This window comes from Pavona decussata, unplaced genomic scaffold (assembly GCF_977016875.1).
Source record: "Pavona decussata unplaced genomic scaffold, jaPavDecu1.1 SCAFFOLD_8, whole genome shotgun sequence".
Classification (NCBI taxonomy): Eukaryota; Metazoa; Cnidaria; class Anthozoa; order Scleractinia; family Agariciidae; genus Pavona; species Pavona decussata.
This window is the reverse complement of record NW_028145431.1, coordinates 2332792-2474907: the sequence shown is the minus strand read 5'-3', so window position 1 is coordinate 2474907 and position 142116 is coordinate 2332792. Positions and strand designations below refer to the sequence as shown.

The following is a 142116-nucleotide window of genomic DNA, read 5'->3' as shown; positions in this document are numbered from 1 at the left end:
AAGACGACGAAAGGAATGCGGTCCCGAATTTAAGACACTGGCTGACTATGTCATCCCACGCAATAAAGGACATTAAAGCAAAACAGATTTTAAGACTTGTTATAGATAAGTATAACGCAAACATTGCTCTGACCAGTAGGTAACTTAAGCTTACATATTCTGAAGTATTTAATTTATGAACCATGCTGCCACTACTGTTTTCAGAAACACTGAAAATAACCTCTACAGAGATTGCAAACATCAGTGTTTTCCACTTTAGTAGTAGCAACAACAACAGAAAATTCAGAGAAAGTGAAGATCTCTTCGGAAATTTACCAGTTTCTTGCCATTTTCTTGTAAGCTTTTTTTATGTCAGCGTTGCTTGCAGAGCGAGGTACACCCAGTATCTTGTATGGGTCTTCATCGGCCTCCAAGGAATTCAAACATGATGGAAAATGAATCAATATCGAGCCAAATACGAAAAGATTACTCCAACACAAAAGAGGTGCCATTCGCGAACTCTGAAAAAGGCATAAATGTGTATGATAAATTAATAAAATAAGCGTGTTCGTCGCGTTCTTTTTTCTTCCTCGAAAAAATGGGTGAAACCGCTGACAAGGTAAATAGCATGCGCCTTCGATTTCCTTTCGTCAGCAGTTTTTCTTATGCGGTTATGCTCACTATCCCAAGAGGGAGAACCACGTGATCAAATTTGTAAATTTCGAGGTTCGCCATTTTTCTCTCACCTTTACTAAACGAAGGATTTTGCAAAGCCCTTGCATCGTCAAGTGAAAATATTACCAGGTACCTTTGCTCTTATACGGAGGTTTTTTCACTGACCTTTGTCCTGTCTTTTCAGTTTTGTCAAAAATTAAAGCTGCCTGCGGCGCGGCCGACAGAATCACGACCTACTAAGTTCAAAGCACTGTGAATTTTTAATGGTTGATACGTAATTGTTGGAGATCTGCAGGGGTGTAATTCCTTGCACGTCAAAGGCCTTGGTTAAAATCTCAGGGAGTGTGTTAGATCGAAGCCCACACCTACTGATAGTAAACTCTGAGGCAGCGTGAGTGATAATTTGGGTTGTTCTTTTTTCACCTTGAACACAGAATTGAAATCAGGATGTCGGAAACACTCACGTTTGGACCCGAATGGTAAGTGCGCGAAAACTATCCACCCGTGTTATTAAACTTATATTTAGTGCCAACTGCTATGAAGTTTAACGAAACGGAACTACTGTATTGTTTGTTTCGTGTGTCCGTGCGCGTCTGTGTCCGTCGCTTATCTTGAATTGTAATCACTACATTCACACATGTTATTCACAAACATCAGCTGATTTTCACACGTTTCGCGCGATCGTGGTATTCTTGTGAATGGTATAGATAGAATGAGCTATTTCTTTTATTTACAGTCTCTTTTTAAATCTAACCCCTGTTGTTTTTACTAGTTATTATGTACATTTGTTTACATCAACAAACGCTTGGTACAAGTTCATTCTAAAACTTTTGTGACTTTTCTATATATAAGTAGGCACTAGCTAGCAATTTCTCATTGGCTGTTCAGTTTGAGGTACAGAGTTTTGAGCTTTGTACGTATTAAGGTTAATCATATGAATTTGTAACAGCTGTGATCACTTAAGTGAATGAAGTAGCAGATAAGTTTTGCAATCTTGGGGTGCTTGTCATCTGTCATAAAGTTGTTGTGTTATTTTCAGAATGTGCCATTTTTAACAAAATATCATTATTTTTCTCTTCATTGTGTCATATGTGCAAGATACTTCTATGCATTTAAATTCTACCATTCTTTTCTTACGGTACAGATATCGTACATTTGAGAGAATAACATATTCAATGTAGCCTTAAAGAGAAAAACTGCAATTTTCAAGGTTCGTTTGTCTCTTAGTAATTCCAAGAAGAGATTTGAATACAAAGTAACCAAATCACTAGTGTTGTCATGGTAGTTTATCCAGAAATCGTTGAAGTTGCATGTGAAATGGCGTTACAGTAGGTTCAGGCTGCACTTGATACAGAGAAGTTTGTGATTCAGTGAATAGGTACCAGTAATCTTTGGTATTCAAATTTTCCAAATTTATTGATGAGGTTGTCTTTTTGTCTTAATTTGAAATTTCAAATTTTCAAACCTTAAACCAGTCCCTCACTTTTAAACTTTAGAAAGGCCATCTTATCTGTTTATTATTCGCAAAGTTTACTTCAGCTATAAATGTTTGCAGGCTTCGTGCTTTGTCAAGTGGAAACAGTGTCACATCCCCTCCCCCCTCCCCTGGACCTAAGTACAAACTTGCTGAACATCGGTATGGTAAGGAGGAAATGCTGGCATTGTTTAGTGAGGATGTCAAGATTCCAGAAGAGCTGGAGATGTTTGAATCCATCTGTAGATCAAGACCCGTTCTTCCTCTTGCCTTCCAACCCTTGAGTGAGGAGGAGCAGGTGAGGTTACTGTGTTACACCGCGGTTAGATTACAGCAGACTATCTTTCGATGTGCCGTCTTTTGACATGCCATATAACAAGTCCTAAGTTTTAAATGTAAGCAGAACTGATTTATGATTTACAGTTGAACTTCACTTTGGGCAACAAAGATGGGTTTATTTATCTTCAGGCCAACGTGAGGCAAGACATTAATCCGAGATCTGTGAATGAGCAGTTTTGAAATTTAATTCATTGCAAACAAAATTGTACCAGAAGTTACAGAACAGACCCGATCGAAAGTGGTAAGATAGTTTGCGTTTTCCCAGGAGCCATGCAAAGTTAACTTGTTAGCACATAAATTTTTATCAGGTATTTTAGGTCAGTAGTTGTTAATTTGTCGTTTGTTTTGCCAATACACTTTGTGTGGAAAATTTTCTGGCTTAATAGTTAAAACGGTCTTTTAGCTGTTTATCTGGCATGTCGAAAGATAGTCGCTATTCTCTGCTATGCGTGTAATACTGAAAGCAGCTTTAAAAAAAGTTAAGACTTGAAAATAAGGATTTCCTTCTTTCTTACCTCATTGATAAAATCGGGCCATCGATGTCAGGTTAAATGACAGTTATTATCTTCAGGATATCAGTTTGGTTGTTGGTTTTGTATCATTTTGTGGGTAAACTCAGTCCCATTTTCAACAGCCTTTAGATATCACTCGTTATTTGCCAGCTGCCGGTACTGTACATTTTGACAAGGACATGATTCTAGTTCAGTTGCTGTATGAGTGGCACCACCATTGCAGAGCTTAGCGTAAAGCCTTGTTTTCGCTAGCAACTCAAACACAGGTGCAAGGTCAAGCGCAAGCATAAGAATGCTTATTCCACTGTGAAAAGAGCCTTGATGCAAGCATAAGCACAAGCGCAAGCACAAGGTTCAAAATTTTACCTTTTCTTGTGCTTGTGCTTGTGCTTGTGCTTGCATGGCGTTCATTTTCACCTGACATAAAGCTCTTATGCTTCTGTCTTGCGTCGCTAGTGAAAACCAGGCTTAAATGGCCAATATAGTAGCATAATATTAGGGCTTCTCTGGCAGTAAAAGGTTAAGACTGCTCGGTTTACTTGGTTGATGTCATTGGGTTGTGATATATGATATGATTGTTATAAACTGATTGTTTCTTTTCAATGTCAACATTTCCTTAATCCTGTCAATTGCCTGCATGCATTCCAGAGAAACTCAGTGGGATCTGTAAACAGTAATGCAGTGCTGAAGTTGATGGGACGGGGTGGTGTGCGAGGAGCAGGCCCTCCTAGGGGACCAGGGAGGGGAGGATTACGAGGTATGGCTTGCATTATCAAGGCAAAAGGTACATGTAACAGCTATGTAGTGTTATAGTGAAGGTCATAATTTTCAAATTAAACCTACTGAGCAGTACTTTCCTGTGAAACTGTTTCTTGCTCTTCTGTAACCATTCAAGTGAATCTGTTGAGTAATTCTTTTCTTGAGGTGTTGTTTCTTATGCTGTACAAGTAGGTTTTGATGTCTGAGTCTGTGAAACGGATTCTAAAATGTGACCATTCAAATGAAAGCTGCTGAGCAGTTCGTTACTATGGTGTTGTTTTTTTTACATGTTTGTTGTACAAGGTGGTTCTAACTTTTGAGTCTGTGGATGAATTCCCAAAGTGTGACCATTCAATTGGGAGCTACTGAACAGCACCTTCCTGTGGTGCTGTTTATTATGCTGCACAAGGTGGTTCTAACTTTTCAGTCTGCAATACTCTCAGGAATTGTAGTTTGTGTCAATGATATAATATTGAAATTGGATGCTCGTAAGGAATGAATGGTCTGGAAAGTTCATCATAGTTGATCCGAAAAATTGCATGATAGAGGAGGTACAAGAATTTGTTGGACTTTCAAGTAGATTTTTTTTACTACATTTGTGCCATCAATTTTGTAAACTATCTTGTTTTGTGCCTTTAATTTCAGGTCGTGGTCGAGGTGATGGAGGATTTGTACGGCAAACATCTTATGAAGAAACTAGGGCAGAGGGTGGAGGAGGATTTGGACGTGGCGTTGACACACGCAGGCAGGGATGGAATGAAAACAGGTTGGTGGTGATGTAATTCTCTTGTACTTGTACACTGTACGTTCGTACTTAAAAAAAATGTCTATGGTGTGAAATGGCAACTCTAAACACAGGTCAGAACACCATTCCTTAAGCTATAAGATTTGGTTTAAATACATGTAAGGCAAAACTGCATTGATTTGTTCTCTTGGGTGAAAATCAGACTGCCAACAGTATAGTCACAAAAAGTCATCAGCATACCTTTGATGAGGCACTTAACAGTTTTGTAAGTTTTGTAAAGCTCAACTTGGATTTTGATTCACAAGTTTGATATCTGACTAACAAGTCAGAATAACACAAGAAAAAGGTAGGTGAAAAGGAATACATTTTGTTGGCATTGTAACCAGACTGCTTCCTAACAAGAGCCCAAGGAATTTGCTCTAGGTGCCTAAATATTTTGCTGTACATAGCACCTAGTATTTCACAGCTTTAAGCATTGTGGGCTTCTTCAAATGTTTCCTTGGAGAAGCTACCCTTGTTTGTAGCAGTGTTTTAAAATGTAAAAATTAAAAGCATTGTTTACGTTGCAGTCGTGGAGGCTTTGAAAGATCACCAAGCCTTAGAGAATCAGGTTTGGTGTTTTTGTTTTTGTATAAGGCCGTTGAACTCAAAAAAGGCATACATGCTTACATTTCCTTGCTCAAGAGATTTAGGGGTTTGCATAAAATGTTTTGAATTCTCCATTGCTTGTTTGCATCAGGTTATGTAGCACCAAATGACTTTTTCGGGTTCTTCCATAAGTAAATCCGGTAATGATACTAGTTACTTGAAAATAGCTCTGTAGCTGTTCAGGGAATGTAACACTAGTTTCTGTGCAATAGTAGATAAATAATTATCGTTAAAAACTTGGATGATTATTTTATCGTTTCTGTTTATAGAAACATGTTTTTTGGCTTTTTGCACTGAAACTTTATTAAAATAGGTGACATTGCCCCTGTAGCAGAATATTAATTTCGTAAGTTTGCTTTGATGTTGGTCATTTTAGGAATACCAATGATAAAACTTTCATATAATGTTGTAGGTCCTTCTGGTCCTGGCAGAGGAGGCTATGACCCAACCTTAGCTCGACCTCGCCTCTCAAGTGACACTTCTTGGGAGAGACCTGAAAGACGTTCAGACAGCGGCAATTGGAGATCAGGTGCGGCTGGAGGAGAAGATGATGATGGCTGGAGAATATCAGGTCAAAGGTCAACTGACAGAGCTGATAAGTGGAGAGGTACTTTTTGTGATCATTATACAATGCATTTACCCATAGAGGGGTTGTGACTTTTGCTAAAACAATGTGCTAACTAAAAACACATTTCAAGGCATACATGTACTGTATACTGTGGTAGAGAGAGACAGCATGGAACAAATTTTGTTGTGCAAAGAAACAACACAAGAGCAGAGACCAGCAATCAAATCACTCTCCATTATAAATGAAGTTCTCAACCTCTAAATAACTTTCCATTCACTCTACCAGAAAACATCATCACTTGCTCTCTTTTTCTTGACCAGGTGGTTCAGCAAGGGGGAGGGCACCTTGGCGAGGAGGATCAGACAGTTACAGAGAACGCGGCCATCCCGATGATGAGTGGCAGACAGCGCGAGGCAGTCGTAGATCTTATCATGACCATGAGGATGTCCGGTGGGGCTCATCAAGCGAACGGCTTCCTGAATGGAGTAATGATGATAACGATGATTTCAAAACACCTGGTACTTTTGATTCATCAGGAGCATTTGTGTTACATAAGGCAAGGATAATGACTTATGCTTAGTTTTTAAGAGCTTGTACCTAGGTTTGCATAACCAGGCCAAGTTCCCAGATCTTGAATTCTATAAATAATATTGATGCGATCACATTGTTGTTTTCTATTAGCAAAAGGAAGAAAAACAAAGAAGTAAAGATGAAAGAAAATTTGAAGAACAAAAAGAACACTTAGATAGAAATAGAAGAAGTCAAGTGAGTATATTAAGACTTCTCTTTGTTCAAATAATTACTGTAAGTGTTATATGTTGCTAGATGTTATTGCTTCCATGATAGTGTATGCTTTGCAGTTATTTTGGGGATTAAAATTTTACTCAAGCTAAGGTGAAGTCACACACAGTCCACAACCAAAACTTAAGCCAGTTTCTGTCACCTGAAGTAGTAGGAGTATTGCTACTCTTCCTGGATAGGATGCTAGTCGACTACAGGGTTGCCTCCAGCAGTATGTGTTCAGTTCCACACGTGGGTGAAGAGACACAATGTGGAACATTGCTTCATGTCAAAGTTATTAATGCGGTGGCAAAGGCTTGTCTGTTTGGGGCCAAGAAAATTAATTGTGCAGTGGTGACTGACAGCACATGCGTCAAAATAGCAGATATGAATGTGAATATTCATTGTTGTTTCTTGCCCTTACTCAGAGAGCTTTCCCCTCACTGGGTTTTCCAGTTTTCTTCATCCACAGAAACAAGCCTTTCTACGTTCCAAGTTGTTTTTGGGATTTGAGGGCTAGAGGATTGTAACTTGTAATGTGTGAGTTCTCCTCAGTAAACAAAGTTGTTTAATTCTTCTGTTCTTGTATACAGCAACGCACATCATTGAACTTGTTGTGATGTCGAGAGAAAACTTTTGTTTCTTTTTCACAGTCTGAAAGCGACACATCACAAAGTGAAGATCCTGAAGTTTGGAAAGAAGATGATCAAGATGACAATATATTTTCTGATACAGGTTGGTAGGATGTGGATTGTGGAACGTCACTGGAAATTTTGAGGGTGGGTGGGAGGGGGTGCTCAAAAGGTAACGTTTTGAAAAGCAATTAAAAAGGTAAAATGAGGGTAAATTGGTAGCGGGTTGGTAGTTCCAAAAACCTTCCAAGGGTGGAGGGTGTGAGTATTTTCTAGAACAATAGTTTACGGCTCTGAATAACTTCATTTAACCTCAGGAAGTCTTGTGTCCACATGCTTTGATGTCAAATCAATATCGCATCATTTGATGATGTTTTGAGTTTGGTTAACTGTTACAAACTTTGTCTGCTTCTTGACATTATTTTGTGGCCCTATGTAGTAGAGCTATCAATATTTATATGAATAATTTTTTTGGCACTCTCTTTGTCTTGTTTTAGGCCCAACAGCTCCCAGTGATGACAAACCATTAGAAACACCACAAGGAGTAGCACAAAAACCATCACTGACAGATCAAGCACCCAACAACCTTAAAACACCTTCAACTTCTGTATCTTCACTCTCACAACCGTACAGCACCACATCAGTTAATAGACAACCAACTTCAACGCAATCTAGTGCACCTCCCAAGCCACCGTCTGTAGTCTCAGAGCCACCCAGTCAGACTCGTGTGTCACCGCAACCTTATGTCGCAATGCCACCAGCAGCACCACAGGAAGAAACAAGTATCAGGAAAGATGAAGAGCCTAACATGGAACATTTTGCCAAAGCAGCAGAAAACCTTGTCGCTTCTTTGGATGATGATGATGACGACAATGACGAAGAAGAAGAGGTGACTTGAAATGTTCTGTTTAGTGGAGTACTTAGGCTGAGATGACCCTGTAATACCACAGGCAGCCCAAACACACCAGGAGAGGCTGTGAAATTTGAGCTTTTATAATTATTGTGATTAATCCTTTCTATGCCACCCATATATTACCATACCGTACGGTGGTCTAATCTATCAATTTTATGGGAATGCAACAAATTCACTCTTAATTCAGAGAATAAGAAAATTATTTGAGAATAAGAAACGTTATCTTTAGTTTATGTACTGTTTTAATTGCTATTTGTTGGTTTCTTGCACGAGTTATTAACAAAGCTTTAAAAAAATGTTTTGTTCTAAATTCTTCCACATTTTTGGCACTTACAGTTTATTTGTTGTGTTCCAATACTCCTGTTTTTTGCTGCAGTTAATAACATGCAGTTGTATGAATAGCATTTAAACAGGCTATTACAAAATAAGTTAATGTGTAATTTTTTATGTGCAAAATGTGCACCATAGAATGGGCTTGATATGCTACTCTCATTGTTCAAACTACACTGAAAATATTGAGGTCATGAATTTAATATGTTGTTAAATCTGTGAAATGTCAGCATGACCAGACCTGTGCAAGGATATAATTATTTATTTTGGTGATTGAAAGTTGTTGCATTTGATTGATGTTTATTTATTTATTTATTTATTTTTTGCCGTAAGGATAATTTACGTGTAAAGGATGTTGTCAAGGTAACCAAACAGCAGCAAGATTTTCGCAGCTCTCCGCCAACTCCAGATGAAGTACAGTGGAGCTACACTGATCCACAAGGGAAAATTCAAGGTAAGTTAATGAAGTTGTCTATCAGTCAACTGAACTATAATCAAGAAGTGAGTTAAGTTGGCAGCCCAACTTGACTTGGAAGTTAATAAATAATAAAATTGGTTTTGTCAACAGAGTTGATAAGGTACATGTAATTTGGCCACTGTTAAGAGATTTGAGTGCTGAGTTTTTGAGCATTAATCTTTCGTCAGAGTGAATCAAAGGCCTAAGTACCTTTAAATTTACCTTCATTGTCATCTCAGTTGATGAAAGCAAGTATTCGTTTCCTCCACTACTCCACTTTTTGGAAGTTAATGGTTGGCCAACTTACAGTTAATGGTTCTATCTGCCAACCTCTTTGAAAAAGTATCATATTCCTGAAATAAAGAAATAAAATACTAGCGAAAGTTGTTTGTTTGGGATTTGCACCAGCCAAGTAGGATTATAGGTGAAGGAAAATGTTTAGGCATTTATGTAATGAGCATACATACTGGTGTAACACTTAGGTGAACCTACATTTAGGGTAATATTGAGCCAAGCTATATTGTTGCTCACAGGTCCATTTTCCAACTCTGAAATGGCAGACTGGTTCAGTCATGGCTACTTTACCATGGGTCTATTGGTCAAGAGAACAGCTGATGAAGCTTTCCAGCCGCTGGGTGAAATTATCAAGCAGTGGGGCAGAGTTCCCTTCATACCTGGTCCTCAGCCGCCACCCTTCAAGGTAATGAAAAAACAAACAAACTGTGATGACTGAGGGCTTTTAACTTTCAAAGTCAGGCCCCAGTTGTTCAAAGGCCGGATAACTTTATCCGCTGGATAAGGCACTCTTCAGCGTCTAAAATATACTTCACGTTAAATGTTGTCCAAGGTTTTTGTACACTCCCCAACTAAGCAGTGGTTAGAATGTGCATATTCGCTTGTGCACAAGGAAATACTGAAATCTTTGCACAGATTGAAACTGTCGGATAGTGACTTATCCACTGGATAAAGTTATCCGGCCTTTGAACAACTAGGGCCAGGGCATCAGTGAATAATATTATTCCAAGGGGTCAGTTGGCATGGCTCTCTCCAAACCTTCTTAACTTTACCATTCAGTTGGATGTTGTTGGATCAAGAAGCCAGTGTTATCTGATTTTTTCAACTGAGACCCCTCTCTTATCTGGAACACTGATTCTAGAATTTGGTGCGACAGTGTCTGATGACCAACTGATATTTCTAGCTTGGTTGTGTAGTAAAATAAAAAATAGGTACAAGTGTCTCAAATGCAAGGCAGGAGACCCCACCGGGAAGCCTCCCCACCCTCTCCAAGACATGGCCACATTGTATTTAAGGGAACCACTGCTCTGAAAACAAATGGAGGGTAAATTGTTGAAAATAGTGTCTAAATTCTAATTTAATTTTAAGAAGTAGAAATAACATTCAAGTGTGCTTAAAATTAGATGTGATTGTCGCCTATTTTCGCTTTTAAATTTACCGGGCGCTGCCATTTTGAATTATACTGTATGATGTCATTGCGTTTGCCGCTATTGTTAGTAAGAAGAAGTTCTTTTGTGTGAAACAATAGAGTAACGCAATCACGTCATGAAATCCAAGATGGCCATGCCCAGGAAATTTAAAAGTGAAAGTCATATCTAATTTTAAGCACACTTAAATGTTATTTCTACTTCTTAAATTTAGACAGTATTTCCTACAATTTACCATCCATTTGTTTTCGGAGCAGAGGTTCCCTTTAATGTTTAATATCTCTATATGCTACATTACTCAGGAAGCTATAGGAGGCCGCCATAGTTACAGTCTCTTAATCTTAATGTTGTAAATACCAGGGTGTTCCTGAACACATTCAGCGCCAACAACAGCAGCAGATGATAGCTCAACAGCAGTACCAACACCTGATGCAGCAACATTACCTTCAACAGCAGCTGTTTCACCAGCAAGCACTCATGATGCAGGTAATTTGTTATTTTTTATTAGTGATGATAAAAAGGACTAATTTTATCTTGTGTAATGAAATTATCGATTAGTTTCTTTGGCCACAGATTGCCAACTTAAAATTGATCCCCATGTCAAGTAGATGGACAAAAAGTTCCTTCCTTGTGTCACCAAAAAAGAAAGTTAGTTACTGTTGGTTGCTTGTTCTTTCTCTGAAAATTCCCTTGAAATCATTCTGTTCTAGAAACAAGATGATTTCAATGTTATCAACAAATCCTTGCAATGAACCCTTTAAACCAATCAAACCTAAGAGCAAATATTATAGTGGTGCTGAACAAAGGGACATGGGTGTAAGGAAGCCATGTTTGGGCAACGGAAAACTAGGAGCAACATAGTTATACATACAGTACCGCTCAAAAGTAAGTTACCAGTCTTGTCTCGTTTCTCGGGAGAAGAGAGTCGCGTCTCTCAATACGAGATTCTCGTACGAGATACGAGAATCTTATGTCAAGAGACGTGACTCTTGTTTCTCGATACGAGAATCTTGTCTCGCGAGAATCACTGAAGTGGAAATTTTGGAATATTACAGTACTAAAGTTTCTTGCAAGAAGAAAAACACTTGTCTCATGATGTGTTTATCTGTGCCATTTTTAAAACGGCCCGTGCCAACAGTGGATGATTCCGTTGTACATTTTTGCTCACATGGTATGAGCTGGTGTGATTTGAAATAATTTTGCGTTATTTAAAATTCATTCAGTTCAGAGGTTTCGATTCGCCCACAATGCAATGTAAAAATTATTTCCTTTGTATTATTATCTTCATCACAGCAACAACAGCTACAGCACAACCAGCAGCAGATGCAGCAAGTCCAGCAGCCTCCTCAGCATTCATCACCTCAAAATACACCACCCTCCAGCACACAGCACTCACAGCCACAACCCACTCAAGCGGTAATGCCGCCACCGCAACAACCGGCAAGACCTCAAACCTTGTCACCTCACACTGAGTCTATTTGGCGTTCAAATTCACCTCAACAGACATCTCCATGTAAGTTTCACAGAAATTTGGCCAGAAATGGTTGTTGTTGTTGTTGTCATTTTGTCTTTTTTTGTGTATCTTATGTTATAAAATGTTGGGAATAGTGATGCAAAAGTCTTTGTTGGGGCTCCTTTTGATCCTAAATGTCAACATAGTAATTCTCCTCTCTGTTCTTTCCATATATTTTATTGTGCTAGTTAGTTGAATTTCTTTAAAAGTCAAGACTTTATTTAATCTTGGGTGACATTACCGTGTCTCTTTGCACAATGCACTTTTGATGATGTTACCTACAGTCAAGGACAAGGGTTGGGACACATTCACATTAATTTTTTTTTTTTGTTTCATTGCTCACATGACAGACACATGATATGCTAGAATGAAAAATCTCTGTTTCCCTGACCCCCACACCCTAACAATGTCGAGTTTGTGTAAGAAAAATGCCTTTTTAGTTGTGGACTTAAACATTGACTTGAGGGAGGGTGTGGGGGTGCAAAATGCATTGTAAACAGATAACATGACTTTTTTTTGCCAGATCACACTGAATAAGCGGTTATAGCATACTTTGTAACATTTTTTTTGTCCCAAACCCTTTTGTCCGTGTATGTACTTGAACGTGTTTGAGGCATATTTGTTGTGTATCTTGTCACAAACACAGCTATGATTTCCCCTGGACCATGGTCTCCTGCCACAACAACTGCAACTGGTAAAGGATGGGACAGAGAGAACAGCCAGCAAAACGTGCCATCATTTGAGGAAATTCAAAGAATGGAAGAAGAAAAAGAAAAGCAAGCAAGGGTAAATCAATAAGAAATAGTATTAATTAAAATGGTTAATAAATATTAGATTTTATTGGTAAGAAATAAATTGCTTACAGGGTGTATTACTGATAAACAGTCTAGGGCATGTAGCTTTTTTTGTATTCTAGCCTAGGACCTTTAAACTAACACAGACACGTGCACATGCATGCAAAGTTTATGTAGAAGAGTAGTTACGTTTGTGAAGGCAGGAGAATAAAGTGGGGCGTCACTATGATTGGATTGTACATTTCATGTTGTGATTATGTTTACTTCTGATAGCTGGAAGTGGAAAGAAGAGAAGCTGATGCCCGTGCGATGAGATTGAAACAAGAAGAGGAGGAACGGAGGCGACTGCAGGAAGCAGCCATGCTGAAAAAGCAACAAGAAGAGGAAGAACGACGTCGGCAGGAGGAGGTAGAGAGAAGACGAAAAGAGCAGGAAGAACTGAAAAAGGTTTGTTGAGCTGCTACTCTTCACAATATGAAAGGAGATGCCCTTATCTGAGCATTATATTGAACATCTGGAGTTTGTTTTTTGATTTTGCTTTTTGTCTTTAAACAGACAAGGTGGTTTCTGAATTGATCCCATAGAGTCCAGCTTTCATCCCAAGTAATAATTATTGTAATTGGGAAGTAAAATTTCATGCTCTCATTTCAGAGTCTAGGCAAAAGTGATTAGGTTTTTGACCTGAGGGCTCTCTCTCATGTTGAACACTGGATTCCCTTACATCATTAACCCTTTAACCCCTAACATCAAAGAACAAATTCTCTTATCTTGTTGCCATACTTTTCTTATAAAAGCACTGTGGAGAAGTTATTAAAATAACAAGAAAATTCACCTTGGGTGATCATATCCTAAATTCTCATGATCTCAGGGGTTGGATAAGCATTGATGTTACAAGGTGAAATTTGATGCTGATCACTGTTAGGGCTGAAAGGGTTACATGTTTGCTCCTCCTTTTGTTTTTCAAGAAACAACAAGAAGAGGCCAGAAGGAAGCAAGAGGAGGAGATCAGAAGAAAGCAAGAGCAACAAGAGGCACTCAGAAAACAAGAACAACAACGACAGCAGCTTGAGCTACAGAAGCAGAAAGAAGAACAGAAACGGATCATTGAGTTACGACAGCAACAACAGCAGGCCTTGTTGAGGCTCCAACAACAACAGCAGGAACTGTTGAGAAAGAAGGAGATGCAACAGAAAGCTGAAATGCAGCAGCGCGAGTTGCAAAATAAATTACAACAGAAGAGACAGGAGAGTCAAGTATGAACAAACTTGATTACTTCAGTACAATAGTAGGCTGTCTTAGTTGGATACTGTTGAGAGCCGTTACAAACTGTTCAATCCACTTAAGAGTGGTGTCCCTCTTGAAGAAACAATCTTTGCATTAAAATGAGTGCGTATGACGTTTTAACGAAGTGTCTGGCTTGGAAAGGAGATAGTGGCCTAAAAAGATCATTGTAGTGCCCATCTTAAAGTTAAGGTGTTAATTTAAGGTGTTTTGCAATCAGTTCATGTCACTGCTCTCAGAAGCTGAGAGAAAACAACTTAAAAGCCCTGAAAAATTGAAGATTGGTTTAGTGGTGTGAGGAAGTACCATCAAGGGCTAACTGGGGTGTTGTCAAAAATGGCCAAAAGAACTTTTTAATGGCAATAATTTCTTCAAAGTTTAACAGAAATTCTAACGTGATAACAACTTTCTTAACCAAAGTAGAGCCGAAAGGCTTGTTATCACATTAGAACTTTTGTTTAGCTTTAAACAGAGAAGAAAAGAAAGCATTTCAAACATCACTTAACAGCTGGTTCAGCTTTTAGGCTGAAGTCGTAAGCTTGTTGTTTGAATTCAAGCCCGCAAATCACAAAGTAAATTTGGAGTTATGTTTCGGACACAAGAACCAGTTTGTTTGTTTGCCAAATTCGAGCAAATTCAGAGAAGTTTGGATGCCATCGCCAAACCATCACTTCTGTCTTATTTGCACCAGGTCCTTCAATTTATATTGCACTACCATGTTCTGAACATGGTGGATATTCCCTAAAATAGCGTCCATTAGAAAAGAATCGCATGTCAAAGGTTTTGAAGCCAAAATATTGACAGGCTTGGTTACTTCATCTTCATGGTAAACATCACAATTTTTGCAGGTCACCGGTGGATCTCTGTGGGGTGCACCTACCCCTGTATCAGGGACCATGTCATTAGCACAGATTCAGCAACAGGAGGAAAGGGAATGGAAACAAAGAGAGCTTCACATGCAGCAGCTGCACGCTCAACAGCAGCGGGAACAGCAGGCACGGGGTACCCCTGGATGGGCGGAGAGGCCACCTGTCACAAGCCAACCAGTCAAGTCATTACTACAGATTCAACAAGAACAGGCACGGCAGGTTGATAAGAGACAACAGGGACCTGCACTATCTAGATCACAGGTTAGAATTCCCCCTACATTCCCTCCTTTGTTTCATTATCTCAGCTTTGTGAGAATTTGGATTATAGTGGTTAACGTTTTGGTTGATCAACAGCTCTTACATGTATTTGGATGTCATGTGCAGGCTCTATTCTCAAACACCTTGCATAGGATGCTAAACAGTACCACAGGAGAGTCGTCACACTTTAGGATTTTATCTACAAATTAAGATTTTTTATCACTTTCTGCAACGCGACAAGCAGCAGCACACAGAAAAGTACGGCTCAGTAGCTTTCATTTGAATGGTCACACTTTAGGATTGTACTGCGTATTCAAAAGTTAGAACCATCTTGTGCAGCATAATAAACAGCACCACAGAAAAGTACTGCTGAGTAGCTTTCATTTGAATGGTCCGCACACATCAGTGTTTTAGCCATTGATGGTAAAGTAAAACACGTAATGTAAACGAAGGATTAGTTGCTGGAGGGATAAAGTTGAACAACTTTTTTTATTATTGACGATTTTTTTAGCCAAGTCATAACCCCTTAAGTTCATCAGTCTGGGGAAATACTGGTGGTACATTGTCGGCGTCGTGGGGACCAGCTGCTAATTCTGGAAACATCTGGGGCACAGCACCAACGAAACCACCACAGCAGGCATATAATGATGATGACGACGACGACGATGATGATGACGACAGTGGTGACGATAGTAATGGAGATTCTTTCTGGGATGATGCAGTCAAAGCTGCGAGCAAAAGTCGGCAACAGCAATACCCTGCAATGCAGCAGCAACGGCAGCAGCTGCAGCAGACTAGGTAGGTAACATAATGATCAACATCTGATTTCTCTTTGCAAATGTCAATACACTGCATTGCAGGTAAGGTGGTGAGAAGAGAAAATTCATCAGCTAGACGGGTGGTGCGTCCACATCCAGATTTGAAAGGGTGACAGTGAAAGAAATTGCGAGACAAGGGGTAAAGATGCTTTGTTTGCGGTGGGTAATAACAGGTTCCCCTTTGTCCTTGAACTGGTGGCCAAGAATTTTGCAGCGAATTAGTGAATCGACCCGTACGGAAAAACATGGCGGCTGTATACTTAAACACAATACCTTGCGAACCCCACACGTAAAGCCTTTTATTTTTGGCGAAATTAGTCCCTGTACTAACAACATTGTGTTTGCTAGGTTTGAAGTTTTTAGAACTTTTCTGTGTTTTTGTGAGCATTTTTAGGATTTTCGTGCGCTAAGAATTATGGATAAATGTACCAGTCTGCATCTTTTTCGGGATGGTGCTAAGCATTGACTGGAAAAGCTGTGAGAGTTTGTCCTTGTTTGTGTTCTGAGTGGAAAGAGGGGACGGGCGAAAATCTTTGTTTTGGGTTCAATAATTATGTGATTTATCAAACACCAGGAACCAAAGGGTCTGTCATCAGGATATTGATGCACTTAGAAGTGGGTTGGCAAAACGAGGCACAGTTCTAAACTAACTCGGAGCTTTTTGGATACCTGATGAAACATTGTTTCTGAAACCTTAGGTGATTTTCGAAGCCATTCAAAGGCAATTTTCACCAAAGGTTCTGGCAATTAGGATCAAATCCACCAGTGCAAATCTCCTTCGTTAATAATGAGTACATTTGACAATGTAGCATTATCTTTCTTTTTGTAGTCAGCAACAGCCCAACAAGATGGCTGACAAGCGGACAAACAGAGATGAGGTAAAGGAATGCAAAAAACTACGGTTATTACAGTCAAAGGATGAAGAAGGACTACTACAATCCCCACCCCCATCTCCCCCCCCCCCCCCCCCCCGCCCCGGTGGATAAAATTTTTAGGCATTTCTCCCCTCCAAAGCAGTCATTTTTAGTGGAGGGGGGGGGTGTCGTTTACCTTCCTCTTTGTTAGATTAGCCGCCATCAAAAACAACAATATAGACTTAGTGTATGGTCCCAAGGGAAACAGTTAGTTTTGTTTTCCCGAAAGTCCTGATTTTTGCCTCGGGAAACATCAGGACTCGAGGAAAAACAAAACTAACTAGTTCCCCGAGGGACCATACTTCAACAATCACAGCAAAACAAACAACTGCGCAATTGTATCCCGACCGGGATACATTTGTATTTGATCAGGGGCACGTGACCAAGAATCAACCAATCACAGTGCTCGTTTTGTTGAGTGAAAGTCTAGGTATATAACAACTTTATTTATTTGTCTTAATTTTACAACAAGTGAAGAGTTCTAGTCACTAATAGTTTGGGATAAAAAGAAATGCTAAAGCGCAAGCGAGTGTTCTTTCGTAGTCGGCACTCCATGATTTGCTGCTCTATTTTTCAGGAAAATCTCCGGCGACTGTTTCAGCACCAGTCAAGTGTCGATGAGTTCTCCCAGTGGTGTGACCAAGCACTTCGCGGCATAAATAACGCTTCAACTGTAGACAGTAAGCAAATTAGGACTTTTTTTTTTATTCTGACGCCGCGGCTTTATTGATTGAGTTTTTCCCTGCAGAGGCGACATTTTGTTTCAAAAATAATTTGCTCTTCGCCAGTGCGGTTTGAAAGTCGTTCGTGAAGCCACCCTCGCACAGGCGACGCGATATCCAACAAAATCGTGAGAAATTCAAGGAAGTTGAACGTTTCGTGACAAACTGCGGGCTTTTCGCCTGTACGAGAGTTGCCACACGTGCAATTTTTTTCACGCGATGTTTACAAGAGTTTTTAGGTAAAAAGTCGCCCGTGTAGCCAAAGTTTCATTTAGGCAGTGTTTCATGTGTTCAAGGACGGTGCCTACTTTTGTTACAGCGCATAGTACCTTTCTACGCATCTCGAGATACTTGGGTTGGGTGGTGCCTACTTATACAAGTATATTTTTGCGCGGTTTAAAACGATGCGGTAGCTTTCAGAACTTAGCAAGTGCTCTTGGTATCCAAAAAGAGAATTGGCGTAACCGTGCATCTTCAGAGATAATAAAGCTTCAATTTGGAAAAGAGCGCCATACATTGTTGTGTATTTTACTGCTTTGTAGAATAATTATTGCTTAATTACCTCTCTACCCCTAATTTTCTTTCTGGATTCCAGTAGCCCATACTAAGATCTGCTTTTCCCGCATAGTCTTAAACTGTACAAAAATACTTCTATATTAGGAGGCACCGTCCTTAAGGGGAGAGGGGGGGGGGGGGGGCGTCAGTGAAAATTGTAGAGGCCCATTGGACGTATTTTTCCCCACCCCCTCCCCTCCCCCCAATTATTCTTAGCCTACATGTAGTAACTATCAGGCACCAAGTTTTATTTTTGTTGTTTTCTTTTTACTTGGAAGACTGCTTGAAGATTACTTTAAATTGTGATCAGATTATTTGCGATGTGAGCAGTGTCTTTTAAGATGATTTGGATATAAATGTATGTTTTGTTTGTTAAATGTTTGGCTTAAATCTTGTTTCTGCTTGTTTCCCTTGTAGTTCCAACGTTTTGTACGTTTCTTAAAGACGTTGAATCTCCGTACGAGGTTAGTTAAGACACTAAACGACACTTCTAAGAGGGATTTGCTGACTTGACATTTAATATAAATGACTTGCGCTCAAAAAAAGTGCAGTAAAGCGACGCTGTCTTTTAGACTGCACTTCCAGAACCCGAGCTTGTCTGGCGGACAAGTGTATTTATAACCGACTGATTAATCTCATTGGACAAAACACGTCACGTGGTACAAATCGGACGGCGGTTAACAGACGTTGTTATTCAACACAATGTAACATTGCCCAAATATGGTCAAAGTGTGCTCAATTTTCGTCGTCCGTTGTCAACAGATATAAAGATCGTGTCCAGCTTTTCTGCAATAAGACTGTACTTATTACAAAGGTGTTGAATACTGAGTGAACAATTATCCTGCTCAGTCTTGCGGAGTATCCCCTGATTTTAGCTAACTCGTTTTGCGGCCTCGTCGGCTAAATATCGGGTGATATTCCACGCGATTCACAGGATAATTCTTAAATAACCGCCGTCCGCAAATGTTATAGCTGTGGAATAATATATATATTTTGTCTGTCTTTATCGGTAAACGCGACTTTCTTTATCAAGATATATTCAACGCGCGGTGAAAATTTCACCGTTAGCCACTCCTGCGACACGCACTTGCATTAACTGGTTTAACTCGTTAAAATAACAGTACACCGTAGGTGATTGTAGGAAGTCTTGTCTGCTTTTTTGCTTGACTAAATTTCAAGTTTTGCGCGTCCTGTGGAGGAAGAAAACCTCACCGCACCATGAAATCCCATGCCATGTAAGGTACAGCAACTTTAATCTGGCTTTATTTCCAGGTTTACGACTACGTCAAATCGTATCTGGGCGACAGTCGAGAAACGAGAGACTTTGCTCGAGAATTTATCGAGAGAAGAAAGAAGCAGAAGGATAAAAGTCCTGTGTCTGTTTCCAGCTTTCCTCAAGTAAGTGAAAAGGCTTCCATCGAAAGACAAAAACATAATATATTGGTATTGCTGTTAAGCTGTTGCTTCATTAATCAATCAATCAATCAATCAATCAATCAATCAATCAATCAATCAATCAGTCAGTCAGTCAATCAATCAATCAATCAGTCAGTCAATCTATCAATCAAGCTTCCATTTGTTCGTCTGGACTTTTCAGTTTCCACATAGAATTCGCCATTTTCAAGAAATTTGAAGGACTGGTAGATAATAACCAGCTCATGACATTGGTGTATTCTGTTTGCAAACTGGCCGGCCTGGAGTGTCAAATGTAAATTACAAAGCGCTGGCCCTAAATAGACCAATTGTATCTCGAAAAAAACGAGCAATCGGTTGAAAGTGCGGGGAAAATCACAGTCGTGTAGACAATGCTCTTCGCCGGTATGATAAAAAGATTTGATCGCAGAAAACTAACTGTTTTTCTGTTGTTTATTTGCAGGCAAGCGTGTGGGGGGCACCTGTTCCTCGCGGACCTTCCTCGGTTAGGCCCACAGGTATGAATCAGCCAGGTGCCATGTTGGGGGGCCCCGTTCAGGAAGACCCTCAAGACGCCATGAATAAGAAGAAGCGAAAGAAGAAGATGCAAAAGGTCGATCCAAGCATACTGGGATTCAGTGTGAACGCGGCGGACCGTGTGAACATGGGAGAAATACAAACTGTCGAGGACTAAGAGAGAGACTTCTAGAAATATAATGGGGACTATCGAGCCCCGCCCGAACATTTGTTCAAGGAGAAATTGTTTTATATTGTAGACCGAATTTTATTAGGTGATGCGAGGAGCGCGCAGTGGAGAAATATGGCGACTGTACAAACTGTAAATGGCGATCAGCGGCGTAAACCTTGAATATAACTGAAAAGTTTTCTTTGACTTGGTTTTTCTTTGAACAACACTTACACGTACCTATACGAGACTTTACAACAAGAGGAGTCCATTAAGGGCTCCTTACCGCCAACAGACGAGCCCAAAGCAGGAGAATCCCGTGTCGCGAGTGAAAAAAATGAATCTTCTAAAAAAATCCCTAAACGCTTTCACCCCACTCGGTCTGTACATGAAGTGAACATGTACCAATTTAAAGGACTGATTCTTTGAATTCTTCAAAATGGCACTCTGAGAGTAGTGTGCGCCATTTTGAAGCAATAAACCCTTCTCCAAAATGCCGGCCGAAATTTCAAATAAGTTAAAATTAAAAACGTATACCAGCACTAGAAAGAGCACTTTTACTTTAGTAACCCTGTGCAAAGTTTCAGCATATCAGGTGTAATATCAGCTGAGAAAATGAAGTTGAAAAATGAAAAATTTACAGACGTTTGTATGACTGGCGGTATGACGTATACCCCTAGTCATACAAACCTTCTGTAAATTTGTCAAATTTGATCTTACATTTCCTAAGCTGATATAACACCTAATATGCTGAAACTTTGCAAGGTTACTAAAGTAAAGGTGCTCTTTCCAGTGCTGGTAACAGTTTTTCATTCAGTTCAATTTTAACTCATTCAAATCTGTTGCCCACGCCATTTTAATGGTAATGGTAATGGTAAATTTATATACCGCATTTTCTATTCATATATATTCAAATGCGGTTTACCTCAGCATATGTCCATTAGCGACCTCATCCAACTACCCAACCCATGAAATCATGAAACAGCACTAAGACCAGACCAGCACACCGGGAACTCCATGCCCTACACTTTGCGTTTAGTGTCTGGGTTTTTTAACGTCCGACAGGGTTATGAACATTGAAGTGTTGTGAGACGGGGCCTACGGTTTATCGTCCTTGTCCGAGAAGACTAGAAAGGCTAACCATTTGCAGATGTCATTACAGAGGCATCACTTTCTCCTCGGTTATTTTGGAGAAGGGTCTATGAAAACAATGTCACTTATAAACTGTCCTTCAAATTGATGCATTCCGTTTGCGAAATGATCGAACTGGCCAGCCAGAATTCAAAGAATCAGTCCTTCAAACTGGGATGCCCCCTTTAAAGACCGACTGGTCTGGCTGGCCAGTTCTGAAAAATGGACAACGTCCAAAGATTAGCTTCGGAGCATTTTAACTGCGATTATCTATTGTATCCCTTTTCAGTAGCTTGTGCATATTTTTTCGCATCACAGAGCTTTCAAAAACGAAAGTAAAGGTAGACTGTTCACAGTCCCCTATTTTTTGCGTGTGATGTCGGGATCGTATGCTTTGATCGAACTGCCGCCGTACTGGATTGTAATGGTGAGCGCGGTCTGGGAAGAGCGCAAAGACTACCGAGGGGGCCTCTCCCTGCCAAGAAACAAATAGGGGGACTGTGAACAGTCTAAAGTAAAGGTGGATATTCATTGTCGCGTAATTTGTATGTGTATTAAGCACGGTTCAACTATTTTCGTAAACCTGAGCTCCTACATCGCCCGTTATTAATTTTAGTACGCACGTAAAAATTATGCGGCAATATGGCGAAGTGATGATACCTGTCGCGGCTTCGCCGTTTTTGATCTCAGCCTCAATCGGCAAATTACAATCGACTTCCACTATAATGCACACCTTACTAGGGGAGTTATTTTCAGCAATTCTTGTTCGTAGAGACTTACCTAACCCATTTAGCCTCAAGGCTGGCGGTATTGTAGGCTCGCGCGAAATAAAGTTTTGGTGGCGGAGCCGCTAGAAGCGAGCGGTGGAGCCGCGAGGACCGCCAGCTACGCAGGCCAAAGCCATTGAGCAGATCGAGGTTCCTTGGAGAGGACCCCAATGCGATGGTTGACTGTATAGTGTCAAACTTGTCACAGTTTCGGCGCGACGCCTGAGGGGTTACCACTAACACGTGTACACATGAACTGAAGTTGGTTTCTGAGAGCTTTTCTCGATAGTCGCGCCTATGGAACAGGAAGGTTCGACGAAAGAGGAAGCCATTTTCTCTGGAATTTTGGAGATGCCAGAGTGACGGCACATTCAATTTCACGCCAAGCTAAGGACCCCTTTGGCGCTCGAGCGAAACCCGAGGCTAGAGAGAGTGGAACAAATTGAGAGCATGGACAATGCTTCCTTTCCAGGTTTTCCTTTCGTCCCGTTTCCGAGTTTCGCTCCTTCTTTGTGAGCCGCGGTACCGGCCTCTGTGTAAATGTACGTAAATGTACTACAAGTATGAAGGGAGTAGTAGCACGTTTGCCCGTCTGCCGTAAGAGGAAAAAATATCCTGATAAACTAAAATGGGCCTTATTTTTAGCTACAACTTACTGTAATTTTAGCGATGTTTTGTATTAGTGACCGTTAATTTTAGCAATTTTAGAAGTATTTACGAAATATCAAGTTTTTTGAAAGAGGCAAAAATTTCCTAAATTAGGAAAAATTGAAGCTGAAATGACAAAAATAAGAAGTCGCGGTTCGCTAAATCTTTTGGGGGTAAGTCGTTAAAAATTGCTTATTTTCCAACGGAGTATTCCGAAAAAGGAATAGAATATACATTGTTCTTTTTGTTTGCGTTCCCAAAAGTCGCAATTATGAAAAGCCAAAAGACCAAACCTAATTAAGACAAGAAACTTATAAGGGGCACTCTGCAGCGAAATACGGAAATATCGCTCACATAACATATCCAAATGCCACGGGATATGCCACTAAATTGGATAGGAATTAAAGATTTGAGAGAAAAAATTGCATACGGAACAAGTAATTTGAGGATAGAAAACAGGATTACAATAATTGAAGTGGATTAAGTTGAAGGTCAGATTTTTAAGGTCAGATGGTTTTAGGGCCGGAATGGAATCTTATTCTCCGAATTTTCTAGCTGTTGTTGGCTTTAAGAAAATGCTAGCTGACCTTTTTCCCGCATATTATGACATATTTGCCTATTCAAAAACGGGTCTAAAACGCACGAAATCGAAAAAAAAAGGGAGCAAATAGCGGAGTATCTTTTAGGGGAGGAAATCTGTGCACTTGCAGCGCTTTAAACGGTGCAGGAATATAACTGACGACTGACCGCTAGTGTAATGGCGGTACCTCTTTAGGCTGGTTGTCACTAGCGACGGAGTCGATGTCGGTCATCAGAAGCGAAGGGCCGTTGGGATCTGTAGTGCTTATGATTCCAAAGCTTACGATCCAGTGAAGACCAGATTGGCGTAAGCAGAAACGGAAGAATAAACCCATCAGAGCAGTATCAAAATGCCTGAGAACGGGCATGGTGATTGACTTAATTATTCTTGCGCTTCCGCACGGAAAGAAGTCTTGCGCTTCTGCGCGGAAACAAGTCTTGAGCTTCCGCGCGGCAGCGCAAGAATAAATCACAATGATTCACAGTGATCGTTTTCAGCCATTGGGATAAGTTTATTCTTCTGCTTCTACTTGCGACAATCAGCGTCTGGTTTTCACTTAATCGTAAGCGATCGATAGAACCATCGTAACGCCCTCCTTGAGACTTCGACAATGTGGTTTGCGCAATCACAAGAAAATGGAAACCTTTTGATTCTTGCGACTCCGTTTCCGTAGAGCTTACAATTCTACCTTACGACTCCGATTTTTACTATAGATTTTTATCGCTCTTGTGGTTCCGCTTACGACTCCTTGGCTAACTGATGAAAACCAGCCTTTAGAATATTGAACAGAAAAATTTGACAGGAATTGTTTGTCAGTATCTTTTAGGGGTGAAAATGAATTTGAGCCACTTTAAATAATAATAATAATAATAATAATAATAATAATAATAATAATAATAATAATAATAATAATAATAATAATAATAATAATAATAAAATAGTGTGATGCTGGTTCCTTTCGGGGTGTTCTTGGAAAATTTCCGGCGATATCCCGCGACATCACTTTTATATGAGAGTCCACTCACCGCTTGTCATGACTTTATTGCAAAACGTCGGTACTACCTTAAACAGAAGTAGTGAATTATCGAATCGTTGCACTTCTTGACTCATTCCTTACAAGTAAAAACATAAAAAAAGGCTAATTTTAAGTCCATTTTGGGGAGTAAAAAACCGAAAAGAAGTAGCGAAAAATTAATAGGGCCGAACACTCCAGAACCCAAAAAAGCTAATCCAGTGCAATAGGTTGCCAAACTATCATAGCTGCATGACGATCAAAAGAGGACGAATCCTCTCTTGACGACGATTCAATATAACTTTAAAGAAATTAGCCAAACTGATTGCAGGGCTGACACTAGGGCAAGGGGCAGTTTTATTTGGAGCAATATTTCAACTAGTACAATTAGTCTTCTTTAGGGCCAGAGTTGACAATGAGAAAAAAGAAGGGCTCTTTAAAATTTGAAATGAAATGGTAGCAGCGAATCCTCCCAAATCCAAACGCAGTCGTTTTTACAGGGGAGTCGTATCCCCTCTCTAGCCCTCCTCCTCTTAAAAACGACTCCCTATTTTCCTAGAAACACTGAGAGAGGGTGCTCTCTTTCCCATAAACGACTTCATGGGGGTGGGGGGGAGGGCTGGGGGGGGGGGGTAAAGTGTTGTTTGATTGGTCTAATTTACCATGATTATAAACGTAAATTAAGGTTGAAATACCACTGCAAACAAAACAATATAATATCGGGGAAACTAAACGTCGCCTTAAACACCGTTTTAATGGCATAGACGTCCTATACTCAACCCTACTAGTAGTTAGATCCATACCTCGATTTCAGAACACTTTCTTGGCAACAACCATTTGAGACACTCATATGTTACTTATGGCTATTGAAAAACTTAGTAATGAACGCGATTCTTTCAGGAAAGCGTGCGAAGCGCACATCATTCATATATAAAGCCAAAACCCTTGAGCCTCTAGGCGCTTAGGCATTAACAAATGTGACGGACTATAATCTCAAATAGAAGAAAGATCCTCGCAGTTACTACGCAACTTAAGCAGTTGCGAAAAGAAAGCCTGAAAAACATTCAGGCTTGAACGGGATTCGAACCCACGACCTCTGCGATGCCGGTGGACTATAATCTGTCGCTATACTGTAGTAAACAATTTTTGTTTGCTTAGCTGTAGCCAATGACGGTCACACCATATTCGTCATATCATATGTACTTCCGCTTATGATTTCACAACATATATATTCTATGAATTCGTGAGTTGTCCTAATAAACCTGATGAAGACTGTTATTGGCCAGTCGAAATATCGTGCCTTTTCACGTTGTTTGATCAGTCCTTCCAGTTGTCCTTTTGACTTCTAATTTCTGTGATAGCAAATGAACCTCGTTCCCAGGTTGAATGCCATGATACAGCTTTTTATTTGGTAAATGTCTTTCTGAAAATTGGTTAAGAAGCTTCGAATTCGAAGGCGACAAACTTTTCTGGTCTGAGAAGTCTACGAGCATAATTTCAACCTTGTATAAGATTGAATACGTCTCTCTTTTTTTCATACCCTGAAAACCACAGGGCTATACAGTTTTAACTCTTATCGCTGTCTCATTGTACTAAAATAAAGGACAGGATGTCTATTTGTCTGAATAATTATCATTTCATTTTATCGAATTTTTACTCAAAAGTTTCAGTTGAAATCTTGAACAAAAGATCCTTCAATACATATAACCGACCGGATGTCCACACCAGAATCAACTACCGGCCCGACAAGAAACGAAGAAATTTAAAGTAATCGTCTTTTGATTGCGAAGCCACTGGAAGTCGAGATTAAAAGTTTTTCCCGCTTCCGTGATTTCGAAAATAGACTACGTGCATCAGTCAAGACACGCTATGCTTCTGATCACACACAATGACCTTTTGTACTTGGGCCAGCAGCCGATGTCAGCAAAAACATCACGTGACATTGCTTCCATAACAAAAGTTCCCGGCGCGGCTCTATTGGAAAAGTCTGAAAAAGGTGACTGCGTAGATTCGTGTCTGTGCCTATTCAAAGCTGGAAATTTCGCCACGTTCAAGGAAATATTGCCATGCTGAGTCTTGGGTTAACATGTTTCAGCTTTTGAGTTTGTCTGTTTTGCTCCTGGGTTGACTTTAGCAATGTTTTGAGAGCAGCAAAGAAGCAAGATTGTTTGACATGCAGGCTTCACAAGGACACTCACGGAAGGAGAGCGATGACTTCTCAAAGCTTTTCTTTGGGAATTCAAACGAAAACTTAGAAGTTGGTGGTCAAAATTTCGTGATCGACCCTTCTTTACATCCTTCGTTATCTTTTCACCAGCCTAAGTCTAGTTTTACTTTTGGATATTTCTTTGGGGTTGTTCGAGCTATCCTTAGAGGACTATTCAAAGTCTATGTTCACCCTGTCGGAGCATTAGCGACTCTACTAGTCGCCATAGTTATTCCTGCTGTTCTAGGATATGTTGTTCTTAATAATGACTACAACAAGAGAGGAGAACTGTTGGTTATAGACAAATCTTTGCAGTCGTTTCAAATTCCCGGACACATCAGCGCTCAACACGAAGATATGGTGACTGTTGCGAGGAAACCCTCGACAGAAATTAAAGGCATTCCTCTGCGAAGATCAAGACGCAAGCGATCAATTCCAGACAAATCTCCAACGAGGAAGACATCTCCATACCAAAAACACGCGAAGTGGACCTTAGAGCTAGTCTATCTTGCCACGGGGGAAGATGATCTCAACATCTTCACGAAAGAGCGAATCGAAACAATTCATCAAATCGAGCAAAGGCTATTACAGCAAGACCGTTTTCCTGATTTTTGTTGGAAATGGTCGGAGGCGATCGGGAAAGATCGTTTCCTTAAAAAATTTAATGAATGCACACCTCCTATTTCGCTGATAGACTTTTTCTATCCATCTGTGGATGTTGCACTGGGTTTGCGGATCAATGATGGTCAAGGCATGGGGTATGGGCCAAATGGCGGAAAGAAATTTAACCTCACTGATGAAAGCATAAAGCAGACCTTGGATCTACTTCTCACGAAACCGTTTACCTACTGGTTCGTGGATAGCACTTTCTCCTCTAACAATCGCAAAAGCAGGTTTTTACGTGCCGAAGTCAAGTTTGGTTCCCCTTTAAACTATTGGAAGTACGGACATTCAAGACATGCTCAGTTTAAAGCATTCAAAGCTTTCCTGGTGAAATATGCTGAAGCTGTGGGGAAAATGTCAACAGAGTAAGTCAGTTGTACTTTAAAGTACCCGTTCTAAGACAAGAAACCCCTTTTTGTTGATTAGGATTTACCAAAATGAAATCCTCTTTGTCGCCGACATAAGCAAAAGCGATTTCACAGAAAAACGGCGAGAGACACTCTCGGACGTTTCTTTAGCAGCTTTTCAAATCGGTTCTTTGTACCTTTAAATATAAGTTACTTAATGAGATCTAAGAGATGATTCAGCTGATTGTATTAAATTGAAGAAGTAAAGAACTGATGTTAAAATAAGTGGAAGTAATCACGAAAGCCAAGCAGCTTTATTCGTTCACAAAAATAACGGGGAGAAAAAATGCTTCGTCACCATTACAACTTCACGCCGATTTAAGTGTGTCATTCAGAAATGGGAAAAACCGCTGGATTTTGTAGCTTGAAGGCTCGTTTTTAGTCCTTTGGGCATTCACTTCGGAGCCACCGAAAACGTGTTGAATAAGTTCGGTTTCATTCGTTTGGAAAAAGGTGAGATCTTTTGGATGAGGACCTAAAGCGACTTCAAAGGAATGGAACAATAGCGCAATTATGCGATCACGAGCGGCAGAGTTTATTATCGTATCCTTTTGTTCTTGATGTGTGAATAAACTGCATAGAATGACTTGGGACTTTACATGCATTTAGTTTTTTTCGCAAAACATTTCCAAGTTCGATATGTATTTATGAAAATAGAACATTTTGAGAGCTTCAAAAAGAGATCTTGAACGAGGCTTTTTGGTCAATGTAGGCCGAAGTTCGATGTTTGTTTGTTGATCGGCGTTTCGAACTGCAAAGTTAATTTATGCGAAGCCGTCTTCATCCGAAGCGTGTGTGAATTCCCGAAGGTACATGTATTATTACAGAGAGACCTGAACGAAATTTCATCCCGAAAACGTTTCTTTTTTATTTGTATTTTTTTTTAACGAGAAGGTCGATTTGACGGCTGTAAAATGTGGTCTGAATGAGTTTCTGTGGTCGAGATTTCTCAACGACGCGCCGTCTGACAGTTCCGCCGCCGACTGCTCCTTCTCGTTTAGATTTTGAATTATTGAAGTTATTTCCTACAAAGTAAAAAAGTTGTTTCGTGAATTTCACTTTCTTCTTTAAATAAATGAGGCCTGGATTTTTTATATTACTGCAAACGCTGAGCATCCTGAGTTCTTGATATTAAATAAACAGCCGTGTTTACGTTTGATATTCGAGATCGTTCCGATAAGCGCGTGATTGATCATAAGCATAAAATAAACTTTAAAAGTTTAGAGATTATCAAAGAAAAGTTGCAGTCCGACAGCTTTAAAAAGTTTTTTTTTTTTGTGAATCGAACTGAGCTATTGTTCGTTCTCAGATGATAAACAAAAGGAAATTGTCACACATTTCCTCAAAGGGCCTTCCGATTTCTATAGTTGTCTTACATTCCCGAGTGACCTCCGACGTGAACACCGATGAATCGGCAATGAGTCTAAACAATAGCATGAATATATGAATACTTAACGACCCACAAAACGTGGGTACACACTTAAATCGACGTGAAGTTGTCATGCAAGTCTCAATCACTGAGGCTTAAAATTTCTGTGAATTTTGATGTGATATTCCTGGTTAGTTGTTGAATATTTGATGCTCTTTGGACTCTGTGATTGGTTCTTTGAAGGAAAACAATTTATGGCATACAACAAGGAAATATTGAAAACTTTTCAAGTGTTTGATGGTAATCGTTGGTGATAAAAATGGTGTTGATGGTAAAAAGTGAAAAATAAAGCAAGTTTAGAAAAGTAGTTTCATCAGAATCGTCAGAAATTAAATCTTTTCTTGCATCATATAACGTAAGCTGTGACTGTCACTAATACAATTTTGAGGCAGTCTGTATTTGGCAACAAGAACCTATATTAGCACAGGTGGTCGTTGCTGGGTGGTTATGCAATCATATGTTGCTCCACATGAGTTTTCACATCAAGTAATAAAGATGTAGATTTTTTAGAAAAATCTCTGCTTGTCAGCCCATGCATGACAAACAGTGCTCCGGTTTTTAATTTTGACTCTAGTAGATGGGTAAAATGATTATGAATATGCTAAAATTTAAAAGTTTAAGTCCCCAAGGAGTAATTATTCATGCTAATTTCAAATTGAGACTCCTGTTTCCATGATTAATGAGGCAAGAGGACTGTTGATTGCTTGGACGTTCGGGCAACAGACGGAAATAGCAAGTGTAAATAGCCAGCATCACAATAATATTATATTTAAGAGTTTCTTGTTTATTATCGGAGGTGGTTGTTTAGTGAAATCAACAAAGTAAAATGGTCATTAGTATGGAATTACAATATTGCAAGTCATTATTATCTTTCAAAAAATTTAAAGTTTTGAAATTATCTGAAGTCAGCTGGTTTGTTGGAAGTGGGGGAGGGGGGAGGGAAGGCGCTTGAACAACCCAATGAATTTTTGACACTGAAATTTATTTTAACTAATTGTGCTGTCTATATCAGTATATTTTAGACTTAAAAAATATATAATATTTATGAGGTTAAAGGACATTTTGAGAAACTACATCATAAATGAATGAATAATTTTTGGTTATAAAGCTCTGTCAGGATTTGAAACATGTGTTTGTTTTTTCCACAGCAAAGTGCGAGTTCTCTATGGTGGAAACGTGATCTTTGACTATGAGGTGAACAAAACTCTCTGGGCAGACATCAGACTCTCTATATTTACCATGGCTTTTGTTGGAGCGTTTGTGTTGTTGTTCACGCGTTTCTCCATTTTTCTGACAGTAATTGGAATCTTAAGTATTTTAACCCCACTGTGCTTGGCATATTATCTGTTCCGAATTGCCTTTGGTGTTCCAAGTTTGGGAATCCTTAGCGGAATTTCTGTGTTTATCATTATTGGTATCGGGGTGGATGATGTTTTTGTGTTCATCAACACCTTCCGTCAAGCCCACAGTGCAAAAAGTTTGGAATCTCGTTTGGCTCACACTTTAGCCACTGCAGGGAAGGCAACATTCTTCACCTCATTTACCACAACAGCTGCATTTGCTGCTAACTGCGTTTCCAAGGTAAGAACAACTGAAGATAATTTAAAGAGCAAACATGTGTCAATGGGCAATTCCAGAAAATATCCATACCCAACAACGGACGGCTATCATGTTTTAATCCCCCCCTTGCCTTCGGAAATTCCAAAATGCGTTGCCCCCCCATGCCCTCAGAATTCCATAATCATGAACCCCCCCCTCCCCTTCAGAATTTCCGGTTTTTCTGGGAAGTACATTTTTAACTTTAGCAACGCCTATATGAACAAACGAACATGAATTTATGCCTCCTCAGGGCTGTGATCTAGTGGCGCTAGGCGACAAGCTTTACTCTTCAGCGACAAGAAAAACCTACCGCTAGTGGCCAGGCTGTGAAAACTTCTTTTTAAGTCCGAATTTGGCTATAATAATAAACACCATTTACGGCAGTTTTACTCCTCTTTGTTTTTTTGTGCTGTTTTGACGTTTACAAAGCAGAATAGCTCAAATTCAGACAGTTAAAATCTTTCAGCGGTCTTATGTAGCCGTCGAGTCTTGTTGCGTCCTTTTATACGTCATGTAGTGTGCACGAAAAGTGTTCTCAACCCATATGCGTCATGTAGTGTACATGAAATGTATCATGATCTATCGATGCTTGTCTTCTGCTTCCGCGGTCATACGTTCGTGGATAATTTTGTTTACGAGCTACAAAAGTCCACCACGATAGCGTTTTCAAGGAACTCACTCTACACTTTCTACTCCAGAAATCCCACCTGTGGAATTCACCAGTGCCTTCGGATATCCAATCGTAAATACCCCCCCATGCCCTCAGAATTCCATAATCGTGAACCCCCCCTCCCCTTCGGAAATCCTAAAAGCCGTCCGTGGTATGGTATGGATATTTTCTGGAATCGCCCAATGGGATTTGGATCATTTCGAAAACTCAAAACATTTTCCTATTAAAATAACGGCCTAGTTTTGTTACAAATAACATGCACCACCCCAGTGTACTAAGACTTTAAATTCGAGTGCCAGGGCTGTCACTAAGATTTCAAGTTGCTGGATAAGTACAACAAGTAGGCAAGGAATCAAACAGCTAGGAATTTCTTTTGGTTCTATTGTTCTTAGTAACCGAGAGAATCCCTGGCCCCCACCCCTTAGTGACAGCCCTGAGTGTTTCTGGCTACAGGTAGACTGGCGTGGGACAGAATGGATTCCAACTTAACTTCAAGTTCTTGCATTTTCATTTCCAAAACATGCTAGACTGGATCTCAATTTACATCATTCAGTTTTCAGTTCATGTTCATGTGTATTTTTTGTTGCCCTGGAAGAAGCAGTTCCCCATTTTGACTGCCTGAAAGTTGTGAGGAGGATGTTTATTTGATTGCATATATGGTAAAGTGCAATGAAAAGTTTGCTGTTACCTTTTTTCAAACAAAACATAAAAAAAAAACCAATCTAAGCTACTAGCATTACTGCCTGGTTCAATTTGCTAACTACATGCATAACTATTTTTCACATTTTACAGATGCCTGCAATCCATGATTTTGGTTTGTTTATGGCGCTTATAGTCTTCAGCTGTTGGCTGACTGTGTTCTGCACCATACCCCCTGCTCTTAACTTATGGCATTGCTATATTTCCAAGGTTGAAGAAACTGTTTTTCGCTTTTTGTTTGGATGGATGAAGTGTGCATGTGGCGCTGGAAATTTTTCTCTACCTGGTCAGTAGTGTTAACTTCTACTACATGCAAGGAATGCATCATTTCAGTGTTTTGAGACAGCGGACAGGTTGATAAGTTCTAACCTGCACTAGACTCTATTTAGTTTGGGGGGAGGGGGATGGGGAGGGTGATGGAAAAAAGACCCATGCTGAATTCCAAAATGAATAACTCTTTTAATGTAAAGAGAAAAGAGTTTCCAAACTTCTTCATCTAACCAAAAATTGAGCTGGCAACAATTTACTTTCAATTGATATTTCTCTGTGTTTACAGAATTGGGTGTTTCCATGGCAACCACGTAAAATTGTGTTTGCTTCTGTTTTCTGGGAACTTCAAGGTTAAATAGCTTGTGTTTAAATGTCAAATTATGTCTTTGTTTTCAAACTTTCTTGCAGATGACATTGTGCAATTTCTGTCAGGAAATGACTGCAACGATACTGCCAGTCAATCACCATCAACAACACTAGAAGAATTTGAACTCTCTACCAGATCAGCTGTCCAGGATGACGATGATGATTCGTTACTTGTGCAGCTTAATAGCAGTCCTCCTGTTTCACAGTCACCATCTCCTAGTTCCAGTAACAGTGACCTAGCCATGTATGATGATCCCAACAGCACATTTGACCTGCAAACAGCACCACTCATGCGCCGTTCATCCTCACGGCCTGCAAGAGCAAGGGATGGCCATCTGCGAGACCAGCAAAACAAGGCTTGCACGTGTGGTGTTGGACTTCAGGGGCTCCTGTACCACTGGTTAGGTGTTCCGATAAAAAAGTATCATATAGTTGTTGTGGTGCTGTTTTTGGGCATTCTGGGGGCGTCCATCGGTTTGGACACCCAGATTCAGCCGTCTGCCAAGCCGCCTGAATTCTTCAAGAAAAGCACCAATTTACAGCAGCTGCTTAACCTGAAATACAACATGAGTGGCGACAACCTGAATGTGAATGATTTAGCCTGGGATTTAATAGGAACTGAAATAAAACAAACAAATAATGCCAACAAACCTACAACAAAGCCAACGCCAAAACACACAGAGACAAACGGGGTCAGAAGCTCCACAAGTTCTCCTGCCACTGCAGAACAGTCAGGTCATCGACCAGATTCAAACATTCAGGCACATCATTCAGCTTCAAGTAAATCTTCAACTCTTGCTGTCACACCAACTACTGTGTCAAGGAGGACATCCCCGGCTCCACCAACTACTACAAAGTACATGTAAGGCTTGTTTCGTAATTTGGTAATAATTGTGAAGAATGACTCCCGTCAACCAACCATCAGTTAACTTTTGGTAACCTTTTGGTAGACGGTTTGCTCTGTTTTTGTCGAAAATGATAACCTCTGCTTGGCTGTCTGTTAGCTTCTGGCTGTTGGTATTCTGTTGGAAAGTTGTTGGTACACTGTCAGCAAGTTAATGGGGGAAACTGCCTTTTAAAACAGTACCTTTCCCCACATTTTTGTCAACTAGTACATTATATTCTAACACACATTCGCACATTCAATATAATTGGGAACTACACTTGGCTAAGAGATTCTTTGTAGCTACAGTTCTGCCACTAAAATGGAACATCTAATATATTATAGTTTGATAGAAAGCAGGCATCCCACCAGAGACTTGGGGAGCTCTTCTTCAAATTTACCAAGAACCTTGCATAGCCCTCCAGTGCCTTCTCCACCCTCATCCAAACTACTAGAAACTTACCACCAGTCCAAGCCTACAAGAAAAAATTTTGCATATTTTATACCTCAACAAACTGAGAAATATGATTGATTAATTTAGACTGCATTGTTTTTGGTAGATCACCAACCAAGAGAACTCAGAAACCAACAGTCACACAACACAAACGAGGTGAATTAGCTAGCAAAGAAATGTTGTTTAGCACCTGCATGTTAGAAGCTGTTATTGTTAGTAGTAACAATTATTATGATCAGCTCTGTTCAGTAGTTTCACAAGTTTTACCACATCTTGTCAAACTCATCAATAATGTATGGGAGAAAACAAAGGAAACCATTATCTTGAAGAAGGTTGAAAATGTGGTCTTAATTTGGTGAAATTTTGCTTTGAATTTCAACACGAATTATTATGACTTGAAAAGCTTTATCAAACACTCGAAAGAGTATTTCAATACATATGATTTCCAAATTGCTCAAACTGGAACCACTTCTCAGTGATTGGAAATAAGATGAAACACTTAAATTCCTCTTGTTTGATATATTGCTTCCCAAAACTCAGCCCCTGGTCTGGCTTGGAGTCATCTGTTAATTCACAAAGCCAGTATGTGGGAGAGGGAGGGTGGTAGCTATCCCGGGGGCCAGTATGCAGGCACCTGGAAATTGATAGCCTTGTTTGTGTTTTTGATCTTTTCTCTTGTTTTTGTGTGCATTGGTGTCACATGTGTAAACCAGGTGTTACCTCTCGTCTTCATCGCTGGGTGAGGCCAACTCTTTTTGTGAATAATAACAACAACAACAACAACAACAACAACAACAATAATAATAATAATAATAATAATAATAATAATAATAATAATAATAATAATAATAATAAGTAACTCTCTGATCTAGCCCACAAGAAAGATGTCACTAAAGTACTTACCAACTGTCAGAAGTGGATTATATCACAGAAGAATGAAACACACATTTTCTTTTTTTTTTTTCCCAGTCCAGGAACTGTTGCCTAGACACTGTCTGCAGCAGGTTTCAGTACAAATTGTAAACTGAAAAGTTATTCAATAAAATAGACACAATAATAACACTTTATTTAACAAGGGTGACATCAATAATTGATTATTACTGTTGACTCAGTAGTTTACATAATGGCCCTCCCTGAACTGTCCTAAAACTATGGTAAATTAATCTATTGATACAAGTTAAAAGAAATTAATACATATAGTCAACAACTGGGCATGAAGAATGATGTTTAAATGCACTTTATTTTTAAAGCTCTAACAAGCAAAATCTCTTTGGTTTTAAGTTACAGCAAAACCAAAGACTCAGAGGATAGTTCCACCAACACCTGCACAGCCACACAAGACAGGTACATAAAGCCTGTAAACCTTCGCTATTGTATTAACCCTTGCTGCTCATCTAAGTGCAGAAAGAAATATGTGAACTTGAGAATGATGTATTATTCAGTGAATGACACAGGCATGCCCCAGTAAAAATATAATGTGATCACACCATGATCACACATATGACCTCACAATGTGATCACACAGTGATCACACATATAAACTTTTACATGTTATCACAGATTTGATCACAGAATGATGTGATCATGGGTGTGATGTCAGGTCAGATCACAAGTTCTGATCACACATAATGTTAGCACTGTGATCAGAACAAGTGTGATCATGCTTGTGATCACAGTATTAACTTTATGTGTGATCACATATGGCATACAGCCTTTTAAATGCTGTGATAATGAATGTGAAGAGGTGACATGATTGTGCCCATTAGCTTTTGAGTACAGAAGAACAAAAGCACAAAAAACAGGAAGTTAAACAAATTGTACAATAATGTAATAACAACAACAAATTGTGTTACTGTCATGAATGACTTACAAATATGTGAACATAAAATATTGCCCCAAAGTTAGCCTTTCAGAGGCTATTTGAGGCGGGGGCAGAACTTCCATCAAAGAACAGTGTAGTCTGTTGTGCAGTGGAATAAGCTAAAATAGTATACGTTTTGACAAGTTGAGAACCACAAAGGTAAACATGAACTAATGTTTTTTTATGGTTCAGAAGGATGCTAACCGGGAATCACTCTCGACCTAAAAATTCGTTGTTATAATATTATGTGATCATCATGTTGCTCACCTCAATAAACCTGTAGAGAATCACGGTCACTGGAGTGATCACACACTGATCACGAGTGTGATCACTCCAATAACGCATTGCTTAAGGCGTGATCACGGTGAAAGGAGTGACCATGCCCATGATCATGGGCCTGATTTGTGATCATGCTGTGATCACAAAATATTTTTACTAGGGTACTTGGAAAAAGGAAATCTGAGTGCTAGTGCTCCTATCAGGAGTCGAATCTAAGACCTTCGGATTACTACTAGTTCGGATTCTCTACCACTGGGCTACAGGAGTACTCATGGGAGCTTAGAGCATTAAACTAGGTTCATGGGACAAACATCCTACACACTGCTAGGATTTGAATGTTGATGTGTGGCATATGTGTGTGAACTTGTGTTCAAAGTTAAGTTGGAGCAGTGTTAACACAGTAGGTTACTTCGATATTTCAACTAGCGTCTCCTAGTCAGTATTGATATTTGCGTCGAAGACGGAGACGCTCCCTAATCAAGTCGTTGTGCAGTTCCTTAGTGCGAGAAATCAAGGAACGAGGTTCTATTTCGGTTCCATCTTGAAACGTCACAATAGCATCTTGACATCCCAATACTGTCTTTTATGCCCAGTGCGCGCATTCCTTAGTACGAGAAATCGAGAAAATAGTTTGTATGTTGGTTCCATCTTGCAACGTCACAATAGCATCTTGATGTTCAGATACGGCCTATCATGTCCAGTGCGTTTCATACCCAGTGCCTACCTCTGTACATGTTCCTAAGCACGAGAAATCGAGAAAAGAGGTTGTATATCGGATAGGATTGATATAAAAATAAATATCAAAAAGTGTCAAAAATGGTTTTGAAAAAAAAAAAAAACAAACAAAAACAAGACATTTCGGGTATATAACCCTTCTTCAGTGTGGTTTTCTCCTCACTGAAGTGTCATGCATCTCCAAAGAACTTTCCTTTCACCGTTCATAATAAAAGAGGTAGTATGTCGGTTCCATCTTGCAACATCACAATAGAATCTTGACATCCCGTGCATGTTTCGCACCATCCCTTGTGGTTTCGCTTCGAATAACCAGGGCCGTACCTAGCGCGGGGGCAGAGGGGGCAGCTGCCCCCGCCAGGAAAACTCAATTTGTTTCTAACATCACACTGATCACAAGAAAATCGACTAATTGACTGAAAAAATATTCCTTCAATGTGAATTCCAAATAATTATTTTGGAAAATCTTTTGATGCAAAAGCCAGTACCGGTTTTCTTATGAAAAAAATGATTTTGTCAGTTTGTGCTGCCTATGGTTTAGAATTTGGTGTGTAAATAAAGACTGACAAGCCTACGCCAGTTTCTGGCGCGTGTTTTAGTCTTTTAAATCTAGGTTATACAAGTATATTTTTTTTCAGAGATAAATTGGTTTTAAAAGCCTGCCCTGCTCACAAGTATTTGTAGCGGGTTTGGATTTAACCATCACATGTTCATCATCCGACAGCTCATTTGCGCCTAATGATTTTTGAGTTTCCTCTTTTGAATTCTGTAGCCGCTGCTAATTACACTCAGCTCTCTACTTTATCACTTTATTCGAAAACTTCACCATTCCAAACACATCCCGACGGTAAACAAATCCGTACCAGAACGGTTCTTGAAATACAAAGATTAAATAAAAGATGTTAAAAAATACTACAAGTAACGACATGGAATAAGCAACTGAGAAACAATAGAAAATGAAGGACTAACATAAAAACGGCGAAACACAACTTTACAACACTGAAAATGACGCACACACTAAAAACTTATGCAAAGAAAACTGGCTTAAAAAGGGTAAAAGGAGTGTCAGAAAGGCTCTTTACATACATAATAATCTTTAAAGGTGTGGGGGCGAAAGGTATGAAAGATGTAGCACAAACAAATACAACAAAAGTAGGTGTAAATTAGGCGCGCAGAAAAAGCTATAACTCGCTGTAACAAATTCTCTTCCTTTTGAATATGATCTCTTATTCCGCGTGTTCGACGACGGTGTTTTTATGCCACATAGGGCATTTCAGCTGGGTTTGGCTTGGATCTTTTAAGTGCTTGATAGTTTTAACTGCCTTTCTTGTTGAGATTTGTGTAATGTTAGGACAGAAATTAATCATTGCCTGTATCATGCAATGAGCTTCATTCTGTAATTGTTGGAATGCCGGGCCCGACTATTAGTGTTTGTCACAAGGAGTTGTGTTTCTTGGCACGGCTATTTGGCTTTTTGGTTCTCTAGTAATCGTTGTAGCGTGTTATAGAGCTATGCAACGTGTCACAGTAATACTGAAAAGGCTTGAATTGTATTTAAATAACGACTGTGTTTTTGCAAATGCTTCGCTCCACTGATATAGTGCGTTTGTATTGTGGAAGCTCAGTGATTTTCTCCCTTTGTTTACAGCAGTGTATCGACTGTGTTTTAAAATGAGAAACAATATTTACTTCAAGCTAAACAAGATGTTAACTCCATAAGAAGTCATGGCAATTTAAAAAAAAAAAGCTTCGGTGTGTTTTTTTTTTCTCTAAACGTCGTAGAGGCAACTTTCTGTGTAGGAGTGAAAACAAAATTAATGTTCAACTAGAAACCCTGTCTACATACGGTAGACCCCTGTGAGGGGTGTGCGGAGTTTGCCCCCACAGACAAAAAATCCTAGGTACGGCCCTGATAACTACAAGACAAAGTAGTCAAGATGAAAGCCTCGTCACATTCAATTTGAAGAAGATGTTCTGAAATTGTAATCACCAAGGTCTGATTTGATAATCGTTGCATTAAACATACAAATAAGAAGAAGAAGCAGAAGCAGAAGCAGAAGCAGAAGCAGAAGCAGTAGCAGTAGCAGTAGCAGTAGTAGTAGTAGTCATCCTGCACCTGCATGAGTAATAACCTGCACTGGGAAAACAAAGAAGTAACTGGAACTACAGTACCCCCGCCGCACCCTTGGTAGGATGCCCTGTAAACACCTGGGACTGGTTGCATAAAATGGATGTTAACGATTGTTCTCAGACAGTCACCTATTGTTTTGCAACTATACTTACAGGTTCCTGTAATCTTAACATGATTTATGCAACCCAGTTTGGCGCCTAAGGGCCTAAGGCGACGCACTATAATCTTTGGTTACTACTTGGTTTAATTAGTACTTACAGCTGTAGGTGTGGATAGCTATCTCATCTGGAACTTAATGAGAACCCCGACTCTTGTAACAGTCTTGAAAAAAAGCTTTGGTTTGATTCTTGGTCATAAGGGAGTCTTTTTTCAATGAGACAAACTTTACTTTTTTCACTTTACTAATCCATACAATGAACTTGTTGTCACAGATGATTCTGGGAATGTGGACAAGCCTACTACAGATCACAAGACACCACCACCTCTTTGTCCTGGTGGCTGCAAGCCTATTGATAAACCTATTGTGGATACGTCAGCAACTGTTTATGTTGTGTTTGGTTTGAAGTCTATTGATCGCAGCAAGATAATAAGGGAGAGTGTTATATCAAAAAAGGTAAACTCTTCCTAACTGGAACAAAATAAGTTATTTTTTGTAGCTGACATTATCCCTTTGACTCCTGATTTATTTTAGTAATTTTGGTCCAGTTTAGACATGCATGCATAAAATAGTCTCTAAGAACTTCCCTTTGAGGTTTAAGTACCTATAACCATAATTATATATTAAGAAAGGAGAAACGTCAGGGTTTCCAAAACAATCACGTATAGCGCTCCGCTGAACAGGTTGGTCTTGCACGGCAGCTGTTTGTCGATGGTGGCGTCTTCGAGCAGAAACACAACACGCCGCAGCTGTTGAAGTGCTTGCCTGCTCTTCCCTTTTGCCGCCATGTGGTATTTCAGCAACTTCTGACTCTGAATTGCTGCCAGAATCTTCAGTCAATTTAACGGACCAAGTATACCACGAATCATCGCTAATATCTGGTGTTTCTAAAACAATTTGTTGAATCTCTTCCGTGTTATCCAAATTTGACGCCATTTGTAAAAGCACCTCATAAACACGGGAAGAAAGACTCGAAGAAATCTGGTCTTAACTGGTGAATACTTGTCGAATGCGAAACTGTAGCATAAATAACTTCATATAAGAGACATAAAGTGCCTTTGTTCACTTTATGGAACTTCAGAGTCCCCGTTTTAGGACAAAGCATACACCTTATTTGGGAGGGCGCCATTTGGTGCTCTGAGGAGTCAAAGGGTTAATTACCTATCTATATACCAAGCACAGCAGGGCTGTCATTAAGAGGCGGGGGCCGGGGATTTCCCCCGGTTACTAAGAATGTGGGCCCCGGCTATTTTCATAGGAAAATAGAAGAAAAATAGAACCAAAAGAAATTCCTAGCTGTTTGATTCCCCACCTACAGTGTACTTGTTGTATTTATCCAGCAACTTGAAATCTTGGTGACAGCCCTGCCACATCAATACAACCACTTTTATCTGGCCTTTCCATGGTTGTTTAAGCAGGGTTCTGCTCTAATGTGATGCTTGTTCTATTGTAGGGTGATGTTATTCCAGATTATGAATTCACTGACTTAGTCCTGAACGAGTGGACTAAATTCCTTATGTACGCGTGCAGGCTGTGCAAAAAACTGGGCAACAACTCTGAACTTGTTCAGCCAGGTGGTGCAGACTGCTTTCCTCCTTGGATCATGGATTACATTCATTTAGACCAATATCGTCATGGTTCCTGGAACAAAGATTGTTTAGAGTTGAAGTCAGCATCGTACCTCTCTGGTAAATCACGTGCAAAGCTGTATAAAATGCCGTCAAAAGACAAAAGTCATGGTAATTTTACTTACTGGATGATGATGGCATTTGAATCGGTAAGGAGGGTGTGTTTGTTGTTGTTTGTTAACTCTTCGTCTTCAAGGGACATTATGTAGTCTACATTACTTGCAAAAAATTACAGACGCTTTTAATTTCGGACAAAAATAGCGTCCGAGAATAAAACTGTCCGAAATTTTTAGGCGTCCGATATTTGTACAGTATAGTATAAAACTTTAAAAGTACTGTCTGGGGAACGGCATCACATATTCAAAGCCAATATACATGATATGGCTAGAATTCAGATTAGGCAGCTTTGCTCAGTCATTCTTTTTATCACTGGAAAGGAAAATATTTGAGACACTGCTTGAGGCATAAGCTTGATTGAGTTTGTGTTATTTTCTCGTTGGTGTATCCGGCTGTAAAACCTTGAAGGTACAGTAAAACTATCATTTTCACAGATTTTATTTCACTCGAATTCATGTTTTTTAGTTGTAAATTTACTTTAGGCATGTTTCTGAGTGCAGTGTCCGAAATTTTTGTCCGAAAATTGTCTGAAATGAGGGAAAAAATGTCCGAAAATTAAACGTCCGAAATTTTTTGCAAGTAATGTAGTCACTTCCCCAGCAAAGGATCAAATTATATTGATTTTGTGGTTTCAACATGGACTGGTCAGCTTGTTAGATGGGAGTGATGTAAGCAGGAGACCTGATGTGTGGCTTTTGTTAGCAGCCATGAGCTACAAGCAGTTGAAGGGCTTGGTGTAAGATACAATACAAACTTTAATGACACTCCCTGAAAAGAGCTTTTCAGTGACAAGAATAATAATATTAATTTACAACACTATACATCAAAACGATGGTAAATCTAAAACTTACAATGATGCAATGATTTAAACAAGAAGAGTAAAAATTAAGCTAAAGAATGGTAGCTGAAAATAACAAGATAAAATCTTTATGTAAAAGCTAAGACAGACTAGAATTTAGGAAAGCGGCAAATAAGTTGGCTTGAAGTTTACGCTTAAAACTAAGAACAGAGTTGCAGAGTTTAAAGGAATTGTCCACACTGTTCCACAGGCTTACTATATGGTAATAGGATGTCCCTGTAATAGGGGTATATGTGCATAATGTGCATTTTGCACCCTGAAATCCAAATTGGTTCATATCAGCTCTATATTTTTGGCATCCAGACTGGATAATTCTCATGTAGCAAATATAGTTCCATATTTTAGTTTTTGACCTGGTGGCTCAAGCTGCTTAAAGGGCCCTAGTCAGCCACACCTTTGTTTTTGTTTATATGCGAGAGTTTGGCTATTATATTTTATTTGGAGCATGTCGAAATGAACGAAATCACTGTGAAACTACTAAAGATAATGGAACATACTTTCAGGAACACAACTTACAGTTAAGGTGGCCGAACACAGTTTGCGCGCGCTTTACAGATTCTGTTAGTGATGCTATTGAGCACGCGCTAGGGTTGTGGTATGCAAATATGGCGGTCGGTAAAGTGATCCCTCAATTTCACATGAAATGGATAATAAAGTTAAGTTTTGATCCTAAATAACTAAGTTTCTCGTTTCTGGACTCTTTTTCTTTTCTTTCCGAGCGAAAAAGTCATTCACCAAGACCTTTTGCATGCTTTTCATCTTTGCCATGAAACCTAATTGGGCTATTCCAGAAAATATCCATACCATACCACGGACGGCTTTTAGGATTTCCGAAAGGGAGGGGGGGGGTTCACGATTATGGAATTCTGAGGGCATGGGGGGCTATGGCGCGTTTTTTAATCAAGGAAATGCTGTTTTCGAAGTTTTGATTCGAAAGATTAAAGTACAATCAAGCATTAAATTATGTGCAGCGTACTGGTAGCGATCGCGCGTGTTTCCATTCTCAGCTTGTGAAACAGCGGCCGAAAAAGTCGCTATCTTTTAGTTTCGCTTCCTTCACTGTTTATTACTGTGTTTAGTGGACAGGTATTCCAGTCATCTTTGAGAGGAGGACACGGTTACAATTTGAAATGAAGAAAACGTGACATCGCCTTTAGAGATTCGATGATCTCGATAATATTTATGCAAATTTGTAACGCTACGCCGAAGATGTAGACAAAGTCTGCTCAAATGCAAGGGAGCGGCCACGTTGAAGTTTCCCGGTTGCTTGCCGAATTCTACCGTAGACGTCGTATGTTTTTAAAAAAGGAAATGCTTTTTCCGAAGTTTTCATTCGAAAGATTCAAGTACAATCAAGTATAATCTTGCGCAGCGTACTGCTTGCGCAGCGAAGATATTTCAGAAGCGATCGTGTTACATTCCGCGAAAAAACCGCAATCTTGTCCACGTGCTCCGGCGTATAAAAGAGTCGATCGATTGGCGGTGAGGGTAAAAGGAGGAATGAGTTTGCGGAATGGAATGTGGAATGACGTGCGGAATGGCATAATTATGCAAAATACAAGTTGCGGAATGATATAATTATGCGAGATACGATTTATGCATAATGACTCACAGAAATACATTAAACTGAAAAAGTGCGCCTTTTTTTGGGCGCCAATTTGAAAATACAGCCTTTTTGTAACCATTTCAACCGAAAAATGCATCACAAAAACCCAAATAATGGTATCTTCGAATTCAAACTTTTTTCCTTCGATTTTCATCGCATAGCCGTTGATGCAGCGTAGCAGCTCGTGGACTCTTATCGTTCACGAGTGAACACAAGATTTGTAATACATTTGCATTAAAGAGGCTTGTTTATTTACGTAACCTGGTTTCCATTCCACACGAGTCGTCCGCCATTACGGGAGATGTATACAACTCAATCGAAGGCTGGTTAAACTTGACATGTTTCAAGCTTTCACAGCGCCTCGCAGGATAAAGACGTGAGTAAAGAACCGCCTCTGTTTATTTTTGAAACAATTTATGTCACTTGTCGAGGATTTATCTGGTTATGACTAATGTGTTGTGGTTCGGTCATGCTCATTTCCGTTGTTTTACGTTTTATATTAATCAATTTATCATACACAGCCAAACACACACACACGCAAAAAATAAATAAATAAATGAAAACGAAAATAAAAATTTAACCGCAATCTATACCGCAGAACTCTTTCCCCATATTTTGACGTGTAGATTTCGGTTTTTTATTTTCGAAGGAAGGATCTTGATGTCACAAATTTTCAACTCAAACATTTTATAAGAAACTATATCTAAGCAATTCGGGAAAGATTTCCGCACAGCCCCATACATTATTTATCCATGCACAACTGTCACACTAACCCACTTTCAAAAACGACGAGCGTGAAAACAAAGTGTGAGTCGCAAAATGTATAGATAATTATGCATGGGGCTGTGCAGATATCTTGACGCAACTCGTACTTAATTGCTTAGATATTGTTTCTAAAAAAATGTTGGAGTTGAAAATTTCATTTGTTTCATCAAGATCCTTCCTTCGAAAATAAAAAACCAAAATCTACACGTCAAAATACGGGGAAAGAGTTCTGCGGTATAGATTGCGGTTAAATTTTTATTTTCATTTTCATTTATTTATTTATTTTTTGCGTGTGTGTGTGTTTGGCTGTGTATGATAAATTGATTAATATAAAACGTAAAACAACGGAAATGAGCATGACCGAACCACAACACATTCGTCATAACCAGATAAATCCTCGACAAGTGACATAAATCGTTTCAAAAATAAACAGAGGCGGTTCTTTACTCACGTCTTTTTCCTGCGAGGCGCTGTGAAAGCTTGAAACATGTCAAGTTTAACCAGCCTTCGATTGAGTTGTATACATCTCCCGTAATGGCAGACGACTCGTGTGGAATGGAAACCAGGTTACGTAAATAAATAAACCTCTTTAATGCAAATGTATTACAAATCCTGTGTTCACTCGCAAACGATAAAAGTCCACGAGCTGCTATGTTGCATCAACGGCTATGCGATGAGAATCGAAGGAAAAAAGTTTGAATTCGAAGATACCATTATTTGGGTTTTTGTGATGCATTCTTCGGTTGAATGGTTACAAAAAGGCTGTATTTGCAAATTGGCGCCCAAAAAAAGGCGCGCTTTTTCAGTTTAATGTATTTCTGTGAGTCATTATGCATAAATCGTATCTCGCATAATTATGTCATTCCGCAATTCTTATTTTGCATAATTATGCCATTCCGCACGTCATTCCACATTCCATTCTGCAAACTCATTCCTCCTTTTACCCTCACCGATCGATTGGAAGGCTGCTCTTGTATGAGGGTTACTGACTGCTACTTTTTTCATTAACATTTTGTAAATAAAGTAGATAATTACAAAACAGCAACGATGTATGTTTACTCGTGAGGGACTTGGGCACGTGGAATCGAACATTCAAGACCAAGACGCACATCACAGATCACTGTTAAATTTGCATAAAGTTGTTTTCAATGTTGTTGACAATGGGTTTTCTTCTTCCTCGCAATAAGAGTTTGAAATAGTTAATACTAGGTATTCGTAATGTGGTAATTGAAACCACAAGTTTTCTCTTGATATCACCTGGAATCACAGATACAATTTAATTGAATTTTTGGTTCAGAAACTGAAGCCGACTGAAGCATGCGAGGAGTCCTTGGATCCCAGACATTCTATGGATTGTGTGCGTGTATAAAACAAGGGGTGAAAAGAAATAATTTTTGTTTTCATCCAATGCGTTGTTCTAGTTTCCTACTTTTCCTAAAGGAGTTGAATGGCACAAGAAAACAAAGAGGAGTAAAACTGCCGTAAATGGTGTTTATTATTATAGCCAAATTCGGACTTAAAAATAAAATAGCGGTAGGTTTTTCTTGTCGCTGAAGAGTAAAGCTTGTCGCCTAGCGCCGCTAGATCACAGCCCTGAGGAGGCATAAATTCATGTTCGTTTGTTCATATAGGCGTTGCTAAAGTCGAAAATGTACTTCCCAGAAAAACCGGAAATTCTGAAGGGGAGGGGGGGTTCACGATTATGGAATTCTGAGGGCATGGGGGGGTAACGCATTTTGGAATTTCCGAAGGCAAGGGGGGGTTAAAACATGGAAGCCATCCGTTGTTGGGTATGGATATTTTCTGGAATTGCCCATTACCGGTATAGCCACACATGCGCATTTGACCAAAAAATTGTGACTTGTTGTTTTCGTGGAAAAGGACTGTTTTCTAAGGAACCGCTCATTAGAATTTCGTGAAATTTGGTATGAAAATAGTTCCCTAAAAGCGTAACTCGCCAACAAAGAGAAAGTAAAATCTAACAGAGGGTATCTTCACAAAACATTAAAATGCAAAATCAATATCAACAGGAGATCTCTCTGTTAAAATTACATGAAAATAGTGCAACTGTGTCAGTGTTTTGTGAGTTTTTCTGGATACAAAAAATGGAAAAAATCTAATGAGTACATTTTCTAAAAATAAAGGAAACCTACTATTTATGGACGTTTAATAGTTCGCTGCATTGCCATGGAAATGGTACTTAGCTCAACAAGACGTACGAAAATACATTCTTTCTTAGTTAGTCCTACACCATACCAATTTTGGGCGTCCAGAAATACATAGTTTCCAAATAACGTCTTCTAACACCTGTACACTAAAAAACTGTATTCGGCCACCTTAAGCAACAAGATTTCACTTCACCATGCAATATCAATAATTTAGATGGCATCGAAAATGGCAGAGGCTGACTAGGGTCCTTTAAGCGAGATTCCTGTCTAATTTATCATCAACAAAAGAAAATATCGACCAAGCATCAACTCTTCTTTTGTGTGAATTGCTTAAGTTAATTAAGGAAAAGTAATAAGCTTGTTCTTTGAATCTGGAGCTTTGTTTCTTTGTTTGACCAAAAAAGAGCTCATTTGAAGCAATTCAGATTGAATTTCAAGCCCAAAATTACACAAATGTACGCCCGTCTTGGACACCTACCAGAAAAGTCTTTTTAATTAAAGTAAGGTGTGTCCAAGTTATCACCTGATATTATTGGCTTTGATAGATATTTGTATTGATTACAACAGCTTACTACTATTGCTCTGTCTGAAATGAAAATTGTGTATTGAGTTTAAGTTAATTAGCAACGTCATCTGTTGTCTCTTTAGACTGTTTTCATGGGCAAGTCATCTCAGGAGAGAGTGAAGGATTTTGACAACTGGAACAAAATTTTAAAGGAGGAACTGAAGACATATCCCAAGGGATTTCAGACAGGCTTTCAGACCAGCATTGAATGGGTGTATACATTCACCGAGGTTGTTGCCATCAACAGCGCCATCTACGGCATTGCCTTTTCGCTTGTGTTGTGTCTAGGATCAGTGGCTGTGTTTACAGCCAATTTTTTCCTCACTTTGATTGTTATGATCACTATTTTAGGTATGTGGGTCATATCGTCATCTCTGTGTTCAATTGTAAATGTATTTCAAATAAATCTGTTAGGCCTGGTTCAAATGTCCTGCTTCTGCTGTACTGAACTAATTCAAGAATTAAGTTTGACAAAAGCATGGCAGAAACAAAGCTGCTGAATCAACCTTTGAATTAAGTTCGACAAACTTTGCCATTGTACACGACTCCAACACGGCAGAATTGTGCTTCTGCCATGTTACAGTCAATCCTATTGTTGCAATTAAGTTCAGCAACAGTAGAAGCATGATGTCTAATCTGGGCCTAAGATTTACAATGTATGTCTTCCAACATTTCAGGCTTAATCAGCATTTTTTTTTTTTTGGACATTCCTTTTTCAACTTCTCTAGTGTGAGAAAAGACAAATTGAAAAAGACCCATTTAGCCTGGAATGTGTGCAGATCGTGAGAAAACCAAAAACAAAATGGTGGATAGTAATTCAATTGCATCATCAATATGGGAAAATAAGGAAAGTGTTTTCATGGGTGTGTTGAAAGTCAAAAAATACACCACTAAATTGCTGAAAGCCGAGAACTCAAAAGACTTTAATTTGGAAGTTAAGTAGACAAGTGTAGAAATTGGCTGCCGTCTTTGATGGAAACTACTTTCCACTGAAAGATTTTGTTCTCCAGCAGTGAACAGGTGACCATTAGTGCTGAGCCCTGTAGGTATAGTTGCAAGTGTGCCCTGTACTGCAAAGACATGTGCAGAAGACTTCCTTCCACTTAAATATGGGTGAAAAAATGTTTAATTTATTTGCTTCTTTTGTTGTTGTTTTACTATAGGTGTTCTAAGTTCAGTGGTAGCGATATTTTACTTGCTGTCATGGCAACTTGGAGCAGTGGAAGCCATTTCTCTTTCCATCCTAGTTGGTACTTCAGTAGATTACTGTGTACATCTTGTAGAAGGATACATCATGGCCGGAAATTTTATACCAAATCTACACCAAAATTCCAACAAGGTTTGTTTGAATTTATTTTTAAGTTATTTGTTTGTGTTTTTGCCTTGCCTTTACTAAGGTTGGAAAATGGTCTTTTAAAAATATGGCTCTTGCAAAATCTTACGGATAACTAGAATTTCACTGCCTGTAGTGACAAATCAGTATAGTTTTAAGAATGATGAATTATTCAAGAAAGTGACAGAGGTATACTCAGAAAAAAGAAATCCGAGTATTCCTATCAGGAGTCGAACCTAAGACCTTCTGATTACTAGTTCGGATGCTCTACCACTGAGCTGAGCTACACCTGTACCACTGATAGGAACACTCTGATTTCTTTTTTCCGAGTATGCCTGTGTCACTTTCTAGAATAATTCATCATTCTCATTCATTCACCAGGGTGGAAATATACCATCACATTTATTTCAGTATAGTCTTATTTTCATGTGGCTCTATGTCTCACAAACTTTAGTTAAACTTTTCACTAGGGGTCATTTTGGGGTAATAATTAATTTTAATTTTTTTATTAAGGATATGTGGAAGAAACTACCAGTACATTGCTTATGCCATCATCCAAACTAAAAAATAAATTCACTTGCAAGTAGCCCTAAAAGAAGTCAAAAATTATTCTTATTATTCATGGTATTATTAGTCCAACAGTAAAGCCTTACTTTTACTTGGCAGGAAATCCGCGGTTGGAGATCATTAGCTGCAGTGTCTCACATCGGCACAGCAATCCTTAGCTCAGCCATCACTACAGTAGTGGCATCCATACCGTTATGCCTCACAACAATCCAGCTGTTTGCTAAGTTTGGTCAGATTCTGGCCATCAACACAGCTGTGTCAATTTTCTTCACTCTGTCTATCTGTGTAGCTTTGTTGTGCTTGATGGCTCCAGTGAGATTCCGTGCCTCCTACAAGTCTTCGCTCATAGCTCTGCTTGTTGTGGCTGTTGTTTTCTTGTTGGGTACAGGTATTCTGTTTCTGATCAACTGGAAGGCTGTCACTATACCTGGACCTGCGGGAGAGCCTTTGTTTCCACAACCCTAAAATTAATTATGTAACAGTGCTTACTAGCCAAGTTTATAAGGTAAACAGACAGATGCTGCTTTTAAAAATTGAATAGTTTTTCATATTCATCAAGGTAAAAAGTTTATGGTCATAGTGAATAAGCTGTGTTTAATGTCATTTGGGTGTAATACCAATGGAGCCTTGCATAGAAATTGTTGCAAGGTGAAAAACAAAATTTAATGCTGTAAATCATAGATGTGATATTTTTGTAATGTTAGTATGTATTTCCAATGCTTTGCTGTGGTAGTCAACAATAATTGTAATTATTACTAGCTAGCCGTGATCGGTCCTTTTTATGGCTAGTTTTCTTTCTTCGGTGGAGTTGTTAGAAGCATGACCTTGTGACAGGTGGCAATTTTGAGGGTCCAAAATAGCTTTTTCCAATCCCCTTCCTGGAATCCTGTTAGTATCGTACGCAGCTCTTGTGGAGAAGGGCTGGATGAACCCAAATAACAGCTTCATGCGAGACTTTCTTGCCATCCTTTATCACTAGGAATCTGTTCTCAATCACACACTGGCATGGCGTTAAGTGTAGAAACCATTATTTTGATCTGCTGTTTTGCCACTTGAAGGGGAAGTATCATGAAAATTTGCTGTCATTTCAAAACCCAAAAATGTTTGACTGTCAGCAGAAACAACGAAATAATTGTCAAGTTTTTAAAAATTATCACCCCAGTGCAATAAAACTCTCGATTAGTGCCTCTGGCCTGAGACAGAGTAGGCCGGTTTGGACTGAAACTTGAAGAATATTAGGCTAATGTTTTTCAAGTTCTCGCATTTTTGTTTCCAAAATGCGCTAGAACAGATCACAAGTTGTTTCTTTCAAGAATTGAGTTGATTTCGTTCCTGTCGTCATTCTAGAATTATTTGGCAGGTGATTGAAGATCTTATTTCATCATTTTTAACAAAAGATATCAAAAACCCCGTGATACTTCCCCTTTAACATCACACTGTACTTGCCATCTTTGAAATATGGTATGTCCATTTTCTTATTGTGGTTCATATATTCCCCTCCCATATACTGCCCTTTGTTTCCTAATATACCATGTTGTACATCATAATATTTTTTTACCTCATCCAGCAGATTGTGGAACCTATTTTGGGCTCTGAATATTATGTGACAGTAGCTGTAGTGCCCATTGTCAGGTTTCATATAGTTAGAGACCAGTGTGTTACTTCAGGAACAAACTTAAATGTCACAGTAAGAAAGTAAGAAGATTTTCGTTTCAACAAATTTTGACAGTGAAAATTTTGGGACCCTAACAATGTAAAGAAGCATTTATTTATTTTCATTAGTTTGCTTAAACCTTCTATGGGTAGTCGGCTGATTTAGCGGTAGAAATTCACAATGTAATTTAAATTGGCTGGTTTTATCAAGTCAGACACCAGTCCCTCGTCGAACATGATATCTGATGATAAATGAAGAAGGATTGTACTGCATCAGTAATTCCAGCATTGCCCGTCCTCCCCCCCCCCCCCACCCCCCAGCGGGGCATATTCCCTTATCGTCCATGCCGGGGCATTTTCTAATTTCGAGATTTTCATCTCGCAACACTGTCGCTTCCTTTCAATGGTAAGTTCATTGGCAAAGACGATAAATTTATGATTAACTTCATCTAAGAGGTACGGAACAAATGGTGATTGGAGCAGTACAGAGAAACTCGAGTTATTTGAGACTTAGTTTGGGGTGAATAAGCTTTGATTAGAATAAAGGTAAGCCCGGTAACAAAGAAATCAACTTACTCTTTTAGCTGTACCGCGGGGCATTTGAACAGCCCGTTTGTCCCAGCTGTTGGGTATTTACTACTTTGTTTTCAAAAGGATCCAAATGCACCCCGCCCCCCCCCCCCCCCCCCATCGTGGAGGGGGGAGCACTGCTGGAGATGACTGATGCATGCACTGTAAGCTATTTAAGTTAAAAGTGTGAGGGGTTTTGTAGCCTGTGGGAATGCAAATAAAGTAATTTATGTAAATAGCACCGTACAAAGTAAGTTAAAAGCGGACTGTCAACGTTCAACCCCCAGGGGGGTACTCAGGTATATTTGTAAGAGGGGGTTGGGAATGAGACCAAATTGTTAGACCCCCAGAAAATCCAGTAAGGTTAAAACTGGAATCCAAAAAAGTGCAAGAGTCCTGCAGGTAACCCCCCAAAAGTCCCTTTTCTCAACATAAAATTAGACCAAACCCCCAAAAAGGCCTTACCAAAATCTTTCACCCCAGAAAATTTTCGAACTTAAAAATGGCCTCCGATCGCTAATTTGAAACCCTATAGAGGCTTTCGCATCGCACCTCCCGACATTAATATCTGAGTACCCCCACCCCCACCCCCAGGAGTTCTTCCCTCCCATTAACTGTTGTAAAGTAATTTGCAAGCATCTTGCGTTTTGAATATTTGACTTTTTATTGGTTATAAGTTTTTCATTTGTTGTTTTTCCTTTATGTACATAAATTACAGCCTTATGTTACTTGCATTTTCTTTTACATTTATATGAGTCTAAAACAAACACGTTAACTCTGGCGAAGCTGTTTCAGTTTTGGACAGTTTTAGCAATTGAAAGATACATTGTTTTATTAAAAGTAACCAGAGTGGCAACGTCAGAATGCACTAATTCTTTTTAGTCAAACACCTTGAGTTGTATATTTTTTAGACGTGGTCTTGGAAAATTTACATTGAGAATGTGTTTACAGCCTAGAACTTTTTTTAATGTTTAGCAAGCCTTGTGTTATTTGTTCTCCAATAAACTGATGTTAAAGTACAAGTGAACTAGTTTTCACTGGTATATGTTTTGTCATTTTAGCTTAAAAACCCTACCCTCGTTCGCCTTCGTCGCAGTGACGAGCCAAAAGAGCGTCTGCGAGGAAGGCCACACTCTGGTCTCAGAGGTGTTTGTTCTTTTTTCCCTTTAAACCCTTGAAGCCCCAAACACTGACCAACATAAAATTTCTCCTTAAGTCATTACTACTGATTTAATCAAGCGAGTATGTCATGAGAGTAAAGGAAATGATCATCAAAGGTAAAAGGCTTTAAAAGATTACACAAAACGACTTTGAGCGCATTGCGCGTAAACACCTTTAAACGGTCAGGTCTAGAGTCAAGTACCCAAATTTTTATATTAGTTTTCAAAACAAAGTTAAAGCGATTTATTGATTTCTTTCCGTTAGTTTTTGAATTCAAAGCTAAGGCGAGATTAAAAACTCCCCGACACGCTCAGTTTTGAGGCAAATATCTGCTAAACATATTGCAACGTCTGGATGTTCATTAGAGTAAAATAGTCGCAAGTTGATAAACCTCTCTGTCAAGTTTATATCGTAGTGGATACAGTTTTTGTATTATAAAAAAAAAATGTTGATGTCCCTTGTTTCTCCATGTTAAAAGCTTTGAAATGATAGAAACGTGGGTAATTTGCTTTAAAACGGGGCGCTCAAGGGTTTTTGTGCAACACCTTTAAAAAGGCGGTGGAACCTGAAAGGGTTGAAGGTCCCAACAGCCTCCCCTCTGTCTCTGTGGGTAGAGAGAGACTGGAAACTAATAAAGTCCAAGAAAAATCCATGACGAGTTGCAACGTTAGTGGACGTAATTGCTATCAACCTTAGTCGAAATCACTGTTTGAATTTGACAGTGATGAACCCAGTTAATATGGTTCCTTGTATAGTTATTCTTTTGTTCGAGAGTTTGAGGATCGAAATGTTTGTAACACCAAACACGGAGCCAAATTTCGACCCTGTTTCGAAATCTTCGTTAGGGTCTCGATCGGCTGGATGAGACGAACCTTACTTGTGAAACTTATTTGCGATCAACAAGTCTGGAAATTTTTCGTGGTAAGATCTGTTATTTTGAAAGTGGGCGGAGACCAGGAGGTTAAAACTAGACCTTGTCACACTAAACAAAATTTGTAGGGGACGTTAAAGAATCCACAGCACTGGTCAAAAAGAGCAGTAGTGTAGCAGCTCTCGTAAGCTTGTAATTGTTTTTAAAACTGTGTAGCAGCTGCCATTGTGTTTAGGTTTGGGTGTATTGTTCTGTTGTTTGTTCTATTGTTTTCTAGAAGGGTTGCAAGCCAATCAAGAGTATGGGACGTAACTCCCACCCCGTCTGTGGCCTGGCCTTGATTCATAAGCACCGGCCTCGTTTCCAGTTGTTCTAGGCGTGCGATCGAATTAAGATGACGTCACCCCCGTCAAGTTTGGTCCCAAGGCTCCTCCTTTGGATTCGCTCTGACGAAGGGCTTACGCTTGAATCGTTAGCACTCGAATCTGTTTACGGTGGCTAAGTTACCTTATCGACTCTTGTAATAAAACCAAACATTCGCTTACGCAGCAAGCCAGCGTTGCTTTAGAAACTAACCTCTTGTCTGCGAATAAGGCTGGGTCGGAATCTCGCATGGGAACAGCTCATGGTCCATGAATGTTTCTAGGCCCCTTCGCATTTGGCCTGTGCGTAATGAACGCAACACAAATAAAATGGGTGAAACAAATAAACCTTTCACCATCTCTCAAACTGACGTTAGGTTCACACGATGTATCCTTATCGTCATAGTACTGACCGCACAAGAGAACAGAACCTCATTTACTGGGAAGAGAACTGAGACAGCGGAGTTCCATTTGATCAAAGAATGGCGTTTGGGGTTTAGCTCTCATCTACAGCACTTAGAATTTGAAAACGGTTAGTTTCATTTATTCGATCATGGTGATTTCTATAAACATGACGGCAAACCGTTCTTACGGGCGTTCTATTCGCATTCAGAGGTTCAAAACACACTAATCTGATTTTTTCGTTCTGTTACTTGCAAGTGTGCCGTGCAATTTCAAGTTAAGGAGAAAAGTCAGTTTTGACGATGGAAACAAGTGACAACCAGTTCAAGAGAGTCAAGAGAGGCGCTTGAGATGTTCACGTCTTCTCTGATTGGTCAACTAGAATTGAAATGTTTAATTGTTTGTTTGTTTCTCTGAAAGGATTAGTAACATTTGTACAATAAAAATAATCATGGCATTGCCAAGAAAGAATAAGGTGAACCCTGGAGCGCTTTTCATTTCCATGTAATAGCCAAACGGAACAAACAGTCGGCCTTCGGAGGTACGGAAATTACCGTTCCATTTGCTCTCTCCAGGCCTCTTTCGCGCTCAAGCGGAGACAAATAAGGGACTAGAGAGAGTGAAAATAACGAGGAGTGCTGGGGACGATGTAGCTTCCCTCGCAGACGCTCTTTTGGCTCGTCACGCAATCTTTTTGGGGAGGAAAGATTGCGTGACGAGCCAAAAGAGTGTCTGCAAGGGAGGCTAGGGACGATGGGCCACTTTTTCTTCGTTTCCGTTTTCCTTCCCATTTCCGACTTTTTGCTCCTTTTTTATGAAGAAGAGACGTTTCATTTGTACAAAATTTCATTTGGTTGTCTTCTTCGCGAGCATTGCGCCCTCACTTTTAAGTTTCTTAACCTCTCAGTGAAATTTCAAGTTTGGAACGAATGGAAAAAGCCTTTCCATTTGACACGGACAGTTTCCGGAATTTCAAACCGAAAATGTTGGCTGAATGAAAAGCGTCCCGGGTTTTGGTGCCAACTCCCTCTGTCCTCACCTAGTGTAACTGATGAGAATACCGTGGATAAATAAAGTTATTTGTCTTTGACTTTGTTTTGCTTGGCCAGCTGCGCGCATGCGCCTCTCATTTCCTCTCCTTTCCGCTCAAAGGGAATAGTTGACGTCTGTACGCATGCTATGTTTTCCTCGGTTCTTCCTACGTATTGGGTTACTCACGGGTGTATCTTGACGGTAAAGCCGCGTTTTGTACGTCCGTGACTCCTCGCCCCATTCTTCCTATATGGTACTAGGAGGGAACGAGGTTGCGGTTTTTAATTAAAATTGTGAAGCCCACCGGCAGAGGTGTTTTTGTGACACACGTTTGTGAAGGCTGGAGGCCGACCAACTGACCAAAGACATGGAAAAATGAGACCTGAGAAACCCTCTTTAAATTTCAGACTAGTGTTTGATTATAATTTGGGGGTGGGGGGAGGAGATTACTTGAGTAGGTCGAACTCGACACGGAGCGAATCTTCCATAGGGAAGAGGTAAAAGGATGGAAATACTTGACAAGTACTTGATGGAAATACTAGGCAAGTACTTGACCTGCAAAACTTAAATTCTAACAACAAGGAAAACAAATAAAGAAAACAACAAAAAACAAGAACAAGACTGTCATGAACAACACCAAACATCTTTATTGCATATTGCCACAGTAAACCAATACGCAACGCAAGTTACCTGACCTATCATGTATGTGGAAGGGAACAGGGATGAGTAAAATATGGAAAAAACGTATGGGAACTTACAGAGATATTGCGAGAGAAAGGGAGTCTTGGATATGAGAGCAAAGTGTTCAATATAAGAGCTACTGTGTCTGAACTGGGCCTAACTGCCAACCAAAAGGACAATAATAGGATGGTGTTGAGATGTATAACTATCAGGACAAAAGAGTTTGCACCAAACTGGACAAGTGTTCCTACCTGTTCAAACACAGGCAGGTATTTTGCTATCTAGGATTTTTACCATGTTAATGTAAGTCAAGAGAGCCTTTTTGCGCCAAAACAAATGCGTTTTCTTCAAGCGCTACCTTGTTCTTGATCATAACATTAATGAGATCTATAAGAGCCCAGCTCCTAATTTTATCTTTAATTTGTGCTGAAGGACTATATCTGAACACGTTTCAAAATGAGTTGGACCTTCAGTGAAACAATGTCCAACCATCTACAGTTATTTTAAGCTCTGGTGTAAAGTGATGTAGCATTATTCAACCTCAGTTTTTATGTAAACAGTTGTCACCACAGCACTGCAGTGGAATTTGGATTATGGATACAGTAGTTGGTTTGCTTGCAAACTATTCTTTTCTTACAATGACAACACATTCAAGCAGAATTTCACAAAGAAGGCACTTAAAAAGGGTGGTTGCCAGCAGCCTATGGGAATGGCCACCTCAAGAGACTCTGCTGTATTAATGACCTGCGCATTAATGATCCGTGCCATCTGTCAGCAACTTACAAGATAAATATGAGGTACTTTAGACCTAAATGAAAATGGATTCGTTTCAAAGCACCAGGAATTGAAACATAAAAACCTACACAAAATTTCAATAACGGAAGTGGTCAAAACTACTATACTTGAACAGGACCCACCAAACCACAAAATAGATGGTGGCCTGTGGCTGCACCCCCCTTCCTCAACCTCTAAATATGGTTTCTTTATTGCATAGCCACCCCTCTATCCAGCAATTAAAAAATGACAGTGTGATTCAAACCTCACTTTTCTTGTTTATCTAGCAATGCTGCCTCTTGCTAGCTGAATATTTCTGTGTCAATTAAGCCAATAAAATTTTGTTGCTAATGTTCATGAGATAGGAGGTGTCTTTGGTAACCCCCTTCCTCCTACCCCAGACAAGATGGGTCCTCTTCAAACAAACGTGTTATGACCACTTCCCTAAAGGCTATGTTTTGCAATCATCATCTTTTTGCTTGAAGTGGCATATTTGAAAATGACCTCGCGATCAGTGCAGCTGAAGCCACTTCAACATTTCCATTTGTCCTCTGAAGTTCTAGAATAGCTTGATCCCTTGTAAAACCCAGGTCAACTATCTTCTGGATACTTGCCTCTGAAAAATTGGCTGTACCTGACCCAGGCAAGGAACCTGCCATACCCGTAGCTGATGAGGAAGAAGAGCTTGACCCCTGAGAAGCATCACTTGCTGATCGTGCCATTGCTTCTGCCAGTTCTTTATCTTCCATCTCTGTTAGCTGTCTGTCTTGAGTCATTTGCTCGCCTTCTGCGTCACTGAATGCCAATCGATCAGTCATAGGCAGATCAGACTCAGCTAGGAAGGGGGTTTCTGTTCCCGTGGTACCAATGCGCAGTACATTGTTTTTGAGATCAATGCAACACTGAAGAGTTAATGCGAAAAACATTGTTTTTGAAATCAATGAAACACTGAAGGAGTAATGCAAACAAGGAGTTCAAAACTTACAGGAAAAATAGTACACGCAGTAATCAAAGATTATAGGAATTTTTCTATGGTACTTCTGCCACAATTTTGTTGGAATTAGACCATTAGCCGTAATCAGACCAGAAGGCTGCCTGGCCAAGCAGTTAGGACGTTGGACTTGAAATCCAAAATTTTTGGAGGTCAAGTCCCGCTCTGACCACTAGTTGGAGTCATGTTTCTCAGTAGCTCCGAGTTCAACTCCTCAACAAATTAGGTACTGGTGAGATAGAAAATCTAATTTGGATCAGAGAAGCCTTTTGAACCTGAATTATCCTTTTGTATTTCTGATGGCTAGTGAAGTTTGTTTGTTGTTTGTTCAAATTGCATACTGATAATGTATTTTATTATACTCTCTTACCTGGTGCCGTTTAAGCATATCCAGACCCAACACTAAATCCATTGGTTGGTCTTCCATCACAGAGAATGAAGATTGTAAAAAGTCATTCTCTATCTGGATTTGTGCCACGTGAACTCGCCCAACAATTTTCTGTGTGCCGACACCTTTAGCAATGCCTGCCCAGCGCTGATCCAGCAGCCGCATAATGCTGCACCTCTCTGCACACGCCGAGCTCATGAATGTCATCTGCGCCCCTGAATCAACAAAAGCCTTAACTGGGTGACCATTAAGCTTACAGTTTATGTACAGCATGACAACTTTGCCAAAGGATTCCGGAGAATACTCCATGGCAATCTCCATATTCTGGTTGACATTTGACATGCGGATTTCCTCAGCGATGTGTTTCTGAGCCTCCAGATCGAACGGATCAGCATTCATGGTACGAATCCGCTGCATGTCTCGATCAGCTCTTTCTTGACGCTGTCTCTGCAGTACACTGGCAAAATTTTGTAAATCCCCACTTAGCAGTGCATCAGCAAGTTCTGGATTTCTTTCTTTGAGCAGTGAAAGTTGATGGGGATCAGCTAAAAACATGTCTCTTATGTACTGAGGGCTGTCTCTGTCAACTGCTGCTTGCTGGGGCTGTGCTGGTGCAGTTTGATTACGTGCAGACTGCGGACGTGACTGGCCAGGTACCTGTATACTTCCCCAGTCTAAACCACTAATCGGAGCTGCACCTAAATAATGAAAAGAGTGGCGCTGTCTTAAATAAAGATTGCCCTCTCTTCAATTAATAACAATCTTGTTATTTTCTGATATTAGAATCATTAGGAGGCAGTGTGACAAAGTGATTGAGATGCTAGACTTGAAATCCGGAGGTCCTGTTCTGTACAACTGATTTCCACCATGCTTGTGGGCTTATTTTTGGAGGGGGCTTATATTCTCACTTTCATCGTAACGTTTTCATGTTTTATTATTTTATTATTGGCAAGTTTTAGCTTGTCCACCTTCAAAAGAAAGCCTCTTGATTTCCTCAGTTAACTGCATGAAACGTCTGACTCTGTTATGTCTTTACAGTCTTACCACCGTATGTTAAAAAATCTCAATACAATGTCTTTACTGGTCTTAAAGTCCTAACATATCTCCGAGGAGACCTCTCGGTATAAGCCCGGGGGTTTCTTGAGGTCTCCTCGCCACTTCCTACTTCTTCTCTTACTATTATTATTTACTCTAAACTTATGTACAATCCTAGTCTATTATTCATTGTAACTTTCTATGTTTGTATGTCGTGGTGAATAAATAAATAAAGAAAGAAAGAAAGAAAGAAAGAAAGAAAATAATCTAATTATGAAATTTTTTAGATCTTAAAAATTTTAAATTGATTGATTTCACATCGTCATCGTCAATTATTAAAGCTTAATTGAAATGACATAATCTCAAAAGATTGCACTAAATGTACATGCACATGGTTTAAACACAGTTCTAAAACTTTCCAGTCACAACTGATTTCTAGAAGGACTTTAAGATTTCTAAGGCAGAAAGTTGTTAAGGCAGAAAATTATAATTTTACTTTTCCTAAAAGAGCGATTTAAAATCATTATTTCTACAACAAGTACGTACCGGAAGTTACATTCCACCGAATTCTGAGAACTTTGTTGTTAGTTCCGAATTCTCAAATAAAATCAACTTCTTAGCTTACCTGATAACTGAGGAAGTGGCATGGAACGTCGCATCAATAGGACATCGCCATCTTTAATCCCATAAGCATTCAAAGTCTTCTTATTGTCCTGGAGTGGAACACCGTTGTGGAAAATCACGATTTGGGATGATTGAACGCCGGAATCAACCTCGACAATTGCTTTGAAATTTTCGAGCTCTAGATCATCGCTAACGTCGAGGTTAAACATCTGTTCGCCTTCTAGAGTCACGGTAACTTTCATTTTGTCGCTGAAAAGTCGAAATGAACTATAATATTGGTAGTAGCTTTTTAGACAAATTAATTTTGCAAAACTTGCGTGCAATAAACAAACGCAGATGTGTCATGCAATGTAATAATGACCAAGCTTACTTGCAGAGGATTATGGGAAATTCATTCCCAGTCTCTTTAGCAAAATAACAGGTAAGAGGACCTGGGGAGGACCTGGGGTTGAAGGAGGTTGAAGGAGAAGGGAGAAAAAATCTGCCGCAAAACTGTTTATGTTTCAGCAGCAATTGTACTCTATTTTCACCTTCAGAAATGAGTTCTCAGGGAGATTTTTCCATGGATAAACCTGGTCAAAGGTAAGTGTCTTTTATGTTGTGGATTCAGGCATATTTAGTGGTGAAATTTTACTTTATTTTAGGTTAAAAGCTGGTGCTTTGATCTGTTGCAAATGCGATCGTTCTTTCCTTTCCGTAAGCTTATAATTAAACAGGTCTGTGGTCGTAAATAATTTTGTCGAGTCCTTGGGTGTTCTGTGTTGCTTCTCAGAAAAGGGAGAAGTTTAATTTCGAGTATCTTCGTTCCTAATTTAGATTTATGTAACATTCTTTGTACATCCAACGTGTACTAAAGCTTATAAGGAATCGTCGAAAAAGCTTTGAGATGATATCAATTCGCCTAGCAACGGGTTCTTGCTTATTTGTAGCTGCTTAAATTTATCAGTTTTCAGCTCCTTTTCTCGCCGTAGACTCAATGTCAGTAAAATGGATACCATCACGCTTAATTATTTTACGGTGTGTTTTTCTTAGGGATGACCAAGAATCACCAGAGAAGAGTTTGTGGCTCAATGCGCATCAAGACCCAGTTGCTTCCCTGTACACCTTCTCCACATCAATCTCGTTAGCAGATCTGAATGCTGATTCAGACTACAAGCTTCTTGTGGCTGACCTTGGCACTGGGACATTTGACATGAAACTGAAGGTGTTCAAAGGCACCAGTTTATTCATGGAAAGTGCCATCATAGATCTACCAACAGCTCTGGTGTCGTTCTACATGGACACAAATGATCCACGCACACCTGCTGTAGCTGTGGCATCCGGTCCTTTCATTTATGTGTACAAGAACTTGAGGCCATATTTCAAGTTCACCCTACCGCCTCTGGAAGTTAATGCAGTGGAGCACGATCTCTGGAACCAGGCTAAAGAAGACAAAATTGATGTTCATGTGCTCAGAGAGATGCTGGAAAGCTTGAAGAATGAAGGAAGTGAAGGCATGCTTACAGTTCGCTCACTGAAGCTACTTTCTCTTGAGCCAGAAGAAGTAGAAGCTTTTGCTAATGTTCATAAACATGCGCCGCTGAAGAGGCAAACAGTTATCACTTGCATGGGGACAATGAAGAAAAGTGTGGCAGATGATGATGCTGTAAGCTGTCTAGTGATTGGCACAGAGAGTAAGGATGTCTTTATCCTTGATCCTGAAGCGTTCACTGTCCTTGCAAAGATGAGCTTGCCGAGTGTTCCAGTGTTCATTTCAGTTAATGGCCTGTTTGATGTTGAGTTTCGCATTGTTGTTGCTTGCCGAGATGGTAAAGTATACACATTAAAGAGAGGCAGTAAGATGGCTAAAGCTTGCATTGAGCTCGGAGCCCAAGCAGTTGGTCTGGAGCGCACTGGAAAGAGCATTGTCGTAGGCTGTATGGATAATACTTTGGTGTGTTACTCAACTAAAGGGAAGAAACTGTGGACAGTTTACCTACCCAGTAACATCACCACTATGAGTCTGATGGATCACAAAGCAAGGGGCTTCAAGGCAGTCATGGTTGCCCTTAACAATGGGGAAGTTAGAATTTACAAGGAGAAGTATCTTGTAAATACACTCAAAATGCCAGATGCTGTAACTGCTTTGAAGTTTGGTCGTTTCGGCCGAGAAGACAGTGCCTTGATTCTTATCACGAGAGGTGGAGGGCTGTATGTGAAAATCTTGAAGAGAACGGCAAACTTTGAAGGCAAGGACATGACTCCTGGTCCACCCCCTGCTCAGTCTATCAAGCTCAATGTCCCTAAGAAAACAAAGCTCTTTGTGGATCAGACGCTACGTGAGCGGGATAGTGCTGGTAGCATGCACAGAATGTTTCAGCATGATCTCTATCTGCTTCGTTTGATGTCTGCAAGAGCATATGTCAGTGCACTGCAAAAGAGTTTGAATCCCATTTCCTCTTCAACGACAGAGCCTCTGAAGCTCTCAGCACAAGTCCAAGGTATTGGACCAGCCTTCAAGTTGACAGTGAACCTTCAGAACATTTCATCCAGTGTGCCATCAACAAATCTGCTCATTACTTTTCAGTATGATGACTCCCTGTATGCACTGTCTAAACCTTGCATTACTGTTCCTCTTCTTGTTCCTGGGCTGATGTATGCTTATGAAACACTTGTGGAATGCATCAGTGATAAGGGAATTTCAGATTCCATCAAAGTGTTTGTCTTGCATCAGGGTAACAGTGTTCCAGTCATCACTGCTGTCATCAATATGCCAGTCAGTGAAGCATTAGTTATTGTGTGAAAAGGAGGTTTTGTTTTAGGTGTAATAGTGCATAGTTGCATTACCAACCCACTGAACCCAATATCATCGCGCATATGCTCATGAGAATATTTTGTGAAAATTAAATTTTGGAGACTTTCTTGAAAAATTGGACTCTAAAAGGTGTAACTTAAATTTTAAAACACCATGTAAATAATCCTAAGGGAATCAAAAGAACAAAGATTACCTCTTGTACTGGTAGGCCTTGGAAATCTGTATTAAAGTTATCCTTGAACTGGATGCAGCAAAAAAGAAAATAATAAAAGGCAAAGAATGGAAATTACAAGACTGAAGTTAATATTACAGTCAATGATGTAGAAGATTTGTGGAAGAAAACTACAAAGAGCCTGTGAACGGGTAATTTTGATGACTGTGCCAGAGACATTTTGCAATCGTAATTATTGAAAGAAGACCTTGAATCATTATCATTAGAGCTAAATTATCTGCAATGTTCTCAAGGATAATTAATTTCATAATTTTTTTTTTCAATCAGGAAAATTATGTAGTTTTTCAGTTGAGTCTGACTTGTGTTGATTTCATTTCATTCAACATGTAGATTAAGATATGTATGTAACATGTAGATATGTATATATTATAAGTTTCAATTTTTCTCTCCTTTTCTTCAATAGATATTTACATCATGAATTTGTTTAAGATTATTCTAACTTACCGCTACATTAGTTAGATGTGTCATTTGTATATCTATATAGTATATTACGGCTTTTTAGTTTCTTCCTGTGTTTAGATTGTTAAATCCAGTGTTTTAAAATTGAGCTCTTGGCTGGGAGATGGAGCAACCACTCCATACGTTTTTGACAAGAAATAAATTATTGTATTGCATTGTATTTAGCTGCTAAAACAAAGTATTGACAAGTCATTGACTTATTTCAAAATGTGTTCTTTGTACAGTATTTTAAACATGATCAGAACATCATTGTTGTACAAAACTGTAAACATGTGTAAAATAAGTATTGTATTTATCTCAGGCAACTAATCATCATTTAGTAAGTCTAACTCAGTGGCATAACTTTAGTTACATGAAAGATGTACTGTGAGAGTTGAAACTATGATGTTTTAGTGACTGGTTGTGATTAAAGGTGACATGTTTTGACTGTATAATGATGTTTTGTTGTACTTAAACCAATAAAAGATTGGGAACGTGTATATAAATCAGTCTAGTGATAGTTGTATTCTAGAACATGACCCCTAGTGTAAACAATTATAATTAAAGGGTTTGCTTCAAAAAAGGGCATCTGTTGGGTTTTTTTTTTTTTTTTGCCAAGAAATAGGAAAAAAATGCACCCTTGATCTTGCCAGTTTTTAGAGTGCATTGCATATTCTGTCTGCTAAATGTGGATCCATAATTATTAGCTTTTTTGTGTAAGGACTGAATTTCTAAGGATTTGACCACAATTTCGAAATGTAACATTCTGTTTTGACACCCCCACCCCACCCCCGCCATAGCACAAAATGGAGAAACAGCGAGAGCCTGGAAATTAGTCATGCCAAATGCCCGGTTGCTAAGTTCTTCCTTTCAACATGGCGAGCGGAGGAGCATCTGCTCAAACTACAGAAGAAGATGCTACTGAACTACAATTTCCTAAAGGTTTGGATTGATATTTTTGGGCGTTTAAACTTTCAAGGAAAGCCTGACGTTTCTTGAGTTTTGGTTAAACTTGGCTACAACGTCAGAGTTTACTCACCAGTCGATACAGTGGCCGGTTGTTGTCTTTTTGATCATATGAAACTAGCTTATTCAGCACGATTTTTCAGCGACTAGTTTGCTTCTAGTCGTAAAGGTAGTTTCTCTTAAAGATCATGTCCGATATCTCTGTATCAAATGTGTTGATTTGGTTGGTTTTAACTTGAAGACAATGAAAATAACAAATTTTTTTACGATGAAACAAAGGGGCTTGCGTACACTGTGGTAGCTAAGTTCATTAAGATAGGATGTACACTTTAGACAGTGAATCATAGATGTGTTTTGAATCAAATTGCAGAGTTTGAAAGTGCAGAAACTCTGTTGAATTCAGAAGTGTACATGTTGCTGGAACACAGAAAGACGCAGAATGAAGGAGCAGAAGAGGAACAAGAACTTTCAGAAGTTTTCATCAAAACACTGAATTACACACAGAAGTTTAGCAGATATAAGAACAGAGAAACCATTGCTCAAGTCAGAAGGTAAAGAAGTCACATGGAATTTAGATGAGACAAAGCTATTAGCTACTGATTAACATCTTACCGTTTAACGATTTAACATAATTTCTCTTACCTTTATGCCCAAAGGGTAGTCCACTTAGGAAATTATATTTAAAAATTAGCCACATTCCATTCGGTGGAACTTGTCAAAATTTAGCTTTCAAAATTTTTGGCTGTTGCTACGGAGTATGTTTAAATATATCACCAACTCGCATCAGTATATGTAAGAAATATATTAATAAGGAAATGTGATTTTCAGGACAAGTGATTTTCATGGTAAGGTTGTTGTGAAAATGTAGGTGCATTTTTCTGGCCTCGTTTATCATGACAGGAGAATTACGACACTTACAGTGCAACGAACTCAACCAGGGCCACCCAACATTGATCAGCCAATCACAGGTCACGTTTACAACAAAGGAGTCTGGGTTTGGTAGTTTGTAAGCCAAACAAAAACGAGAACATTTCTTTAAATTTCAAAGTGTCTGGTTTTTTCAGTGGCCCCGGTTGAATTCATTGCATTGTAAATCATGGCAAGTGACTTATCAAACTTAGGCTATATAAGTTGCACCAAGTTCTTTATAGATTCTGTATATTATTTTCAGGAAGTCACTACTTGGTGATCATGAACTGGGTTTATGTGTGAATTTTTTTCATAGTAATAATGTCTGAACATGGTGGCAGAATCAAAGCCAGGAAATCATATTAGAAAACCCCTCATCTCCTCATTGGAGTCAAATTGGCTGTAAATGTACATGTAAGGAAGAAAGTGCTTTCTCTATCTCAGTATTTGTCTCTTGTTTCAGTTTGCTTGGAAAAAAGAAACTACACAAGTTTGAATTGGCCTGTTTGGCTAACTTATGTCCTGAGACAGCTGAGGAAGCCAAAGCTTTGATTCCAAGGTGAGTTTCATCCCTTATGTAAAATATCAAACATGGGATGATGTCCTACTCCAAGAAGAGAGTTGAAAAACTGGTGTAATTTGTGCATCTGTCAATGTTAAGCACCATGATAAGACCTTTGGCAGATGTGGGGCATTTGCCTTTTTTTTAATCTTTGATTGAAATCCCCTTCCTGGGATCAAAATGAACTCAAGAACCCTCACTTTTGGTGATTTGTTTCCTTTCAAGTATGTACTGGAACAATGCTAGTCACATATTCAACAGTCAATTGCCTCAGACTGGAAATGGAAAGGTAGACAAGAGCCCCACAATGGCCTGGGTGCCCCAACCTCCCTCCCCCTGGGTCTAAATATCAAAAAATACTGGAATTATCAATAAATTAAGGTTTTATGTCGACCTGAATACTCTGAAACAACTCTATTATACACTAATTTATCCTCACATCAACTATGGTTTAATGAGCTGGGGCAACACCTACACCACCCATCTCAACAAAATTCGCACCGCCCAAAACAAATGTGTAAAAAATATCTTCTTTGCTCACAAAAGAGAAAATGCCACTGTTTATTTCAATCTACTGGGAATTCTAATCATTGACAATGCATTCAAACTCAAGGTTGCCATTTTCACGTTCAAAATAATAAAGGATCAAATATGTACTGTTTTTGCAAACTCTATTTCCACAGCATCCTCTCTGCACTCGTACAATACCCGATTTTCATCTCGGCAAAATTTTAGCAGACCAAAAATACGTACTAACTACGGTAAACACACTTTTCAAATCACAGCATCACAAATATGGGAAACAATAGACTGTAACAATAAGCAATCAAACTCCGCTTCTTCGTTTAAAACCAATTACAGGAAAAATTTGCTTATAAACCAAAAGTAATGTAGAGTTCTTCACCGTCATCCGTTCGCTAAACAGGCTTTTTTTCTTTTTCTTTTTCAAACCTTTCCAAATAATTTTCTCTTCCACCGAAATAATTTTCTCTTCCATCGTAAGCAGTGCCCAACTCAAAAGCAGCAAGCTCCTTTGGGCACTGCTCACACTAAACCAAACAAATTTATCCTAATTCTTTTTAATCCTCCTTAAAGTTTGTAATTTAAATGTTTATTGTTTTTTATGTATTGTACTGAATCTCGTGGTACGTGTGAAAAATAAAATTGAATTTAATTTAATTAAATGTTGAAAGATGCATCATTATATTTCTGGGCAAAATATGACTTGAATTTTAAGGTGAAGATCAGTACTTATCTTTTTGACAAATTTTTTTTTTTTTTTGTTCATACATTGAAGTCCTTGCATGGCTCTTAAAACACCAATATTTTTGTGTTTTTTGCAGCCTGGAGGGTAGGTTTGATGATGACGACCTTCAGCAGTTCCTTGATGATATTCAAACACACAGGAGCTTCCAATACTAAAAAAGGCATATGTTGTAAAGAGAGCTAATCAAACAATATGACTCTGATATCAGCAAAGATAAGTTGGTCAACAAGTCCTTTATCAAGTTTTGGATTGCCTGATATGACAAAACATTGCCATACTTAGTTCTCTTGTTGATGCTAAAAAGCCAGGGAGTTAAGGTTATCATACCTGACATAAACCTCCAGTCCATGTTTGGGGCTTCAGAATAAAATAGGCAGTCTGAGACCCATCAAGTCAAAGCTGAACTACACTTAACTATGTTTCACCCTGCCAATTTTCTTGCTTTGTTTTCCAGTGTAAATTCCAGGGTGTAAATTATGCAAGAGCCTTTTTATAATTTATTTTGTTAGTAGTATTATTAATTTTATTTTTCATATTTCTGCAGTAGAAGGGTGTCGAGAATGGGCTGTGGTCTTCAACAAAATCATAATACTGTAGGACTGAGTTATTCTCACGACTTGTTGTATTGGTTTTAAATCATGTGACTGTTATCGCAGTTCGCATCTGGCTTTACCGCTCTTGATCAACATGACTTGTTTCAGTTTTTGTGTTAAGGCTTTTCTACAAATAAGTAGAGTTATTATGAGGATTTCTAGCGTATGTATCATATTGGTATGTTCGAAAAATAACTTGAGACATCTTCTCTTGGCATTTTTACGCGGCTATAACTTTGCTTTACTTCTCAAAAATGGAGAAGTTGTGAATACGCATACAGCTAAAGAAAGAGGAGGGGGGTCGAAAGATTAACAAAGGCACTAGGCATAGCGATTGTGTGCAAATCTTTCAAGAAAAAAGGTATCAAAGGAAAATAAAAAAATCAAGGAATGCCGGGTAGGAAGTGAACACGTTTAGAATTAATAAACACGTGACTAGGAGCTTGAGGTAATGTATTTATTATTGACGAGTGCGATTGTTTTCGTGATCACGTCTATCTTATGTTCCTCCAGTCCACATCAGCAAACCGCCTGGGCACGTACATGCGAGCTTGAGGAGGACTGGGTATGGGTATTTGCCAACCCTCGTTCAAAGCGTTATTAGCTGACATAATTGCGCCCTCAGAGTACCCCCGGTAGGGATGATATGCGCTGCCAACAACGAATATTGGTTTGTCTGGGAATGGTCTCTTGGCCCAATCGGTGACTTGTTTCATGGTTATATTACTGCCAGGCTTCTGTAAGTACCTTGAAGAAACAGAGCACAAAAGCACACCACGATAATTACAAACCATAGCTGGATGCAGTCAACGATGGATTGATGGACAGTGATGCACAATAGGTGGTTTGCAACCAATCTCTAGAGATCCAAACGACAACTGTGTGGCAGCCATGTTGGATGACAGAACCTTTTATTTTGCCATGCAACATGGCTACCATGCCATTGTCTTTGTGGATCTCAAGGGATTGGTTGCAAACCACCATTGATATCTGAATTTGAAATAAATATATATATTTTTGGCTAGCAACTCAGAAAATGGCGGAAAGAAACAAGTGAACAGTTAACGGCAATACAATTGACGTTGAGAGGGATTTTTTTTGACAGGAATACTGTTATATTTTTCGCGGGGGAAAGATTCGTTAAACAAAAGTACAAAGCACGCACTATCAACTATTTGACACTCATTCATCCTGCCTAAGGAAATAACCGATTTGCAAAATGAAACCATCTTCAAATAATGAATGATCATTGATGTATTATTCAGTAAGTCTCACAGGCAAACTGGGAAAAGAATCCGAGTGCTCCTATCAGGAGTCGAACCTAAGACCTTCCGATTAGTAGTTCGGATGCTCTACCACTGAGCTACAGGAGACTCGTGAGAGCTAAGACCATTAAACTAGGTTCATGGGACAAACATGCTGCATACTGCTAGGATTGGAATGTCATGTGTGGCATATGCGCAATGGAGTAAATGTGATGGCATATTCCGTCTTCAAATAAGTTTCTTAAATCTTAAATCGATGGAAAGTAATCTCTCTAATCCCTGTTTGGCCAGGGCTTAAAACAGCGGGAAACTGGCTGGGCCAATCATAACGGATGTAAGAACGAAACGAGCCAATCAGAACTCAAGGCCAATCAACGTAGATGGCGAAAAACGGGTGAAGTAAGTCACGGTTAGTTGGCTGGAGAAAGTGTACTAAATCTTAGTAATACAAAATGAAAGGAAACGCCAATTCACTTTAGACACTCAATTGAACCAGAAACCTCATGCAATCATCAACGCTTCCCTTACCAAGCTCCCTCGTTCCAATATTGGTACACAGTACTGAGAGGTTTTGGAATTGTTCTGTTAAACTTGTATTCCAAGGCTCGGTGAATCTCTTGATCCACGATGGCTTTAGGTAACTTGAGGATATCACCCCATTTGTCGCCGCACTCCCCATCGTTGTAAGACACGTGCAGGACTGCTTGGCCCTCTGGGCCACGCCCACTAGAAAAAAATAATAATAGCAACTAGTAATTGGTAAAGACTTGTTGGATTAGTAAAGTGCGTTCGATCTCATGGCATCCAGACCGAAGCAAGTCAACCCGCGGGACTTTCCTTAGCCAGCGGAATTCAAAGCTCTTGCATGAAATCGAGGCGAGTGGTCATCCAGTCCAAGATGGCGCGCGGCGCCCAAACTCTGAAATCGCACAGCATCCAGAAAGAAACGACACGAATAGTATCATTCTCCTAGCGTCGAACGCAATAACGGTAATGCCAGTGATAATAAAAATAATATAAAACCTCCGAAAAAGATATAGACTGCTTTGCTGTTTCCGTGGAAAGCTATCACACTGATCTTTCTACTTTTCCAAGGATTCTATTTTCATCATTTTGCTTTTCGTATTTAAAACAAATGTCATTACTGGCATGTATGAGTGACATTAAAAACTATTAGTAATTAAACCAGAAGATTTGCACCTGTTGTCTGTTCTGTCTAATTCACGAAAAGGTTAGCCTCAAAACATTTATCAAATAGCTTATGACACCTTCTTAATTCTAAATCTGCACCTGAATATAAAAAGGAAAAATAAAGCTGTGGAAGAGAAGAATCGTAATTATTTTGCAGGAACCTGGAACGCGCGCAAATGGCATTTTGACTGATCTTGAATATTTGCTTTTGCTTGCGTTAAGCTGTCGTCTGTGTTGAGCCGAACAAAGTTTGCGAGAGTCATCTTTAGGTTTTTGCGACGTGAAATTTGGGACTTTTTTGGAGCTTTTTGGGTTGACAACCGTTTATGAATTTAGGAGATAACAGGCACGTTCGACCTCTCGCTTCTCGCAAGAAACCTCTGCATGCCCTCTTAAACACCTGCAACTTAGGTCAGTGGAAGAGTCATGTGACCCACCTATGCGGTACTGTCCATCCCAGACAGTCACCGTTAGATAGGAATCTTTCCATGGGATACAGATGTACCGTCTCCTGGTCCCCCTCCCACCACGCGCAGGGGTACACAGCTGCTCCCTTGAATGCCGGCCGCGCCAGGATGGACTGAAAAGCATCCTCGCTCTGAATCCTCTTCGCCACCCTACCACGGACGTCCTTGAATGAACCAGGAGGAGCGGCGATCACTAACTTTGCGGATTTGACTTCATGTTTTGGGGTCTTGAGAACAAACCTATTCATCAGCTTGCCTATTGAAAGAATCTTGAAATCCTCCCCAGCGAAAATCTTTGCTCCAAGGTTTCTAGCCGATGTAGCTATCGCGTCGATGAACGCGGACATTCCCTTCAAGGGGCGTATCTCTTCTCCGGTGAGTTCATTCAGCTGTTCGTAGAACTCTACAACACCCTCTGGGCTTCCTCCGAGGTCCCCGTCGTACCCGACGATGTCAAAATAATACCTCGACCCCTCGGGCGTCAGAAAGTGTCGTTGGAATGTTTCGAAGGTTGCAAAGTTTTTGATCTGACTCATGTGTTCTTCTTTCAAGAGGTAGTCCAACATCTGAGAGCTGCTCATGTCCTTGAATTTGCCCTGAAGTAACGTAGGAAAGGACTTCCTTTTAATTTCTTGTTCGTCTCGCGCTACGTTTCCTCTGGATTCAGTTCTAGGATTTGAGTAAAAATTCCAGTCTGCATGAGGAATGTTTAACCTTGAGAGGATACCCCTGAAAGGTAAAACGTAAATCTATGATCAGTTCTTCTTACGGTCCTTGCCTCACCGGATCATACCAGATCCTAGCCTAGAGGAGATGCTGTAGTCCAGTTGGAGCTTCCCCAGCATTCTAACCGACAACCGGGCTCTATATTTTCGTTTCGCTTGGGACACAATTCCTCTGGGAAATGCGAAACGAAAAGTAGAGTTTGACAAGTCTACGAAACTTCTACCCCCCCCCCCCCCCTCCCATTTCGATTGATTAACAACTTAATTATCAAATTAGCTGAAGTAACAAGAGGTAACAAGAGAAGAGCTGTGTGCTATCTGGAATAAGAGTGCTGATAAACTTGAGTCCGATCACATGTTACCATAGTCTCCTACGCAGCCGTTCTTAGTGTCGTCACGCGTCACGCGGAGGAGCGTTGCGTGACGTGTGACGACACTAAGAACGGCTGTGTAGAAGACTAATGTTACCATGCAGCATTCAGTGTTACGATTTCGAAATCCCGTTCGTGCACCTGGATTGCCCGTTCCAGGACTCTTCTAAAAAAATCAAACTAGCGGTTGCGCTTCTCGAAATCGTCGTCGGGGAAGTATTGGTCAACCAGTCTTCTCCTAAGCATATGCCTGGTAGTTGTTCAAGGTACAGATGGGTGTAGTTGATAACAACATAATAGATTAAAGTTCTCTCCAGAACTCGACCTCACAGCTTTTGAAGGAGGGCGGGTATTATCAATGGCTGATCTCATTAGGGGAGGTCCCCCCTATAGGGTCGAGGCGCGGAGATAGTTATTTTCACAAAAAAGAGCAGGTCGAGCGTTCGAGAACGCCCCCCACCCGCTCCCCACTGCTCCCCACTGGATCCACGACTGAGTTATTTTACAAGGCCTTATAGTTGGGTTTCTTTGATATATGGCGTTTCTAAAATTAAGGTGGGGGTAAACGTGAATTTGAATGGGATTTTTAGAGGTTTGAAGAAGAGATAAAAGAAAGAAAATGATTTTTAAAACACCAACAGACAGTCGATAACCACGCAAGAGCACCCCAGGTTGCTAGTGGACTAACTGGGTATCCGTCTATTAATTATTAACTACAAATTCTAATTTTAAAACCTCACTAAATCTTCAATATTTCTTATTTCTCTTAATTTTACCAATCCTTCAAGAAAAACTATCTCCTCCCAAATATACCCAAAATTCACCTAAAAATTCACAAAACACCCAATAACATTGGTTTCCGTTTTAAGCAGAGAGATTTTGGATTGCTTGAAACGTGAACGAGATATGTCCATGAAACCGATTTTAATCGGCATGAAAACGGCTTTCAGGTTTACCCCCGCCTTAAGGTGAATTTTGCAAGGCTTATAGCGTGAGTACCTCATGTTATCATGAACAATGTCAATTCTCCAAGCTCCTAGACCTGAAAACAAAATTAAACGAAGTTGTCGTTATGAGATGAGGACTAAGTAGATGGACGATCTTGTTTTAAGCCAAGTGAGGGAAATTAGTCTGGGACGGGGCGGGGGAGGGGAAGTTAATTTACCAGGAGGTGGGGTGGGGTGAGAGGCATTTTGGAACATATATGGTGGAGTAAGTTATATGAAATTAAATTCTTTACGCGATTGCATTATTATGTCTGTCATCAAAATCTTTGAAACGGTTTTCTTTTGTGGCTGCTGATAAACACTGTTGAAATTTGTTAATGTCATTGTCAACAGTCAGCAGTACGATATCAGTATACAGCGCATGCTGTAGGCGAGTCCCTTAAAATGCTCCCCGTGCAATCATCTGACGTGACTGATTTGCAATTTCCCATTAAAAAGGACCTGTGAATCTGCTCTTGTAGTATCGACCCATTTCGTAACCTAAGTATATTACACTTTTTTGTTAATTTATTTTTTAACTTCTATTTTTTATGTGGAGTAAAAAGGAACTCTGAGCTGCCCGGTCTGGTCCGTTAGCCTTTTTTTAAAAAGTCTAATTTTAGTGTAATTGAATTAACCTTTTGGGGGTAGTATACCAAGCCAACCTCGTGGCCTCCTTGGGCAACTTAATCCAATGTTAAAAATAAACTTTTTATCTCACTAACCTACTGATACATTTTTCACCTCGGGAAAAACATAATCGTAGATCCTTCCACCAAGACGCACGTCTCTTTCGAACACACAAACCTTAGTTTCTTTGCCGTGTCTAAGAAGAGATTCCGCCATGTATAATCCACCAAGACCACCACCAACAATGGCCACATCACAGTCAAAACCTGTTCCAGAAAGGTTTTAAGTATTAGATCATTGCAACGGAACTAAGGCACGGATACTGAATCAAAGTATTTCACTAGCCTGTGCTGCAAACGGATTTAATGACCGGCGGCTACTAAATATTCCGTCTGCACCACAGGTGCGGTGGGGTGGTGCTCCTGATTCAGTGGTACTTTTGCACAGTTTATGGCTATGCGGGAAAAACAGATCTTAGCAAGTGTTATTGAATTCCAAAAGTAAAATTGGGGAGTACTCCTGATCTTCTTTTAAATTCCAGTAAGCCTTGCTACTAAAGATCTGTTTTTCCCAAATAATCATCAGTAACACTCGCAAAATTTATGACGGAACCGTCCTCAAGAAACCCTAGCCCTAGCCTCCTCCCCCTCAAACGATGTGGGGAAGAGGCGGATCAACACAGGCTACAGCAAACCGAGTTTCTCAGACCGTTCGGCATGTGCAGTAGCGAAAGGAGGCACCATCGATGCTAAAATCGGCAACAAGGAGAGTATGGCAACGTGAGTAAACTGTGATGTTAAATGGCATGTAGATGTACCTGCAAGGGGTGTGTGTCAGAGATGAGCGAGTATTGTAACGTCTTCAACATAGACTACAACACAGCAGTCCCTCTCTGGATTACTCTTTAAAATTTTTCGTTGTAATTCACAAATTGGTTATATGAATTTTGTTAACTAATAAATGTATAGTATAATAGTGCACATTTGCATTTAAACGAGCCTTTGCTCACATGTGCGATAAGTGATTAAATAAAGGTACTTACTCACTTAATAGTCGAGCGAGATAGACTGATACGAATAAAAAACGAGAAGAGACTGGGGAAGAGGTGGAAGAGAAAGTGACTGGGATTGATCTTTTTATTAGCTGTAACCAACGCCTCCGAATTTGTAATGATTTCAACAATGCTTTCTGGATTGCCGAACGAGATAGGTAAAAGGGTCCTAAAAGAACGAAAGGTAAGAGAGGTAATTATTATTAGAAGTGGACAGCTGGTAGTCTAGCTTTCAACATTTGGCATTTTAGAAAAGATGACACTGAATTTGGGAGCTTACACCTTAAGAATCTAACTTGGTAACAGAAAGTATTGCCTTGCCAATAACTGACTTACCACAAAGCCCACAGGTCCTTTGACAAGCGTTTCGGACGATTAAGTTGGAAGCGCACCTTTTCTTGTAGTGCTCACAGAATTTTTTCCTTTTATGTTGGTCTTTGCATTCTGAAAAGTAAGAAGCTGACATGAAAATTAGAAACGGTAACAGGACTGTGATTATACGATTGACCACCGCGAGTCGCACCAGGAAAAGATTGGATGATCCTAACAAAACCCAGTGGATCGCTCCCCGTGAAACGATGAAACGTTACAAAATAGGAAATACCTGATTTAGAGATCTCCATTTTCATTTTTTTTCTCCAAGGTAGTATAGTTCCAAACTTTTTATGGGCTTGTGCCGACCTTCAGCCCTTTTAAAAGTTAAGACTTAAAGGTTCCTTTTCTTAAAATACTGAGCCATCTCCCCCCGGGGAAGAAGTAACAATGACTCTATGACAAGAGAAACGGCGGTAATCATGATCTCTAAAGGTGCGTATGATGACCCTATTCCAGAACAGGAATACATGCGACGATGACAAGAAATCCCTCATAATAATTTTTTTTTAGTTACTGTATAAAATGGCTCTTCGATTATCGCCCGTCAGCGAAAGTTTGCAGAAATGTCTTCGCAAATTTACTTTAAAAAAGGAAAATTAACACCTATTCCGCTTATTCTTTTTCCGGAATCATGACGGTCAATCGAGCGCCTGACCGAAGTCTTGTTCCCGGCGCTTCATGTTACACCGGACAAAACGCCGCCCACTGGACAGGCCGCACTGACTTTTCAAAAAGTTTGTTCCAAATTTTAACAATGGTATATAAAAAAAAAATGCAATGTTCCATTAGAATGGTTTTATTTCGTGTTTGCTTCGGTTTTTCTTTACAACGCTCTGTAATTGGTTAGCAAGATTCGTACCACAGACTTTCTCAACAATGAGAAGCAAACTGACCAATCACAATGGGTCGTTGATCGATATCAAAGGCAAGGAGGTAAGAGTGTTTTCCAATTTTCAAATATTTGTTTGAGTTGTGCAAAGGTTCCTTTGACGCGTAACACCTTTGATGGCTGTCAAGGGTGATGTAAATCGATCGGCTGCTATGAAGACGTGTCAAAGGCTTCTGTTTTACGCACCTTTGTCCTGCCTTTGCTGCGAATCAAGGGCGACCAAAACCACCTCTTTCGTGGAGTGTGCTTGCTCAAAATGTAAAACTTCCCCCTAATAATAAGTTGCCTTTACAAAGTCTTCAGGTATCAAAGGCTTACATTAGAATTTTTTGGTATTCATTTACGGCCCGAAATAAGTCAGTTCTTTAACCTTTCAAAAAATATATTTTTCTTTTAAACTTTGCCTTCATATCAACTGAATAAAGGCGCCAATTGTTTTCACCAGTAAATTTTTGTTTCATTTTTAAAATCGCTAAAACTGATAACTGACTGCGAAAACAACTGGTCAGTTCTGTATAAATCCCAATCATTTGAAGGAAAGGCGATTCCAAACATTTCACGTATTTACACGCACCAAAACGTGCTTGGTGGGTCCTTCATACTAGATACAGTAAACACCCGCATAAAAGAACAAGTGGATTAAAAGCCTCTCGGCTGAAATTCGTCATTTTTGACACCTGTTTTATAAAAGCCTTACAAAAAATATATGAAGACTCATTCAGGCTGACCTTGAAAAAAGTAGGTTCTTAAATGTGGTCTTTATTGTTGCGCTAGTCTTGGTACATAAATGTCAGGAAATGTTGATCGAAATGTAGGTTATGTTACACGAAACGGTTTTAAACGCAACAACATTGCGTTAAAAATCATTACCATGTCAGCAATATTGCGCGCAGACGATTTTAAAAAGAAAATTTGTTACGGAAACATATTGAAAGTTTTTTTTAACTGCGTTCAAAGCCTTGTAAAACGTTGCCCCAAACGTTCAAATGTTGTATTATAAATTGTCTACGCACTACGGTTACAGGGTAATGATTATATATAGCTCCGTTCCCAATCGTTGTTGAAGGAGTACGTGTCTAGTAATATTTCTTTTAACTTGCAAGTAAAATTTCGACGGGGTGGGACTTACGGAGATTTTTGAAATGGAGAGATTTCGTGCAAAGGGTACCGGACAGTTTAGACTTGCTTGATTGAAAAATATATAAGGATAAGAAAGGTTTACCTTCTGAACATGCAATTCCGATGAAACTTAGAATAAGGACAAGATACACTTTCACCATTTTCGGGCAGTTTCCATTCATCAAGTGACCACTCGGGGCTAACAGCTTGTTTTTTCATAGTCGCAGTCTCTGTACACGTATAACAGTTGAATAAAGAACAGCTTTTGTTGATAAATAATGCTGGGTGGGGCATCTTCTGTTGTTAAATAATGCTGGCCCGTTATTTGACCAACATTGAACACATGACGCCAATCTTGATGTCCACAAACTGACACCGACATGTTTAAGCAGTTGCTAAACGGGAGCTGTCATGGCGATTTCGCTGTATTTTGATCAAAACTGCTCAATATTTGACGAAATTCCTTAGTTTTTGCTAACATTACTTTTTTTTCTTCGAACACCGAGAAGAAAATATTACGGGATTTCTCCAAGAAAGACTTTTAAGCGACTTCTTTTTTCTTGTTTTCCTCGTGATTTCTTTACCTTTCCTAAATTCCGTTTCTGTCGTTCTAAATGTCTTTGATTGTAATAAATATAATAATAATGACTTTATTCTTTAATAGTTGTAAGTCTGGTCAGGCTAGATTAGCACTCGCTGTCTACTTCCTTGTTTTCTTGGTTGGACTTAATACACATGAAGAAATTGAAAAAATTGGCCAATTTGTAATTAGGGCTAACGGTTCTTGGAGTGTTAAGGAAACTTTGGTCGATATTTATTGTACTCATATTCGAGTTTATAGGGAATATTTCATATTTATCCAAGTATATTTTGTGGCTTAAGGTTGTGCTATTATTGGTTCTATATCGTACATCGTTCAATTTGTAAAGGGCAATGGTAACCTTAGTTTCCGTTTTAGCTTTTCAGTAATTTGCCGAGCTGTGCAAATGATCGCGAAAAACTTATCATGCTTGTTACTAAAGGGAAAAAAATTAGAAAAGCCAACAGTAGCTATGCTAGGAAATATTTTCAAATTATCTTCATTGACCTGAATAAGGTTAATCAACTTGGAAGTTCTAGAAGTGTTACTTGAAGTAAATTGGTTTCGTTTGAATGAATATTTTTGAAATGAGCTCTGTTCTGTAATTGCGTTTTCTAGAGTATTCAATAGGAATTAATCAACAACTTGTTAGTTTGTCGTTTATCTTTAAGCCTTTACGGATCCTGCTCCGCTCTGTGTATGAATAGCTCAACCGTTTAGTTATGAATTGGCCGTTTTTATGCCGTAGAGACGTTAAAGTCGTCTAGACGCATTAAACGTCTGAGACGTGAAAACCGTGTGGTATAAAAACGGGACGCATAAAAGTAGACGACTTAACAGAAAAATATCAGAAACATTTCAGGACTAAAAACGCTTACTCGAGCCAGTCGTCTGTGGACGAGTCAGGGCTAAATGCGTCCCAGTTAGGGCGTCCCGTTTTTATACTAGACGCATTTAACGTCTGAGACGTTAAAGTCGTCTTTTAAGTGCGTCTAAGCGACGCACTTAACTAAAGACGTTTAAGTCGTACTAAGTGAGTTTCTCTGTGAACTGTGATAACGGTGCACTGACACTTCGAAAAACTAATTTGCTACGTTGCGCACTTAAAGAACTTTTAATTTAGGACAGTTGAATAGTGCAAGTTCTCCTTGATTAACAAGTGTAGTTAATATTGAGGTTTCGGTGCTAAAATTTGGCTTTTTAATCTTCTACGCGTTATTCAAAGTACTGCCGCGTCCTCTGTAATTACTTTTCACATTCACACGCATTGTATTCTGTTAACAATGGATACTTGTAGCGCTTAGTGATGAACGTTTACAACCTTTGCTGTTGGACGAGCTTATGTCAGTTCGTCCTTCGAGAATAAACTGATGTTGAAACCAAGAGTGAAGTCGGTCGCTGTTAATTCTGCATCCAGTTGCGGCTAGATCTTGGTACCTCAAGGGAGTGACGGCCCCTTCTCGCAAGCGAGCTCTCTTTGAGTTAATCTTCCCCAAGAATTGTCACAGAAGTTTTTCCGTTGAAGTTCAGCCTGAATAGCCCGAAACGTTCCCGTTCGCTTAGAGAGGAAAAACCTCCCGTCACAGGAGAACGTACTTCAGTAATATTAGAAGAATTCGAAAATATTCTCCATATTTTCAACCTTATCGAATTTTAGAGCCTCAAACTAAGCATACGCGATAAGACCAGAAGGTTGAACGTGCAGTCCTAAATTGTTTTGGCTTTCCGACTACACTATAGAGAAACATTTCGTGGAAACAAAGTAATAATATTTTTAATCTTCTTTTGATTCTGAGACATACGTTTCCAAGTTTAGCGACAGGAGAAACGACTAGAAGGCTTAAACAATTTTTGACAAGGTAACAAAATGCTAGGCTGGGGCACTGCTACTTGGCAGCATGGGCTCCTGGCAAAATCGAATCCAAGGGGAGGGGGGACAGTTGTGGGGGAGGGGGGCGGGTGGTAATATTGCAACTTGCGGCATGCTACAGAAATAAAAGCTTATCAACAATGTAAGCGACATGATGAAGCGGTATCTCAATGCGGTTTTTGATAAGGTTGTACCGCGTCTGGTGGTAAAAACAATGTCACCCTGCTTTTAATTTTACTATTTATTTGATTTAACGGTAACCCCTTCCCTTAAGCGGCTATTCATTTCCCGTTCCTGTTAAATAAAAATCCTTTTTCAGTTCCAAACAACAAGGCAGACACGATTACTTTCTAAGGAAACATTTTTTATTTGTGTATAGCCCGCTCTGCCTTCTGTGTTGCAAAACTTGGGGCGAACCTGAAAGGATCAGATAATAATTTGAAAGGTTTAATAAAATCTTCATGGTTGTTTTCTTTCTTTTCTTCGAATTGCAATTTGTTGTTTAGTTCCTTTTCCCAGAATTCGTAAGTCCTGTCCAAGGTCAGTTATAAAATTTATTTATATAACTAAAATAGGTCACCTCTTCCTTGTCGAGCGTTGGTGGTATAGTGGTGAGCATAGCTGCCTTCCAAGCAGTTGACCCGGGTTCGATTCCCGGCCAACGCAGAATTTTTTTTTTCTTTTTTCGTTTCACTTTAAACTATTTACGTACAAATGAAACATATCTTTTTTTTTACATACATGAAATAGCTTTTTTTTACATATGTAAAATAGCTTTGATCTCCGCCGTCACCAACGACATTAGGCCTTATCACGTTTTCGACGCCATTTTGACGGGTAGGCAAACAGGCTTGGAAAAACAGTGTTTGTATGGAAATCCAATGTCAAGTAATTTTCATAAAACATCGCTTCTGAAAAATTCATGAATTGGAAACTTTTGGCACTAGGAAAAGGATTTTAAGAAAAAAATTGGAGGGATGTCGCTGTGACAGAAAGCGTCCAGTCGTGTTTTGAACTTTCCATACATTTGTCTGTACAGCGAACTAGCCGTGAACTGCTACTAAAAATAGTTTGCGGGAAAAAATACAGGGAAGTGTATGGAAAGTTCAAAACACGACTGAACGTTTTCTGTCACAGCTACATCCCTCCAATTTTTTTCTTAAAATCCTTTTCCTAGTGCCAAAAGTTTCCAATTCAGGATTTTTTCAGAAGCGTAGCCTCCCACGCAGACGTTCTTAGGGGTTCGTCACGCGAACCCCTAAGAACGTCTGCATGGGAGGCTATCAGAAGCGATGTTTTATGAAAGTTATTTGACATTGGATTTCCATACAAACACTATTATTTCAAGCCTGTTTGCCTACCCGTCAAAATGGCGTCGAAAACCGTGATAAGGCCTATTACTTCTCTGCAATAATAAGTTGCACAAAACTAAACCCCTAAAAAGTCTTAAATTAACAAAGTCCTGTATAAGGAGTTTATCGTATTTTATAAATCATGAAATAAACTACATTTTGAAAAGTAGAAAACAAAAAACAAAAAACAAAAAAAACGGTCCACCCACTCTCTCCTACTCTCAAAGACCACGCGTCACGCAAAGCTGTTTGCTCGAATCGCGCACTGCACTACACAAAAACAGTGTTCATAGTATGAGAATTTCTTAAACTATTAAACAAACTGATTTCGGAGATAATTAAAAAGGCGCAGAGAAAGTTAAAACACTTTGCTAATTACATTTGGAATTTTGGTTTGTCCACTTACACAGAGGCTAAGTAATTCAAAGATTTTTTTCGAACTTATTCGAGGGTTTAGGCAACGGACGAAAAATCGCAAAAAAAAAAAAAAAAAAAAAAAATAATAATAATAATAATAATAATAATAAGTAAAATAAATAAATAACGTTCACATACCATATCAAATGTTATCTGTGTATCGCTTCTTAACTGTTCTGCTGCATTTCAGCCAGTTTTTACTTCTTAGTTTGCTCCAGGACAGTCAACAGAAACAACAGTGGTATGTAAACTTTCACTAGTGATTATTGTCATTTTCGTTCGCTGAATAAATCCGCATGCAGTGCGTTCCACAGAGATCCTTATCTTTCGCACTGAGTGAGTGAGAGCAGAACTCTACGTTAACAAAACTTAAGCTCCCGTTTCTCACAGGACGATAGAAACATGTGAGTCCCCAGTCCTCCGTAGACAGATTATTCTCAACGCGCTTTGATTTCACAACAAAACTTTTATTCAGCGATGTTTAGCGATGTAAATCGCATCACCAAGACGTTAGAAAACGGATTATAAACGGTGTGCGGATCGGAGTAACGAAGCGATGAAGCGAAACAAAGTATACTTGACGTAGCGTTGCGAAGCGAAGTAAAGCGGTCTCGAAAACTTAAAAGTAACGAAGAAAAAACAAACTACAATTAAACTAACTAAACACCAAAGCGGCCTTAATAACAAATACAAAATAAATAAAGGTATGAAAAGGTTACAAAACTTGCTTCTGTGTCCGCTTGGGAAATTCACAAAGTAGAGATCAGGAAAACGTTGTGTCTTATAAGGCTTTATCTCTACACGATGACACGCTCTGAGAACTGAAAAGGTCCCATTTAAGCACGGTCGAAGAAATAGTATCTTAAACAAAAGGTGATAGAAAGGATAAAAGATTTCTTTATTTGCTAAATCGTACATGGGTAAAACAAACCCGTTGGAAAAAACTTACTTTGATTACAAAGGAAGCTCAAAGAATAGAAGGAAATTACGAAATACCATAAAATATTTGGCACTAAATATTTGTGAGCCTGTGTGTCCTGCTGTTTGATGAAAAATTGGATATCATTTGCTGCCACGACACAGATAATATGGCTGGGCCTTTGCACTTTTTGTTAAATTCTTTTGTATTTTTTTTTTTTTTGTAAACACACCTGCTCTGACTCCCCACAAACAATATCACACGCTGAGGTATAAATATGACGTGGAACAAGTTTGCTTCTTTCCACCAGTCTGAAATGTTTAACTCAGTGAAGAGGTCAACAATTTTAAGATTTTTATGCGATTTGTTCATTGAGCGAGATTGCGATCACTCACTAAACTCAACTAAACTACACATGGATTTTCAGCGGCCCGCTTTTGTTGAAGACAATCAGAACAATACATGCCTACTTGGAGAAGGCAGAGTTTTATGAATAAATTAATGTGGAGATTTGTAACAACGACGAAGGAAAAAAAACAAACAAACAAACAAACAAACAAAAAAGATGGATAGGGAGCCCATTTTTTGACACGGTATGCCCTCAGGGCTTCGCGCGTAACTACACATGGACACGATCAGGATGACCTGAGAGCTAGCAGGGGGGGGGGGGGGGGGGAGGTTATGGGAAGGAGAACAATTGCAAGGAAAAAGCCTGCTAAATCTTGCATCGAAGATCTTTGGATGTCATCAAAAACGTGAAGAACGGGTAGATCTCCGGAATGGCAGATATTTCAGCCTATGAAGCGCCCCTCCCATTATTGGAAAAGATTTATTAGGGCAATTAGGGCAACTAAATTAGAAAGTGCGAAATCTAGGTTGAATATAAGGAATATAAATCTACAGAGGGAGGCGGAGGAAGGAGGGGGGGGGGGGGTGGGGGGAAGGGAGTGAGGTAACACAAGCCATCAAGATTTCTTTCATTTATTCCTTCAGGCAAAATGGTATGTATTCAACTCTTTGTTGTACAATTTTGTTATCACTGGGGATAATAGATTCTTCCTTTGCATCTTCTCCTCTGCTGGTAAGAATTTGAAGCCTTTCACTTCTCCTAGACATTCTACCGCGCCACAAAGACACTTGAAGCCTCGCGCCATCTCGAACTCAGTAGTGGTGTAGTCGAAAGTGATATCTTCGCCTTTCGTGATATCACGTTCAGCAACCAAATACCAGCCTACTTGGTAATTTCCATCGGGACCTTGGATTGGTCCATTCTGGTTGCGCCCTTGAAATACAAACTTGGAGTTTGGTTTGCAAGAGTGGTTAGTGCGCTTCAATGGCCCAGCAGGATCTACATGTTTATTAACTTCAACTTGAATGGTGTACGGTGTGGCTGAATCTACTAACGGACCCCATAAATCAGTTATAAATGAGCCTGATGATATGTCTTCCTTGGCCCTGATCGACAGGAAGCCTTTTGTCACTTCTAAAACTTCCACCTTGTCTGACTGCATGTTCTGAAAATCATGAAGTGTATAATTAGTGGTGAGTGGTGTTCTTTTAAAGTAGTTATTTTTCCTAGCTAGGGAAAGCTAGGAATAGTATGAAAAGTACGCGTAACGCGCGAACGCGCGCGAAAATTGCGTCCCGAGAGGCTACTCGCGTGATGCAAAATTTAAAAAGGTAAAACTTATAAACCATAATTACCATAGTTAGGAAAAGCTTATCTAACAGAAAATTGAAGGATTTAATTATCTTTATTTCGTGTGAAATTTAACCTTTTTTTTTTTCCTCCGGTCACACGTTGCTCAATCGCTAAGACTTTTTCAGCCTTTTCCTTGTTACTCATTGAAAAATTAAAGTGATAAAGGTTTAAAAAAAAAAAATTCAAGCAAAAGAAGTGGTTTACATTGTTATTCCGTAAATTTCACTGACCATTCAAATTGTCATTCAAAATTGATTTAAGATGACGCGTAATTTAATCATAATGAAACGCTCTTTATTTGTATTCACTTAAGTGGAAAACTCAGACAATTTGGCCAAATTGCCTGGAGGTTAATAAATCTTAACATTGTTTGTTCACAAGTTTCAAGGCGTTGCTGTTTCAATGCAAAAACGTCACGTCTCCTTGTGTTGAGTATCTATTTTAAGTTTGTCATTGCCAAAATTTTGGAGGAGATTCCTACTGACTTAAAAAACTCAGCTATTTCCAGCTCAAGAAACAATACAAAAAATTCTGTTAAGCTCTCAAAAGTAAGTAATGTACATAGAAAATTTCTTGGCTAGCCATGGCACTTAATTAATTCACCGTAATCTTTACTTAACTTCATGCATGCGGTAGTTTTTTTTATTTTAGGTATTTTGCTAGTCTTAGTTTTCTAAGCTATTTTTAGGGTAAATTTTTTTTGGAAAGCCCCTCGGGTAAATAATGGATGTGTGCGCTATATAAATGAACTATTATCATTATTATTATTATTGTTATTATTATTATTATTATTATTATTATTATTATTATTATTATTATTATTATTATTATTATTAGGATTAATAGGGGTTTTGGAATTTTCACATTTTAGTGTATGATATCTTTCAGAAGCAAATATTTCCTTTGCTTTTCAACGCAGATTGAATACATATATTTTTTCTTTTTATAAATATTTTAAAGCTTCACGTTGAACATGTCCTTATACCACAAGAATTTGAATACGAGAATTTTATATTTGCTGAAAATGTACATAATTTTTAGGAGTGCATAGGGTTGTGTTTTAAAAGAGTTGGTCATTTTTAATAAAGATTTATATTATTTATTATTATTATTATTATTATTATTATTATTATTATTATTATTAGTTAGCTCGAAAACCATGCTCCTCTAACCCAATGCATCCTTCCCCCAAAGCTATTCATTTCCGTCTTCCTTGCTTTCTTGTTTTATTACTTAAGCTTATACTTTGTCAAGTTAACAAAATATTTATGGAAGTGTGAATAAAATGAACTGAGCTGAACTGTGCAAAAGTCGAAAGCGAATCGTTTTCCATTGGTCTGTAACGAACGTTCTGCATGAGTCATGATCCAGCCTAATACCATGAGGACCGTGAGACCGGATGACAGTATGGCAGAGTCCTAGAATTGGTCGACAAATTTTTGTAAACTAGTTTAGCCCATCACGGGCAGAAATAGACCAAAAATTATAGTTTGCCCGACGCAAATCTGCAACCGATTTCGAGCTGTATGCCATGCATACCGGCTATCGTATAACTCCTATGTTAAGTGTACTTCGCGCGCGGCTTAGCTAAACTTAAGCCGCGGCTTAATTTCTCTCGCATAAACAGTTCTTAAAAGACTTGCTAACCAAAGATGTAGGAATAGGCGGAAAACGAAAACGTATCCCATACCTTCTTCAGGGAATTATTTCTTTCTTCGGAGCATCGTCGTTTTAAGTAATATGTCAAAAACGAGGGTGAGTGCTTTATCACGGGTTCCAAATACCGAGAAACAGATGAAAGCACGAGGCCGCAGGCCGAGTGCTTTCATCTGTTTCGAGGTATTTGTAACCCGTGATAAAGCACGAAGCCCGAGTTTTTGACATGTCTTCTCAAATGAAACAATAAGAAATTAATCTCATTAAAATGCAAATGTTTGATCTCAGACGGAAAAACATGTTTCATCTCAGATGAAAACCTGGTGGTGTTTCATCTGGTGTTTCATTGGGGTATCAAGATTCATCCACCTGACCGAAATGGAGGTCATTTATTGGCTTTTGACGGCATGAATTATTAATGAGTTTGAGAAGAGATGTTCACTAATAGGAAGTTCAAGCAAAAGAGCTGATTTGAATCGTTTGATATACAATTTGATCATAATGCCGCCCTTGCTATTTTTAGTTGGTCAGCTTTTTTTAGTCGGTCAAGTGTAAAAGTTAGAAAAATTAAAAAAAATTGCCTGGAGGTTAAATTTCGATATAGATTGTCCATAAGTGTCAAGGTTTCGGTGTTCTAAGTGACCCAGCTATGCAAAAATGGCCGACATTTTCGAAGCTCCGGAGCTCAAGTGATCTCAAATGGAGACTATGGACGAGTTGTACATCACTCGCCGGCATGACCGTATCTACGGGGGATTCCGCTAAGACCATAAAGTTACTGTAAGAAAAGTAATTTTTCTTCATCTAAAAATAGAATTTTCCATTTTCCGAATAAAACGGCTTGTCAAAAATTTGTTGCCGTGGTAACATCAAAGTCGCTGAACACTTACGTCAACCACAGCAAATTGTCCTCAAATAAATTTCTGTAAAAGTAACATATAATTTGTTTAAACATTAAAAAAAAAGTTATTCACATTCAAAGTCGCCGCGGGCAGAATCTGTCCCCCCCCCCCCTCCCCTCCCCCTTTTCTATATCTATGGCCCTTTCCAAAATATTCCCCCAAAGGAAAGAAAAAAAATAGACGGGTAAAATCACGGCATAAAACCTTGAACACATCTTAGCTACTTATCCTTACTTATTGTGACGATTTAACAAATCGACGGCAGTTTTCTATGGTCTATACTTTTATAGACCATAAAATGATGTCAAAAAATGTTCAAAACTCAAGTGAAACCACGAGCTGCAGGCGAGTGGTTTCACTGCCAAGTTTTAAACATTTCATGGCGTCGTTTTATGGTCTATAAGAGTATAGACCATAGAAAACTTCCGTCGATCTGTTTTTTACAATAAGATGGAAAAAGTACAAGCGGAATTGGCTATTTTTTTTCGTTGAGAAAGCGTGCACGTTACATCTGACGTCATTTTTATTGTCTGTACTCTTATAAGACAATAGCTACGACCCAATTTGGACAGTTATTGTAAAATAAACTATCTTTGCTTGTTTGGTGGTGGTGGTTGTTACTTCACATCAAGAGTTTTTCTTCTTTTTCGTCGAATAAGTTAATCAGCGTAAGACAACGTATAAAATAATAAAATCAGTTCAAGAAAGCTTAAGAAGTTAGTGGCTTGATAAATTTGATTTACGTGTAAAATCACTTGCTGAAGTCTGAAGTCTGAAGTCTGAAATCTGGAAGGCCAAGTCTCGAAATTACGAAAGCCGAGGAGGGACTTTCGACTTCCGACTAGACTTCTGACTTCTGACTTCCGACTTCCGACTTCCGACTTCCGACTTCCGACTTCCGACTTCCGACTTCCGACTTCCGTCGGAAGTCGGAAGTCAGAAGTCAGAAGTCAGAAGTCCGAAGTCGGAACTCGGAAGTCGGAAGTCCCTCCTCGGCTTTCGTACGAAAGTTCTATATCCCTAAAAAAAAAAAAAAAAAACAAGAATTGAAGCTGTTACCAGCTTAAACTCGGGCCATATTTGACCGCGTGGTCCGTAAGCCTACGATCAGTTTTAGCAGTGATAACCTCCAGCATCGCTAACTCCTCCAAATCGATAGATACAGAGATATAGTGAGGCAATAAGTAAGTCTATAAGTAACTACCAGACAGAATTGCATTATTTGCAGTACGAATGATATACAGGGGAAAACGACATTTGTTAAGTAGAAAACCTTGTGCTTCATACGGATGCTTTAATTCCCGGGCTTTTATCCTTACGTTTTCACCTTTGATTTGGAGACAGAAACCATTTTTACTTCAATACTAACCGTGAGACAGATATGTATCTGCGTGACCCCAATTTTTAAAATCTCCTAAATTTAGCAGAACCCTCTCTGCGCTAAGGGAAACCGTTCACCGGAACGCTTCACAGCTGACGCCATTTTGATTCGAAAGAATAGTGACTCGCAGAATACATTGGGAAAAGGGAGGGGGAGCTAGGGAAGCGAGAAAAAATAAGGGAGTTCGGGGCCCTCCCCTCCCCTTCCCCAATTACGTTGGCCAGGCAGGCTACGTCGGGAAGGCCTCATTCAAGTGTTCTACGCTTTTAATTCTATAATTCTAGCTTTGAATGTCAAAGTCTTATTTTTAGTCATTTGCCTTGCATTTGGCATCCTGTATGTGACACTCCCGGTCATGTGGTCATATAGGAAGTCTTATGCGTTATCTCTTGGACAAGCGCGACGCAAAGAAAAAAGACAAAAAAGAACGCGACCGAGAACTTAACTCGTGCCCTCACGGCCCGAGTAAAAAAGGTAATCTCGTATACAATGTAGTGCAACTCGCGTTTGTCAGTGCCGCCATCCATTAACGCTGATGTGGGTACACACTCAGATAGATCAAAGTCCAAAGACCGAAGACCAAAGTCCAAAGTCCGAAGACCCTTTTCGGCCACAGTAGACGTCAGTGGAGGATGTCTTTGTTTGTTTCCTGCGCCCACGAATCCGTGACTGACGAATTGCGCCGGTAATGCATGAAAAACTAATCGCAGTTAAGCGACCGGCATAGTGATTTTTGTTGAATAAGATTTTTAGTATCCATACAGGGCTAAGGGATAGTCAAACAAGAAGTTGGTAAAGGTCCTTTTCGATTAAATGCTCAAATTTTGACTTTCACGGTTGCGTGCAGTCATCCTCAGTCAGCACACATTTGCCTAAAAGTTCTTGACCGGCTTAGATAGCATACAAACACCAGGCTAAGAGATTTCTACATACTGCGGGTAAGTAAACTGCGACAGGCAAACTCATTATACTCCATACCTTAATAAGTAAAGAGGGAAATTCCTTTCTTCGAACCACAAAGTTTTAAAATGTGTGCTGGTGCCGGGAACTTGGTTGAAATATTGTATTGGATTCTATTTAAAGATGTTCACGCAATAAGTTTGTAATTATTCAGCATATTTAGATTACGTGATTTCTTTCATTTGCCATTCAAAAAAGTTTGGTGATTAGAGATGATTGGTAATTTAGCCATTACTGACGTCTCTTAGTTTTTAGTAATTAAAGCGGAAACCCAAGACATGAAGTTAGCCGAATTCAATGCAAGCTGTGATGGAAGGAAATTATAATTATTTTGTTTATTCGCTTTCGGTTGTTAAAATAGAAAAACAAACGTAAAACCATTTCATCTCTCACTTAGTTCAGATCATTAAACGCAGCAAACTGTTCTGTTTATATTATAATTTATAGATCATAACTGCAATTGGCGTCAAAGTGTAACTGCAACCTGTGCTAGCCTTACATTAAACTGTTATCTACCCGTTTTGTTTTGGAAGTAATTCATTGTCTGGGACAAATGCTGTTTTCTCCTATCGAAGTGCTGTAGTCGATTAGGTAATGCTTACTCAAATTTTTGAATGAATTGTTGACTTGTAATAGCGTAATATTAATATCTGCAATTTCTGTAAAATATTCTTTGGTTACTTTCGCGAGATTAAATTAAGTTCGTCCCGTAACTAGCGAGTGGAGTTCCTTAGATTGAGAAGCATTTTCCAGAGAGTGGAGAGTTTGTCTTGATATCTTCCCAAAACCTGTCGTCACAAATGGCAGGTTGGCAGGTTACGAACGTCGTAATGCCTACAATGGTCTAAATTTCGATCAGATGAATGCTGTAACTGAAATTGAGGAACAAAAATAATTTTAAATTTTGATTGTCCGTCATGCACTTTCGAGTGGAGTTACAGAGGTTCAAAGCCTACACTGCAGTAATTTCACCCTTGTCTGTCTCGCAACCAAGATGGCGTCAGATTAAATCGTCAAAAATTTGAAATTTCACACTACTTACGAACAAGACAACTTCGATCAGAAAAATAGAAAACCAGAAAAGACAAAGGACATCTTCATTATGAGCAATTCAACTTTATTTGAGACAAATTTAGTCATCAGCACTTCCACCAGGACTTATAATTTGATGGGTCATTACTACCACTCTTTATCAGATGATATTAGAATAATAATAACTTTATTTGGGACAAATTTAGTTGATTGAGTGGAAAAGCATTTATCCTTTAAAGGAATCCTCCACTCTTGAAATAAATTAACGTTAAATTGTTGAAAATATAATCTTGGTTCAAATTTCGTTGGAAAACATGGAAATAAATATGTCTGTGTCGGACAAATCAGAATTTGATTATCGCCTATTTTTCATTTTAAATTTCCCGGTCGCCGCCATCTTGGATTTCATGACGTAATACGGTTGCTAAATTGTTTCACACAAAAGAACCTCTGCTTACTAACAATAACGGCAACAACCTCGTTCCCAGGGTCTCTCTTCTTCCCGCCCCAGCGAGAGAGAGAGAGACCCTGGTTGGAGCTGGTCACGTGGCACCCCAAATCTGGGTGCTTGACACAATTTGTTGTTAGGGAGGGGTAGTAGGGTATGCAGTTGTCGCTTTCTCAGAAGGACGGAGAAGCCAGCTACGAACTTTACGGCAACAAGCGGTTTTACAACCAAGCATTTCTACATCACACGCTCACTTGAGACCTGGAAGAGGTTCACGTTTCTTCCACTCAGGTAGAGTGTTGTTAATCCAAAAGAATTATTTTAAAAACAGTCGTAACGTTTCGGGACGCCAGAGGGAAACCGACAGACGATGGGGGACGCTCCAAGAGTCAAAACCTAATTAAACAGGCATGGTGATTAGAACAGAGCTTTCGCTGGCTTTACGCCTTTTAACAGAGCTCCAAATGGGGTGAAAAGGGAAAGAAGATCAATTTTAGTATTGCCGAATGGAACACCAAGAATTTTTGGCAATAGAATGTAAGCAGGCGAAGTGTTCAGAAATACCAACGGACTGAAGCAAGCCGCGTGTGAATATAATTCAAAGGTACTTTTCATCTTAGTTTATTCCCTACGTTCTTGACTTTAAGACGTAGTTAAACGAAAAATATTGAGCTCAGAGCGCTGATTGTGATCGAAAACAATGTATTTACAGTGTATTTAATCACAGGAAATCGGTGACCAAATAAATATTCAATATTGTGCTTCGCGAATTACATGTAAATAAACAGATTACTATTAACAAGAAGAATGTATTGGTATTTTCTTGTGAGTGATGAATTATAATGCTGTTACTGAAAGAATTTTTTATGAACTACATTTCATTTTATAGAGCAAAAGATGTACTTATTACCGCAGTTTTAATAAGCTTGAATTAATGCTATTTCTGGTAGAATTTATGGAATCAGTTCCAACTAGTCTAGATAAATTACTCCGCTTCAAGTTATAGAATTTATGATAAACCTCTGCTTCATTGACCGTTTGAAATTCCCTGATTGTACTTAATATACGATTTTTGCAGACGGCATGAGACTGCGCCAAATCTCTCGCATTTTGCTCGCTTATTGAACATCTCTGATCGGCTCTTGCGAATAAAATAATTGAGCGAGTGTACCCCGACTGAGGAAAAGTTTGTCATGTGCTGTCACGTGACCAGCCCCAACCAGGGTCTCTCTCTCTCTCGCTGGGGCGGGAAGAAGAGAGACCCTGGGAACGAGGTTGTAACGGCAACCGTATGACGTCATGAAATCCAAAATGGCGGCGCCCGGGAAATTTAAAATCGAAAATAGGCGATAATCATACCTAATTTTTAGCACGCTTGAATGTCACTTCTACTTTTTGAACTAAAATTTAGAATTTAGACACTATTTCCAACAGTTTACCGTCAATTTGTAGTCGGAGTGGAGGTTTCCTTTTAAGGTGGCTCACAACGGTTATCAGCACTTCTACCGGGACTTATAATTTGATGGGTCATTACTACCACTCTTTATCAGATGATAATAGAATAATTGTATCAAACAATGCCTACAATGCCTCAGAACATATCAGTAAACAAGTTTTACCCATTTGTTTCACTTAATAGGTTACCATAGCAACATTAGCTTTAAGTGATGTTAACTCAAAAGGACAGTCCGAGAATATCGGTTCTAGACGGTGCCTACTAATACAAAAGATTTTTTTGCGCGGTTTATGACTATGCGGGAAAGGTAGACCTTAGGAAGTGCTATTGGAATCCAAAAGGAAAATTGAGGGCACGCACCACGCATTTTCCAGAGATAATAAAGCTTCAATTTGGAAAAAATGGCAAACGTTAAGTATTTAAAGCTTTTTAGACTTATAAATGTTGTTTAATTATCTCTGAAAAATTCGTGATCACTCCATAGCTCTCGCTAAGATCTGCTTTTCTCACGTAGTTTCTATCTCTGTATTACGAAGCACTATCCTTGAATGAGTTCGTTGGTAATTATAATCAAATGACGTCACAGCGCAAGTCACCTATTAGCAAAATTACTGCCTACACGCAAACCGCTACACACGTTCGCGCAGGCCTACCTATTCGAAAATAAATCCAAGAAACTTTTGCCGTTTTAGCCACGCCAAATTGTTAGAATTGGAAAACGTTTTGAGGGATCAATTTAGTTTGCGATTAATTTGGATCAATGCCCCTTTTATTTTCTCTTTAAAAACGGAAAACCAGAACCTTTTGAAAGTCCAGCATGATGGAACAAGAAAAGGTTAGAACTGTCAGTTTTAGTGTAAATTTTTGGTCATTTTCTGTTTTGTTTTTTTTTACCTACTTTGGTACTGCGGACCGCGTGGCGGGCAAATTTCCTTGATTATTAGTTCAGCATTTACTATGGCATCGTGAAGAAAGGCAAATTTATTCTTTGACATTGTTCGTCCCTAATTTTTTTTTTACTTCTTTATTTTCTTGTCAATTAAGCAGACATTTTTAAACAAGCAGGTTACAAAGTAATTTTGTTCGTCCCTAATGTAATTCATATCACAGTGGTAAATTGATATTGTTTTATTGTTACACTTTCACTATGCCACCGCCGACCGCGGCAGTGGGAAAATTTTTCTTCATTGTCATTCATCTACTATATATGAGGCCGCGGACAACGGTGGCACACAAATGTTACTTGATGTTTATCCATCCACTTTGGTATTGCGGATCGCGGATCGTGGTTGTTCATTTTGCCACGCCAAATTGTTAGTATTCGAAAACGTTTTGAGGGATCAATTTAGTTTGCAATTAATTTGGATCAATGCCCCTTTTATTTTGTCTTTAAAAACGGAAAACCAGAACCTTTTAAAAGTCCAGCCCGATGGAGCAAAAAAAGTTTAGTATCAAGTTTAGTATCATCATTTAAAGTTTGTATTTTAGTGTAAGTTTTTGGTCATTTTCTGTTTTGTTTTTTCTCCCCCACTCCCAGGTTCAAAATTCGATCCTCCACAGACAATCAGTAATGCACAAATACTAACCGCTGAAATTTACACAACAAAGAAGAAGGGTGAGGGGAGGGAAGCGAAGGCAAGGTAAAACGTGGCAGCCTTCCCAAGAAAAATTACGAGAATTATTGTAGGAAGGCAATCACACAACAGTATTTGACAGACAGACACCGGTGATTCTCGAATCCCGATCTTTTAATCCAGTGTCCTCTTCATCATTTAATCATGGAGACAGATCGAGACTGATTGTCCGAAGTGTCGCGTGTAGAGACGAAGTCAAACAATACAGGGCATACGTCCTGAGTCCTAACCTAACCTTCATTTTGATGTCTGAACTATGGGATGACCCTTTTATTATTTTTTTTCATTTGTGATCTACTAAGATACCCTATTGAGCCGTAACTAATATATAACAGAGGACCATTATGCAAATGTTTTGCGTTTGACACAAATTCATTACGCCTACCTTGGATATCGTAAACGGAATAAGGATCACGAGCTTGATTCCTTTGGTGTGAAACTTCGAAACCTTCAAGAGATCAAGATGCGGACAGTTGCTCATCTTGATCTAAGTTTCAATTCATAACTTACTCTCGACCTACCTGGACTAAGGCTGATGCTGCAAGCTCCTGAAGGAAATGTCCTCTCCGTCAATAGGCAAGGAGAAACGTTTGAGAAAGGAAGCACTTTCATTGGATACTGGTGACCTCATAAGTTCATGATTGGCCATCAACGAGGAAAACACAAGGTAGGTGTCCATTTAGAAGATTGACAAGCTCAGTGATATCATTAGTAATTCCACCCAGTCCCTTGCTATGTTTTTTATTGCACAAGTCAACCGCCTCCTTATTAAATGGTTAGCTTGCCGCCTCATTTTTAATTCTAATCCTCCCATCCTATGGGGCACCGTTTGTAAATTTATTAGAGTGGAACCTGTATATAACGGCCCTGTATTAAGCGGCCACCCTCTATTAAGCGGCCAGTTTTTAAAGTCCCGATTTTTCGCGCATACAAACGCTGTATTTGTTACCTGTATTAGGCGGCCACCTCTATTAAGCGGCCGCGGCCACCCTGTAGCAGTCCCATGTTTGTCTTTCTTTGTTATTTTTACCTGTATTAAGCGGCCACCCTTGAATGGAAAGTAAGCCATATGCACAGTACCATGGATAACAGGAATTGTCGCTGGCAGTGCCGACAGTCAACGACTTGCTCTACAAACAAAAGTTTCAAATTCCGAGGAGCCAAACGCACGTGTCCCACTTGTTTAAGTTGTTGTAATTCTTACCCTATTCCTATTTTAACTTGAAGAATTTTATTATAAATTGTGTTACTTTTAATTAGCAACATTGCCGTTATAACTCCACTTCGATCGTAACAACTATGAAATGACGGAATGAAATATTTTGTTGTGAACTGCAAGTCACGTAAGTAAGTGAGTTAAAAATACAGTACTGTACACTGTACAAGAGTAGAGGACAATTTATTGCACAGTGCTTTTACACAATGTTACGTATATTATACCATTAAGTTACAAGTTGGCACTGAACTTTGTTTAAAGTATTGATCTCTTGAAAGAGCGTTGATTGTCCTATTGTTTCCCTGCATGAAATGTTTTTGTATGAGACACCATTAAAATTGACATATTAGACAACGCCCAGTGAGTATTTTTAGTGATCCTGTATTAAGCGGCCAGTTCCTCAAGTCCCGAGGGTGGCCGTTATATACAGGTTCGACTGTATTTAGACCAAATTCATGCTGTTTTTCCATTATTTATAAATAACTTGAAATGATGGAAAAATTATTTACAAATAAGGAATAAGTACAACTTCCTTTATTTATAAATCAGGCTGTTTCTTAAACATTTACTTACATATCATGAAGTTAGGTAAAACAGTTGTAAATCTATTATACAGCTGTTTCGGCAAAGGTTGTCCAAAAAAAGCGTAAAAGCGTACGCGACAATGCCTAAAGGTAGTCTGGGAAATGCCCAATAAATTTCAATAAAAGCTCAGCATCCATATTGCCCGCCATCTCAAGTCTTCGCTTTAAGGTCGAGGCATTATGGATGCTGAGCTTTTCATGAAATTTATTGGGTATTTATTGGGTATTTCCCAGGCTACCTTATGGCATTGTTGCGTACGCTTTTACGCTTTTTTGGGACAACCTTTGTCGAAACAGCTGTATATAAATAATGAAGTTCACCCGGCGCGGTAAATTCATTATTTATAAATAATAAAATTTCTTCTTGCCAAGTAAAAGCTATTATTTATAAATAATGAATGTCACCTAGAGTACAAATCCATTATTTATAAATAATGAAATTTCACCTCCCCAAGTGTAAATTTATGATTTACAAATAACAAACTTCTCGGTTGGATGGAAAACGCGGAGTGCAGAGCGCGGAGTGCGGAGTGTGGAAAATGTGGAGTGTGTGGAAATGCATTTACTTTGACAGATTTATTCATTTCAAAGCATTTTAACGCATTTATTCAACATAAAAATGCTTAGAAATGTTTTACTCTTGATAACTGGAAAAAAACGGAAGCGTAAAACTAAAACGTTTCTAGTATACGACGAGAACGGAGAGGAGTTACAGAGGTTCAAAGCCTACTTTCACCCTTGTCTGCCCTGCAACCAAGATGGCGTCAGATTAAGCCGTCAAAAATTTGAGATCTCACACCACTTACGAACAAGACAACTTCGATCAGAAAAATAGAAAACTATAAAAGACAAAGGACATCTTCATTATGAGCAATTCAACTTTATTTGAGACAAATTTAGTTGATTGAGTGGAAAGGCATTTATCCTTTAAGGTGGCTCGCAACGGTTATCAGCACTTCCACCAGGACTTATAATTTGATGGGTCATTACTACCACTCTTTATCAGATAATATTAGAATAATGGTATCAAACAAATGCCTCGGAACATATCAGTAAACAAGTTTTGCCCATTTGTTTCACTTAATAGGTTACCATAGCAAAAGTAGCTTTGAGTAATGTTAACTCAAAAGGATAGTTTTGGACGGTGCTTAGTAATACAAAAGAATTTTTTGCGCGTTTTATGGCTAGGCGGGAAAGGTAGACCTTAGAAAGTGCTATTGAAATTCAAAAGGAAAATTGGGGGCACGCACCACGCATTTTCCAGAGATAATAAAGGTTCAATTTGGAAAAAAATGTGGTTGAATTATCTCTGAAAAATTCGTGGTTACTCTATAGCTCTCGCTAAGATCTGCTTTTCCCGCGTAGTCACTGTCTCTGTATTAGGAAGTACCATCCATGAATGAGTTCGTTGGTAGTCATAATCAAATGACGTCCCAGCGTAAATCACCTTTTAGCACTGATTAGCCGCAAGGTTCAGTTTGACCCTTAAAGGGGCAGTATAATAATAACAATCTTTTAATAGGATGCTCCATCACAAAAGTATCAAATATTTCATTTTAGTGTCACTTTGAATAACCAAAAATGATGGTATTTTTGAAGCTTGTAGTGTCCTGATTACGAAATGACAAAATAAATTTGACAGACTGGGACTGGGAACGAGTCTTTGCCCAGGACAATGCTGATGACGTAGCAAATGCCTCGAAGCTAAAGAGTTGTTTACTTCTCACTTCTGAAGTATTTCCTACGTCACAGCTTTGTTATACAATCGTTTTGGCCGCGCACAAGATGGAGACACTTTTAGGCGCCAAATTTAAGACTTTCGATTTGATTTATTCCGCGTTGTGAATAAACTATCATATTAGAACAAGAATTTTTTTACTTCATAGGCACTTTAAAATAATGGTTCAGTCTTGTAAAAAAATTACCGTACTAGTGCAGAGAAATTAGTATTTATTATCTTTGGCTGAGGATGGCCAGGATTGAATTGGATTGAAACTTGAAAAAAATTGGCCAATTTTTTCAAGTTTTTGCTGTGTATTTTGGAGAAGTCGCCAAAAAACTGATCAAAGTTTTTTCTTCCCAAGAGAAATCCGTTATTGTCATATTCTTAATGCTCTAATATAATAGCAGTTTGATATTAGAGAAAAGGTATCTTGTCAAATATTTGAGTACTAGCTTTTGGCCAAAACACTGATAAATCTGCGTGACAGTGACAGTGCTCCTCAACGCTTAAGTAAATGATATTTCTCTGAATTGTCAGAATCCTGTAAAACGGTAAAGGAGAAGTCGAGTAATCTTACTGTTGTGTTGTGCTTTTTCAGAATGTTTTTGCATTTTACTCTGCTATGCCGAGGGATTTTCCATTGACAGACATCCAAGGCTGAAAAGTTACGTAGAAATTTTACATCGCATCAGACGTCACATTATTTATTTAGCGTCCTTTCATATAGCTAAAAACTGCTGAGGTTCTTCTTTTTCAGGGTTGGTCTTTTGAGGATATCATAATAACAGTTTTCAATGACTACCTCAATCCCCCTCTCCCCCTCCCACCTGCCAATCATGCGCACGGAAAGGAAACTTTCGGTTGCATTATACAACGCGATATCATCCAGGTTACCATGACAACTCAGTAAGAAAACTTCAAAGCAGCAACAGGTTTTTAAAATTCAACTTCGTTGATTTTGAGGGAAGCATTAGACTCTCGGCGAACAAAATACACAGAATACTGTTTGCTTGAAATCGTCTCCTCAAATTTAAGACTACAGCTCCTATTCCATTGGATAAATTCGTTTCAATTTGCTGACCTTTATTGTGCAAATTCAATTAGTCTTTGTTAGTAGGATTAACTAAAGACATACGTCAATTCGGAATGATCTGAGAACTCCATGACCTTGTAATTTTTGCTAAAATAGAATGTTTGCGAAGTTTATGTTAGTTTTATTTTCACTCAACTTCAAGTTCCTACTTTTGTAACTGTTAAGGAGCAGATTTTCGTTTCCTTTTTTTGTTTTTGCTTAATTTTTGGGCGAGCTTACTGAACAGGCAATCACCGATAGGATAACGGTGACGTAAAACGGAAATCCCACCTCCAACTGTAATGCTATGCAGCTCACGTCTGCCTTGGTATAGTTTCCAAAGCAGGAAATTTTTCATTCAGATATCACAATCACACCGAACACGTCGCATTTAAACATCAGGAACTAGCCTTACGGAGCTGAAAAATTTACTAAGGGTAAGAGTCATGGAGCTGAATGAACTTACCACTTATTCCACACGAGTCCAAAAGCGTTCGACATTTCCATGGAGATGGATGAAGTCCTTTTTTGGCGTGACAAGGAGGCTGCGCTCTCTGAAGACCAAACTGATTGAAAATGGTGAAGACAATCCGGAACACAGAATCGGAGAACCAAAATCGCCTGATAAAGGAAACAGTAACCCGCCCCAAAAGTTGAAAGCAGTCGGAAGAAGATCAGCCATTTGCTCTGGAATAGAAGTGGCGCATCTGTGCCTTGGCATTCCACTTGTAGTGTTGAGAAAAGAGCTGATTGTTCAAAACATGTTGAGAAAATTAGAACTGTTATAGACAGTACCCCATTCGAGTCGCCAGGGGATGGTCTTTCAAAACATTGTCTTTAAAAAACCAAAGCCTGACCACTGAAAATATAGGTTCACTAACTTTAACTTTAATTCTTACAATAGTTTATTTTCTTTTTGCTCCTGTTCAATTTATATGTTGTTTAACGGAGCTTCGAGTGTACCACCTACGTTCTTTACGCCGCACTTCAGCCATATTATTGAATCATGTGTACCAAAAAGTGACAAGGATCTATTAATTTTCAGTCTTGTAATTTCGTTGTTTCGACTCTGAATGATAATAAATGTAAAAGTAAACTTCAATGCAGTGTATGTTTTCGTTAAATAACGGGCAATTCAAGATGGATGGCTATCCGAAGTTATGTAATATTTTGGCTCAGTTAGGATACAAAACATCTACAAGAATTACTACACTATAAAAGACTAAAATTAAGGTAGAGATTCTGTAGTTTCCAAATTAATTTCGTTGATATGTAATAAGTTATCATACAACATAGCTAGCAAAGCCGTAAAACACAGTACGCGTAAGTGTGCATCATGCGTTGATGGTGCCAGAAGCAAAATCGGCCTGTTGCTTAGTGCCAGTTAAAGAAGACGGCCTAGCATTATTTACCGTGACATACAGATTTTAGAAACAAGAAATGAGGCCTTAGCTTTGCACAGAAAAAATAAACTATTTCAGAAAATCGTGCGAATTTCATTTTTCAATTTATTTAGATTTTTGACTAAGTTGTTCGTCGAGCAGTTCAACTGGTAATGTTATAATTGTTTCATGCATTTAGCTGTGCGTAGTCGAGTAATGTTAAACCTGGCAAGTCCAGAAATCCCCAGCTAAACCAATTATTAAATGAATGGTTTTCTTCATGAATCCACAGTGAAGTGCTCGAATCACTGCCCTTTATGCCATTCTCTCCAAAATAGAAAAAAATAGTGAACAAATTCAAATCCTCAGTTCCTAAGCATGTTTGTGATTCAAAGCAATTCATTAAGTCCATAGTACCCCAGTTGCCATGATAACTCAGTAAACAAACATTTTCAGAATGGCATTTTGTTTGTTACTCAAATTAATTGGCTGCTTCGATAAGTCCATAATCCCTAGTTCCTATGACAACACAGTAAACAAACACTTTCAGGAATAACAAAGTTGGATAGCATTCTGTTTGTCATTCAAATTCATTGGCTGCTTCATAAAGTCCATAATACCCTAGTTTCCATGACGACTCAGAAAACAAACTTTTTTAGAAATATTCAACGCCATTTTGAATATCGAGAAGGCCCTGGGTATGAGGTTAGATACATATTCGATTTCCGTCTTCGCTACACTTTTTCCGGGAACAAATATGGTATTCATCCGGCGGCCATGGGGTGATGCGCGAAAAAGTGTAAGGAAGACAAAAATCAAGTGTGTGCACGTCACAAAGTACTACACGATTCGTGGAGTATTCTGCAGCTTGTCCCAGGTTTTTCGCCTGCGTCCGCCAATTGCATATCGCGAAGAGCCCGGGGACGAGGTTGGTATTAACATAAGCCAAGTTACTTCTTAGTAAAAGGGATTGCCCACGTGCACCACCAAATCTAATGGTATGCAGGGCACGTCCTGGTAGTTTAGATTTCACAATCGCACAGAACACGACCGTATGGTATGGAGCTGAACAACTTCAAGCAGCAAAACGTGGAACAAAATGAACGGGCCACTGATTCATCACGGGCAAAAAAGCTTGCAATATCTCTCTGGAAACGGATAAAGTCCTTATTTAGTTCATCAGCGAGGTTACGCTCTCTAAACCCAAACCCGATTGAAGATGACGAAGTTGATGGCGACCACAAAACCAGAGTACCAGAATTTCCTGATAAAGCTAACAGAAGCCAGCCCACCAAGTTCAAAGCAACTGGAAAAAGATCAGCCATTTGCGCTGTTTTAGAAGAGAAGCATCTGTGCTTTGGTGTACCACTTTCAGAACTGAGGAAAGAGCTGGTTGTTCAGACGCTGTTGGCCAAATCAGAACTGTTATAATGTCCAATCGCTGTAGGAACTCCTTTGGCATGACTATCATAGAGGCTTGAATCCCCCCAAAACAACTTTCACTGTAATTTCACTTTAATTCACTCAATATTATTTTTGCACCATTTAAAACATGCCATTTAACGGACGCTTTATAGAGTGGCCCTTCGGCCACATTATTCAACCCTGTATACCAATAATGTTAACATGGCATTAATCCACACAATTTTCGGTCTTGTAACTTCGTTTCACAGATTCTGAATGGTAATAAATGAAAGAGTCAACTTCAAAACGGTGTTAGTTTTATGTAAAGTCTATATTAAATGATTGGTTGGCTTCACGTTATTTCGCCTTTTTGGTTCGGTTTTTGACAGAACATAACGAAGAGAATAATTAAACTAAAAGAAAATTGCAACAACTGACGATCCCAATTAAATTTTCGACAGTTTGTCTTCATAGATACATGTTAAAGTACGTGGAATAAATTAAAATTTGACCGCGCCAATAACTGCCCGCTTTACCATTTGCTCCACAGTATGTTAATAGAATGGAAATCCTCAGTTACGTTATGGCATTCTGCACGCCGAGGATACCTTCGGCCTTTCAATTATTTTCTTTACACAGTGCCTCTCACAAGTTGTTCATGGCCCTAAGGAATTTCGCGGTATCTTTGTCCTTGCCTGGCTCCTCCTCCTTATACCCCCCTCCGTTGCGTACAGCTATCAGCATCCTTTCCTGACACCCCTTCGTGATATTTATTCAATCTGTTTCTCTCAGCATTTACACACTCCTGGATTGTTATCATTCCACGCCCACCCTCTGACCTTTTAAAGTACAGTCGATCTATATCTACCTGCGGATGCAACGCACGATAGATGCTAATCAGTTTTTGCCCGTCGGATGAATCAGTGGCCTGTTCATTTTGTTCCACGATTTTCTGCTTGTTGTTCAGCTCCGTACCAAACGTTCGTGTTCCGTGCTATTCTGAAATTTGAAATACCAGGACGTGAGCTGTATAACATTAGACCTGGCGGTGGGCAATCCCTTTCACAGAAAAGTAACTGGGCTTACCGTATTTTCTCCATTAAACGCCCCCGGCGTTTATTTAAAATTCGGCAGTTTTGACCCGACGTTTTTTCGAGGCCGGCGTTTAATCCGCCGGGGGTCCGGCGTTTATTAATGAAATGCGAGTTTTAGCCATTTTTCCAAGTTGATTTATTATTACCGATCCTCTGAAACCTAGGGGCAGTTTGTCAGTGCTGGACGATTTTTTCGCTGTGCAGCAACTATCCCAGTTATGTGACGCCGGTATTTTTCCTTTAAACGTTTATTAAAATACCAAAACAGACTGTACTTGGTATGTCTGACAGTGCCATTCATGAGGTTACTATTTACTTGTAAGCGGTCCTTATGACCTCGACCCCTAATAAACGCCGGGGCCCCGATTAAACGCACCCGGCGTTTATTTAAAAATCGGCAGTTTTGACCCGGCGTTTATACGAAGCTGGCGTTTAATCGGGGGCCGGCGTTAGATCGAGAAAATACTGTATGTTGATACCAACCTCGTCCCCGGGCTCCTCCCGATATTCAAATGGCGGACAAAATGTGGTGACACACACTTGAGTTTTGTTTCGCGTATCTAATATGGCTGCCGGATAAATACCATATTTGTTCCCGGAAAAAAAATAACGTATCCAACCTGACCCCTGGGGCCTTCTCGACATTCAAAACGGCTTTGAATATTCCTGAAGTGTTTGTTTACTGAGTCGTCATGGGGACGAGGGTATTATGGTCTTTATTGGCAGCCAATAAATTTGAATCAGAAATAAAATGCCATTCAACAGGCCATTTCCAAGTTGCTTCGAACCTCACTATGAAAGCGAGGTTAAATGCGAAGCTTTTCATATGAAAATTAGTTTTGTTTGGATATGAATGAAAACAACTAATTTTCATAATAAAAAACTTTGCGCTCAGCCTCGCTTTCATAATGAGGTTCAAAGCAACTCGGAAGTGGCCATTTCATTTGAATCTTCCTGAAAATGATTAAAATCTTTAAATCACAAAGAAATTGCCCCCGATTTCTTTTCTAATGGCCACTATCTGTGGGCAGGTAGTGAGGTTAGATAAACTGTAATGATGATTTTGGATTAAACGCAAAAAGGAAGGAAAACTACCGGTTTCTGGATTTTCAAGGAGTCTTTGAAAACTATGATCGAGGGAGAACAATAAAAAACTTGTGGTAGAGCATCCGAACTAGTAATCGTAGTAATCGGAAGGTCTTAGGTTCGACTGTTGATAGGAGCACTCGCATTTTTTTTCCGAGTATGCCTAAGTCACTTTCTAGAACAATACATCATTCTCATTCATTCACCAGGCTTGAAATATACCATCACATTTATTTCAAATAATAAACTTGTTACCTTAAGCTACACCATTAGATTGTATAACATTTAACTTAAGTTACTGTTGGTAGTTCACTCCAAGCTCCATCAGACGACAAACAACAGGTACATACATCAATTATAGAATAAAAGTCATCAAGAGAAAGTTTGCCTTTGCAGAATTAAGGCTTTTATAATTTTCATGGTGTTGAAGGGGGGTCCTCCGGCGACTCGAGTCGCCATTAACATTACAGCAGTTCTAATTTGACCAACAGATTGCGAATAACTAGTTCTCTTCTCAGTTCTGAAAGTGGTATGCCAAAGCACAGATGTTCCTCTTCTAACACAGGGCAAATGGCTGATCTTCTTCCGGTTGCTTCAATCTTGGGAGGTCGCTCGCTACTGTCTCCCTTTTCAGGCAATTTTGGTACTTCGATTTTCTGGTCCCCATGGTCGTCATCATTTTCGATCGGTTTGGGTTTCAGAGAGCGTATCCTACTTGATATCCCAAAGGAGAACTTCATCCGTTGCCAGAGGGAAACTGCACACTTCTGAAACCCGGATGAATCAGTGGCCGGTTCATTTTCTTCCATGATTCTTTTCTAAAAAAATCGTTGAGCGTCGTTCCAAACTGGTTCGTACCAAAAAGGACGAGTTCCGTGTGATTGTGAGAACGAAAATTTGTTCCTGGCTCGAAAATACCAAAAACGTGACTTGCATAACTTAAAAGGCGGCGATGGGAGTTCCCTTGCACTTCACAGGTTTCGATATCGGTTGTTTTTTTGTTCAGTAAAACAGGATAAAAAGCTACTCAGCGTGGCATTTGGCCCAAATTAAAAAGGATGACTTTGAAAAGAACTATGCTGCAGAAGCGTAGTTCTGCTTATATTTATGCATGTTAAAATGCAATATAATACAAGAACAAGATATTTTTACAGAACATTTCTGTCAGAAAAGGATCTCACGAACGTGAACTTTCTTGTTGCATAACTCACTTTTTTTAATAAACCTTTATTTCAAACACATACAACGCTTAAAGCCTAAAACGTACAATACAGTCAACACTTTACAATCCCATATTATTAGTATAATCATCCTCTTTGATAAGTATTACAATCTAAGAAGAGGAGGAGCTTTCATTATATATATTAAATAATCTTTTCAATTTTATACTTGTATTTTATTTTTTTGATAAAGTCCGGAATAACGTAGGAAGAGGAGGGTATAATTTAATTTCTTTGTTAGAACACTCAACACAAAAGAAAGAACAAAAAGAAAATCCTCAGTGTTTAAATTAAAATTACAATTGTTATCTACATTGAACCATTGTAGCACATCGTGAGTAAAGGACTTTGTAAATTTGTGCTCTAAAATGGTGTGATCTATAGAGTCTGCTTCCCCGCAGTATATGCAATTAATATCTGATTTAAATATTAAATCTAAAGTGCAGTGCTCCTTTTTAGTCACAACTATTCTGTGAATGAATTTGAAGTTAAATTCTCTAAATCTATTTTCTGTACGCGTCTTTGGAACCAATTTAAATATGTTTCTAGTTTGTTTTCTCCATTGGAATAGATTTATTCCACCGCTTTGGCCCTGTTTGTTCATCATTATACTTCCTATTAATAATTAGCCAATGAAAGTCTTTTGATGTAGCTTTAAGTAGATTAATAGTTACATTTTCATCTAAGCGAGAAGATTCTGGATCCTCGATGTTTATGGTTTCAATTTTGGCTTTTGTCACGAAGGTGACTTGGAATAGCAGAAACAACTTGGTAATAGTGAAGAAAGGTGGTCTTTTGTAACGAATATTTAGACTGAAAAACAGGAAATGGTTGAATTTGTCCATTCTCATCCAAAAATCTCTAATCGTTCTAATGCCTTTCTAATACCATTCCGTCCAGATAACTCACAAAACACGTCAGTTTTTCGTTATTTTATATTTTTTTACTGGGTTTGATGGACACTCTTATCGCTATTACGTATTCAGATTAAATGAGACGAGTTCATTTTGGCGTTTGGATTAGTCTTCGATTGTGTTTCGAGTCTTTCGAATCCTAAAGTTTAGTGGCAGAACAATACAAGAACAAGATATTTTTCCAGTACATTTCTGTCAGAAAAGGATCTTACTGCACGTAAACTTTCTTGTTGCATAACTCACAAAACACGTCAGTTTTTCGTAAATGAGCCCAACTGATCATTATTTTATAATGGGTTTGATTGACACCCTTATCACTGTTACGTGATCAGGTTTAATGAGACGACTTCTTTTGGAGGTTGGATTACTGTTCGACTGTGTTTCGAGTCTTTCGAAATCTGAAGTTCAGTGGTCCCTCAAACCTAAAGGTTGGAGGCCCCTCAAAATCATTTCAAAAGCCTCTTGTTCCTGTTACTGAAAAGTAGTTTCCTTGCTGTTGTCATGGCAACTATTATGCTATCGATTGCGCTTCAGAGGAAACAATTTAAATGCCAAACAAACCACCGCAGGTTTTCCTTTCATGGACATTATTGGCAGGCTGGTGGTGACGTGAAGATGTCTTTGAAAACTGTTATTTTGATATCCTTAACATACCATGCCATGTTGTAGGTAGTATATTTGTTCTGTTGTTTTTGTCAACCGTATTCGAGTCTTACTGTTCTTATTTCAATGGGCCCACAATTATTGGCTCCCACTGTTGCACTCACCCTGCCAACTTTACAGATTTATCATCATCATGCAACTGTTTATAATATTTATTTATTTATTTATTTGAATATCTCGGCGAAGCTAATAAAATAAAAATAAATAAAATACCAAGCCTAAAGTATAAGAAGGAAGTAGCAGCAGTTTCTGGAGAAATGTTGTGTGGTAGTAGAAAATTCCCCCGATGCAGTGAAACTAGGAAACCACCGGGATTATCATCAACCAGAAAACAACACTAAAACCATTAGTGTTATACGACATGCCTAACAGTTAAGTTTATTGTCACGGCCGTCGTTGAAACAAGAAATAAAGTTGTACACTGTAAGAAAGTCATCATCTTTTCCACTGACGCTGATTGAAAGCTGCAGGACAAATCGGTCAATAAATGATGTAAGCGTTCTGGTTATTACCTCGCTGCTTAATCTCGGTGTTAAAGGTGTCACTGCACATGCTCAGATAGCATTTTACGCCCGTTTAAAAGAACTGGAGCAAGAGGCTTCCTGGTGTTATTTACACCATTTTTAGCTTTCATTTATATTTTTATGGTGCGTCCCACAAAGCCAAAGGATCTTTTCAGAAATAAAAGGTTTGTCAAACTAATTTATTCATTGGCCAAGCAGATGACCAGCCTTCTGATTGGTCCTTTTGGTTATGTGGGTGATGTCTGAAACAAAAACCCAACAATACCCAAGTCGTCGAATTCATCGACCCAGTCAAATTCCATGGGTTTCACAAAAGTGACCGACATGACATTACGTACGTGAGTGCTTTGACAGAGGAACGGGTGGAAATCTATTCAAGCATCAAGTTGAAGAAGATCCTGTCTCCCCAAACTTAAACATCTTCGTGGCATGCTTTTCAGTAGTAATAGGGCGCGTCTCCGACTCCACGAAGCCCTGTATCTGTTAAAAGAACTATGGGGTTTGGTGACACGGACAGTATTGTCTACATCCATCGTCCGGGTTTGTCCGATCCTCTTCTTGGTGATTACCTCGGGAACTTCAAAGATAAGTTGAACAATGGTGACTACATCGTTGAATTTCCTTCGGGGGTGCCAAAAACTACGGCTATGTCACCGCCAAAGGTCAAGAAGAGTGTACAGTGCGCGGTCTGTCCGTCAACGGTGAAGGGTCCCATCAGATGAATTATCAGGTTCTGCGACAAAACGTTCTGGGCGACATCTAGAATCTCTTGGAAGAGGGGGAGCGCCAGACCAACGTCACCAAGACCAATCACATCGTCCGTGACGCCAAACAGTACGCCATCGAGAACCCGCGAAGTCAAGAAATATCAGTTGGTATATAATAAGGGCGTAGTTGATCCTACTACCTTCCAAACGTACCCGTACGGTTATGTTAGATACACCCCTGAAGATGATGAAATGGCAGATCTGTTGTGTGAATTGTAAAAAGGAACGCGTGACCATTAGGGACACGCCCAAGTTCCCGCTTCTAAAGTATAGGATTTTTCCCGTTAAACTTTTCTTGGCAGTTTTAATTCTAGTGTCTTTGGCTCGGGAGGGGACTGGGCAAAGTTCTACCCACTTCCGGTATTGCGTGACGTCGTCTCATTGTCCTTCATTTAATATCCAATGACATGAAAGCGAGGTTAGGGTGGCCCTCATTACTATGCAGCGATATTTGACTATGCCAATCGCTCTTATTTCCTGTCCATCATTTTTATGCTAATTTTTCGGTTTTCCATGGTAACTCATCTTGATGAGTACCTGTCAAATCTTCGGCGGTAACATCAAAGACACATTGCTATGGTAACTCACTGAGTACCTGTCAAATTGGGTCTAAGCGAGCGCTTATAACTACTTATGGCTGCCGGATAAATACCATATTTCTTCCCGGAAAAGTGTAGCGAAGACGAAAAACAAATATGTATCCAACCTCATATCTAGGCCTTCTCGAGATTCAAAATGGCTTTGAATATTCCTAAAAGTGCTTGTTCACTGATTTGTCATGGGGACTAGGGTATTATGGTCTTTAAAGACAAGCAATTAATTTGAATCAAAAACAAAATGCAATCCCACTTAAGTTGAATCTTCCTGAAAACGTTTGTTTACTGAGTTGTAATGGGAATAAGGGTATTATGGACAGACAGACAGACAGCCACCCTTTAATAAATTAATTTTAATCACAAACAAAATGCCCTCGATTTCTTTTCTAAACTGTAATTATGATATTAGCGGATTAAACGCAAAAAAAGGAAGACTACCGGTTCCTGGATTTTCAAGGAATCTATGAAAACTATGATCGAGGGGGAACAATAATAAACTTGTTACCTTAGCTACACCATTATATTTTTAAAAAATAAGAAATGATCGAGGGGGAACGAGACCTGTTGTTAGTTCACTCCAAGCTCCATCAGACGGGCGAAAAACGGGTACATAAATTAATCATAGAATTTAAGTCATTGATAGAAAGTTTGCCTTTTAAGAGTTAAAGCTTTGATAATTTTCATGGTGTTGAAGAGGAGTCTTCCAGCGACTCGAGTCGTCATTAACATTACAGCAGTTCTAATTTGACCAACAGATTGCGAACAGCTAGTTCTCCTCTCAGTTCTGAAAGTGGTATGCCAAAGCACAGATGTTTCTCTTCTAACACAGTGCAAATGGCTGATCTTCTTCCGGTTGCTTCAAACTTGGGAGGCCGCTCGCTACTGCCTCCCTCTTCAGGCAATTTTGGTACTTCGATTTTCTGGTCCCCATCGTCTTCATCATCTTCGATCGGTTTGGACTTCAGAGAGTATATCCTACTTAATATCCCAAAGGAGAACTTCATCCGTCGCCAGAGAGAAACTGCCCACTTCTGAAATCCGGATGAATCAGTGGCCGGTTCATTTTGTTCCATGATTCTTCGCTTAAAATTGTTGAGCGTCGTTCCAAACTGGTTCGTACCAAAAAGGACGAGTTCCGTGTAATTGTGAGATCGAAAATTTGTTCCTGGCTTGAAAATACCAAGGACGTGACTTGCATAACTAAAAAAAGTGGCGATGGGAGTTCCCTTGCACTTCACAGGTTTCGATATCGGTTGGTTTTTTTGTTCAGTAAAACAGGGTAAAAAAGCTACTCAACGTGGCATTTGGCCCAAATAAAAAAAGGATGACTTTGAAAGGATCTATGCTGCAGAGGCGTAGTTCTGCTTATATTTATGCATGTTAAAATACAATATAATACAAGAACAAGATATTTTTCCAGAACATTTCTCTGAGAAAAGGATCTCACTGACGTGAACTTTCTTTGATTTCTTATTGCATTACTCACAAAACACGTCGGTTTTTCGTAAATGAGCTCAATTGATCACTATTTTATACTGGGTGTGGTTGACACTCTTATCGCTATTACCTAATCAGGTTAAATTTATTTATTTATTTATTAATTTATTTAATGAATTCGTCACTGAGGAAATTATACAATAGAAATACAATAAAAAATACAGTTAAAATACAGAGTTGGCCTCTCGATCCTGGAGGAAGAAGTTGGTCGCCGTTTAAACCCAATTATGAGAACAGGTCGGCTGTGCCTTATTCAGAACTTGTTCTGATAGCACAGTTATTCAAGCGCATTTTTTTTTTATCTTTTCCTTCATTGAAAATTATTTAGAAAATCCTCCAAAATGAAAAAAAAAAAAAAAAAGCCCCCACTCCATTATGAGAAGAGCATTGCCATCAAATCTCCCACCTATGCCTGTGATTTTATTTTTCTTTTCTCCAAATTCTAAATGAGCGCTCTTTTGACCGTCCACAAACGCTCTGCGGAACGAAAATGCAGTGGCACATTTGAAAAAAAAATTCTGTGAGGTTCAAATACCGCGCCTATGTCCGAAAACGTTAATTGACAATTTTTATAGTGGTTTTTTTACACGTTTATTCCATGATATTGCTGATCCTGATCTACACAAAGATTCGGCTTCACTTTGCTGCTTCACCTTGTGCAAGTGGTCCTTGGATTATTCAAACGTTAATTGAAACAGCTGTATAAATTGTGTGGACGTATACACATGGTTTTGATCTGTGTGAGCAGATACAAATTACCCGCTCGAAAAACATGAATAATTTTGTTGTTTTCAATTTTATTTTTTACAATAACTGTCCAAATTGCCGCGCGCTGATTGGTTCATAGCTATTGTCTATAAGAGTACAGACAATAAAAATGACGTCAGATGTAACGCGCGCGCTTTCTCTACGAAAAAAATAGCCAATTCCGCTCGTACTTTTTCCATGTTATTGTAAAAAACAAATCGACGGCAGTTTTCTATGGTCTATACTCTTTTATTAAAAACTGCATCATTGTATAATGCAATTCGAGGGATTTGATTGGCTTAGCGGCCATGGTATATGAGCAATTATACCATGGCCGCTAAGCCAATCAAATCCCTCGAATTGCATTATACAATGATGCAGTTTTTAATAAAAGAGTATAGACCATAGAAAACTGCCGTCGATTTGTTAATTGGAGAGGTTTGGGGCGGGTTTGGGGCGGGCACTGAGGCGAAGGACGAGTAGGACTAGGTTCTTGTGATTTTCCAGGAGAAGCGAGGCGAGAAGAAGACGATTTCTTGCACGATCGTTCATACACTTTAGTTCGAAGGAAGGTAGGTTTATTTTCATAGCATCAACCTGTCGAGGGTTTAAACTTCTGAAACTGTGTGTTCAGTGAGATAAATGTCGTTCCAACCTTTCGGATGCAAGAGCTTACATAACAGTACTGTGTCCGCTTCGAATTCACGTACATGCATAACCTTGTGAGTTTATTTCTTGTTATTATGTAAATAGATAATATCCTTAGCACTTGTGTATAATTACAGGATGTGATTGTTTGAGAAATTGTCAATTGTTTCTGAAATTCTCGGTCTTTGCCTATTTATCTTCGAACGCATATGTTTATGTTTTGCAAATACAATCATGTATGTTCTGTGGGGGATACCAGAAACGCGTCGCGTCACAAGATCCATTCGTTGATCGATCGATCGACTGTCCCATACAATCTCGACTCCAATCTGTATTAGAAGTGCGTTCTTTCTACGTCAAACGCAATTAACATTAGACAATAGTTACTCTACTTCTTGAACTTGAAATATTAAATATGGGGTTGTGTAAGAATGCGTTGTTGAAAGTCACTCCTCCAACGTGAGTTTTCCCTGTGAGTATATTTGGAGAAACATTATAGTCCTTCACTTTTGTAAGACCATTAAATTGTGTCTCATTCTTCATATTAAAGTGGTGATCTTCCAATTATATGCATCTTCACAGGTCTTGGGTTTGTATTAGAAAATGCTAGTCTCACTGCCTTGCAAGGTCTTGAATTTACCAAGTGCTTCCCCTTATTCAGGCTGGGGAATCGGGGAGGGGATACAGCATTTTGTGTCTAATCTGGTTTGGTAAATATGTACTGGTCAGAAATAGTGTAAGGAATGCTTTATTTATCGTTTTAGCTTGTGAAAGTGATAATGTACTATAGAGAACAGGTCTCAGGTAAAGGGTATTGGTTTCAGACACCTGAGCTCTGGGTCGCACAGACGGTACAAAAATTCCAAAGAATATCCAGTGGGTACTGGGTGGGGGGGGGGCTGCTCCATATTGAGAGCCATCAAAAGAATGTACCCAGGCTCTCTCCCTTTCTTTCTCGCCCCGGACCAAGCTCAATTTTTTTCTTTGCCCTATTGGAAGCCCGTTCACAGGCTATTCTGGGTGCAAAAGATTTGTTACACCCTAGCTCATAGTATGCAGGAGGGTAGTAAAATTTAAAGTATTTTTTTAAAAAGGGTCACAAAAACAGACAGAAACAAAGGGGCACACTTGGAAGAAAGATAACTTTAAATCAAACCATAATTATGTTTTTTGAAAACAAAAAATTCTAAAGTTTTTTGTTCTAAATCAATAATGTCAAAGTAATATACAATAATACAACTGCAAGTAAACCGTGAAATAAACAACATATCAATAAATAAAATAAATTGTTGTGATTGGTCAACTTTCTTTCAAGAGCCCCAGTAAAAGAAATCCTTCTGTAAATCCAAGTATTAGGAAGAGTATAAAAAACTGAGAAGAAACTCTTGGTAGAAATTACATACAACAGAAAGACTTCACTCGCTGGTGCAAATTATAAGCCTTGGATTATCTAAGTAGAGGTAGGAGAAAGGGGTGCAGTTTGATTTATGTGCAGGGAAGGGGGTTACCATAAAAGTTAGTATGTCAAAGGTTACCATTGGGTTTGCCAATAACACTCCCCCCCCCCCCCCCCCATGAAAAATTGTTGATTAGCCTCTCCCCCCATATTTTAGGTGACTGAAATTTTAGTTTTAAGTAGCAAATTGAAGACAATTTTTTAGTCCTTTGGGTATTCTTTTCTTTCAATAATTAGGTTACAAAGCCAGCCCCCTCTTCTACCCCTTCCTTGTTCTTGAAAGCAGCGTAAAATTGTTATTTGTGTAACATTTCTGGTTGCTGTATGATGTGACAAACTGGGTTCTAATTTTTGAGATTTGCTGTAATTTTTCCTGGTATGTTTCCACAAATATAAATGATGTGGCAGTGGAATATTTTATCTGCAAAGTTTTTCACACCACTTAAATTTCCCCTGCAATATATTTATTTGATACAAAAGCATATAGTATATGTATATTTACTTAAATGTGTCTTCCCTTTTCAAACAAAATAATTATTGTAAGGCTATTGAAGGCAAAAGAATACAAGAACTATACATCATGATTGTGAGAACTTTATTCAAGCCACCGGGCTTATAAGGAATGGGCTCCCTCAGTTAAGTAGTTAGAACAAAGTATACACATGGGACCAAAATCGATGGCAGAGCTACAGTAAATCTTCATAAGCCTATATGTAGCTTATCAGTCGAATTGCAAAAACTAAAAATAAATTATCAATTAATAAATAGAAATAAATAAATAAACAAGAACTACTTCAAATATTTATGCCATACAGTAAGTCATTTTAAACAATCTGATTGTGTCCATTTTTCTTGATTCATCAGGGTGTGCATTAGTGTGACTGAGTTTTTATAATCAGTTATAACTAAAACCATGGCACAACAGCTAAGTGATAGAGAAGCAAAGCCCCAGAAACTCATAGACATTGTCCATGAAAAGATGGAGAAGAATGAACAGTTTTTCTCATTGGAATTCTATCCTCCTAAGACGTTCAATGGGGCAACAAATCTGATGGCCATCATCGGCAGATTGAATGAACACTGCACCCCTCTGTTTTGCGACATCACATGGAAGCCATCTCAAGACCCCATGTCAGACAAGTGTCAGCCGGAACCTAGCACTTTGTTGGTTTCTGCAGCAGCAAGAGATTTATATGGACAGAATATCATGATCCAGATACCATCAAGAAATACTACCAAGAGCCAGGTGGTGGAGCATCTTACACGTGCTAAAAATCTTGGGATTGGCAGTGTGCTGGCTGTCAGAGGAGGTATTTCACATAAAATATTAAAGCCATCAGTGGATCAATTCATCTTTTATGGTAGAAAAGCTGACCAAAGGTCCCTCAAAGGTTGGAATGCCCCTGGTTGGGCCAAACAGGGTCAATCTATTGTCTATAAAAAAAGACACCCTCCCCAACTACCCCTTCTCCCCCCTCCAAACAAAAACAGCCACAACAACAACAACAACAAACATAAAAAGATGAAAACAAAACAAAAAAGCAGTAGGAGTTAAAAAAGCAAAATTATAGTTCACAGCTTATAAAAATTGTAAACAAGTAAACAATGATTCACAAGAAAAAATTGTCATTTGACATTTACTTTCACAGGAAAACTAAAGGTCATTCACATTTATTTATGACAAAAAATACCTTACTCTCTCTTTTACTGGCTACTAATGAATTGTCTCATAAAAATTTGTTAAAGTGCCTATAAAGTAAAAACATTCTTGTTCTAATATGATAGTTTATTATTTTCTAATTCTTAATATGTAGGTTTTAGTCAGTAAAACATTCACAGCGCGGAATAAATCAAACCGAAAGTCTTAAATTGGCGCCTAAAAGTGTCTCCATCTTGTGCGCGGCCAAAACGATTGTATTACAAAGCTGTGACGTAGGAAATACTTCAGAAGTGAGAAGTGAACAACTCTTCAAGGCATTTGCTACGTCATTAGCATTGCCCTGAGCAAAGACTCATTCCCATTCCACGGGACACGATTTAGTGAATGTTGAGGTTCTTTGAAGGGCAAAAAATGTCAGTTTTAGTTGATTTTGTCAAATTTCTTTTGTCATTTCGTAATCAGGACAAAACAAGCTTCAAAAATATGAAAACATGTTTTTTACTTCATACGCACTTTAAGTGATGACCTCCAGTCCATGGGGTAAACTGTACATCTTTTTGAAGCAAAAACTTGAAGTATTACAGCTGAGAAGTTACAACAGTACTCCTGATTTCACTAGTTAGTATAGTTAATGCTCCAGTCACAACTTACTGAATTCTTCCCCAAAATAATATTTTTTCTCTGTTAATTTGTGGCTTAATAGATGGAGGCCGCGAGGAAGACAGTGGATCCAAGGAAGATGGGTTTGAGTACACGGTGGACCTGGTCAAATTTATAAGAAGTGAATTTGGAGATCATTTTACACTAGGGGTGGTAGGTAAGTTGACAGGTCAATTGAGTACATGCATATGTACATACTAGTTATGCAATGCTTTTGAGTGGTATACTGCGGAATATCCCACAAGTGACTTGATTTTTCTTAGTATGCACACTCTGCTAAAGGTTCGTGTGTATACTAAGAAAAATCAAGTCAAGAGTGGGATATTCTCGGTATACCATGAGAAAGTAAATTGCATAACTAATTTATCCCATGCTGCTCATTGAACTAACACGAAACATAACTCTTTAATGGTTTAACAGCAAATACAATCGGTGAAAAAGTATTCAACAGATTGGCAATGTTTCTTCTCAAACTCATTAATGATTCATCAAGAGAAAACAAAGAAAATCACTACCGTGACCGTGGTTTGGGTATGTGATCCTAATTACCATAAAATTTTGCCAACTTTAGCCTTGAATTTCTCCAAGAATTATTGATCATTTGAGAAGCCATATCAAACATGCGAAAGTGTGTTTCATCAGATATCCAAACACCTCAAAGTCGTTTAAAAAAACTCGGCTGGCGGCGGCGCCTCTTTTTTTCAACCTACTTCTCAGTGTTTGGATATCTGATGAAACACTCTTCCTCATGTTTGATATATTACTTTAAAGTACATAATTTTGATAAAAACATTAAAAAATATAAATAGGTACTGCTCATTAAATGTATAAAAACCTTTCAACAAAAGGTAAGAAGTATTCAGCAAAAAGTTTTAGGCCGCGAGGAACAGCAGGATTTTTTTGTGGAATACTTCCTGTTGCATGCCGCAGAATATGCAATGGATTTCTAGCTTTCTGATTGGCTGTATTGGCTAAGGCATGGGATAAATAATTTTATTTTCCTTTGAAGCCTCAAAACAGAGTAACATGGAATTTCTCCAAATTACACTGTCACTTCTTGAGCAAACGTACATTTTTAAGTCATCCGAATGAAGGAAGTGATCAATCTCCAAAGATAATGCCTTGATGTTTAAAGAAATTCTCCTTACCACATGTAGTTGCATATGGGAGGAGAGCAGTTAGGAGAGTATGAGTTTTGATATTGAGCATAGCTTGCAAAGGAGATGTCAGAGATCACGGCATGCATCAACTAAATGAAATAATCCAAATTATATCTTAACTCGAAGGTGTGTACATGTACATTCCGGAAGTGAAAACACTGTGTAAAATTGTGCAAACTGGAAAAAAGGTAAACTTTTTGTTTTCATCTCAAAACTTGAGGCACCTATCTTCATGCAACATTCAGTGTGCTAGCTTCAAATGGAAAATTTTGAGGGAAAACTATCATCGAGTGAATTATTAAATCATAACATCGTAATAATTATTGTGAGCTCGTAATGTGGGGTATATTGTGAACTCACAGTATGACCAACTCCCAGTTGGCTTGATATCTCAGTTGGCAGAGCACTGGAACAGCGTCGTAGAAGTCATGGGTTCACATCTCGTTCAAGTCTGAATTTTTTTTTCAGCCTTAAGTGCTTAAGTTGCGTAAATAACTGCAAGGATCTTTCTCCCATTTAATCTTTCACTCGCGGTTCAATATATGTTTTATATATTCGTATTCATTTAAACCGTCCTTGTTGATTCGCCCTTTATTGTTTTCTTATTTCTGCGTAGGGTATTTGGTCTCATCTGATGTTCAGAGTTATGAAGAAGACCTTAAGCATCTCAAGGAGGAGGTTGATGCAGGAGCCGACCTAATCATCACGCAGATGTTCTTTGAAGTAAAAACGTTTTTCAAGTTTGTGGAGGATTGCCAAAGATACGGAATCAATGTGCCAATTATTCCTGCAATTTTTCCAATCCAGGTAGTAACTCTAATAGATCTCACGTGTCAGCTAAATCATGGTGTATAAATTGGTTCCAGTGACTAACCTGCACTCTCTATCATAGCATGTTTCTCAAAATGGAAAAAGGTTAATAGAGGTGACTGCTTGATAGAGATCAAATTTACAGTAATTAAGGGAAGTAATTTTCGTGATTTTGACAACTGTCCGCTTAAAGGACCCTAGTCAGCCTCCGCCATTTTCGATGCCATCGAAATTATTGATATTGCATGGTTAAGCGAAATCTTATTGCTTTACTGTAAGTTGTGTTCCTGAAAGTATGTTTCATTATCTTTAGTAGTTTCACAGTGATTTCGTTCATTTCGACATGCTCCGAATAAAATATAATAGCCAAACTCTCGCATATAAACAAAAACAAATGTGTGGCTGACTAGGGCTCTTTAATAGAGGGTTATCGCTTAATATGGTGCCTTTTAATACAGGTTCGACTGTAGATATTTTGTTTATACCATAATTTATTGACTATTTTACAGAACTTCAATTCCCTGCGCCAGTTAAAGCGATCATCCCACGTGGACATCCCACAATGGCTACTAGACATTCTCACTCCAATGAAGGACAACAACGCAGCGGTCACGAATTACGGTATCAACTACGCTGCGGAGATGTGCAAGCAGTTACTGGAGAGCGGCCGCGCTCATGGCTTACATTTCTACACTTTGAACCGTGAAACGTCCGTTTCTGGAATCCTGGAAAAACTGGGCATGTTCCGTGCGGACGATGAACAGGATTCAGGCATGCGCAAATTTCCTTGGATGCCAGGCCCCGCTCTGGCTAGGCGTGGACAGATAGAAGATGTGCGTCCGATCTTTTGGACGTCAAGACCTCGTAGTTACATGATCCGCACCTCAAATTGGGACGAGTTTCCGAATGGCAGATGGGGCGATTCTAGTGCGGCCTCTTTTGGAGAGTTGAAGGATTATCATTTAGTACTGCTGGGCACACATGAGGGTAAAGAAGATTTACTGAACATGTGGGGGCGAGAGCTTAGCAGTGAGCAAGACGTTTTTGATATCTTCGTGTGCTATTTGGTGGGGAAGGAGAACAGACATGGATTTAAGGTTTGTATTTTGTAATGTTAACAAATAAACTCTTCATTTTACTTTTAACCACCTTTGCAGAAACCTTGAGCTTTGTCATCTCTCGCCAGGTTTTAAAAGACGAGATCAAAGGAAGCCTGCGAAAGAAGAAACATAATTGTTTTATTGTTCAACACATTGATAACAAAGCACAGTTTTATTGTAGAAAAGCTGGAGGCGATGTTTATTTTGCCATTTTTCTCCCGACACACGAAATTACGTATATCGCAGGATATCTGTTGAGTACGGAAGACGTATTCAGTGCACCATGACCATATTTGGGCAGTGTTACAATGTGTTGAATAAAGATAATTAAATAATGGATACTTGCGTTGTACTGTCCTTGAATTTCACAATTTTTTTCTCTCCTCAGGTGAAAGAACTTCCCTGGAATCAGGACGAACTAGCATCAGAAACATTACCTTTTGTTGACAAACTTGCTCACGTCAACAAACATGGCATTCTTACAATTAACAGCCAACCTAACGTGAACGCGGTGTCTTCAACGGACCCAGTCGCGGGGTGGGGAAGGCCTGGAGGCTATATCTTCCAGAAGGTGACTTTAGGGATTCCATATCTCAGAACTTTTAGAACTGTTTGGGGAGTTACGGACAGTTGATCTTTTCTCAATTTCTTAAGTAGATTTTTTTTAGGAGGTGAAGGGGCGGGGGGGGGGGGGGGGGGGGAGGAGGTCTTAGGCGTGTTCGACGGCTTTTTCGTTAACCAGCCATCTTGAATCTCAAATCTCAAATCTTTATTTTAACGCGGTAAAAATCCATCAGGTTTTGGTACAATATAAAATACAACTATATAACAATATTTAATAACAATAAATGTTTCTAAAAAGTCTTACTCATAATTACACTAAACTACACCTGTTTTCCATGAATGCCGTGTATCTAACTTAATTAACTAAAATGATGGTTTAATAATTGCTTGAAATGATTTAGAGATTCCACTTGCTCAAGACTGCAGGGTAGACTGTTCCAGAGAGTTTCACCTCTATCAACGAGTAGAAAATACGGAGAGTGCACAACGTAGTTGTTTTAATTATGTGTTTTGAGGAGTGAATGCAGAGGTTATGGAAGAGAGAGTGCAAAGAATTTAAGGGGAGGGTGGGATTCCTTGTAATGAAAGAGCCATTATTGACAACAAAACAAACATTTTAGAATCAAATCGTTGAATTTTTCCATTAATGAATCGCGAGAACTATTGCTTTTTCTAAATTTTTTATGTTATGTTTTTTAGGCGTATTTGGAGTTTTTCACGAGCGAGGAAATTGCAATGTGTCTCTATGAAGTCCTTCAGGATTTCCCTTGGGTCAACTATCATATGGTGAACGTCTCGGTAAGATGTAGCGAATTGAAAGAAGTTGGGAGGGGCGGGGAAGCAAAACCGGAAAGGGAAACGTATGGAGTAAGTCAGAGCACTTATTACGGAAGAGAGTATCTCTCTTAACATACGTCTCCGATCTTCTTTCTGTGCTTCAGTTCCTTGTCGCGGAGTAATTTTATGCCCGAGTAGTTCTAAGCGATATAGACGCTTCTCCAAAATAGCGGCCGGAAATTCAAATAAGTTAAAATTAAAAAGGTATACCAGCACTAGAAAGAGCACTTTTACTCTAGTAATCCTGCAAAGTTACAGCATATCAGTTGTAATATCAGCTGAGAAAATGTAAGTTGAAAAATGACAAATTTACAGACGTTTGTATGACTGGGGGTATGACGTATACCTCCAGTCATACAATCGTCATTTTGGAGAAGGGTCTATTCCACGACAGTTGAGCGGCAAGCCACATTTGGTTTTAGTAGGAAGGTTTACTTAAAGGCCAAGTAATGCGTCTACTTTCTGCGCATACAATGTAGGTGTTATCGCAACTTACAACGCAGCAAGTTGTACGAAAATGTTGCCCGTATTACAGTATTTGGTCTCAAAGTTGCTAAAACATGACTGCAGGGAGACTGACTAGGGTCTTGTGATGCCAGGGAACGTTTTAACCGCCACGCTGTTTTGCTGCTTTTGTGTCACGTTTGTGCTGTGAAACGCCAAGCAACATTCTTACAGTCACGCAATATTTGTTCTTAGGGTCAAGAGGATGCGACAAACGCGAATGTGTACTCCTCAAATGCAGTCACGTGGGGCGTGTTTCCCGGATCAGAGATTATACAGCCGACTGTGGTGGATCCTTTGGCCTTCCAGTTTTGGAAGGTGAGATAAAGGAGTAATATATACCTCTTACTAACCTCGTTTTCTCGGTCCGTACTGTAAGTCACGGTCAGAGTGTTTTTTTCCGGTTGATTTATCGCGCTTGGGCTATAAATCAACGGGGGTTAAAAAAGAACCGTAACTTACAGTACGGTCCGAGAAAACGAGGTTAGTAAGATATTTATTATATCTCTGAGGTTAATGGGGCGCGCGGGAAAGGAAACGTTCAAATTTAGCGGGCCGTACAGTGAAATACTGCAAAATTGACCAATCACACCGCGCGTAGTAACTCAGAGATACAATAAAAGACCATAATACACTGTAGTATCCCGGTTTGACCGGTTCACAACAGAGCGAATGCGGACAAAGACATTTCACTGGCTTTCTTTGTTGTTTACGTCATTCGCACGCGCTGATACTGATGGACAGATACATAATGCCAGGTGTATTTCAACACTCTTTCCAGAAACGAAAAGCCAAAATAACAAAATCTTTTTGTAGTGGAATACCAAATCTCTTATTCGATAGTTTTACATATAATACGCGAGGAAATATACGAGCAAGGAGCAAAATGTCCGCGCGTATTTTATGTAAAACTATCGAATATAATATATGAACGACTAAGACCAAATTATTAGGTTCTGGAATTGCTTTGGCCTGACGTAGAGTAAAGATCAAAATTTTGCCGTCCTAGCCTTCTGATGTAGGGAGAGTGAAAGAAAAATTGTTTAGGACTGAAAGTGGGGTTGGATTTCAAGCTCCTGAATTTCGAAGGAGAATACATCTTTCTCAAAACGACTATACACTTTCATTATAAGACTTTTAAGAGCTTTCGTTTTCTCGTAGCCGTTGTTTTTATTTAATTTTTCTCGGTTTTCTTGTGTTAAGGACGAAGCTTTTGCGCTCTGGAAACATCAATGGGGAAGCATTTATCCAGAGAAATCCAAGTCACGTGAGATAATCAATATGATTCACGACTCTTATTACCTTGTTAATCTCGTTGATAATGACTATGTAGCGGGAAATAAACTGTTTGTTATTCTAGATACGGTGTTGAAAAAGCTGGGGAAAATTTAATTCGTCTTAACACCGGATGATGGGACCAAAGAAGGATTCTGAAAGTAGCGCATTTCGGGAGTCGGAACTGCCCGAAAGATAAGCAGGTTAGGTTTCAGTGATTTCCGATGGAAACAACCACAGATTATATCAAAAAGGCTACTTCTACATTTGCGGTAGTGCGTAATATATATTTTTAAAATTTTATTTCATAACGAAGAGAGAAACAGTTAAAAAATCGCAATGACATTTCATCATCATCATCATCATCGTCGTTGTCGTCGTCGTCGTCGTCGTCGTCGTCGTCGTCATCGTCATCGTCATCATCATCATCATCATCATCATCATCATCATCATCATCATCATCATCATCATCATCGTCATTTAGTCAGTAAGGCCGGTACACACAATGAAGAAATGGAGTGGCAAAAACAGTCGCCCGACTGCTGTTAGCTATTTTAAAACGATAAGCTTACAAAATGCATAATACATGTATGACGCAATGACAGATGCCAGATGCCGGATGCCGGATGTCTGACACCAACGCCGACAGGTGTTAATGATTTTAAAGGAATGGTAACTTATGGCAAAAATTCGACGGTACTTGGAGGCAATTTGCTGAGAATTTCTTTTAAACGGAATATGATTAAGTGAAAGTTCCAACTGGAAAGTTCCCTCCCAAGAGCTGGTAAAGCTCGCTGCGCTACTCTCGGAATTCTATGGTATGGCCTAATTAAATTATGTGGAATGTTACGACAACCCGCACATTCATTAAGATTAACTAATCTTTCCGGCTTTTCGTTTGTTTGAAAGATCAATATTGAATCATTTAGTGATCTATGCAAGACAAAATTGCGGAGGGAACTATTGTGAATGCTAAGAAAATGTTTCCCTTTGGTTTGATAGTTTCAAGGGAAATAGGAAAGAATCTACTTGTATAAATGGTGTTGGTATTGAAGAATCGAAAGAGTTTTAATTGCAGTGATGAAAAAGAAAGTTAGCAAATCGGCAAACAAAAATTAAACAAATAGAAATTCATAAGGGGTGTTTATTTTTGTAAACAATGATCAAAGTCAACAAGCAAACCGCGACTGCCAGAAGCAACAACGATCGTTGTCTCGCGGTGTAGTTTTGATGAAGATGGGGGATATGAGGACAATTTTTAAACGCAACTTCTTTTATTATGTAGTTATTTACAAGTCATGAGATCGAAGCTTGTGAGAAAAGCGAGTTACAATGACGCAATGACTTCTCGAATGAAGCTGTTGAATGTATCTTAATGGTTATAAGAGAAAATATTCAGGACAAATGACGATTTTATATTCTCATACGCAGATTGTGTAATAAAGAACATTTATTTAAAAGATTTATAAGAAATGTAATAAAATGTTGTTTGATTAAATGATGAGGTATATTCGTTTATTTTTCGCTAGTGTGCATCCCCCTCTTTAAAAAGCGCTCCCTTTGTTATAACCCCCCTCCCCCACTTAAACGAGTGTTTGTTAATAAGCACCTACTATTCAACAAGTCCCCCCTGTTCCAAAAGTGTCCAGCACGCACCAAAAAGTCAATTCAACGGCGTATGCTTCCCATACGCAATAAGATAAGGTGACATAGAAGCTATGGACAAAACTGACTGCTCTGAAATCGTATTGTTACTGCTCTTTTACTGTTCTTGTTACTGTTAGTTGTTCCCTAGGTGTTTTAACATTTTCGCCTGTTTGAGTAAAAAAACAAACAAGCAGAACAATAGCAACAACAACAAACTCTTATTGCTGTCCCTAATAAGTGTCCATCGCCAATAAGCACCCTCACTTGACTCAGAACTAGTGAAACAAGACGATCTAAGATACTGAATTGTCTAATTATTTACATAAATATTAAGAATATTTACAAACCTATTAATAATAATAAAAAAAGGGTAAATAAGAGATAATGGGAAAATGTTTAAAATTGGGAGAACGGAAGAATCAAAAAATCGATAAAAGTGAGTATAAGACTGGTTGCTATTTACATAAAATTGCTATTGGCTCGGCCACACATGGCCGGAATAAAAGATTGTTTGAAGCGTTCTGTGTAACATCGTGGCAGTTCATACATCCTCTTGTTTTTTATGTTATACCGACCTCGATGTTTCTGAGGGAGCAGATGCGCAAGGCTGTGTTGGCCAGAGGAGATACTTAACATTTAGATTATGAGCTCGAGATTTCTATCACGCAAAGAAATCGAGAGCAAATAATCTAATTGTTTTAGTATAAATCTACTAGTCGTTCAAAACTTAGCAAGTAAATTATCCAAATCCTCCTCACAGACACTTCGAAAACGCGAAGAAGCGGGCTGAATTTTGTTGACAACCGCCACTCGCTATCTATCACAGAATAGCGGGTAGCGTAGCCAATCAGAGAACGGAATTCGTAATAGAACGCTAGGAGATTTATACTAATATTAAATAGATCGACAGATGAAAGTGAAAGCTACGGTAATCGTATTGAAGTTGATTTGAGACATCATTTGTGTGTTTGGGGAGGTTGGTTCACTGTGACTGATTTAGGCTACGATGAAATTATATGTAGTGGTTCACAATCTGTGGAGCCATTGGAATGACAGTTTGTAAGGGTTAGTGTTTTTGCTATTAAAGCGTATTGTTACACCATGGTCGGAATAAGTGCCAAAATTGTGCAGAATAATTTGATTGTGTCAGATGGGACTCTGTACTGTCTGTAGAACGCTGATACGGACGGGCGGATGCAGACGGCGGATGCAGACGGCGGATGGGGCTTTTAAAAAAAAAAAAAAAAAAGAAAATAGGATGTTGATACTGTTAAATTTATTGGTTAATTGTCACCTAAGAAATGCTAGCTTTGGCTATTTTTTTAATTTGAATTAATTTATATCTTATTGCCTTTCAAACACTGAAAACTCTATAGAATATTTCTTCTCGTTTTTCAACCAAATCGGTCTGAGTATGCAGTGGAACTCCGTACATTTGTACGACACACCATCCGGCAAATTCATGAACATTTACGGGATAATCTGATTAACGGAAAAGTACTGTATGAGTTCTTGTTAGGCATTATAGATTGGAAATCGTGGTTATTGTTCGAACAGACAGATCGATACAAGTTATTAAAAAATTATTTTAAGATGTCCAAAGATTTCCCTGCGTAGGATTTGCGAACGTGTCATTTTCTTCCCTTTAAATTTGCACACAAGCAAAGTTTTCTTTGCAATAGGGGGACTTTTTTTTATCGGGTTTTGCGTGTTTTCGGTTCTGATATTCATTGCGGATTTTGGTTTTTCTCTTTTTTGAACATTCAGATTTTTTTACCTGACAGAAAAACAGGTTTTTTCGGTCATTTTCTGGTTTTCCCCCAGTTGCCTCGGCGGCGGCCTTCAGTCCCTAGTTGATAATAATAACAATACTTTATTCAAATACATATATGCTCGTAAGCATGGTACACAATACATATTTGAAAAGGAGGACCGTGAGGTTATCCCTATAAAAGGTTCTCTAACTGAACTTAAAAAATTACAAAAAACGCGGATAAAAATCACTGGTGCAAGTACAAAATGGTTAATAAGAATGATATTGAAAATGAAAATATATACAATTCAATATGAGCTTCTGTGTCAATACATCTTCATCCACTTTTTTAGGCCTTTTTTAAATGTGTTAACGTTAATTTCGTCCGTAAAAAGATGGTTTGGCAAACTGTTCCAGTCCTTGACGATTCTCACGAAGAATGAGTACTTTAAGGAGTTAACTTTGGCTAATTTAGTTTGTATTTTGTATGGATGGTTGGCTCTAGTATTTTTACTTCTACAAAACTCGAAATAGTCGTCAAAGTCTAGGCCATTTAGACCAAACACCGTCTTGTAACATTCCACTACAGATAGGTATTCTCTTTGATGCTGAAGTGTGTTGCAATTTAGCAATATACATCGTTCTTCATATGACATCTCGCGTAGTCTTTGTCCGAGAGCAATTCTCGATGCTCTTCGTTGTACTTTTTCGATTGCCAACTTATCTTTAACTAAATAGGTCGACCATACCGGGCATGCGTATTCTAGGATACATTTTACGTCTGTCATTTGATTATGCGTAAGCATTCCGCTTTTCCGGCGTAACAGCGTCTGTTGCTGTGGAACATGGAGCTTCAACGAGTAAAACAGATCATTTGATTTTGCAAAGGACAATCAAGTTCCTGGTACCCATCAAACTGTGCAAGTGTCGCAACTGGTCCCTTAGCTCCTGCCATATGCCTTCTCTCTCTCTCTCTCTCTCTCTCTTTATTCCCTAGCGCTCATTGTAATGGACCGTGGACTAATGCCCACAGAGTCAACAACTAGAGATAGTTTTTGGAGTTTTAATTTTACGCGCTCTACACTGCAAGTTGGCATTTTTCACTTGTTTTTGTCCCTATTGATCTCGGCGTGTTGTAAAACTTCCTTTGTAATCGTTTTTAAGTGCAAACAACGCCCTGACAAAGACTTTTCTAACTCTCACCCTGACTTCATCTTTTGTGGGCTATTTCTTTATCCCTGGTCCCTTGGGAGGCCTAAAAAGATTCTCAGGGGACATTTTCGGAGACACTGATACGATTGGAAGCTTTTTAGAGAATATTTGTACTTCGTCCAAAATTCCACTTTTTTTCCAAGGGAAAAGTCCATGGTTTTTGGCCGAAAATAAGCAATTTTTAAAAATGGCCTTTTTTTATTTTGTTATGTCCCTAGGGATCTTGGCGTGTCGTAAAACTCCCTTGGTAATCAATTTTAAATGCAAATAAAGCCCTGACAAAGAAATGTTCGTTTAAATCTCACCCTGACTTCATTTTTGTGGGCTATTTCTTTGTCCCTGGTCCCTGGGGAGGCCGAAAAAGTTTCTCAGGGGACATTTTTAGACACACTCATTCGAGTGGAAGCTTTTAAGAGCATATTTGTATTTCGTCCAAAATGCAACTTTTTTCCAAGAAAAAAGTCTATGTATTGTTTCCCAAAAATGACCAAATTTTCAAGTTGTCATTCTGAACTTTTTTATGTCGGAACAGATCTCAGCGTCTCGTAGAACTCCATTGGGAAGCTAAAAAGGGTCTTAAGGGATGTTTTTGGACACACTGATTCGATTGGCAGCTTTTAAAAGAATAAATATGATTCCCAAGTGATGTTTTCAAGACCCCGAGGTCCCTAGGGACTTAAACAAGTGAAAAAACACCGACTTCAAAATTTTTAAAACTCAATTTTTGGGTCCAAAAGAATATTCGAGAAAAACGTACCAATCGATTCAGCTTGTCCTAAAATGTCTCCCGGGACATTTCGTAGCCCTCCAAAGGAAACAGGGACAAACAAAATAGCCCACAAAGTCACTTTTGTGTCAAAAAACTAAAAAACTTGCCAGGGCTTTGTACTGAAAATGATTCCCAAGTGATGTTTTCAACACCACGAGGTCCCTAGGGACTTAAACAAGTGAAAAAAACTGACTTGGAAATTTTTCAAAATTTGGTCATTTTTGGACTTTTTGCCCCCATCCCCCCTTAGAAAAAATTCAATTTTGGGACCCAGAAAAAATATTCGTGCAAAAGGTTTCAATCGATTCAGCTTGTCCTAAAATGTCTCCCGGGATACTTCTTAGGCCTCCCAAGGGAACAGGGATAAAGAAATAGCCCACAAAGCATGAAGTCACTTTTTGGTCAAAACTGAAAAAAACTAAAAAATTTTGCCAGGGCTTTGTTTGTACTTAAACATGATTCCCAAGTGATGTTTTCAACACCGCGAGGTCCCTAGGGACTTAAACAAGTGAAAAAAACTGACTTGGAAACTTTTCAAAATTTGGTCATTTTTGGACTTTTTGCCCCCATCCCCCCTTAGAAAAAATTCAATTTTGGGACCCAGAAAAAAAAATTCGTGCAAAAGGTTCCAATCGATTCAGCTTGTCCTAAAATGTCTCCCGGGATACTTCTTAGGCCTCCCAAGGGAACAGGGATAAAGAAATAGCCCACAAAGCATGAAGTCACTTTTTGGTCAAAACTGAAAAAAACTAAAAAATTTTGCCAGGGCTTTGTTTGTACTTAAAAATGATTCCCAAGTGATGTTTTCAACACCGCGAGGTCCCTAGGGACTTAAACAAGTGAAAAAAACTGACTTGGAAATTTTTCAAAATTTGGTCATTTTTGGACTTTTTGCCCCCATCCCCCCTTAGAAAAAATTCAATTTTGGGACCCAGAAAAAATATTGGTGCAAAAGGTTCCAATCGATTCAGCTTGTCCTAAAATGTCTCCCGGGATACTTCTTAGGCCTCCCAAGGGAACAGGGATAAAGAAATAGCCCACAAAGCATGAAGTCACTTTTTGGTCAAAACTGAAAAAAACTAAAAAATTTTGCCAGGGCTTTGTTTGTACTTAAAAATGATTCCCAAGTGATGTTTTCAACACCGCGAGGTCCCTAGGGACTTAAACAAGTGAAAAAAACTGACTTGGAAATTTTTCAAAATTTGGTCATTTTTGGACTTTTTGCCCCCATCCCCTCTTAAAAAAAATTCAATTTTGGGACCCAGAAAAAATATTGGTGCAAAAGGTTCCAATCGATTCAGCTTGTCCTAAAATGTCTCCCGGGATACTTCTTAGGCCTCCCAAGGGAACAGGGATAAAGAAATAGCCCACAAAGCATGAAGTCACTTTTTGGTCAAAACTGAAAAAAACTAAAAAATTTTGCCAGGGCTTTGTTTGTACTTAAAAATGATTCCCAAGTGATGTTTTCAACACCGCGAGGTCCCTAGGGACTTAAACAAGTGAAAAAAACTGACTTGGAAATTTTTCAAAATTTGGTCATTTTTGGACTTTTTGCCCCCATCCCCCCTTAGAAAAAATTCAATTTTGGGACCCAGGAAAAATATTCGTGCAAAAGGTTCCAATCGATTCAGCTTGTCCTAAAATGTCTCCCGGGATACTTCTTAGGCCTCCCAAGGGAACAGGGATAAAGAAATAGCCCACAAAGCATGAAGTCACTTTTTGGTCAAAACTGAAAAAAACTAAAAAATTTTGCCAGGGCTTTGTTTGTACTTAAAAATGATTCCCAAGTGATGTTTTCAACACCGCGAGGTCCCTAGGGACTTAAACAAGTGAAAAAAACTGACTTGGAAATTTTTCAAAATTTGGTCATTTTTGGACTTTTTGCCCCCATCCCCCCTTAGAAAAAATTCAATTTTGGGACCCAGAAAAAATATTGGTGCAAAAGGTTCCAATCGATTCAGCTTGTCCTAAAATGTCTCCCGGGATACTTCTTAGGCCTCCCAAGGGAACAGGGATAAAGAAATAGCCCACAAAGCATGAAGTCACTTTTTGGTCAAAACTGAAAAAAACTAAAAAATTTTGCCAGGGCTTTGTTTGTACTTAAAAATGATTCCCAAGTGATGTTTTCAACACCGCGAGGTCCCTAGGGACTTAAACAAGTGAAAAAAACTGACTTGGAAATTTTTCAAAATTTGGTCATTTTTGGACTTTTTGCCCCCATCCCCCCTTAGAAAAAATTCAATTTTGGGACCCAGAAAAAATATTGGTGCAAAAGGTTCCAATCGATTCAGCTTGTCCTAAAATGTCTCCCGGGATACTTCTTAGGCCTCCCAAGGGAACAGGGATAAAGAAATAGCCCACAAAGCATGAAGTCACTTTTTGGTCAAAACTGAAAGAAACTAAAAAATTTTGCCAGGGCTTTGTTTGTACTTAAAAATGATTCCCAAGTGATGTTTTCAACACCGCGAGGTCCCTAGGGACTTAAACAAGTGAAAAAAACTGACTTGGAAATTTTTCAAAATTTGGTCATTTTTGGACTTTTTGCCCCCATCCCCCCTTAGAAAAAATTCAATTTTGGGACCCAGAAAAAATATTGGTGCAAAAGGTTCCAATCGATTCAGCTTGTCCTAAAATGTCTCCCGGGATACTTCTTAGGCCTCCCAAGGGAACAGGGATAAAAAAATAGCCCACAAAGCATGAAGTCACTTTTTGGTCAAAACTGAAAAAAACTAAAAAATTTTGCCAGGGCTTTGTTTGTACTTAAAAATGATTCCCAAGTGATGTTTTCAACACCGCGAGGTCCCTAGGGACTTAAACAAGTGAAAAAAACTGACTTGGAAATTTTTCAAAATTTGGTCATTTTTGGACTTTTTGCCCCCATCCCCCCTTAGAAAAAATTCAATTTTGGGACCCAGAAAAAATATTGGTGCAAAAGGTTCCAATCGATTCAGCTTGTCCTAAAATGTCTCCCGGGATACTTCTTAGGCCTCCCAAGGGAACAGGGATAAAGAAATAGCCCACAAAGCATGAAGTCACTTTTTGGTCAAAACTGAAAAAAACTAAAAAATTTTGCCAGGGCTTTGTTTGTACTTAAAAATGATTCCCAAGTGATGTTTTCAACACCGCGAGGTCCCTAGGGACTTAAACAAGTGAAAAAAACTGACTTGGAAATTTTTCAAAATTTGGTCATTTTTGGACTTTTTGCCCCCATCCCCCCTTAGAAAAAATTCAATTTTGGGACCCAGAAAAAATATTGGTGCAAAAGGTTCCAATCGATTCAGCTTGTCCTAAAATGTCTCCCGGGATACTTCTTAGGCCTCCCAAGGGAACAGGGATAAAGAAATAGCCCACAAAGCATGAAGTCACTTTTTGGTCAAAACTGAAAAAAACTAAAAAATTTTGCCAGGGCTTTGTTTGTACTTAAAAATGATTCCCAAGTGATGTTTTCAACACCGCGAGGTCCCTAGGGACTTAAACAAGTGAAAAAAACTGACTTGGAAATTTTTCAAAATTTGGTCATTTTTGGACTTTTTGCCCCCATCCCCCCTTAGAAAAAATTCAATTTTGGGACCCAGAAAAAATATTGGTGCAAAAGGTTCCAATCGATTCAGCTTGTCCTAAAATGTCTCCCGGGATACTTCTTAGGCCTCCCAAGGGAACAGGGATAAAGAAATAGCCCACAAAGCATGAAGTCACTTTTTGGTCAAAACTGAAAGAAACTAAAAAATTTTGCCAGGGCTTTGTTTGTACTTAAAAATGATTCCCAAGTGATGTTTTCAACACCGCGAGGTCCCTAGGGACTTAAACAAGTGAAAAAAACTGACTTGGAAATTTTTCAAAATTTGGTCATTTTTGGACTTTTTGCCCCCATCCCCCCTTAGAAAAAATTCAATTTTGGGACCCAGAAAAAATATTGGTGCAAAAGGTTCCAATCGATTCAGCTTGTCCTAAAATGTCTCCCGGGATACTTCTTAGGCCTCCCAAGGGAACAGGGATAAAGAAATAGCCCACAAAGCATGAAGTCACTTTTTGGTCAAAACTGAAAAAAACTAAAAAATTTTGCCAGGGCTTTGTTTGTACTTAAAAATGATTCCCAAGTGATGTTTTCAACACCGCGAGGTCCCTAGGGACTTAAACAAGTGAAAAAAACTGACTTGGAAATTTTTCAAAATTTGGTCATTTTTGGACTTTTTGCCCCCATCCCCCCTTAGAAAAAATTCAATTTTGGGACCCAGAAAAAATATTGGTGCAAAAGGTTCCAATCGATTCAGCTTGTCCTAAAACGTCTCCCGGGATACTTCTTAGGCCTCCCAAGGGAACAGGGATAAAGAAATAGCCCACAAAGCATGAAGTCACTTTTTGGTCAAAACTGAAAAAAACTAAAAAATTTTGCCAGGGCTTTGTTTGTACTTAAAAATGATTCCCAAGTGATGTTTTCAACACCGCGAGGTCCCTAGGGACTTAAACAAGTGAAAAAAACTGACTTGGAAATTTTTCAAAATTTGGTCATTTTTGGACTTTTTGCCCCCATCCCCCCTTAGAAAAAATTCAATTTTGGGACCCAGAAAAAATATTGGTGCAAAAGGTTCCAATCGATTCAGCTTGTCCTAAAATGTCTCCCGGGATACTTCTTAGGCCTCCCAAGGGAACAGGGATAAAGAAATAGCCCACAAAGCATGAAGTCACTTTTTGGTCAAAACTGAAAAAAACTAAAAAATTTTGCCAGGGCTTTGTTTGTACTTAAAAATGATTCCCAAGTGATGTTTTCAACACCGCGAGGTCCCTAGGGACTTAAACAAGTGAAAAAAACTGACTTGGAAATTTTTCAAAATTTGGTCATTTTTGGACTTTTTGCCCCCATCCCCCCTTAGAAAAAATTCAATTTTGGGACCCAGAAAAAATATTGGTGCAAAAGGTTCCAATCGATTCAGCTTGTCCTAAAATGTCTCCCGGGATACTTCTTAGGCCTCCCAAGGGAACAGGGATAAAGAAATAGCCCACAAAGCATGAAGTCACTTTTTGGTCAAAACTGAAAAAAACTAAAAAATTTTGCCAGGGCTTTGTTTGTACTTAAAAATGATTCCCAAGTGATGTTTTCAACACCGCGAGGTCCCTAGGGACTTAAACAAGTGAAAAAAACTGACTTGGAAATTTTTCAAAATTTGGTCATTTTTGGACTTTTTGCCCCCATCCCCCCTTAGAAAAAATTCAATTTTGGGACCCAGAAAAAATATTGGTGCAAAAGGTTCCAATCGATTCAGCTTGTCCTAAAATGTCTCCCGGGATACTTCTTAGGCCTCCCAAGGGAACAGGGATAAAGAAATAGCCCACAAAGCATGAAGTCACTTTTTGGTCAAAACTGAAAAAAACTAAAAAATTTTGCCAGGGCTTTGTTTGTACTTAAAAATGATTCCCAAGTGATGTTTTCAACACCGCGAGGTCCCTAGGGACTTAAACAAGTGAAAAAAACTGACTTGGAAATTTTTCAAAATTTGGTCATTTTTGGACTTTTTGCCCCCATCCCCCCTTAGAAAAAATTCAATTTTGGGACCCAGAAAAAATATTGGTGCAAAAGGTTCCAATCGATTCAGCTTGTCCTAAAATGTCTCCCGGGATACTTCTTAGGCCTCCCAAGGGAACAGGGATAAAGAAATAGCCCACAAAGCATGAAGTCACTTTTTGGTCAAAACTGAAAAAAACTAAAAAATTTTGCCAGGGCTTTGTTTGTACTTAAAAATGATTCCCAAGTGATGTTTTCAACACCGCGAGGTCCCTAGGGACTTAAACAAGTGAAAAAAACTGACTTGGAAATTTTTCAAAATTTGGTCATTTTTGGACTTTTTGCCCCCATCCCCCCTTAGAAAAAATTCAATTTTGGGACCCAGAAAAAATATTGGTGCAAAAGGTTCCAATCGATTCAGCTTGTCCTAAAATGTCTCCCGGGATACTTCTTAGGCCTCCCAAGGGAACAGGGATAAAGAAATAGCCCACAAAGCATGAAGTCACTTTTTGGTCAAAACTGAAAAAAACTAAAAAATTTTGCCAGGACTTTGTTTGTACTTAAAAATGATTCCCAAGTGATGTTTTCAACACCGCGAGGTCCCTAGGGACTTAAACAAGTGAAAAAAACTGACTTGGAAATTTTTCAAAATTTGGTCATTTTTGGACTTTTTGCCCCCATCCCCCCTTAGAAAAAATTCAATTTTGGGACCCAGAAAAAATATTGGTGCAAAAGGTTCCAATCGATTCAGCTTGTCCTAAAATGTCTCCCGGGATACTTCTTAGGCCTCCCAAGGGAACAGGGATAAAGAAATAGCCCACAAAGCATGAAGTCACTTTTTGGTCAAAACTGAAAAAAACTAAAAAATTTTGCCAGGGCTTTGTTTGTACTTAAAAATGATTCCCAAGTGATGTTTTCAACACCGCGAGGTCCCTAGGGACTTAAACAAGTGAAAAAAACTGACTTGGAAATTTTTCAAAATTTGGTCATTTTTGGACTTTTTGCCCCCATCCCCCCTTAGAAAAAATTCAATTTTGGGACCCAGAAAAAATATTGGTGCAAAAGGTTCCAATCGATTCAGCTTGTCCTAAAATGTCTCCCGGGATACTTCTTAGGCCTCCCAAGGGAACAGGGATAAAGAAATAGCCCACAAAGCATGAAGTCACTTTTTGGTCAAAACTGAAAAAAACTAAAAAATTTTGCCAGGACTTTGTTTGTACTTAAAAATGATTCCCAAGTGATGTTTTCAACACCGCGAGGTCCCTAGGGACTTAAACAAGTGAAAAAAACTGACTTGGAAATTTTTCAAAATTTGGTCATTTTTGGACTTTTTGCCCCCATCCCCCCTTAGAAAAAATTCAATTTTGGGACCCAGAAAAAATATTGGTGCAAAAGGTTCCAATCGATTCAGCTTGTCCTAAAATGTCTCCCGGGATACTTCTTAGGCCTCCCAAGGGAACAGGGATAAAGAAATAGCCCACAAAGCATGAAGTCACTTTTTGGTCAAAACTGAAAAAAACTAAAAAATTTTGCCAGGGCTTTGTTTGTACTTAAAAATGATTCCCAAGTGATGTTTTCAACACCGCGAGGTCCCTAGGGACTTAAACAAGTGAAAAAAACTGACTTGGAAATTTTTCAAAATTTGGTCATTTTTGGACTTTTTGCCCCCATCCCCCCTTAGAAAAAATTCAATTTTGGGACCCAGAAAAAATATTGGTGCAAAAGGTTCCAATCGATTCAGCTTGTCCTAAAATGTCTCCCGGGATACTTCTTAGGCCTCCCAAGGGAACAGGGATAAAGAAATAGCCCACAAAGCATGAAGTCACTTTTTGGTCAAAACTGAAAAAAACTAAAAAATTTTGCCAGGGCTTTGTTTGTACTTAAAAATGATTCCCAAGTGATGTTTTCAACACCGCGAGGTCCCTAGGGACTTAAACAAGTGAAAAAAACTGACTTGGAAATTTTTCAAAATTTGGTCATTTTTGGACTTTTTGCCCCCATCCCCCCTTAGAAAAAATTCAATTTTGGGACCCAGAAAAAATATTGGTGCAAAAGGTTCCAATCGATTCAGCTTGTCCTAAAATGTCTCCCGGGATACTTCTTAGGCCTCCCAAGGGAACAGGGATAAAGAAATAGCCCACAAAGCATGAAGTCACTTTTTGGTCAAAACTGAAAAAAACTAAAAAATTTTGCCAGGGCTTTGTTTGTACTTAAAAATGATTCCCAAGTGATGTTTTCAACACCGCGAGGTCCCTAGGGACTTAAACAAGTGAAAAAAACTGACTTGGAAATTTTTCAAAATTTGGTCATTTTTGGACTTTTTGCCCCCATCCCCCCTTAGAAAAAATTCAATTTTGGGACCCAGAAAAAATATTGGTGCAAAAGGTTCCAATCGATTCAGCTTGTCCTAAAATGTCTCCCGGGATACTTCTTAGGCCTCCCAAGGGAACAGGGATAAAGAAATAGCCCACAAAGCATGAAGTCACTTTTTGGTCAAAACTGAAAAAAACTAAAAAATTTTGCCAGGGCTTTGTTTGTACTTAAAAATGATTCCCAAGTGATGTTTTCAACACCGCGAGGTCCCTAGGGACTTAAACAAGTGAAAAAAACTGACTTGGAAATTTTTCAAAATTTGGTCATTTTTGGACTTTTTGCCCCCATCCCCCCTTAGAAAAAATTCAATTTTGGGACCCAGAAAAAATATTGGTGCAAAAGGTTCCAATCGATTCAGCTTGTCCTAAAATGTCTCCCGGGATACTTCTTAGGCCTCCCAAGGGAACAGGGATAAAGAAATAGCCCACAAAGCATGAAGTCACTTTTTGGTCAAAACTGAAAAAAACTAAAAAATTTTGCCAGGACTTTGTTTGTACTTAAAAATGATTCCCAAGTGATGTTTTCAACACCGCGAGGTCCCTAGGGACTTAAACAAGTGAAAAAAACTGACTTGGAAATTTTTCAAAATTTGGTCATTTTTGGACTTTTTGCCCCCATCCCCCCTTAGAAAAAATTCAATTTTGGGACCCAGAAAAAATATTCGTGCAAAAGGTTCCAATCGATTCAGCTTGTCCTAAAATGTCTCCCGGGATACTTCTTAGGCCTCCCAAGGGAACAGGGATAAAGAAATAGCCCACAAAGCATGAAGTCACTTTTTGGTCAAAACTGAAAAAAACTAAAAAATTTTGCCAGGGCTTTGTTTGTACTTAAAAATGATTCCCAAGTGATGTTTTCAACACCGCGAGGTCCCTAGGGACTTAAACAAGTGAAAAAAACTGACTTGGAAATTTTTCAAAATTTGGTCATTTTTGGACTTTTTGCCCCCATCCCCCCTTAGAAAAAATTCAATTTTGGGACCCAGAAAAAATATTGGTGCAAAAGGTTCCAATCGATTCAGCTTGTCCTAAAATGTCTCCCGGGATACTTCTTAGGCCTCCCAAGGGAACAGGGATAAAGAAATAGCCCACAAAGCATGAAGTCACTTTTTGGTCAAAACTGAAAAAAACTAAAAAATTTTGCCAGGACTTTGTTTGTACTTAAAAATGATTCCCAAGTGATGTTTTCAACACCGCGAGGTCCCTAGGGACTTAAACAAGTGAAAAAAACTGACTTGGAAACTTTTCAAAATTTGGTCATTTTTGGACTTTTTGCCCCCATCCCCCCTTAGAAAAAATTCAATTTTGGGACCCAGAAAAAATATTGGTGCAAAAGGTTCCAATCGATTCAGCTTGTCCTAAAATGTCTCCCGGGATACTTCTTAGGCCTCCCAAGGGAACAGGGATAAAGAAATAGCCCACAAAGCATGAAGTCACTTTTTGGTCAAAACTGAAAAAAACTAAAAAATTTTGCCAGGGCTTTGTTTGTACTTAAAAATGATTCCCAAGTGATGTTTTCAACACCGCGAGGTCCCTAGGGACTTAAACAAGTGAAAAAAACTGACTTGGAAATTTTTCAAAATTTGGTCATTTTTGGACTTTTTGCCCCCATCCCCCCTTAGAAAAAATTCAATTTTGGGACCCAGAAAAAATATTGGTGCAAAAGGTTCCAATCGATTCAGCTTGTCCTAAAATGTCTCCCGGGATACTTCTTAGGCCTCCCAAGGGAACAGGGATAAAGAAATAGCCCACAAAGCATGAAGTCACTTTTTGGTCAAAACTGAAAAAAACTAAAAAATTTTGCCAGGGCTTTGTTTGTACTTAAAAATGATTCCCAAGTGATGTTTTCAACACCGCGAGGTCCCTAGGGACTTAAACAAGTGAAAAAAACTGACTTGGAAATTTTTCAAAATTTGGTCATTTTTGGACTTTTTGCCCCCATTCCCCCTTAGAAAAAATTCAATTTTGGGACCCAGAAAAAATATTGGTGCAAAAGGTTCCAATCGATTCAGCTTGTCCTAAAATGTCTCCCGGGATACTTCTTAGGCCTCCCAAGGGAACAGGGATAAAGAAATAACCCACAAAGCATGAAGTCACTTTTTGGTCAAAACTGAAAAAAACTAAAAAATTTTGCCAGGACTTTGTTTGTACTTAAAAATGATTCCCAAGTGATGTTTTCAACACCGCGAGGTCCCTAGGGACTTAAACAAGTGAAAAAAACTGACTTGGAAATTTTTCAAAATTTGGTCATTTTTGGACTTTTTGCCCCCATCCCCCCTTAGAAAAAATTCAATTTTGGGACCCAGAAAAAATATTGGTGCAAAAGGTTCCAATTGATTCAGCTTGTCCTAAAATGTCTCCCGGGATACTTCTTAGGCCTCCCAAGGGAACAGGGATAAAGAAATAGCCCACAAAGCATGAAGTCACTTTTTGGTCAAAACTGAAAAAAACTAAAAAATTTTGCCAGGGCTTTGTTTGTACTTAAAAATGATTCCCAAGTGATGTTTTCAACACCGCGAGGTCCCTAGGGACTTAAACAAGTGAAAAAAACTGACTTGGAAATTTTTCAAAATTTGGTCATTTTTGGACTTTTTGCCCCCATCCCCCCTTAGAAAAAATTCAATTTTGGGACCCAGAAAAAATATTCGTGCAAAAGGTTCCAATCGATTCAGCTTGTCCTAAAATGTCTCCCGGGATACTTCTTAGGCCTCCCAAGGGAACAGGGATAAAGAAATAGCCCACAAAGCATGAAGTCACTTTTTGGTCAAAACTGAAAAAAACTAAAAAATTTTGCCAGGGCTTTGTTTGTACTTAAAAATGATTCCCAAGTGATGTTTTCAACACCGCGAGGTCCCTAGGGACTTAAACAAGTGAAAAAAACTGACTTGGAAATTTTTCAAAATTTGGTCATTTTTGGACTTTTTGCCCCCATCCCCCCTTAGAAAAAATTCAATTTTGGGACCCAGAAAAAATATTGGTGCAAAAGGTTCCAATCGATTCAGCTTGTCCTAAAATGTCTCCCGGGATACTTCTTAGGCCTCCCAAGGGAACAGGGATAAAGAAATAGCCCACAAAGCATGAAGTCACTTTTTGGTCAAAACTGAAAAAAACTAAAAAATTTTGCCAGGGCTTTGTTTGTACTTAAAAATGATTCCCAAGTGATGTTTTCAACACCGCGAGGTCCCTAGGGACTTAAACAAGTGAAAAAAACTGACTTGGAAATTTTTCAAAATTTGGTCATTTTTGGACTTTTTGCCCCCATCCCCCCTTAGAAAAAATTCAATTTTGGGACCCAGAAAAAATATTGGTGCAAAAGGTTCCAATCGATTCAGCTTGTCCTAAAATGTCTCCCGGGATACTTCTTAGGCCTCCCAAGGGAACAGGGATAAAGAAATAGCCCACAAAGCATGAAGTCACTTTTTGGTCAAAACTGAAAAAAACTAAAAAATTTTGCCAGGGCTTTGTTTGTACTTAAAAATGATTCCCAAGTGATGTTTTCAACACCGCGAGGTCCCTAGGGACTTAAACAAGTGAAAAAAACTGACTTGGAAATTTTTCAAAATTTGGTCATTTTTGGACTTTTTGCCCCCATCCCCCCTTAGAAAAAATTCAATTTTGGGACCCAGAAAAAATATTGGTGCAAAAGGTTCCAATCGATTCAGCTTGTCCTAAAATGTCTCCCGGGATACTTCTTAGGCCTCCCAAGGGAACAGGGATAAAGAAATAGCCCACAAAGCATGAAGTCACTTTTTGGTCAAAACTGAAAAAAACTAAAAAATTTTGCCAGGGCTTTGTTTGTACTTAAAAATGATTCCCAAGTGATGTTTTCAACACCGCGAGGTCCCTAGGGACTTAAACAAGTGAAAAAAACTGACTTGGAAATTTTTCAAAATTTGGTCATTTTTGGACTTTTTGCCCCCATCCCCCCTTAGAAAAAATTCAATTTTGGGACCCAGAAAAAATATTGGTGCAAAAGGTTCCAATCGATTCAGCTTGTCCTAAAATGTCTCCCGGGATACTTCTTAGGCCTCCCAAGGGAACAGGGATAAAGAAATAGCCCACAAAGCATGAAGTCACTTTTTGGTCAAAACTGAAAGAAACTAAAAAATTTTGCCAGGGCTTTGTTTGTACTTAAAAATGATTCCCAAGTGATGTTTTCAACACCGCGAGGTCCCTAGGGACTTAAACAAGTGAAAAAAACTGACTTGGAAATTTTTCAAAATTTGGTCATTTTTGGACTTTTTGCCCCCATCCCCCCTTAGAAAAAATTCAATTTTGGGACCCAGAAAAAATATTGGTGCAAAAGGTTCCAATCGATTCAGCTTGTCCTAAAATGTCTCCCGGGATACTTCTTAGGCCTCCCAAGGGAACAGGGATAAAGAAATAGCCCACAAAGCATGAAGTCACTTTTTGGTCAAAACTGAAAAAAACTAAAAAATTTTGCCAGGGCTTTGTTTGTACTTAAAAATGATTCCCAAGTGATGTTTTCAACACCGCGAGGTCCCTAGGGACTTAAACAAGTGAAAAAAACTGACTTGGAAATTTTTCAAAATTTGGTCATTTTTGGACTTTTTGCCCCCATCCCCCCTTAGAAAAAATTCAATTTTGGGACCCAGAAAAAATATTGGTGCAAAAGGTTCCAATCGATTCAGCTTGTCCTAAAATGTCTCCCGGGATACTTCTTAGGCCTCCCAAGGGAACAGGGATAAAGAAATAGCCCACAAAGCATGAAGTCACTTTTTGGTCAAAACTGAAAAAAACTAAAAAATTTTGCCAGGGCTTTGTTTGTACTTAAAAATGATTCCCAAGTGATGTTTTCAACACCGCGAGGTCCCTAGGGACTTAAACAAGTGAAAAAAACTGACTTGGAAATTTTTCAAAATTTGGTCATTTTTGGACTTTTTGCCCCCATCCCCCCTTAGAAAAAATTCAATTTTGGGACCCAGAAAAAATATTGGTGCAAAAGGTTCCAATCGATTCAGCTTGTCCTAAAATGTCTCCCGGGATACTTCTTAGGCCTCCCAAGGGAACAGGGATAAAGAAATAGCCCACAAAGCATGAAGTCACTTTTTGGTCAAAACTGAAAGAAACTAAAAAATTTTGCCAGGGCTTTGTTTGTACTTAAAAATGATTCCCAAGTGATGTTTTCAACACCGCGAGGTCCCTAGGGACTTAAACAAGTGAAAAAAACTGACTTGGAAATTTTTCAAAATTTGGTCATTTTTGGACTTTTTGCCCCCATCCCCCCTTAGAAAAAATTCAATTTTGGGACCCAGAAAAAATATTGGTGCAAAAGGTTCCAATCGATTCAGCTTGTCCTAAAATGTCTCCCGGGATACTTCTTAGGCCTCCCAAGGGAACAGGGATAAAGAAATAGCCCACAAAGCATGAAGTCACTTTTTGGTCAAAACTGAAAAAAACTAAAAAATTTTGCCAGGGCTTTGTTTGTACTTAAAAATGATTCCCAAGTGATGTTTTCAACACCGCGAGGTCCCTAGGGACTTAAACAAGTGAAAAAAACTGACTTGGAAATTTTTCAAAATTTGGTCATTTTTGGACTTTTTGCCCCCATCCCCCCTTAGAAAAAATTCAATTTTGGGACCCAGAAAAAATATTGGTGCAAAAGGTTCCAATCGATTCAGCTTGTCCTAAAACGTCTCCCGGGATACTTCTTAGGCCTCCCAAGGGAACAGGGATAAAGAAATAGCCCACAAAGCATGAAGTCACTTTTTGGTCAAAACTGAAAAAAACTAAAAAATTTTGCCAGGGCTTTGTTTGTACTTAAAAATGATTCCCAAGTGATGTTTTCAACACCGCGAGGTCCCTAGGGACTTAAACAAGTGAAAAAAACTGACTTGGAAATTTTTCAAAATTTGGTCATTTTTGGACTTTTTGCCCCCATCCCCCCTTAGAAAAAATTCAATTTTGGGACCCAGAAAAAATATTGGTGCAAAAGGTTCCAATCGATTCAGCTTGTCCTAAAATGTCTCCCGGGATACTTCTTAGGCCTCCCAAGGGAACAGGGATAAAGAAATAGCCCACAAAGCATGAAGTCACTTTTTGGTCAAAACTGAAAAAAACTAAAAAATTTTGCCAGGGCTTTGTTTGTACTTAAAAATGATTCCCAAGTGATGTTTTCAACACCGCGAGGTCCCTAGGGACTTAAACAAGTGAAAAAAACTGACTTGGAAATTTTTCAAAATTTGGTCATTTTTGGACTTTTTGCCCCCATCCCCCCTTAGAAAAAATTCAATTTTGGGACCCAGAAAAAATATTGGTGCAAAAGGTTCCAATCGATTCAGCTTGTCCTAAAATGTCTCCCGGGATACTTCTTAGGCCTCCCAAGGGAACAGGGATAAAGAAATAGCCCACAAAGCATGAAGTCACTTTTTGGTCAAAACTGAAAAAAACTAAAAAATTTTGCCAGGGCTTTGTTTGTACTTAAAAATGATTCCCAAGTGATGTTTTCAACACCGCGAGGTCCCTAGGGACTTAAACAAGTGAAAAAAACTGACTTGGAAATTTTTCAAAATTTGGTCATTTTTGGACTTTTTGCCCCCATCCCCCCTTAGAAAAAATTCAATTTTGGGACCCAGAAAAAATATTGGTGCAAAAGGTTCCAATCGATTCAGCTTGTCCTAAAATGTCTCCCGGGATACTTCTTAGGCCTCCCAAGGGAACAGGGATAAAGAAATAGCCCACAAAGCATGAAGTCACTTTTTGGTCAAAACTGAAAAAAACTAAAAAATTTTGCCAGGGCTTTGTTTGTACTTAAAAATGATTCCCAAGTGATGTTTTCAACACCGCGAGGTCCCTAGGGACTTAAACAAGTGAAAAAAACTGACTTGGAAATTTTTCAAAATTTGGTCATTTTTGGACTTTTTGCCCCCATCCCCCCTTAGAAAAAATTCAATTTTGGGACCCAGAAAAAATATTGGTGCAAAAGGTTCCAATCGATTCAGCTTGTCCTAAAATGTCTCCCGGGATACTTCTTAGGCCTCCCAAGGGAACAGGGATAAAGAAATAGCCCACAAAGCATGAAGTCACTTTTTGGTCAAAACTGAAAAAAACTAAAAAATTTTGCCAGGGCTTTGTTTGTACTTAAAAATGATTCCCAAGTGATGTTTTCAACACCGCGAGGTCCCTAGGGACTTAAACAAGTGAAAAAAACTGACTTGGAAATTTTTCAAAATTTGGTCATTTTTGGACTTTTTGCCCCCATCCCCCCTTAGAAAAAATTCAATTTTGGGACCCAGAAAAAATATTGGTGCAAAAGGTTCCAATCGATTCAGCTTGTCCTAAAATGTCTCCCGGGATACTTCTTAGGCCTCCCAAGGGAACAGGGATAAAGAAATAGCCCACAAAGCATGAAGTCACTTTTTGGTCAAAACTGAAAAAAACTAAAAAATTTTGCCAGGGCTTTGTTTGTACTTAAAAATGATTCCCAAGTGATGTTTTCAACACCGCGAGGTCCCTAGGGACTTAAACAAGTGAAAAAAACTGACTTGGAAATTTTTCAAAATTTGGTCATTTTTGGACTTTTTGCCCCCATCCCCCCTTAGAAAAAATTCAATTTTGGGACCCAGAAAAAATATTGGTGCAAAAGGTTCCAATCGATTCAGCTTGTCCTAAAATGTCTCCCGGGATACTTCTTAGGCCTCCCAAGGGAACAGGGATAAAGAAATAGCCCACAAAGCATGAAGTCACTTTTTGGTCAAAACTGAAAAAAACTAAAAAATTTTGCCAGGACTTTGTTTGTACTTAAAAATGATTCCCAAGTGATGTTTTCAACACCGCGAGGTCCCTAGGGACTTAAACAAGTGAAAAAAACTGACTTGGAAATTTTTCAAAATTTGGTCATTTTTGGACTTTTTGCCCCCATCCCCCCTTAGAAAAAATTCAATTTTGGGACCCAGAAAAAATATTCGTGCAAAAGGTTCCAATCGATTCAGCTTGTCCTAAAATGTCTCCCGGGATACTTCTTAGGCCTCCCAAGGGAACAGGGATAAAGAAATAGCCCACAAAGCATGAAGTCACTTTTTGGTCAAAACCGAAAAAAACTAAAAAATTTTGCCAGGGCTTTGTTTGTACTTAAAAATGATTCCCAAGTGATGTTTTCAACACCGCGAGGTCCCTAGGGACTTAAACAAGTGAAAAAAACTGACTTGGAAATTTTTCAAAATTTGGTCATTTTTGGACTTTTTGCCCCCATCCCCCCTTAGAAAAAATTCAATTTTGGGACCCAGAAAAAATATTGGTGCAAAAGGTTCCAATCGATTCAGCTTGTCCTAAAATGTCTCCCGGGATACTTCTTAGGCCTCCCAAGGGAACAGGGATAAAGAAATAGCCCACAAAGCATGAAGTCACTTTTTGGTCAAAACTGAAAAAAACTAAAAAATTTTGCCAGGACTTTGTTTGTACTTAAAAATGATTCCCAAGTGATGTTTTCAACACCGCGAGGTCCCTAGGGACTTAAACAAGTGAAAAAAACTGACTTGGAAACTTTTCAAAATTTGGTCATTTTTGGACTTTTTGCCCCCATCCCCCCTTAGAAAAAATTCAATTTTGGGACCCAGAAAAAATATTGGTGCAAAAGGTTCCAATCGATTCAGCTTGTCCTAAAATGTCTCCCGGGATACTTCTTAGGCCTCCCAAGGGAACAGGGATAAAGAAATAGCCCACAAAGCATGAAGTCACTTTTTGGTCAAAACTGAAAAAAACTAAAAAATTTTGCCAGGGCTTTGTTTGTACTTAAAAATGATTCCCAAGTGATGTTTTCAACACCGCGAGGTCCCTAGGGACTTAAACAAGTGAAAAAAACTGACTTGGAAATTTTTCAAAATTTGGTCATTTTTGGACTTTTTGCCCCCATCCCCCCTTAGAAAAAATTCAATTTTGGGACCCAGAAAAAATATTGGTGCAAAAGGTTCCAATCGATTCAGCTTGTCCTAAAATGTCTCCCGGGATACTTCTTAGGCCTCCCAAGGGAACAGGGATAAAGAAATAGCCCACAAAGCATGAAGTCACTTTTTGGTCAAAACTGAAAAAAACTAAAAAATTTTGCCAGGGCTTTGTTTGTACTTAAAAATGATTCCCAAGTGATGTTTTCAACACCGCGAGGTCCCTAGGGACTTAAACAAGTGAAAAAAACTGACTTGGAAATTTTTCAAAATTTGGTCATTTTTGGACTTTTTGCCCCCATTCCCCCTTAGAAAAAATTCAATTTTGGGACCCAGAAAAAATATTGGTGCAAAAGGTTCCAATCGATTCAGCTTGTCCTAAAATGTCTCCCGGGATACTTCTTAGGCCTCCCAAGGGAACAGGGATAAAGAAATAACCCACAAAGCATGAAGTCACTTTTTGGTCAAAACTGAAAAAAACTAAAAAATTTTG

The 142116-nt window shown here is 39.0% G+C and overlaps 9 protein-coding genes and 2 non-coding genes across 15 annotated transcripts in view; 6 read left to right on the top strand and 5 right to left on the bottom strand.

Annotated features, from left to right (window-relative positions):
- Positions 1-558, bottom strand: part of LOC146488905 (dnaJ homolog subfamily C member 16-like) — an 8411-nt gene extending 7853 nt beyond the window's left edge. The window contains exon 1 of the mRNA XM_085114534.1: positions 316-558. Within this exon, the coding sequence (XP_084970660.1) occupies positions 316-491 (176 nt within the window). The 5' untranslated portion in view covers positions 492-558. The remainder of the gene's footprint in view (positions 1-315) is intronic.
- A 115-nt stretch (positions 559-673) lies between these two features.
- LOC146488904 (GRB10-interacting GYF protein 2-like) lies at positions 674-20282 on the top strand. The gene is made up of 25 exons (XM_085114526.1): positions 674-783; positions 1089-1133; positions 2210-2426; positions 3628-3736; positions 4384-4504; positions 5053-5093; positions 5544-5738; positions 6020-6255; positions 6381-6464; positions 7133-7214; positions 7609-8000; positions 8688-8808; positions 9345-9511; positions 10614-10739; positions 11547-11766; positions 12413-12552; positions 12834-13007; positions 13526-13813; positions 14690-14971; positions 15480-15766; positions 16616-16664; positions 17278-17380; positions 18395-18441; positions 19250-19375; positions 19854-20282. The coding sequence occupies exons 2-25, from the start codon at positions 1102-1104 to the stop codon at positions 20082-20084; spliced, it is 3870 nt and encodes a 1289-aa protein (XP_084970652.1). The 5' UTR covers positions 674-783; positions 1089-1101; the 3' UTR covers positions 20085-20282.
- A 5876-nt stretch (positions 20283-26158) lies between these two features.
- LOC146488903 (protein dispatched homolog 3-like) lies at positions 26159-51877 on the top strand. Its single transcript, XM_085114524.1, has 11 exons — positions 26159-27447; positions 30067-30499; positions 31980-32172; positions 32565-33384; positions 33966-34015; positions 35141-35203; positions 39294-39475; positions 40473-40796; positions 46811-47078; positions 47891-48066; positions 48727-51877. Exons 1-11 carry the CDS (start codon positions 26387-26389, stop codon positions 49090-49092), a joined length of 3936 nt encoding a protein of 1311 aa, XP_084970650.1. The 5' UTR covers positions 26159-26386; the 3' UTR covers positions 49093-51877.
- Positions 51878-55305: 3428 nt separating this feature from the next.
- Positions 55306-59516, bottom strand: LOC146488902 (protein DDI1 homolog 2-like). Its single transcript, XM_085114518.1, has 3 exons — positions 59173-59516; positions 57495-58210; positions 55306-57035 (listed from the first exon to the last, which is right to left on the bottom strand). The coding sequence occupies exons 1-3, from the start codon at positions 59411-59413 to the stop codon at positions 56601-56603; spliced, it is 1392 nt and encodes a 463-aa protein (XP_084970644.1). The 5' UTR covers positions 59414-59516; the 3' UTR covers positions 55306-56600.
- Positions 59517-59622: 106 nt separating this feature from the next.
- LOC146488901 (BBSome complex member BBS1-like) lies at positions 59623-62217 on the top strand. Its single transcript, XM_085112663.1, has 2 exons — positions 59623-59753; positions 60204-62217. Exons 1-2 carry the CDS (start codon positions 59710-59712, stop codon positions 61951-61953), a joined length of 1794 nt encoding a protein of 597 aa, XP_084968789.1. The 5' UTR covers positions 59623-59709; the 3' UTR covers positions 61954-62217.
- Positions 62218-63484: 1267 nt separating this feature from the next.
- LOC146488900 (DNA-directed RNA polymerase II subunit RPB4-like) lies at positions 63485-67373 on the top strand. Its single transcript, XM_085114508.1, has 4 exons — positions 63485-63577; positions 63972-64152; positions 64974-65069; positions 66416-67373. Exons 1-4 carry the CDS (start codon positions 63511-63513, stop codon positions 66492-66494), a joined length of 423 nt encoding a protein of 140 aa, XP_084970634.1. The 5' UTR covers positions 63485-63510; the 3' UTR covers positions 66495-67373.
- A 2-nt stretch (positions 67374-67375) lies between these two features.
- Positions 67376-76297, bottom strand: LOC146488898 (achacin-like). 3 transcript variants are annotated; one of them, XM_085114482.1, is made up of 7 exons: positions 76105-76297; positions 73955-74077; positions 72663-72833; positions 71951-71993; positions 69826-70584; positions 68726-68923; positions 67376-67679 (listed from the first exon to the last, which is right to left on the bottom strand). In XM_085114482.1, the coding sequence occupies exons 1-7, from the start codon at positions 76181-76183 to the stop codon at positions 67427-67429; spliced, it is 1626 nt and encodes a 541-aa protein (XP_084970608.1). In that variant the 5' UTR covers positions 76184-76297; the 3' UTR covers positions 67376-67426. The 3 variants fall into 3 exon arrangements, with proteins under 3 accessions (XP_084970608.1, XP_084970614.1, XP_084970624.1); XM_085114488.1 differs by having other exon boundaries at positions 73955-74062; positions 76105-76295; XM_085114498.1 differs by lacking the exon at positions 73955-74077 and having other exon boundaries at positions 76105-76281.
- Trnas-acu (transfer RNA serine (anticodon ACU)) lies at positions 68233-68305 on the bottom strand. Its single transcript has one exon. It is a non-coding gene; the product is annotated as a tRNA-Ser (tRNA).
- Positions 76298-79045: 2748 nt separating the features above from the next.
- On the top strand, positions 79046-79117 carry Trnag-ucc (transfer RNA glycine (anticodon UCC)). The gene has a single exon. It is a non-coding gene; the product is annotated as a tRNA-Gly (tRNA).
- A 2987-nt stretch (positions 79118-82104) lies between these two features.
- Positions 82105-92795, bottom strand: LOC146488896 (uncharacterized). Of its 2 annotated transcripts, none has more exons than XM_085112642.1 (2): positions 92696-92795; positions 82105-82653 (listed from the first exon to the last, which is right to left on the bottom strand). In XM_085112642.1, the coding sequence occupies exons 1-2, from the start codon at positions 92789-92791 to the stop codon at positions 82129-82131; spliced, it is 621 nt and encodes a 206-aa protein (XP_084968768.1). In that variant the 5' UTR covers positions 92792-92795; the 3' UTR covers positions 82105-82128. The 2 variants fall into 2 exon arrangements, with proteins under 2 accessions (XP_084968768.1, XP_084968777.1); XM_085112651.1 differs by lacking the exon at positions 92696-92795 and adding an exon at positions 87759-87834.
- Positions 92796-109277: 16482 nt separating this feature from the next.
- Positions 109278-120974, top strand: LOC146488895 (methylenetetrahydrofolate reductase (NADPH)-like). Of its 2 annotated transcripts, none has more exons than XM_085114449.1 (9): positions 109278-109371; positions 111768-112213; positions 113267-113380; positions 115000-115190; positions 115703-116290; positions 116682-116864; positions 117557-117655; positions 118394-118516; positions 119402-120974. In XM_085114449.1, the coding sequence occupies exons 2-9, from the start codon at positions 111817-111819 to the stop codon at positions 119588-119590; spliced, it is 1884 nt and encodes a 627-aa protein (XP_084970575.1). In that variant the 5' UTR covers positions 109278-109371; positions 111768-111816; the 3' UTR covers positions 119591-120974. The 2 variants fall into 2 exon arrangements, with proteins under 2 accessions (XP_084970575.1, XP_084970583.1); XM_085114457.1 differs by having other exon boundaries at positions 109306-109505.
- Positions 120975-142116: the final 21142 nt, after the last annotated feature.

Coding starts and splice junctions, on each gene's coding strand:
- LOC146488898 (XM_085114482.1), bottom strand. CDS start 76,183: ATGAATGGAAACTGCCCGAAAATGGTGAAAGTGTATCTTGTCCTTATT. Junction 71,994..72,662: donor GGTGAAAAATGTATCAGTAG/GTTAGTGAGATA, acceptor TTTTGTTTTCAG/GTCTAGGAGCTTGGAGAATT. Junction 67,680..68,725: donor TATTGGAACGAGGGAGCTTG/GTAAGGGAAGCG, acceptor TGTTTCTTCAAG/GTACTTACAGAAGCCTGGCA.
- LOC146488900 (XM_085114508.1), top strand. CDS start 63,511: ATGGCGAGCGGAGGAGCATCTGCTCAAACTACAGAAGAAGATGCTACT. Junction 63,578..63,971: donor TGAACTACAATTTCCTAAAG/GTTTGGATTGAT, acceptor ATCAAATTGCAG/AGTTTGAAAGTGCAGAAACT. Junction 65,070..66,415: donor GCCAAAGCTTTGATTCCAAG/GTGAGTTTCATC, acceptor TGTTTTTTGCAG/CCTGGAGGGTAGGTTTGATG.
- LOC146488903 (XM_085114524.1), top strand. CDS start 26,387: ATGCAGGCTTCACAAGGACACTCACGGAAGGAGAGCGATGACTTCTCA. Junction 27,448..30,066: donor GTGGGGAAAATGTCAACAGA/GTAAGTCAGTTG, acceptor TTTTTTCCACAG/CAAAGTGCGAGTTCTCTATG. Junction 40,797..46,810: donor TGATGATGGCATTTGAATCG/GTAAGGAGGGTG, acceptor TTGTCTCTTTAG/ACTGTTTTCATGGGCAAGTC.
- LOC146488902 (XM_085114518.1), bottom strand. CDS start 59,413: ATGAAAGTTACCGTGACTCTAGAAGGCGAACAGATGTTTAACCTCGAC. Junction 58,211..59,172: donor GCCACTTCCTCAGTTATCAG/GTAAGCTAAGAA, acceptor TTCATTATTTAG/GTGCAGCTCCGATTAGTGGT. Junction 57,036..57,494: donor ATATGCTTAAACGGCACCAG/GTAAGAGAGTAT, acceptor TTAACTCTTCAG/TGTTGCATTGATCTCAAAAA.
- LOC146488904 (XM_085114526.1), top strand. CDS start 1,102: ATGTCGGAAACACTCACGTTTGGACCCGAATG. Junction 2,427..3,627: donor CCTTGAGTGAGGAGGAGCAG/GTGAGGTTACTG, acceptor CATGCATTCCAG/AGAAACTCAGTGGGATCTGT. Junction 9,512..10,613: donor CTCAGCCGCCACCCTTCAAG/GTAATGAAAAAA, acceptor TGTAAATACCAG/GGTGTTCCTGAACACATTCA.
- LOC146488901 (XM_085112663.1), top strand. CDS start 59,710: ATGAGTTCTCAGGGAGATTTTTCCATGGATAAACCTGGTCAAAG. Junction 59,754..60,203: donor ATGGATAAACCTGGTCAAAG/GTAAGTGTCTTT, acceptor TGTTTTTCTTAG/GGATGACCAAGAATCACCAG.
- LOC146488896 (XM_085112642.1), bottom strand. CDS start 92,791: ATGAGCAACTGTCCGCATCTTGATCTCTTGAAGGTTTCGAAGTTTCAC. Junction 82,654..92,695: donor TTCCGTTTACGATATCCAAG/GTAGGCGTAATG, acceptor CATGATTTTCAG/AACATGCAGTCAGACAAGGT.
- LOC146488895 (XM_085114449.1), top strand. CDS start 111,817: ATGGCACAACAGCTAAGTGATAGAGAAGCAAAGCCCCAGAAACTCATA. Junction 115,191..115,702: donor CTGCAATTTTTCCAATCCAG/GTAGTAACTCTA, acceptor ACTATTTTACAG/AACTTCAATTCCCTGCGCCA. Junction 117,656..118,393: donor ATCATATGGTGAACGTCTCG/GTAAGATGTAGC, acceptor ATTTGTTCTTAG/GGTCAAGAGGATGCGACAAA.